This window comes from Cetorhinus maximus, chromosome 2, assembly GCF_964194155.1.
Source record: "Cetorhinus maximus chromosome 2, sCetMax3.hap1.1, whole genome shotgun sequence".
NCBI classification, from domain to species: domain Eukaryota; kingdom Metazoa; phylum Chordata; class Chondrichthyes; order Lamniformes; family Cetorhinidae; genus Cetorhinus; species Cetorhinus maximus.
In genome coordinates, this window is record NC_135880.1 from 200,113,295 (window position 1) to 200,257,473 (window position 144,179).

The following is a 144,179-nucleotide window of genomic DNA, read 5'->3' on the forward strand; positions in this document are numbered from 1 at the left end:
AGGGCCTCATCTCATTGCTGGTCTTCAACCAGCAGCAAGCAGGGTACTTGCCATGTGGAGAGACCACCCAGAAAACTTTATTGGGTCTGCCTGTGGCCTTCTAAGGGGAGATCCTCGTTCAAAGGCACTCTGTACCCAATCAAGGGACCCAGCATCGGGAAGGGTGGGCTGCACAAAGCCACCCCCTGCCCTCATTGTCGATCCCCATCCCTGCCCTTAGTTGGCACCCCTTCTCCCTGGGAACCCCATTTACTTGTCCAGGGAGGATCCATTGGCGATCCTCTCTGTCAGCCCCAATGCAATACCAACAGTGGTCACTAGCGGCGCTGCCTTCACTGCAGAGCTACCAGCCTCTTATTGGCCAGAGATCTGAGCGGCAGGGTACCCACCCCACATTAGGAAGTGCCATCATTTAATGACCCCTGGGGAGCCGGGGCTCCCCAGCCAGTAAGAACTTTATTCGGTCGGGGCACCCAGAAATCGGATCGGCTGGGGTGACACCAGACTTCACTGTGGATGATGGACCCCCAGTCACCCACATTTAATTCCGCTCATCAATTCTCTAAGCATTAAAACACACTTTCACCATTTTGTTTGAATTGACAGAGGAAGAAACCAATTAAAATTACTGTGTGAAAAGCATTTAGTCTCAGCAATGTTCAGATAAATTCATATATTCCCAAATCTCTAAGCATCATCAACTGTTAGAACCATCCTTGTTACAGAATGGGGCGTAATTGTAAATATAAAACTGAATCATTTTCTGTATATATTGAGTCCAAATTTGCGGTGGAAGTGTTGGTGAAGCTAAGTGCTCACCTTTATTAACATATAAAGTGAACAGCAACTTCCAGTGTTGGTACATGTGCAGTTAAATATGGACATTTGGGAGTTGCTGTCCAAGATGCCCTGCTTCTGCAAACAATGTGTGTGAATGATATCTGACAGAGACCCATATTATTGAAGTAAGTGGAATGACATGAAGTTGCTGTAGTTACCTGATATGCATGCACTAAACTCAGATCCAGTAAGAGCTTGTCCATTCTAGTGGAAGTACTCTTTTAATGGTGTAATAAGTCTTAATTAATGCCAAACAGCATCTCTGGTACTGCAAATTAACTATAACAAATGTCTCATACATTCAGATTTTAATTACTGTTGGAGATTTTTAAAAAGTAAATATATTTGTATTTTTTCATTTTTCTTTCTTAATTACATCTTTCTTTTTCCTCTCTTTATTTAACTTTCTGTACCTGATGTTACATTGTATTAAATATTCTGACAATCCCTGGTTCAGACTCTGATTAACGTTTCCTGAGTGTGATTGGTGAAGGAGGTCCACAGTTGCTTGCCCTGTTCACAGAGGTCACAGATGCTCTGAAGAGGGAAATGCACTTTTTGGATAATTGGCTGTCTGGAACTTCCAGTGCAAAAGCCCATCGAACGTCTATGGGAATCTGCCAGTGCAACAAACTGATTTAACCACTGTAAATAAAATCTTACCCAATTAGTTACAAATTGCACACTATGTACTTAGGTACTGAGCCACTATGTACTTAAAAGTAAGTCATCCATGATTTGTCAGAAATTATACCTTTCATTCATAAATAATGCCAAATGTTTATTTACTTGTGCAGGTCAAAGATGATAATTGCACCTCAAAACAAAATGAAGAGATTTGTTGCATTGGATAATTATGAATATCAGGACACATTATTTATACTGTAATTATTTTAAGCCTAATATCACATTTGGCTCAATTTCTATTTCCCATAATAAATTCCTACATCTAAATATAGACTTCTACTTACTAGTGGTGGCTTTAGTGTAAAGGGTTAACAGTTGTGGTATGCTAATGTATGATGTAGATGATGAAAAACCACTGACTCGAGAGAGAGAGAGAGAGAGAAAGAGAGAGAGATGAAAAACCTCTGACACTCGAGAGAGAGAGAGAGAGAGGTTGGAATCATGCCTAAGAGCTAAATGCCTACTCTGTAACCTGTTTAGAAGTAGTACTAATGCAGAAGTGTTAAGCAGACGCCAGAGTATGTCAACAGCCTGTCTAAGAGCCAAGTACCATGTCTGGAGTCCAAGACAGAATGACCCAATCTCAGAACATGGCGGCAGCCGTGGAAACACTGATGTAAAAGAGATATTGGTGTTCTCGAAGGAAACATGAAGCAAGCTTAGAAAGCAGCTTGAAGAAATTTCGGTGGTAGAAGAAGGCCCACTGGAGAGAGGTAATGATGTCCGTACCTAGTGAGCAGTCCCTGCCCTTGACCCGTCTGTATTACAGCCTCGAGGGCCAGCAGGGTGGGAAATATGGAAACACCAATTTCTCCAGTGCCAAGCAGCGTCAGATCTTCACGAAAAAGAGTCAACGCTTCAAGTTAGTTCCCCAATTGGGCTATAATTCGTGGCGACTCCAAGACTTCACATGACTCCATAGATTGGGTGGGCCCATGGGCAGCGACCCCACCCACAAGAAAGCTTGCCAAACCGTGTAAAAAGGTGCAAAAGTGTGGCGGCGTGAAAAAGTAAGCATAGACGTTAGATCTGCCCAGCAGAATGGTGCAGAATGCTTTCAATGTGGCAAAAGTGGACATTTCCAACATTTCTGTAAATCCAGTAATTTAAATCGAAGTCATGGACCTGCAAGTATTTATAAAACTCATTCCTTCCAAGAAATGGAAAGTCCAGAAAACAACAACATTACAGAGTTCCTGGGGAAAGTAGATAGTCTTAATCCAGACTGCTGGTCAGTTAGAGTCCAAGTTCAAGGCACAGAGTAAGGCCAGATGTGGTGGATACAGACGGCATTGCAGCAGACGGTCATCATTCCCATGAAGACCTGCTTGACCTGAATTGGCTCTTCTTAGATAGTGATGAGGAACAATCCCTTGTAGCATTCAGTGATGTCTTGGAGATTGAGGTCCCAGAGAATGATTCACCTTTCTAATTTTTTGGATGCACCTTAGTCTCTGTTGTCTCTTTAGAAGAATCAGCTGTGCTTTTAGTGGCTGAGCAGCATTCAGATCTTAGTTCCACTGAATCTAACAATGTATTGCCTACTTTATCTCCTGTTGTCCATGAAGTGTCTTCCTGAGAGAATGCTTGGCCCGAGTCCAAGTTAGAGTCCATAGAGGATTGGTACCTTCCCAGGGTGAAAGACAATTGGCACCCATACTTCAATCTTAGCTGAAAGTCTTCTTCTGTTCAGAGCTGAAGATCAGCACAGAAGCTGCGGCAGAATCTTTAGCACCTCTTAAGCTTTACAGTCCTGAACAGCAAACTTGTCTTCAAGATATTCATCTACAGGAAATTTGTCTTCATTTTGTTGTTGAAATTGGTCCCAGTGCAGCAGATGGTGCTGTCTTGCCTCCATACACCCAACAATTCTTCCCATTGCCTAGAGTGGAGCGGCTTCACATAGAGAAAAGTGTGGCTGTCCTACCACTGCCTACAGAAAGTGGACTTCTTTTTGAAATATCATTGAAAAATCATCTCTTATTCTTTTCCTGAAAGGCTTACTGGAATTTTGTCATTTTTTCCTTTGCCATCTAAGCTAATTCAAATCTGACCTTTAATGCCTTTTCAGTCTTTGACTCAATAGTTGATGATGCAGCTGTGACAGTCTTCCCAAGTGTTGAAGATCATTCCTCTTCAGGAGCTTCTTCCCAGAGTTCTTGGAGGGAGAAACAAGTTCCTCAAAGTGTCCTGAGTTCTTCTCTCCTAGTCCCAGAGGATCCAAAGGCCCATTCTCTATGGTTTTCTCTTTTGGATCAGTCTTTCATTGAAAAGTCTTCATCGTCCTTGCAGTTCAGTCATTCTGCAACCAACACTCTGCTTCCTAGCACTGCTGACAGCGATGTTGATGAAGTGTTGTCCTGTTCTGCAGATGACGATTTCCTACCAGATCCAGAAAAAAACCCTAATGTTTCCAAGCCATCTTCCCTAACAGCCAAGAACACTGAGGGAGATTGACACCAGAACTGTGAGATGGGAGGGGAAGAGTGGGAGTTGGAGTTGAGTAGAGTCTATAGTCATAAAAAGACACTTCAGAAAAGGAATCTGCTGAAACCCCAATTGAGGACACATCATAGCGCTCACCCACACCCTCCACCAGTGCAGAGACACATACCTCAGTGGGACCTAGTTATTGAGAAGGCTCGGGGTCACAATCTGGTTAGCACATTTCACTGTCTGATCCACAGCAGGCAGCAGCAGTGACTTCCCAGGCTTCTGGCACTCAGAGGGCTGCTGGAGGCTGCTGGGTCCAAGTCAGATGAGAAGCCTCTGGACTCGGTCATACCTCAGTTGCTGGAGCTGCAAAGGCAAGCTTGGGAATATCAGGAAGGGACGTCCACTGCACTCCTCAGATTACAAGGTACGATGGAGGAGTTTGTCCGCCTTCAGTCTGAGGTGATAGCGCTGGCATGCCAATGCTCCGAGATCAACACTGGTAGGGTGGCTGCCTCCATGGAGACCTTGCTCCAGGACATCGTTCCTGCACTGCTACGCGGACTGAACTCCATCACTGACGCCATAGTTGGCCTCCAGTAGTGTTAACGCGAGTGGGTTGCAAGGCGGCTGGATCTCACTCCAGCTTCCTCTTCTCCTCAAGGAGCCAGCCAGGGGCCCTCGGGCACCCAAGGTCATCAGCAGGTGAACACTCTGGGGGCCATCCACCCAGGTGACTCCAGGAGTATGCAGCCCATCCGAAACCCTACTTCCTGTGATCCCCACAGCTTCAACTCCATAGGCCGAGGAGGGTACCACTGCTACACAGCAGGACCCCAAAGCAGGCTGGGACCCACCAGAGTATTCCTGTCAAAGTCATCACAGACAGGGCGTCACAGTCAGCAGGCTGCCTCCACCGCCACTGTGGATGTCAGGGTAGCACCAAGATATAAGAGCAGGGTTAGGAAGGTTAAGAAGACATATTTGCACAACCTGGGCACAGGTGTTAATCACATGTACATAATGTTGACTATTGCAAATAAGCTCCCAAGAATGTCTCCTTGCTTTGATGAGCAGTGTTCATGTCACTCAAATATAAAACCTTGGTTCCTGCACAACATAAAGGCAGGTGTCTCAGTCCAGGGCCTCTTCCTTGTGCATTGTGTAACCTTCAGACCAAAGTGATGGTCCAGCTTCACACTCACTGGACACATTACTGATGCCTGCACCTCGATGGTGCCTGTCATTGCTGCCAGAATGTCGTGGGCAGGCAGCACAGTTTCGTCATTCTCTCTGTGTGATCTCAGCACCTTTAAGGTGGGGCTGGCTCCCATCTCATCAGCATCTGTGGCCAGTGACGCTGTGCTCCTGAAGGGGTTGGGTGGTGAAGGCTGACAAAGGTTCAGGAGCATTTAAGGTTTCATGACTGCGTCTCTATGATATGACCTTGATCACAGAGCGCAAGTGAGCTTCCCTCAGTTAGACAGGAGTCAGACATTCACAGAGGCTATGTGAAGACCTTGTGGAGCGCCCTCACTGCATGTCGTCATCATCCTCCTGGAATCTAGCGACTATTAGGGCCTCCACTGCGTCTGCATGACAGGAGCCTTATCACAGAGGGTAAGTGTGCTGCCATCAGCCAGACTAGAGTCAAATGTTCACAGATGCAATATGAGGATCTACGGTGTCTCCTCACTGCATGTCATCATCATCCTCCAAGAATCTAGCAGCTATGAAGTCCTCCCAAGCATGCCTGCCTTGTCAGGCCATTGCGATGGCCTCATCGCCGTCATCGTCACCTTCGAGACCTACTCGCCCTCATCCTGTCTAAGTCCTCCTCATCAGAGGAGACATCCAACTCCTCGGTCTCCCCCTCAGCCAGCTCCTCTCTCAGTTGCAGTGCCAGGCTGTAAAGGGTGCAGCAGGCGGTGACAATACATGACACCCTCTGTGGCCTATATTGCAGGGCTCCGCCAGACTGGTCCAGGTAAAGGAACCTCATTTTCAGTAACCCGATGGTTTGCTCCATTGAGTTGCGAGTAGCAGCATGGGCCTTGTTGTACCTTCACTCTGCTGTGGTCTGAGGCCACCACACGGGTGTCATCAGCCACGGCCTCTGCAGGTAGCCCTTGTCATCAGAGCCAACGATTCATCCTCTGTGGACCCTGGAAGATGTTGGGGATCTGAGACCTGCTAAGGATGAATGGGTCCTGGGAATTGTGCACAGACCTGCAGGATGCGTTTGTGGTGGTTGCACACCATCTGAACATTCAGCGAGGTGCAGCCCTTGAGTTTGATATAGTTGACCACTTGTTGCCACGGAAATCTGAGCACCATGTGAGCGCAGTCAATGGCAAACTGCACCTGTGGGAAACCTGAGATCTGGGCAAATCCCAGCGCTCTTGCTTCCTGGCTTTCCTGGTCCCGGGAGAAATGCACAAAGTTTTGTGCCCTCGCAAAGATGCCGTCCGTGACCTCATGGATGTATTTGTGGATGGAAGCTAACGATATCCCACAGAGGTCACCTGTGAAGCCTTGAGAGGAGCCACTGGTGTAAAAATTGGGCGGCGCGTTCACTTTCATGGCCACTGGCAGTGGATGCCCTCCATGTCCCCATGGTGCCAAATCCTGCAGCAGTCGGCAGATGTGACTGACCAGTTCCCTGGACATGCGCAGTCTTCGGTATTACTCGGTGTTCTTGGTCTTCTGCAGGAATGGAAAGCGGTGTCTATAGATGCTGGGTCTAGCTAGGCACCCAACAGTGCTGGCTCTCTGTGGCTCTTCAGCAGCCTGTGTAGGAGCCCCCGCTGCCCCTTCTTCCTGAGGGTGCAACTCTTCCCTCTGCCTAGCCAGGTGCTTCCGTCTGTCTCTTCTCCATCGTCTCCAGCCACGAGGCATGCAACTAGGTCACCAGGCTCCATGCTCCTCATGTACTCTTCCCGCAGGATGAAAGAGAGAGACGCGTGGGTTGGCTTGGGTGTTCTAAAGAACCTCTTTTGGTTAAGTCTGAAGGCCTATTAACACACCCCGGAGAGTGTTGGCTACCACTTAGATGGCCAGGGATAAGTGCGCCGCATGGCTGCCCGAAACCTCACCCACCTCTGCCCCACTCCACCGACCGATTGGCGGAAGCTTTGTCCATTAGACTGCATGCTGTGCTCTCAGCTCAGGCGCAGGCATTCTCCTAACCCAGGCTGCAAGGCTGCACTGTTAGCTTGAACCATGGGGGAGACTGGTCCAAACCCGAATGCTGACATTACAAGCCTCTGTGAGCACCTCCACCAGTGACTGCTCATGGCCAGCTTTCGCAAGGAGATTGTACAACATGCGCAGTCGTCCAGTTGTTCTGCAGTCCACAAAATGTTCATTAGTTTGCAGACTATGCCTGAGGGGTGAGAAGCTCTGGAGAACTGGTGGCAAGCCTCTGTGTTGCTTGAGCAGGCAGATAAGTTAAAGGCTGACTCCATGCATGTCAATGTGGCTGCGAGTGAACTGCCTCAGCTGCAGAGGAATGGTCACTCTATGCAAGGTTTCCCTAATGCGTGGCCGCTTCCCTCTGCCCCCACCGCGCATGTGTTTGTGCGCTACCATCAACCAGAGTGCAGCCCTTGCCCTGTCCCCAACTCACCTCAACGACAGGGCAGCCCTTGCGCCCCCCCCGCCCCCAAACACACCTCAACCCGAGTGCTGCCCTTGCCCCATTACCCCCAACTCACCTCAACTGCAGGGCAGCTGTAATAACTTGATGGAGCAGCAGGTTTGGCTAAGCTTTATTTAGGAGACGTGTAGAGGTGCTTGCACACTAGATGCGATCTCTCCATCAGAAGCCCCACCCACAGGATTACCGGCACAATAAGCTTATTGGTTGAAGCCCCCCATAATTACATCACATGATAAGTGATTGACAGGAGGGATGGACAATACATCGAGTTCCTATATATCCTGTCCCTTTCAGTTTCTTACATTTAGAATAAAAGCATGTCAGAAAATCCAGCAAACATTTGTACAGTCTCTGGTGATTACAAATCAATTCTCTGAGGAGGCCAGCGAAGGCGGTTAGAGCAGTGTAGCTCTACCAAAGGAACTTCCTGAACAGGATTAACAGGATCTGGAACTGCACTAGGAGATACGTCATGGGAAATGGGCAGTTCAGTATTTGGAAACTCGTTAGATATATCTGGAATATCAGCTCTCGGATGATCACCCACCTCAGAAGTTGGTGGCGAAACCTCAGTCACCAGTTTATCTGGCAGCTGTTGGGCTGTTTCCCTAGCCGGAATATGATCTCTGCGTTTACGTACAATTCTGTCTTTGACTTGAAAAGATAATGGACCAGTGTCTGAAATTACGGCTCCTGGAGTCTAACAGGGTGCACTTCCAAAATTACGCAGATACACAGGATCACCTATATGGAACGTACAAGCCTTGCTGTGTAGAAAGTGGTTCAATTTTTGATTATTCTGGCTCTATCTTGCCTTCCCCTCTAGATTTGGAAACACGTAGAAGTGTAGACGTGTATGCAAATGGCATTTCATCAGTAACTCTGACAGTGTCGAGTCCGCAGTATTATGTTGTAAGGTAATTTAGGAGAAATCTGGAAAGTCGAGATTCCAGTGTACCTCCAGATAACTTCATTGTACCAGCTTTAAAGCTCTGGACAGCACTTTCGGCAAGACCATTGGATGAAGGATGCCAGGGAGTGGTCTTTATTTGTCGGATACTGTTCAGCATGTGAATCTCTGAAATTCCACTCTGGTGAAAGCTGTTCCATTTTTAGAAACAATAATCTCAGGTAAACAATGTACGCTGAAGGAATGATGCAGCTTTTCAATAGTTCCGGCTGAAATTGGCATATTTACTTTGTGGATATCAAGCAATTTTGAATGTGCATCAATGATTAATATGAACACGATGCCTAGAAACAGTCCTACATAGTCAATGTGCAGTCTAACCCAAGGCTGGCCAGGCCATTCCCATGGGTGAAGAGGCACTGAAACAGGTAGCTTCTGGTGGGTTGCTGGCAAAGGAAACAGTGTTAAACCATGCTCTCGATGTCACTGTCTGCTCCTTGTCACCAGACGTAGCTATGTGCCAGCATCTTCTCAATATCCCTGAGTGTACACTGTGGAGCTCTGCCAAAAGTGACACTCTACCCTGTGATGGGACCACGACTCTTGAACACCACAACAAAGTTCCATCTTAACAATTCAGTTCTGTGTTTCTGGAATATCACGATTTCCACTAACTCCCTGTATGATTTAGAACTGGGTGTGCTCGGAGCAGTCAGGTTTTGAATCAGGCTATATGTCTGGCTCTGACATGCACTTGGTAGGATAGCTTTACATTTTTCTTTGGTGGTAATTCGTTGGCAACGAAGTAAAACCCGAGGCACTCAACATACTAACTCCAATCTTCAATGTTAGCATCCTATGGATCGATTCTTCCAAACAATGGCATGACTGGTAAATATTTTTTCTAACTCCATTTCACTCACATCAACCAGGGCTGAAGTATGCAGCATAAGTCAGCTTTATCCGTGTCGCCAAATGTAATGACTTGATAGAGCAGCAGGTTTGGTGAAGAAAAGACTAAACTTTATTTAGGAGACATGTAGAGGTGCTTGCACATAAGATGCAATCTCTCCGTCAGAAACCCCACCCACAGGATTACCCGCACAATAAGCTTATTGGTTGAAGCCACCGTAATCACCGCATCACATGATAAGTGATCGACAGGAGGGAGGGACAATACATCAAGTTACTAAAGCAGCCCTTGCCCCAGCACCACACTTTTAGCCAGCCATGAAAAAGAGTGTGCCCTCGCCTGAATGTGCAACTCCCAAACCTTGAGGTTCAACAGGTGACCCTCGTGAGCACTGCATAATGTTACTGTGCACTCACCTCTGAGTTCCCCTCGAAATGCAGCTTGCCAAGTGCATGCCTTATATATGCTGTTGTGAAACATGTCAACGTGCAATCACACCGACGTGCTCGGATGATCCAGCAAGGAGGGGTGATTCCGGTGAGCTGGGCTTATAATGATATGCAGATGTATTACAATGAAGTTCCCGACGTCCGGCAGCGGGCGAATTGATGAGCGGAGCGGACAATCGTAAACATGTTTCATGAGGATGTGAAACCGATTTTTTGGCCTTCCTGCTATATTGTCCACTCACACCCGTCATGATGGCCCGATGCTAACGGAAGTTGATGATTCTGCACAGTTTCATGTTGTTGTTAAAAAGTAGGATGGCATACTTGACGGGAGGTGCAGTGTAAAGTGTTAACAGATGGCATATGCTAATGTGTGACATGGATGATGATATACCACTGACACTAGTCAGTCATGTGTTAGATTCTGGAGAGAAAGAATGGAATCAAGCCGACTCTATATCCTGTTTAGAAGTAGCACTAATAAACAATTGTTAAGCATACACTAGCGTGTGTCCACAGTCTGACTAAAAATCAAGTCCCACAACAGAAGGACCCATTCTCAGAACAGCGGCATTGTAGTGTCATAGTTTTGTAACCCTCAATTATTCCGGCTGGTCTGCAATGAAACTCTCATCCGCTAAACAACTTTTTTTTATTTGTTCATGGGATATAGATGTTACTGGCTAGGCCAGTATTTATTGTCCATCCCTAATTGCTTTTGAGAAAGTAGTAGTGAACTGCATTTTTGAACCATGTGGTGTAGATACACCTACAGTGCTGTTAGTTAGGGAGATATAGAATTTTGGCCCAGCGACAGTGAAGGAACAGTGATATATTTCCAAGTCAGGATGGTGTGTGGCTTGGAGGAGAACTTGCACTTGGTGCTGTTCCCATGCGTCTGCTGCCCTTGTTCTTCTTCATGGTAAAGGTCTCAGGTTTAGAAGGTGCTAGCAAAGGAACCTTGGCAGGTTGCTGCAGTGCATCTTATAGATGCTAGGCACTGCAGCCACTGTATTCCTGTGATGGAGGTTGTGGAAATCAATAGGCTGCCTAATCCTGGATCATCTTTAATGTTTTGACTGTTGTTAGTGTTGCACTCATCCAAGCAGGTGGGGAGTATTCCCTCTCACTCCTAACTTGCACCTTGCAGATGGCGCGGACAAGACTTTGGGAGTTAGGAGACAAGTGACTCGCTACATAATGCTCAGCATCTGCCCTGCTCTTGTAGACATGTTTTTTATGTGGTAAATCTAGTTACGTTTTTGGTCAATGGTAACCCCTTAGGATATTGATAATGGAGGACTTCAGTTATGGCAGTACCATTGAATGTCAAGGGGAAATGTTTAGATTCTCTCTCTTGTTGGAAATGGTCATTCCCCTGGCATTTGATTGCCTCATGTTTCAGTATATTACAAAACTTCTGTCAACACTTCATATTTTTTTTAAAATACACAAAAGCCGGCAAAAATATGGTTGCCTGAGGTTCAACTGACTTTACTTGTGGATTAAAACACCCACTGTCTCAAGAGGAACTTTTCAGGCTGATGTTGACTCAATGCCTTTTCCTGAAACTAATTCAAAAGGGTAACTTCAAATTGAATGGGTCATTCAGATACAGAGACAGAGGCTGTATCAAATTCTTAAGTCATCACACAGGATGTATATCCGACTTAGAGACACCCACTCTAATTGCAAAAGGACTTTGGACTTTTAACAGGCCATAGGTGAGGCAGTCACATTTGTTGCCTGCTGCTCTGCAGACAGATCCCACTGAAAGCCATCAACCAGCTGAAAGGCATCAAGCAGCCAAAGTAATAAACTACAATACCTTGAAAACAGAGATTCCTAACAAAGACAAGGGCTTTCTCCAACCTGTTCCAACTTTGAGTTCATCTGATATCCAGCATCCTGGAAATTCAGCAAGAAACCTTGTAGCTTTCTGGAAATCCTACGCTTTACAAGATATTCACTTCAACCAAAGTATCAACTCATCTAAAAAAAAACTACAGGCCTGCCACAAAAGAGACTGAGGCAATCATAAATTGTAATTACATTGTTTTTTTTTCCTCATCTGTATCTAATTTTTGTGTGAGTGATTGTGTGGGTGACTCAAGCAAGTGACACATCACTTTTTAAACCTCTGGTGCAAGCGTGTGATAATAAATGACCTTCCTTATTTTTAAATTCACAAAAAGCTTGTTGCTGGAAATATGTAAATTGGGACAAGCACTCTGAGGGTAAGAAAACACACACACTTCCCATACAAAACACACTGAATACTGGCAGTAAGAAATCTGCCTGTGGCAATTGGCATGAATGTTACTTGCCACTTACCAGCTCAAGCCTGAATTTGTCCAGCCTTGCTGCACAGACTGCTTCGGTATCTGAGGAGTTGTAAATGGAACTAAACACGGTGCAATCATCAGTGCACCTCCCCTCATATGACTTTATGATGGAGATTAAATCATTGATGAAGCAGTTGAAGATGGTTGGGCCAAGGACATCTTCCTGAGGAACTCCTATAGGAGTTCCTGGAGATGAGTGATCTCCAACAATTACGACCATCTTCCTTTGCATTGGGTATAACTCCAGTCGCTGGAGAGCCGTCCCACTGATTCCCATTGACTTCACTTTACCAGGGGCTCCTTGATGCCATACTTATTCAAATGTTGCCTTGATGTCACGGGCAGTCACTCTCACTTCACATCTAGAATTTACCTCTTTGTCCACAAAAGCTGTAAATGAGATATGGAGCCGCTAGGCCCTGGCAGAACCCAGAATGAGCCTTGATGAGCAGTTTATTGGTGAGCACATGCCACTTGATAGCACTGTCGGGCAATACCTTCCATCATTTTGCTGATGATTGAGAGTGGACTTGATGCAGTGGTAATTGGCTAGATTGTATTTGTCCTGTTTTTCGTGAACAGGATATACCTGGGAAGTTTTCCATTTGTCAGGTAGATGCCAATGTTGTAACTGTATTGGAATAGCATGGCTAGAGGTTCCTCCAAAATTACTGAAGATTTTGCAATTTGACTACCTGTTAAATTTGGTATGTGAGGTACACATTTGATTGACAACTCACTGTAAATAGCTGCTTGTCCTGTTTATGGTGATTGATTCTTTAATTGCTAAAGGTGTCATTCTGAGTGACATGTCACAGCTGCTATTTTCTAGCGAGAGTGGACATATTGAGGACTTCATCCTCTCCAAAAGCCACAGCTCGGATTCGATATCTTCGTCCAGAGCTGCAACTCTGGGCACTGAATTTAGATTCATGTCATGTCAACATGTGCCGTGTATTTAATTTCCCTGGATGCATCAGTATCATTCAGCCAGCGAAACTGATTGGATAATGTTCCTCAGTTGTCAGTAGTTTCTGTGCAGCAACTTTTCTTCAAACCATTTTGAACAGCAGGATAAATTTCAAATGCATCACTAAGGTAAAATTGATGGCATCTTCGTTTCAATAATAGCAGTGAGACAATGTGTTCGTGTGTGGGTGTAAAAATTTTCTTATGGCTCATCTGTTTTTCTTCATCTCTGCTGTTGACAGAAAAGGTCACTGTTAATTGCAAGCAGCTTTAAGCTAGAGGGTCCAATTTCTGTTAGCTCTGAGACAGAGGATTTCATTTTGACTGTCAGATGATCAACTGCTGTGTCAATAACTTACCAAACTACAGAGAGATGCATCAATCACCAAATGCATGATACATCTAGTTTCAATCCAAAATGGCAGGTAAGCTCAAAATGGCACTGGCGACATTATCAAAGTCAATAGAACTATCGACCACATTGTGAGATTGCCAATGCCTGGTTACCATCAGGTGCAACAAGTTAAAATCACCTAGTGATAGAGAAAGAGAGAGAGATCCTTTCTTCATTCTAATTTGATTTTTTTTTTTGTTTTACCCTGAGAGGTTGTATGTGGGAGTAGGAGAACAGAGCAGAAATAAGCATCAGGTAGAGCTGGGCTGGGGGATAATGGTTCGAAGGGCATGAGGTCAGACAACTGAGAGAGTCAGCGGGGGTAGTAGAAAAAGGATTGGGTCATGAGAATACAAAATAGTAGGATCCACTGAGAGTTAGGGGCAGGAGAAAGTACAAGTAAGTGGATGTGGGAAGGAAGCTGTGGTGGTCCACACGTTCTCCACATCCCCCATCCCAATTGGCCAATGAGATTCCTTTTCCTGTCATAACACCCACCCAACTGAAGAAGGAAGAAGATGAAAAAGAAACAGCGATGAGGACAGAAAGAAAAACAAAGCAAAGTTGGAGGGAAAAAAACAGCATGAAAAGGAAGGACAAGAGGAAAAGGGGATAGTTAGAAAGAGGAACACAAAAAACTGGGGCAACTAAGAGTGCTACTTACTTTGTGCAATGGTACAGAAGTTTGACTAGTAGACAACAGAATGTAGGACTCTCAAAGGGGAACTGAATTACCTATGTGCATATAGGTTCATTTACCTTTCGCTCTAACCCTGCTTCAGCTGAAGATTACATTTGGTTTTGATTACCCATTCGAGTTTGATTAGTATTTTTCTAAATGAATGGATGTTGAAATCCCATAGAAATATCTCACTTTGTTATTGAATCTGTTCATGCTAAAAATCAAGATAATCTGCAGACAAACTGAAGAACCACTAACGAATGCAAAGTTGATTTAGGAGGTCAGCATCCAGCTTATTGTTATTTATCTGAATTTATTATCCAATTTTGGGAACCAACTGTTCTGAATTGCCACATATCTGACTTTGAATTAAATAGCAAGTCAGAAGAATTACACTCAAAGCTGGGTTTGCATTATGGAGATGTATTGAAATGTTCCAGAAAAAACTTGAGTGCTATTTGTTTTTGAAGAGAATCCCTCCCCCAGGTGAATGCATGTTTCACATGGCACTGGGTTGGTTGACGAGAGGGCGCGAATATTAATGAGGGTTATATGACATCTGGTACACCTCAACTTCAATGATGCAGTAATTCAGTAGACCTGAGATGATGGGTTTTGGAAAGCAAGGGTCTCAGGTGGAGGTCAAGAAATCAACCAGGTGATGGCCCTTAAATCTGCCCTGAATGGACTGAAAGTTTGTGAGAGCATAGAAGCTGAATTAAAATGTTATTACATGCACAAATATATAGCTAGCCATAATACAAATGTTGTTTCTGTGTACAGTACACCAAAAAGTGTTGTTGACTATGTTTGTCCCAACATCCCTGCCGAAGTCCCTGGGCACAGCTGATATCACAGCTGCTAGACCCAAGCTCATGTAGTACATGCAGAGTACTCTCTATTGAGCTTAATAACTCTTTTGCTCAGCAGGTAATAAAAGGATTCTTCAAGGAATGGCCCACAGGCATCACTGTGCTGTAGGCAGGCATCCTCCTCATGGCACTTAAGAAAATAGTTGTGTGGGAGTATTAGAATCCACCATATCCAGCAATTTGCATGTTTAAATGGCACTATTAATTCTTCTACAATAATATTTCTGTGCTTCTGCATAATAAGGGACTGTTAGTATTGACATAAATGAGGCACCGGATGGTTAATACCAGCTTTCAATACGGGAACATTAACTATCAATGTTAAATGTGCATTAAAAAGAAAATTGAGATTTACTTCATGCAAAATATCACCCAAATAGTCCTCCGAAAGGTAACTATTGAATTGTTTGTCACTTGCTGTGTATTTCTTAAAAATAGCATATGCTGCAGGATATTGCTAGATGCCACTTTATGCATTTGAAAAGGAAACAGGAAGTGGTAACCATTAATTTCCCTATTTCTCCTTCCCATAAAAACTTGGGCCGTGCTATCAAATCTACTAGACATAAATTTTATTTAAATAGAAAGTTACATCTGAGCAAGTGAATGTTGATATTGTGTCCTTTTGTACAGACCTACCAATTGGCCAAATTGACATGCCCTGAACACCAATACATATCTGTCTCTTCTAAGAAGCTACACACACTCAACATCTGCTCAGTTGTTGCTCAATGCCATGGAACCTGCCACTGACTGGAACAGCGGCCTAACTCAGTTATGGAACTATTTCCATTCAAGAATTCTGACATTGAGTACACATCGATTGTGTGCTCGTTGCTGATGATGGGTTTAGAGTACACAGAATCATAACTAATGCATTTGTTGAATTTTGCTTGAATGCAGATTTGCTCTACAGTAAAGCAGTGAAGACCACTTCATGCAAATTGGATTGAAGCAAATTGGATGGTCAAATTGCTCCCTGGGTCTTTAAGTGCTTGGTTATCATCTCAAATATGCAAATTATATTTACTATGTAGGTCTAAAATTACAAATAGCAGTTAATTCCTGCCTTGGGGCTGTTTATATTTGTTAAATTATCCAAGGGTTGTAGGTAATATACTTCTCTTCATGCTATTGTCATCTTAAGAATCATGAAGTGTCTTTTTAAATCCCCTCCCATCCTTATTTGCTTTGATACAAAATGTGAAATGATAGTGCCTGAGTGAGGTACAGGAGGCTTCACATTGACACCACATTGCCACCCACCTGCATTTCCTGCTTCAAGTCGTGTGCCCCATCAATTACAACACAGACGCAACAGTCCTTTTCAAGCTCAGTTTGCTTTCATCACAGTAATCTTTATTAATGCACTTTCTCATCTGTCTCAATCGTGCTGCTGGGTTGCTCATTTCTGCTCTTGTCTGTTGTGTTATCACTACTTGTCTGTTTTCTGGCCTGCTGTCAGTCTTGGCTCGATTTCAGGCTTTGATAAATTTCAAACCTTCCTGTGCCCTTGGCGTATGGAAGTTCTACAATAGCGTGGTATCGGTGCTCTTTTCCAGTGTCAATGTGATTCACGTTTTTGAGGTACTTCACTTCAAAGTATTTTCTTTCTTTTTTGCTTTCATGCCTCATGCTGCTCTTGCTGTTGAATATGTGGGCGATTGGCTCCTTCTGCATTAACAATGTATGTCCATAAACATAACATGCTGTGGGAAAGCAACCTGGAGATGATTGAATGTGTGGGGCAGCAAGTACTTCGGCCTCCTTGACATTAGGAGCTCCATGGATCCAAATAGTCTTATTGGCATGTACTGTTTTCAAAAGCTCCATGTAAGACATGACAGAGGCATAATAATTCCCTGTAATCAACTTTAGGTTACCTGGCCTCAAACTCCTGAGGACAAATAAACCCATGTCACACTTGTGCACCTTCTAACATGGTAATTCTACATTTTGATGGCTACGGACTTCATCGCTACCTGACATTTCAAGTTGGAGGAGCAGAAATTAGGAACTGTGTAAGGAACAGAAAATCAAGAACAAAGTCCTTGCTGTCTGTATTTGTTGCATTGAACTCGGCGACCAGCAAATCCATCACCAGGTTTTTTTAAAAAAACAGAAGCAGCGGCGGCATGAGGGAAAACTGTTACAACCTGGAATGCGCTATCTTAAAGTGTGGCGGAGACAGATTCAACCCTGGCTTTCAAGAAGGAATTGGATAAGCACCTGGGGGGGAAAAATTGCAGGGAAATGGGGAAAGGCTGGGAGAATGGGATTGAGAGCAGCCACAAACACAACAGGGCATGACCTTCTTCACTACTGTAACTCATTCTATGGCCCAGGGAAAGCGAAATAATTTTGTATTCATTCATATGTAGGATTCTCTTCCACTGTGCAGCCTTTACTGATAGCAGCTCTACTTTTAATGAAAGGGCTGTTAAGGTAAATGGGGCAGAACTTCAACCTCTGGAGTGCTGACTGATCGAAAAAGGTGGTCTTTGCCAGTGCCTTCAGAGGCAATATCAGATGTTGTTACCAGAGGAAGGAGTCAGTCTTTTTGGGTGCATGTGGGCTGAGATTCACTCTCTTTCTATGGGCTAGCATTGCATCTTTTTCCCCCTCTCACCCCTCCCTGTCTTGTACACACTTTCCATCTAAAAGCCAGAATTTAAAGTCTGAAGCTTTAAAACAGCGGTCCACGCACAGTCTACCTTCTGCTTTAATGCTATGGGACCTTCCCCACAATTTATAAGGTTCAGGGCAGCTGCAGCCTTTGGCAGCCAAGCAGGAAAACTCCTTTTTGCAGCTCTATGATGTCAAAGGAACGATTACGCGAAAAGTGATGAGCTCTGCGTGAGGAAAATTCTCCGCTCATCCAGACGCTCCTCTTCAGCAAATAGCATTGACCATACGGAGAATGAATCAAAACCCCCCCCGGATTAGCTGGGAGTCGACTGGAATCGTCATCAATCTCCCAGTGACCGCTGAAAGTCTCTAAAATCTCCGGGAGATTTTAATAAGATATTTTAAGAAAATACATTAATGCAGTATTTATATAGCCGAGTAGCCATCATTTTCCCCTGCCCCTCACTGGGCAGCCACCATGTTGAGCATCGGTGGTTGCTTAGACGGTTAGAGTCAGCTGGAGGGTGTGCATGCAGTCCGGACTGCGCAGCCTGAGACACTGGGTGGAAACGTTTGGTCCTGTTGGAGTCAAGCAACATGGCGGGTGAGTGGGGGTGGAGGGGGTGGGGAGCAATTTGGAGTGAGGAGCAGAAATCAGTTTCACGCTGGTGTAAAAGCACAGTGGGATCACCCGATGATGTCTGCCAAGGCCGAATGTCATTCCAGCTGGGGGCCAGCGTGAACGCAATTTGCATCCTGGTAAGGTAAGATCCGACCAGAATTGTCCCCGCCCCCACCATGCCAGATTTACTGGTGGGAAAACACGGTGGCCCAGAACACCTCTGGACAAGTGTGACGTGCAGAAGTTGGGACTTACCATTCGGGCCTTGCTCAGATCACGGACATCCGAGGAGAGGATGATGCTGGAGCCCTACAGCTACCGGAACATGTGCGTCACATGCTGGGTGGATTCATATGAACATGGCTCCACCGCGAAGCAGCTCAGGGAAGATGGGAGGCCTCCATTGATGTCTCGGGTCTGCTTCAGAACATCACGGTCCTGGCCGTGAGCTGTTACAGATGATCAGCGAGGGCGGGGGTGGGAGATCAAGGTCTAGGTTTGACTGGGGGAGGAAGGTGAACCTAGCGGGGGTGGGAGGGAGGAGACAAAAGTTTCAGGGGGCTGAGGTTGGGATGGGGGACAAGTTGTCAAGAGGGGTGAGATTGGGAGTGGGGAGGTTGGTGAGAACTCAGAGGCAGGCACAGACCCTGAGGTTGGAAAGGAGGAGGTTGGGGAGGTCAATGTGGGTGGAGATGGAATTCTCAGGCAGGTAGGGAACGTACATGTTCACCTGGATATCCCAGAAAGACAAGCGTTCGGGTTGGAAGGTGATGGTGGGGAGGTGGAAAGTGATGCCGGTGGGGGTCAACAGTAATGGGGGAAAGGACATGTGTGACTGGGGGAGGGGAAAGGATGGGGAAGCTGATCAGAAGCTTAACGACTACCCTAGTTGTCGAAATTGAAGGTGAGAGGAGCCTCGTGATGGACGGGCACAGTTGCTGCGTGGGAGTGTGATCAGTGGGTGGACGGAGCTGCAGCCGGCTCAGATGGACAATGGAAAGAGAAGCCCATCAGGCAGCATTGAAAATTCTCCGGACAGTGAGATGAGTGTGATGGACGAAGGCTCCGCATGCGTAGGAGAGAGCTTGCATGAGGCTCCAAAAGGCCCTGCCACACACACACTTCTCCCTCCAGAATTACTTGTGGTCCAGCTGAACCGCTAGTGGTGGGGGATGCAGGGGGAGGACTCGCGAAGGCTGTCAGTGAAGCTCAAAAACAACATTACAAGTCATTCAGTGAAAGTGAATATATTTTCAGATTATAAAGTGACAAAATGTGTTCCCCCATGCAACCAATCTGAATTTCTTAACTTTTATGGGCTACCACTTCTTTTAGGTGCTACCCTGACATCTGGAGCAGGAGTGGAGACAGCCTGTTCAATGGTTGGCCCTGTTGCCTCTGATGAATTTGGTGTGCGACCTCTGGAGAACCAAGGCCTTGGCTTGCTTTGGCTGTTCTTCTGTGGGCCAGCTGCTCCCTTCGCGATGACAGAGGACAAGCTTGAGGGGGTCACAGGCAATGGGGACTCAGAGGGAGAGGACAGCCTCAGATTCCTGAGTGGATGTCCCAGGGGTCCAGCTCCTCCTCCCTTCAGGTGCCTGGGGGCCCTGGCCTGGTTCCTTCAGGAGAAGGAGCACCTGGAGGGACATTGAGGTGCCCAGTTTCCCTCTCACGTTGTCACTGCAGGAACTCACTCATGGCTACCCTGATAGAGTGCAGGTTTGCGCACATCTCTGCATTCTGCTGGACCAAGGTCTCCATGGCGTCTGCCATCATACCCACGGAGACCTCCCTGCACGCTCATTTGGGCACCACTTCATCACACAACATGCAGACGCACTCCCCCAACTCGCGTGCCACTCTGTTAAGGGCTTCCAACAGCTCTGCATGATGTTCTTCCGCCTTCTGCTGAATCTCTACGATAAGTTAGAAGGCCGAATCCAGCGTCTTGTCATCTGACTCAGACCTCATAGATGCCTCTTCCCCAGCAGTCCTCCAATTGCTGGGGCTTGGCTGAACCTACCTCCTCCCGCTGTGGACACATGTCCGAGCGGTGACCACCATATTTGAATCAGCCTGCTTTAGATCTAGGTCTCACCGAGGTATGTGTCTCTGCACTGGTGGAGGGTGGAGGGTAAGCACTGTGATGGGTCTTCCAGGCTGCTTATTTCCATCCCTTCAATGGAGGAGGTGTCCTCTAGGCTGGAGGTCAGGAACTGGATGGAGCTGAGGGACTGGCAGGCTGAGGGCGTCAGTCACATGGCAGAGCTCCCTGTGAACCAAAATAGAGATAATTAGTGCATGTTAGCAGAGTCAAAAACAGGAAAGAGAGCACTCACAGTTGCGTTGAGAGAGCGATGATGTAGTGGAGAATCCTCACATGGGTGTTCGCCGCCGACCTCACTGTCACCTCAGGCACGGTCCATGTCCTCACCAGTCAGCTCATTGGCACACTCCTCAAAGTGAGTGAGGGGCCTAATGTGGGCCACTCTACCCCCTGGTCTGGGACGTCTTCCTGCTGCTGTGAGCCAGCTTCTCCTGCATGAAAACAGATGGAGAGAGTGTGAGCAGGACACATGGTGCTACACGGAATGTTTGTGTGGTGAGTGGAGCCATGGACAGGATAGGGGTGCGATCTCCAGAGGATATGATCCTGATGGAGATGTGAGGGTGTGTGCGAAAGTTAGTGGTGTTGTCCCTTGAGGTGCGAGATCCCTGTGGGTGTATGATGGGTTTGGGAGTGTGTGAGTTGAGAGCGATGAGGTGGTTGACTTACCCTGGCACAACAGATGAGAGCATTCATCCTCTTCCTGCACTGGATGACTGACCTCCTCTGTGCTCCAATGGTGCTGACTGCCACTGCCACCGCCTCTCAGGCCGGATCGGTGACCCTGCTGGACCTCCTGTAGACATCATAGAGGACATGGCGACGGCCTTCCACTGCATCCAGCAGGCGCCCCAGAGGGGCATCGCTCAATTTGGGGCTGCCATCTCCTTTGCTTTTGGGGCCAACTGTTGCCTGGAGCAGTCCTGGTTTGATTATATGAAGTAGGCATGCACGCTGCCATGCTTTAAATATGGCGCCTGGAGTGAGGAAAATTGAGGTCATGGTGTGGCAGGCAAATCTGAGTCTGCTCACCAGCAATCCGCGGTGTTTCCCATGAATGTGTTATTAATGAGGCGACGTGCATCGAGAATGAGACGATATGGTGTGAAAATCCACCATTGTAGCTGGTGAGTTAAATGGCATTTTTCATGCCCACCACCGCACTTAGCGCAAATATGGGACGACTCCACCCGCTCTCTCGGAATGGTGGCAGGAGGAGGGGCAGCAAGGAACTGGCAGCAAGCAACAGTATGTCAGGGTTTGTGCGATTTAATGAGAGTTATGGACAGGGGGGCGTTTAATTTAAAACAGCCCTGATTTCTCCCTTCAGTACCCATCCGTAAACAGGAAGGTGTTTTTGATTTTTGATTTCCCCCTTTATAAGTGGTGGCATATGTTCCCCAACCCTTTGGTTTGGAGTGATCCAATCCTCTATTAATAACCCCACAGCAAACTTGAGATAGGGCAAAATCAGAGGGTTAGTTTATTTTGCGCAGTCAAAACGCAGAGAGGGAGGTGTCACTACGTAACCCCAGAACATTCACACAATAAAAGAAGGATAAGGAAAAGAAAGAGGTCTAGGGCTAGGAACACAGGCAAAATAGGAATTATTGTTTCACGTGAGTCCAGAGTCCAGAATCAATAGTCCAATAGTGCATTCCTTCAGAGATGCTAGCAGGCTGAAGCTGATGTGGGGTAATCCTCTTTTCCAGCAGCGCAGACTTCCACGATGGGAGAAGCACGTAGAGATGAATTAGTCTTGTAGTAAGCACGGGTACAGAAGTCCAGATGTTCCAGTAGAAACAGTGTAGATGAGGGCTAGGCAATTGGCCTGGCCCTGCTCCTGTTTGGTTGATGGAAGATGACAGAATGCCTTTGCTCAGCTCCCCCAAGGCAATATTATAGGTTCTAGCAGCTTGGAAGTGGGGTGGGGTCACATGATATAACTCCCACTTCTTCTCCTGGGTTTGGACAAATGATGTATATTCCTGGTCTGGCTTCTTGAGATGGTTCATGTTGCAACCATTAATAAGTTTAACAAACATTTCAGGGACCCTTTGTCATCGCGGATGTATCATCGCCATTGGCCAGATCTCTGCCTTAGACATGTAAAGGGTTTTTGTGCATTTCCTTGGAATTTGATTTCTGCAGTTACAGGGGGCATTAGCACCTCTTTAGTGATAACAAGGTCCCTGCTGTTTTCTGGAGAGTAGAAATTCCTTTTGTGCAGTCATAGCTAGTCAAGCTTCTGACAGTGTAAAGCCTTTGTCCATTTAAAAAAATAATTTTATAAAGTAGCCAGGATGATATAGAGATATATATATATAAACATTTCTTCATGTCTTCTGGGCACGACTTGAGTAATCCATCTGTTCCCAGCTGCAGGTGCTTTGGGTGGATAATTTTGTGCAATATTTCTGGAGACAATCACATTTTTCTGGCTGTACACATCCTTAGAGATTAACCTGCTTCCTGATTTCTGCCTGTAGCATGCTGAGGGAACCAGGTGCTGTCCAGGGAGGATTGTCTTTATTTTCTCCTTCCTCCTGGGCTTCCATGACACTATTGCCACAGTTAAAGCCCATTGTCTCCAAATGCCAAGTCCCAGCAGGTTGTGGTGGCAGGTTCCTTACTAAAATGTGGAATTAAGGCTCGGAGATGAGATCAGACATTTAGCCTCCAGGGGTTCTGGACAGTTGCTTTTCTTTGCCACTGCCAAATTCCTAGGAAACTGGGAACACATTGAAAAGCCTTGGGAAGACAGGGCTCCGTGATGATGCACATGCTGGGCGACCAATGCCAGGAATCTTGGGGCGGGGCAGCTAGGAGTTAAGAGGTCATGTGATGGCATCATCTGGAATATGCCAAAATTAGAATTGGCAAACTTAAACACACTCCATTTCGAATGCCCATTAATTGGTCGAAGAAATTTATCAGTTGAGGGGGGTGCGGTGGTTAAACATTTTTTGATTCCCTGCAGTGAGGGAGGAGTTAAACAAATTAAAAATGTGCTTTGCGTAAAACTCATGCTTTTAGTCAAACCCTTGATGCATGCTGGTTGTGCCTATACATGCAGCTTTACTTACATTGGAAAAGATACAACAAATTGAATGCTGAATGGACCCATTGGAAGTACTTAATGTTTGTGAAAATGTACTTAACTTTTCTAAATGGCCTGGTACTAGTGCTTAACTTTATCAAAATATCTAACGGAGGCACTGCTTAGCAACTGGGTACTTCATATTACACAAGTGGTTCTTTTTTCCCTCTAAAGCCGGCACTTGGTTTTTGCAGAATAATAACGGAAACATTGATACTCAGGTTCATTCAAATTCCAATTTATTGCATAATTGCAGTTATTAAATCAGCAGTCATGGCCTTAGAATAACATTGTGGCTTATTATCTATTTACTTGTAGGAATTCGGAAAATATAAAGCGTAAATTGTAAAGGAAATTTATTGTTGCGTGAGTGCAATATCAAAAGATTGCAAGATGCTGGAGTTGTCGTCGTCCATTAGCAATCCTGTCCTGTCCTTGTTACAAACCTATGTATAATGAAGTACTCGCTTCTCACTGGCATGTTAATGTTGTTTCTGTTTTCATTCCTTATTAATCTCTGTGTGGGAGTGCTCTCAGCAGTAACTGGCCTCAACACATAGCTGGCTTCATTAATAATCATTCCTCTTGATTTCTTCCTCAAGAGGGTTCCAGCTCCCAATCTGTCCCAATCTATCATGGCATTGACTTCAATTCCCATGAGTCTACTTGGCCATAACCAGCATACATCAAACACTGGTTTAATGTCATTTATCCTTGTTTATGTTCAGACAGGCAAGGTTAAAGACAGTGCACAAAGTGACGGGCTTTTGCTTCATTTTTGGTCGGGCATTGATGTGGGATCACTATTGTAGGTGAATCACTTTGAACCATTGACAGTTCTCTTTCCCAAAGGCTGTTAAATCATTAAAAATGAATGTTATCTGGATCTGTGTTCATGTATCTGACCGGTTTTGAAAATGCAGATGTGATTGTCTTTTTGCTTTCCTTACCTATGTTAATTAGTTGAAAAAGCCCAAATGACTAACAAAAAATTGTAATGTTGCAGCATATTACTCCAGATGATAGTTACTGTACGCAGGGTTTTGCTGCAGCCTACAAATTACCCTGGGGAAACTTGTTTTAAAAAAATAGGATATATTTTTCAGTGAATGCCTGGTAACGCTGAACTGAGATGTGAAATTCTTTCAACAAAAGCTAAAAATTTTAATGGCTTAAAATGAAAGTGGATAATAATGTAATGTCTATAATTTATGTAAGTTTAATACCAATGTTCCTTCTTGTTTGGATTGAAGCTCCAGACGACAGTAGAGTTTAAAGAGCAAGACCTGGCCACTGAGCTCAGCATCAGGTGTAGTGACAGTGCCTTCTGAGCAGTGGGTAGTGTGTTGTGGCTGGGGAAGCACTGGCAGAAATTTCTGGAACTTTCCATAATTGCCTTTGCATCTGCTCAATAAGATTAATATTCAGCACACTGGCAGGTAACAAAATCCTAAGCAGCAAGTTCAAAGCTGTAACTGACCCTTGGGATTGTGTTATTTATAAATTGGTTCAGCATTGCTTTACTGATTTAAGAGGTGGAATTTTTCAACTGATTTGTAACACAATAAGGAAAAACAGCAAGCACCACGCTAACTGAATTCCTTGGTCAGTAATTAGCATTCTTCACAGGACGTTGGAGATAAACCATTTTATAAGAATGGAAGCAAGTAACACAAATATTCCCCTGCTAGAGTGCTGTGGTATGTCAATTATTGTCTCTTTAAAGCTACATAATCAAATTGCTGTACCTTCCTGAGGTCATTTGGAGGCGAATTGTTGTTAAGCAGGTTCTGAGACCAGAAGAAACCAACAGATTTTTAAGAAATATGACACCTCAAGTCAATTAAAATGATTTTCTGTTTCTGGGTAACTTTTTCCGTAGACTGAAAATGATAGGCTTTCTTTCTCCAAGCATAGTAGCCAAACTTGCCTATATGGCAATTAATCTTAAATCTGAGATTGATGGATATAGCCAAAGCTATTGAGGAATATGGGGCAAAGGCAGGTATATGGAGTTAGGTTGCGCATCAGCCATGATCTCATTGAATGGCGAAATAGGTCCAAGGAGGATAAGTGGCCGACTCCTGTTCCTGTGTCACCTGACTGATACACTTTGGAAGGCTTCAGTTGCAACATTAGTCTCTTCTTTATTCTCCCAGTTACTGTGGGTTGCGTACTATCACAAACATGGTTTGCTTTGAGCATTTAGTTATTTGACAGGGATTTTGTGAGAAAGATGCATTTTAATATTTTAAGATGACTTTCATCTGAAGATTTACTATAATAAGTTTGTGTCTGGCAGGAAATTTTAATTCCAAATGACTTTAAATTTGTTGTCTACCCTTTATTGTAAACCCATTTACTACAAGGTTCTCTTTGAGGGAGAATACTGGAAATATGTTTATTTTAACTATTAAGTCAAGGTTTTGATTTGATGTTATTCAATCTTACTTCGAGCCCTTTAAGATTCATATACGATAACCTTTAATGTAACACAACAACAACTTGTATTTGTATAACATCTTTTGACATCATGCTACAGAAGGAGTTAATAGGACAGATTTCCAAAAGTGTGGTCAAAGGGAAAGGTTTTAATGAGTGTCTTAAGGAGGAGAGGGAGGTAGAGAGGCAGAGAGTTTTTAGGGAGCAAGTTCCTGACATTGGGGCTTCAGCAGCTGGAGAAATGGGCACAGTTGGTGGGGTAATTGAAATTTGGGATGCTCAAAAGGCTAGAATTAGAGGAGCGCAAATATTTCGGAGGCATGTAGGGCTGCAGGAGATTACTGAGATGGGGAGGGATGAAGCCATGATGGAATTTGAAAGCAAGAGTGGGAATTTTAAAACCGATATGTTGCTTACCACGGAGCTAATGTAGGTCAGTGAGATCAGGGGTGATGGCAAATGGGAGTTGGTGATAGTTAGGAAATGGAAAGTGGAGTCTTGGGTGACCTCAAGATAAACTGTGGGAGCCAGCCAGGAGTGCATTCAAGTAGCTACATATAATTAAGGCATGAATATGGGTTTCACCAGCAGATGAGCCAAGGCAGTGATGAGATCAGATGATGTTACAGAGCTGGGAATAGGAAGGCTTAGTGTTCACGTAGATATATGGTCGGAAGCTCATCTCGCGATTAAGTATGACACCACGATTGGATCAGACTCGGAGAGTTGCCAGAAAGAACAATGTTGTCAGTGATGGCCTTACCTGTGATGAGGTAGGTATCATGAAACAATGTGAGATGCAAGATCTAGGGGGTGGCCATGATTATGGGTTGGCGAGTTTACATGAAGATGAAGGGCAGTAAAATCTGAAATGAGAGCATGAAGAATTGAGATGGAGTTTGAAATCACAAAGGTTGAAATGTCACTTGATGCAGAGGCTGAAGGTGGAAAGCAATGAATTTATCTTGGTGAAAATTTTGTAATGGTATTTGTTTATGCAGTGGAGAATGAGAATTTTAATGCAAGGTGAGAGGGAGAGAACAAGGAACAAGGAGGAGAAAGTGTCAGAGAAGTAAGGAGGCAGATAAAGATGTGATTCGGTGAGAAGAGCCAAATCACCACCACCACTACCATCACAGTGTGTGTGAGGCAATTCATGGGAGGTATCGCCAGGTGGGGAGGTTTCACTCACAGGCTAGGTGTCATCACCCCTTAGCCAGGTTTCCTTCAGCCAAATTCCCACAGTAAGGTCATGGATGACAAGGATCTTGTTCACAAGTGAACGGAAATTCTGGAAAGAAACGGAGAGAGGGCCAGTGAGAGCTGATCTGCTGGCAGCGCCCACAAGGGCCAGTGCCGGGAGACGTGACCAGAGACAATATTGAACATTCTTCATAAAATATGTCCTTAACATGTTGTATTACATTTGACTGCACTGGTTGACCTTTGATTGCAATAAAAGTGACAACATAAATCTCTGGTTGAATTAGTGTTTATGATCTGCTCCATGTACATGTGCAGATGACTCTTGTACCTGTTTGATAAGTGCAACCACATTTGAGTCTTCAAACATAGACAGCAACTGAATTTTAAATGGTGTTACTCTTTGCAAACACTGACACAGCAGCCCAATTGGTCCATGGCAGCACACTCCATTCTTGCATTAGCATGAACATTGATCTTATTTTTGCTCAAGTGTGTCCCTGAAACATTTATGTTGACCAACTTTCACTTAGGCTCTCATGTACATTGCTTGCAGTGTACTTATTAATGAGGAAACCATATGAAAAACACTCAGCAATACATCCAACACTATATTATGCTAACAGATGCAAAATGATAGAGTGAGCCCGGTAAACATTAATCAGATGTATGCCCCGGATAAGTGTGCATTAAGCACGTAGTGGGGAAGAATATGAATTACATACTTACCAGGATTACAGATGTACACCATCAGACAAATAATTTTTTGTAAAGGTTATCGTAACTGGAAGCATTTATCAAGAGCACAGTTAGGGGACAGCAAGATTGCTTCTACCCACACAGGTCAGCAGGTTTCAGCACTCATTATACCAGTGCACAGTCACTCGACTTGAAATGTCCTAATCTAAGTGAATAATTAACTTCAATGGGACACTTGCAGTGTAATTGACTGACTGATTCACCAACATTTAAATAAAGTTGTTAATTTGAAATAATCTCTTGGTACCACGTCTGCATTCTTTTCTCTGGATCTGTTCACATTTCAGTTAACATTTTCTGTCAGTTTCATTGGGGGAATAGAAGAAAATCATTTCTCCGTGATATTCTGCCCTCCTACATTTATTCAACGTGAAAGGTTGAAAGTTTCTGTATTTCGTTACTGGGCCATGCAATATTCATAACATTGATATTTGCAATGCTTGTAAAATGATGCAAAGATAGTTTGTGAATTTAAATGATCCTTGATTCCAGGTTTACTTGTGACTTTTGTACCAAGGTTAGAATCCTTGCTGCCCTTGAATTATGGGAAGGTTTACTTGACAAACTCCTAATCTGATTTCAGACCCTGCCAGTGAGGTAATCAGCAGCTTGCAGGTTATATAAGCATATAAAAGAACAGAAGATACCATTCTAGGTGAAAAAATGCAATGGTCGGGATTTTCTGGCCCCACCATGGCAGCACCCGCCGTGCAGGATGCAGCGAGCCAGCCAAAAACCCATTGAGTTTTGACAGGACCGGCAGATCCCGGTGGTGGGTGGGCCTGAAAATTCCGGCCAGTGTCTCTCATATGCTGTCTCACGTACGAACAGATGAAATAGAGGAAAGGTTAGGCTGTACAACACTTGTACAGGCATTCAACGAGATTATGGATGGTCTTCTGTATCAACTCCACTTTCCTGCCTCCCCATATCACTCCTTTAGCGCCCAAAAATCTGTTGACCTCAGCCTTAAATATACTCAATGATTGAGCATCCATAGCCTTTTGGGGTAGAAATTTATATAGGTTAACCATCCTCAGGGTGAGAAAATTTCTCCTCATCTTAGTCCTAAATGATAGACCCTTTATTATGTGACTATGACCCCTAGTTCTAGACTTTATCCAGGGGAAGCAGCCTCTGTCATTCTGCCCTGTCAAGACCTCTAAGAATTTTATATGTTTCACATGCCCCTCAAAACATTTCCTCTTGTTAAATATCTATCCAGTTTCTCCATCAATGTGCCAATGGTTTCTATATGTACTGATGTCCTGGGCTATATGTCCCATACATTCAATATTGTAGGTGTTGATTGGTTAAAACTGAGTTATCTATTCAGATTCCCTCTTCAAAGGCTGAAGATCAATAATTTGCACTTGAATTGCCTGTTTTAATGTGTTAAAACATCCCAAGGTTCTTCAAAGGAACATTATAAGGCAAACATTTGACATTGGGCCCCATAAGGAGATGTTTGGGTGGATGACCAATAGATTGGTTGAAGCGGTAGGTTGTAGATAGAGTGGTAGTTTGCAAAGTTGGAGGGTCAGGATTGTTTTTATTTGAGGCAGTGCCTAAAGTTGGCAGATTTGAAGGAGAGGTAACTGAGGAGAAAGAACTATTAACAATATCAGCCAAGAAGGGAAGCTGCGGACAGACTAAGGTGCAATTTAGTGATAAGAGCCACAATGCCTTAGAGGTGGGGCATGTGATGGAAGATTTAACTAGATGTGGAGGCTTCTTTTAGGGAGAAGATGTCATCACTCCTCAGCCAGGTTTTCATCAATGCAATGATGCCGATACAATTATCTACGATAGGCTCATGGATGTGAGCAAGTGAACAGACATGCTGGAGGGAGGTGCAGAGAGGGGCAGAAACATAATCTGCAGGCAGAATTCACAAGGTCAGCACTTGAAGGGATTACTTGGATGGGGAAGAGATTGGCAGTTAGAGTTGCACTTTCTTCGCCAGGCATGGAAATTGATGACAAGCATTTTGCTGCGCTCCACCTGGAACTTTCTGATGACAATTACGCTAGTGCCATTGGAAATCCAAAACAAAAACAGAATTACCTGGAAAAACTCAGCAGGTCTGGCAGCATCGGTGGAGAAGAAATCAGTTAACGTTTCGAGCCTTCAGAGCCCTTCGGCAGAACTGCCGAAGGGCCGTGAAGGCTCGAAACGTTAACTGATTTCTTCTCCACCGATGCTGCCAGACCTGCTGAGTTTTTCCAGGTAATTCTGTTTTTGTTTTGGATTTCCAGCATCCGCAGTAGCTTTTAGCTTTTTGTTTTTACCATTGGAAATCCAGTTATTTTAAAGAGGGAAGAATTGAGAATTATTGAGGTACTGAGCACAAAAACCTTCAGGCCCCACGTTCACACTCCTTTCCTCCCCGCCTGTATTAATAATGAAGCAAATCCTATTGCACTATGCTTCTCTTAAATGGAACGGCTTAATTTTGGCCCACACACACAAATAAATTAAAACGACTATTTTGCTTTATGAGAATGGTGACCAAATATGCTTGTGATTTAAAGCATTAGAACTAGTGTAAATGTCTTGCTCTTGTTAAATTCTATACCACAGTTATTCCGAGCAACACATGTTGTTTTAATATTCTCTTCACTGACATTTTGTGCTTTTATTACTTGATGTAGCATTGGGATCCATTCATCATCACTGATAAAACTTACAGTGTTGTATGGTGTATTTCTAATTAACAGCAAGATCCTGACCTCAGGAAATGTACCTTTTAGATTAGAAAATTGCAAGAGTAACTCTATTATTTAAGAAAGGTGAACAAGAGAAACCAGGAAATTATAGACCTGTTAGTCTAACATCTGTTGTGGAGAAGTTAATGGAATCTATAATTAAGGACAGAGTGACTGAGCACTTGGAGAATATTGAGCTAATTAGAGGGAGCTGATATGTATTTGTAAAGGCTAGGTCATGTCTAATAAACTTAATTGAATTTTTTTGAGGAAGTAACTGAAGTAGTAGGCAGGGGAATGTACGTGGATGTGGTTCATATGTAAGGTAAATTATTGACCAGGTTAAGTGTGAGGTCATCCGGGTTGGACCAAATATGGATAGATCTGAGTATTTCGGAAATGATGAAAAGCCAGGAACAATGGAAGTTCAAAGAGATTTAGGAATCCATTCATGCAAATCACTAAAATGCTGTAGTCAGGTACAAAAGATAATCAAAATGGTGAATGGAATATTAACCTTTATAACTAGAAGGTTAGAATAAATAGGGAAGGAAGTTTTGCTGTAGCTATATAAATCCCTGGTTAGGCATATCTGGAGTGTGGTGTACAGTCCTGGGCACCGTACTGTAGAAAGGTCTTAGATTCACCAGAACATTACCAGGGTCCAAGGGTTAAATTATGACGAGAGATTACATAAACGAGGCTTGTATCCCCTAGCGTATAGGAGCTGAAGGGGTAATTTGATTGAAGGCTATAGGATTTTTAAATGAATTTGTCAGGGAGTTAGAAACTTTCTATTCTAGTGGGATGTCTAGGACGAGAGGGCATAACCTTAAAATAAGAGCCAGACTGTTCAGAAAGATGGTGAAAGTATATAACTGTCTCCTACAAAAAGCAGAAGATGCTTGATCAATTAGTAATTTTAATTCTGAGATCAATAAATTTTTGCTAGCTAAGGGTGCGAAGGAATATGCACCAAAGTGGGTGGATGGCATTAGGATACAGATCAGCCAGTAAGCTTATTGAATGGTGGAACTAACTCAAGAGCTGAATGGATTAATGCTGTTCCTACATTCCTTATTTGCCTCTTTCCATGCAGTTCAGTGATGCCACTGATCTTCTTGCACTGGTGAAAGCCTCAAGCATTTTCTTCGATCATCTTTCCACCTGCCACAGCTCCTGCATGACAGGTCAATCAATAAATCCCCTCCTTCACCAGGTTAGGGAGTTCCAACACTCAATTTATAGTCAGCGTTTGCCGGAATTAATCCAGCAGCGCAGTTTAACTGAACAGCCCTTCAGGGGGATTGTGTTCATGGGGACACTTGAGCGGGGGGCAATTTAATCGGGAGGGAGGGTGGTGGATGGGAACCCCACCACCTTCCCATCTCTGCCCCAATTAATTGTGGTGTGGGAAGACTCATTGATGGCCTTCCTGCTCCATTGCCAATGTTGCTGCAGTCTCCTGAGTCGTTGCTCATTCAAAGGCACTCAGTCATCAGGAAGGGGCCGGGGTGGTGGGAGGGGGGCACTCAGAGCCATCCCTCTGTCTTTGCTGCCAATTCTCCTCTCTTCCTCCACCCCTGCAGCCCCCATCCCACCATCATTCACCATGGCCAGGGTCTATCGCTGATTCTAGGGCTCTATTTGAGTGAATTGCTTACAGCTGCTACCATTCCCACAGTGGCATTGCCTGCTGTGATATTTCTGACCTCTTATTGGCTGGCAGCTCTCAGAAGATGGGGTTTTCCCAGGATCCTTGATTCCAGGGAAAGCCAGCCACTGCCCAGTTAAGTGCCCTAAAGGGAGGCAATACAAGGCTCTCGCCGCCTCCCCAGCCAGTGGGCAAGACCCTGTCACATCCATTAAATGCTGCCCCTTGTGTGAGTCTCCTATAATTGCCAGAGGTTCTGGGCTTGTGCCTCGTAGCGAGCCCCTTAGTGCAGTCCTGATATTAGCTGAGACATTGTCAGTGTTAAAATCTTGTCTTCCATTTCAAATAAACTGCAAGTTGAATTTTACATTCTATCCCCATTTCTGACATTATGATGGAAGGAAGGTCATTGATGAAGCAGCCGAAGATGGTTGGGCCTATCATACTATCCTGAGAAACTCCTGTGCCCTGGGACTGAGATAATTAACCTCTAACAACCACAACCATCTTCCTTTGTGTTAGGTATGACCCCAGTCAGCAGGAAGATTTCCCCCTTATTCAGTTTTACTAGGGCTCCTTGATACCACATCCGGTCAGATGCGGCCTTGATGTCGAGGTCAGTCACTTTCACCTCACCTCTTGAGTTCACCTGTTTTATCCATGTTTGGACTAAGGCTGTAATGAGATCAGGAGCTGTGTGGGCCTGATGGAACCCAAACTGAGCGTCAGTGAGTAGGTTATTGCTGAGTAAGTGCTGCTTGATAGCACTGTCGACGACACTTTCCATTGCTTCGCTGATGATCGAACGGAGATCGATGGGGCAGTAATTGGCCAGGTTGGATTTGACCTGCCTTTTGTGGACAGGACATACCTGAGCAGCTTTTCACATTGCTGGGTAGATGCCAGTATTGTAACTGTAGTGGAGCAGCTTGGCTAAGGGTGCAGCTAGTTCTGGAGCACAAGTCTTCAATGTTATTGCTGGAATGTTGTCAGGGCCCATAGCCTTTGCTGTCTCCAGTGTCTTCTTCTGTTTCTTGATATCACGTGGATTGAATCATATTGGCTCAAGACTAGCATCTGTGATGCTGGGGACCTCAGGAGGAGACCTTAGGCTTGCTACTAAGTAACTGGAAATGGCAGAACTAATGGTTACTATGAAGAAGACTGCAGTCCCCCTCAGGCTAATGTGTGGACCTCAGAAGGCAAATGCTAAAATACAGTTTCTTGTAAAACAAATCAAACAATATTGCGCATCATTTTTGGAACCAAAAGTAGAAACTTCACCGACGGTTATAATTCCTTTATTGAATGTAGCAAGACCATACAAAGATACATCTGTAATCTAAGTGGGCTGGCCAAATTCAACAGCAATTTTACCATAACTGTAATTGTACTTTTAAACTAGCCATGAGTATAATTATGCTTTGCATTGTGTTTCTACTTGAATAATCATCTGATCTGAAGTCCATTTATTAAACAAAGAAATTTGACATTCCAAATGATAAATTTTTATGACTTTTTTTTGTGTATGTTCTGTTGACAATTCCATTGCAGATGCAATGTATCACTAAAACGCTGGTAACTTTGACCTGGTAGTTGAGAATAACCCAGGAAATTGCACGATTATGAGCAGATTCAACCAGAGCTACCTTTATCAGGTCAGTGCATGTTTGGTATTGAACACCTCCACCAGTTCTTTGCAATACTCAGTAAATGTCAGCTTTTAATGAGATTTTAAATCTTGACAAAGAGCATATCATTTAGACAGTGTACTTCCACTAAGAGCTCTGACATTTAATTAGAGGATGTACAGCCAATGATTTTAATGCTGAATTTGGTAGGCCTTTAATTAGTTGCCAAGTCAATGATACAGAAAAATGCTGAGACTGGAGGAGTTATCTACATGTTGAATGGAAAATTTATTAATTAAACCAAAGAGAATTAAAGATTAATATTTCTTTGTGCACAAAACTGTATTTCTGTTAGTCAACACGTGCTACCTGAATAACCAGAGAAGATGTTTTTCTGAAGTTTGAACTAAGAATCGAATATGTCTTGCACCCCCTCTTTTCTCTTTATAGAATTGCCAACCTCAGAGGGAAGAATTTTCTCCCCGTCGGGGGGGGGGGAAGTGCAGGAGCAGCCGGGGGCGGGCCCCACCGAGCCCCGCCCCCCTGCTTGCCAGCCTAAAGATCCCGCCCAGAATCTTTTGTGAGAACATTAATAGATACCCAGTCCGTTAATATAACATGTAGTGCAGAATTTCCTGCCTGCCGGGCGGGCGGGCCAGACCCAATCTCCGGTGGGCGGGGAGACGATATCCGCTGGAGAAGCGGGCCCCGCCGCCATTTTATGTGGGCGGGCCAATTAAGGGCAGATTTTGCTGTGCCCCCGCCTTCCTGAAAATTTAAATGGGGCGGGATGACGTCGGGGGTTCCGCCCGACATCATCCCGCGCCATTTTACGCGTCGAGGAGCGGGCCCCACCCTCTGCTCGCCGACGGCAAAATTCTGTCCATAAACTGAATGACTAGAGAATCAACAAGAGAGATCTCCTTTTCAATGCTGGATGTGTCTGACTCCTGCAACATAGCAGATCAAGAAAGAAAATTTATTGTTTTTGTTGGAGCAGGGAACACTGAGGGGCGACTTGATCGAGGTGTACAAGATTATGAGGGGCATAGACAGGGTGGATAGGGAGCAGCTGTTCCCCTTAGTTGAAGGGTCAGTCACAAGGGGACATAAGTTCAAGGTGAGGGGCAGGAGGTTTATGGGGGATGTGAGGAAAAACCTTTTTACCCAGAGGGTGGTGATGGTCTAGAATGCACTGCCTGGGACAGTATTGGAGGCGGGTTGCCTCACATCCTTTAAAAAGTACCTGGATGAGCACTTGGCACGTCTTAACATTCAAGGCTATGGGCCAAGTGCTGGTAAATGGGGTTAGGTAGGTAGGTCAGGTGTTTCTCACGTGTCGGTGCAGATTTGATGGGCTGAAGGGCCTCTTCTGCACTCTGTGATTCTGTGATTGTTCAGGCCACATTTGAAAAGGGTCAAGAATGAAAAGTATTAATTATCTCTTTGTTTATGGATATCTACTGATATAACTGTTTTAGCGCTATGGTAGGCAGCTTAAATTTGGTCACTACCTGTAATGGGAAGGAAAAACAAGTGGGGTAATTAACAGAAATGACAATGTAAATTCACAAGGATTAGCTATAAATAAACACCACAAACTAGTTTAAAAAGACAGTTTAGTTTAAAATAGTTATTGAGATTTTGATTTGAATTGTAATTTCTCTTTGTTGCTCACATTTCAGTTATTGAAAAGTCTGTTAGTGTTAGGTTTTGAGCTAAAGGATGGCGCATCACTCTTGTGAGACAGCTAGTAAGTGCCATACGATAGAAGAACAGAATGACGACCTACACTCCATTCATCTGCTAGAAATTGGATATAATTGCAAAGTGATTTATTTGGGGAGGAGCATGATGTGCTTCTGACGAAGCATGTCCCTTTAATCGCATTTCTTTTTTAAAAAAAACTGGACCATGCTTCAGGTTGACAAGATATCAGATCAAGTCAAACCTTGTAATGCCCTGGAAGCCTAGACATTGTCAGCGCATAAAAACATATGTGTAATTAGCAATTAATATTTTAACTTCAAATGAATTTTTTTTTTTCACTGAAGAAATAAACTCTGATGCCTCCTGGTATAGCAAGGGTTCATGTGGGGCTGGGAAACAGTGCAACCCACAGTGTGATGTAAAGAGACACATGACCTGAGACTAGGGTTAGCTGTGGACTGGACAGAGACCTATTTAGAAGCAAACATAGAGTTAGCTCATAGCTTGGGCTATACACTATATGTACATAGTTATGTGTTATCAATAAACATCTGCTCACTGTTGCCCAGTTTGGGTTCTGCCAGGGCCACTCAGCTCCTGACCTCATTACAGCCTTGGTTCAAATATGGACAAAAGAGCTGAACCCCCAAGGTGAGGTGAGAGTTACTGCCCTTGACATCAAGGCAGCATTTGACTGAGTGTGGCATCAAGGAGCCCGAGCAAAACTGGAGTCAATGGGATTCAGGGGGAAAACTCTCCGCTGGTTGGAGACATACCTAGCACAAAGGAAGATGGTTGTGGTTGTTGGAGGTCAGTCATCTCAGTTCCAGGACATCACTGCAGGAGTTCCTTAGGGGAGTGTCCTATGCCCAACCATCTTCAGCTGCTTCATCAATGACCTTCTTTCCATCATAAGGTCAGAAGTGCAAATGTTTGCTGACGATTGTACAATATTCAGCACCATTCGTGACTCCTCAGATACTGAAGCAGTCCATGTCCAAATGCAGCAAGACCTGGACAATATCCAGGCTTGGGCTGACAAGTGGCAAGTAACATTTGCGCCACACAAGTGCCAGGCAATGACCATCTTCAACAAGAGAGAGTCCAACCATCGCCTCTTGATGTTCAATGGCATTGCCATCACTGAATCCCCCACTATCAACAACCTGGGGTTTACCATTGACCAGAAACTGAACTGGACTAGCCATATAAATACTGTGGCTACAAGAGCAGGTCAGAGGCTAGGAATTGTGCGAGGAGTAACTCGCCTCCTGACTCCCTAAAGCCTGTTCACTATCTACAAGGCATCAGGAGTGTGATGGAATAATCCCCACCTGCCTAGATGAGTGCAGCTCCCACAACACTGAAGAAGCTGGACACCATCCAGGACAAAGCAGTCTGCTTGATTGGCATCACATCCAGAAACATTCACTCCCTCTACCACCAGTGCACAATAGCAGCAGTGTGTGCTGTCTACAAGAAGCACTGCAGGAATTCACCAAGGCTTCTTAGACAGCACCTTCCAAACCCACAACTACTTCCACCTAGAAGGACAAGTGCAGCAGATAGATGGGAACACCGCCACCTGGAAGTTCCCCTCCAAGTCATTTACCATCCTGACTTGGAAATATATCACCGTTCCTTCAGTGTCGCTGGGTCAAAATCCTGGAACTTCCCTTTAACAGCACTGTGGGTGTACCTACACCACACAGACACAATTGTTCAAGAAGGCAGCTGACCACTACCTTCTCAAGGGCAATTAGGGATAGGCAATAAATGCCAGCCCAGCCAGCGAAGCCCACATTCCGTGAATGAACAAAAAAAAACTTGGGGCAGAATCTTCTGTTCAGCGTGAGGGGCCTGCCCCTGCACGCCGACTTGTAAAATGACGCGTAGTGACATTGGGTGTGCATCCCGACTTCACCGTGCGTCATTCCGATCTTCCGCTCGGCGGGTGCGCACTGGTGCCCGCTGAACTGCCAAAGGCCTGTTAAGGCCATTAATCAACCAATTAAGCAAATTGTCAGGGCTGCCCGTCCAACCTTAAGGTTGGCGGGCAGGCAAAGAGCCCAGGCGGCCTTTGCATTTTTCATGAAACCTCATCCACGGGCGGGATGAGGTTTCATGAAGGGTTTATTAATTAAATAAAAATTTTCATGAAAATTCATAAACATGTCCCAGCTCATGTGGCACTGTCACATGAGGGGACATGTCTGAATAATTTTATTTTTATTTTTTTTCAACTTTTCATTTTGATCTTAACCTCCCTGAGGCAGCTCCATGCCAGAGGGAGATTTCTGTGCTCTTTTGCGCGCATGCCTCCTCCCCCCGTCCGCACAGGTAATGCTGCGCTACTGGGCATGCGTCACGCTGGGTGGGCCTTAATTGGCCCACCCATGTAAAATGGCGGCGCGCAGCTGATCATGGGCGTCGATCAACTCCGCGCCCGCTCCCGACCGGCCCGCCTAACGGGGAGAAAATTCTCCCCTTAATGTCCAACCATTCAAGACTCAGAACCTTTGTGAGACCTACTGACCATACAACATCTCCAAATTGGTTTTAAGAAAGAATGTACTTTTATATAGTGACTTAACAGTCTCTTAGCAATGTCCCAATTGTTCAATCAATTATTCTGACAATGCAGCACTCTGAAAGAAGTGTAGCATGGTGTCAGTCTAGATTATGTACTCAAGTCCTAGAATGGAGTTTGAACCCTTGACTCTAAAAGTCTGAAGTTTGCATGCGACAGCCAAAGCCAAGCTGACACCAAATACAAAATGTACCAAGACCATTAATCTCAAGGTCAGCCTGGTTCAGAATGTAGAGCAAAGTTTTAGGGACATCAGTTGTGTGGATGTTGAAGCAGAAATACTTGTATTATCTGAAGAAGATTAGGAAATCCCCTAATCTCCCAACATAACTGCAGCAGGGTACCTGGAGAAGCCAAACTGTTCCTCTTCAATCTTTTGCCAAATGTACTGCAATCAGAAGTTAGTGTTAACACAAAAGATATTTAAAGATTCAGAAATCTATACTGATATGAAAGTGAATTGTGCCTCGCTCCAAAAATGAAGCTCAGTGAAGCTGCTAGTTCAGTGCTGTTGAATAAAACTGAATCTAAATTGCTTTTCTATTTCTGCACTTACTGCTCAGATTTTTTTTTAAAACAAACTGATAGCAACATTAGAGAATATAAAAAGATAAATCAGTAGTGCCAAGATGTACACTGCATTTAAATAATTGGTACCCATAAATATGCACCTCTCATGAACAGTTGAGACAAATCTTTATCCTGAGTTATTATAAAAGGTCATTAATCATTGTACGTCAGAGGACAGAGGAGAAGGTTAAGGTTTAGTGGTGAAGTGTCTTTGGATTGGTCTCTAGAAATGTAAACAAGCACAAAAATCAGAACGGATTTTCTTTTGCTGTGGGTACATGTAAATTATGACGTATAGTGCAGGTCTCCTGTGGTTTTACTCATGATGAATCAAATGATGCAGGATAGGAATCTTGTGTAATGAACAATGTACTATTCTGCCGAGGTGGAGCTATGTAGAAACACAGGTGCAAATCACTCATGTTCAACTGTTTGATAAATGAATTTGAATCGACAAGTGCTTGATAGTTTTAATTCCAGTTTAGGAGTCCACATGTCTCACTTTTTTAAACAGGTGGTTTTCCATGTGCTTTAAAGTGTGATATCTGGCATAAAATTTTTACTCTATTTTAGTTGGAAGGTAGATTGAGAAGCCAAAAGATGAAAGGCCAAAACACACATGCAAGACAACATTCCAGTTTGAAATATTGAGAAAGAAGCTGAGATATATCAAAAAATATTGTGGTGGCTCAGGTGCTATTGAGGGAAAGTTTGTGTTGGGATGATGGTCCTTTAAGAAATAGGTTTCTCTCAGATCTGATTTCTGGTAAAACATTTGGTTCCCAGTAAATGATCATGTGACCAGATTGCCAGGGAGATAAACAATGGAAGGAAAAAAGGTCAGTGCAAGTTAATTATACGGGTGTGATTCTTTGCTTGGGGGAGGTGGTAGCATAGTGGTACTGTCATTAGCTAGTATTCTAGAGACCTAGAGTGTTGCTTTGGGGACCTGGGTTCACATCCCACCATACAGGTGGCAAAATTTGAATTCAGCAAAAATCTGAAATTAAAAGTCTGATGATGAAACCATTGCTGATTGGTGTAAAAAAAAACCCATCTGGTTCACTAATGTCCTTTAGGGAAGAAAATCTGCTGTCCTTACCTGGTCTGGCCTACATGTGACTCCAGACCCACAGCAATGTGGTTGACTTTTAAATGCTCTCTGAACAAGGGCAATTAGGCATGGGCAATAAATGCTGGCCTGGCCAGTAATGCCCACATCCCATGAATGATTTTTTAAAAACTCTCTGTTCAAGCAGTTTAGTTTTAGGGTGGAGAATAAGCTGGCTGCAGAAGAGAAACTATCTCTCTCAGAGTTCAGTTGAAATTTTGTGTGTTAGCTAAGAGCTAAAATCTTATTCCTGATAGTGAATTGAACTTGTGGGATAGCCAAGCTGAGAGAAAGGCCTAGATTTTCATTCTCGATGCGTCTAGTGGGAGTCAAGAAAATTCCCAGCTCGACCCACCTGCCTCGGGAGAAAGTGCATGCAAGGACAAGTCTTCAATGTGGGAGGGTGGTTCTGGGCTGGAATCGGGCCAGAAGACCTGGAAAAATGTTTGGAAGCAGCCATAGGGGCTGTTGGGTGCTGAGGTGGGCTGTTTAAAAGGCCCACCTCAGTGTTGTGGGACTTGTTCCCAGTTAAAATAAAAACAGAATGGCCCTCTAGTCTTCACTCCCCATGCCGCATCCATGCCATCTCATTCTTCCCACCCACCTTCCTTTTGCTCTTCATGCCTGCCATGCCAAGATATAAGACCATAAGACATAGGAGCAGAAATTAGGCCGTTCTATGGCCTAATATATAATAATAATATTAATATATATAAAATAATAATAATAATAATATAAAATATATAATAAATATGGCTCCCCTAAACAGAACTTATGGCCCCTCATGCTCCTCTGATCTTTTAGCACTCTAATGGATGCCTGGGCTCTCAGCCAGCAATGCATAATGGAATATAATGAACATAAAATCCACTAGTCTGTTGAAACACCTGAACCCTGGAGAAAACATTGCTTAATTGACAGCTTTGGCTCTCTTATCTCTGCTGTCAATCGCACAATGTTTATTTACAGTAAGTTGAGAGGTTTCAAGCGCTTGTAGTTTCAGTTATTGTTAAAATTTAAATGTTCTGGATAATTAACAATTTTATTTTCCTGTAGTAAAAAAAACTTTTATTTACATTGTGGAAAGTTGTGAATGAATGTTTTTTTTAAAGCTTTGTTCACACATCCTATTGTCACTATAGGGTGCATTGGCTCTACACATCAAGGGGCATGGAAGTGTCACAGCTTGGCACAGGGGGCATGAGGGGTCAAAGTGGTTGGTTGGAGGTGCACAGCTTGGCATAGGGGTAATAGGGGGCTATTGGGGGTGGGTGGACGAGCATAGCATGGCATACAGGGCGTGGGGGCCATCGGTAAAGAGGCCTACCTTGACATGGGGGCATGAAGGACCACAGGGTTTGTTGGGGGCCATACCTTTGCATGCGGGTGGAGGGGGGGTGGTGGTGTCATGAGGAGGACTTTTTGAACTTACCTTTTTAAAGTCCCTTATGCAGACAGTGGTTCACAACACCTCTGCGGTGCTGTGAACCATGACCCATTAAAAACCTGACCTGGCTCTATGAAAATTATGGAGGACTAGGACATGCCTATCCTTGCAATGGAGCTAGCCAGGCTGGGAGTGCAGGGCGCAGGCTTTTGACCCAAACCAGCCCACACGCTTAAAAAGCATTACCAAAATTCGGAAACCCAGGGACTCCTGGGGTCATCCAGGATCATAACAATATTGATTGACGTGTTGGCAAATTTGGGGTTTGTAAATGATATAAACCAGGGAAGACCAAGATTTTAAGCAGCTGGGAAAGAAATAGCTGAAGTGGGAAACCGTGGCCACGATTTTACAGCTAAACTGCGGCACCTCTCCCCTGGCGGATGTGGTGAACCATTTAAATCTCTATTCAGCTCGACAAGGCCATAATGCCCTGGCCAGCGATGAGCTTATCTGAAACTCAGGTGAAATAAGGTTGGCGGGTTGGGGGAGTGGTGGCACATTTGACATTTAGCAACAATAGAAGGATAAATGAGAGCTGCAGTGTCAATACTTCTTTCTAAACAGACAAAATTAAGATCTATTTTAATAAACAGGTGTTTAACATTAGCAATATATTGTGGCCATACATTTTAACTGGAAGCCAAGAATTTCATTGAATTTCACTTATTTTGGGGCATATTTGTTAAAACTGCCCCTGACCTTTAGAATGACATTCAATTGCTCGATTTTTATAATGGTTAAAATCTGGTTGCTGGTCTGAATTAGGGAAATTGAACGATAGTGACATTGTAATTCACTGCAATTTACAAGAATCTAGCATGCCCTCAGTATAATGTTCCAAAGGTCACTGCATTTAAGGTGCACATATCTCATTTTGTGCATATAATTAAACATACCCCATGTAATGTTGAAGATTTGTATGTCAACCAGTCTTATAATTTAGGATTAAAAGATAAAATCAAATGACAGTGTCTCCCTCTATGACCCAATGTGTAAATATCCTTATAAAAAGTATCTTTAAGCCATGGACAACAAGATAATTTCCCAATCGGCACCAAATTAGCTGTGTAAATATTGGATGAGGATAAGAGTAAGATTGGGCTGCACTTCATAGGAGTAGTTCAACATTTAGTAGTTGACCTCCCCCTTTAAAATGGCCACTTTTCCAATTCCTCACAAGGGAATTGAATACAAAAGTAGGGAGGTTTTGCTTCAGTTATATAGGGCATTGGTGAGACCACATCTGGAGTACTGTGTACACTGATGGTCTCCTTATTTAAGGAAGGCTGTAAATGTGTTGGAAGCAGTTCAGAGAACGTTTACTAAACTAATTCCTGGATTGGGCAGGTTGACTTATGAGGAAAGATTGGCCAGGTTAAACTTGAATCGGCTGGTGTTTAGAAGAGTAAAAAGCAACTTGATTGAAACATATAAGATCCTGAGGGGTCGATAGAATCAATGTGGAGAGGATATTTCCTGTTGTGGGACAATTGAGGTCACTGTTTAAAATAAAGGGCCGTCCATTTAGGACAGAGATGAGGATTCTTTTTTCTCAGACAGTTGTGAGTCTCTGGAACTCTATTCCTCAAAAGGTGGTGAAGCAGAGTCTTTGAATATTTTTAAGGCAGAGGTTGGTAGATTCTTGATAAGCAAGGGGGTGAAAGGTTATCGGGGTAGGGAGGAATGTGGAGTTGAGATTACAATCAGATCAGCCATGATCTCACTGAATGGTGGAGCAGGCTCGAAGGGCCGAGTGGCCTACTCCTGCTCCTAATTTGTATGTTCGAATGTTCACTTGGGCGAGACGACACTTTGCAGTTCATGGAAGAGTTATCTAAGCAAGGGTTTTACATATTCAGGAGATGGGACAAAACTGCTCAATATTATGGAAAATCTTCTCATCTATCTGAGAGGGTGGATGTTCAAATCATTGTTCTTTGTAATATTATTGATTGCATTTTTAATTTCTCTTCATGTTGCCAGAATAGGGAGCAAGGCTATTGAATATTAAATGTATTCTGTTAAGCATGACAAATCAATCCAGACTACGGTGCATTTCTTTTCACACCTCACATAATTAATTCAAGGGGTGAAGGGCTTTGCTTTTCTCGCTTTTCTCTATAATGGTACATTCTCTTGGCTGTATGCATTATTTAAGCTCATCAGGAGTGTGCCTGTGATGTAGTTTATTATGTGTGGCATGAAACATTTTCTAAACACTGCAAAGTCAATAGCAAGTGCAATTCCTCTTTATTTTGAGGGCTTTGTGACAACTGAAGATGAATCACATAACAGCTTCCATGCACTCAGTTGTAATTCTCTGCTTCGACCATCAATTCAGCGATGCCATTTATAATCCTCCACATTTCATGTGCAAGTTAAAGGGGAAATCACAAAAGATGCATGACCCTTGGACGTTTGCACAACTCAGAAGTGCTGCTTCCCTTTACTGCTTCAATTACACCAACAACTTGCTTTTATATGGTGCCTTTAACATAGCAAAAGAGCTTATAAAAGTGTTTCACGGGAACATTGTCAAACAAAATCTGACACCGAGCCACATAAGGCATATCATGACAGGTGACCAAATGCTTGGTGAAAGAGGTAAGTTTTAAGGAGCTTCATAAATAAAAAGAGAGGGACAAAGCGATTTAGGAAAGAATTTCCAGAGCTAAGGGCCTCAGCAGCTGTATGGTGGAATGATGAAAATCGGGAATGAACTAGAGGTCAGAATTGGAGGGCACAGTAATCTCGGAGAGTTGTAAGGCTGGATGCCTTTACAGCACATTGACAAAATTATTTGTAAGATGTAGAATTGGAGGAATGCCAAGACCTCAGAGGGCGAGATAGGGCTGGAGGAAATTACAAACATGGGGAGGAGCAAGGTCATGGAGATATTTGAAAATAAGGAAGTGCATTTTAAGACTGGGAGCCAATTTAGGTCAATGAGCACAGGAGTGGATGGTGAAGTTTAAGACATGAGCAGCAGAGTTTTGGATGAGCTCAAGTTTCTTGAAGGCGCACGATGGGAAACTGGCCACCTTAGAATTAGAGCTGAGTCTAGGATAACAAAGGCATAATTTTCAGCAGTAGATGATCTGTGACAGGGGTGAAGATGGACAATGGTACAAAGGTAGGCACTCTTGGTGATGGGGAGGGGGTGGGATTGGTGACATTTTGTCTGTTTTTAATAGTCACATTAAATGTAACAAATGTTGCACACATGGTGTGGATTTGTTGTGCTCCAGTCAGAGATGACGTGCAATATTTTCACAAATCTTTGAAAAAAATAACATAACACATAATGATGGCTGTAGCTTGTGAACCAAATGAAGAAGAAGCCTAACCCTGGGAATGTAAGGAGTGCAATTTTAGTGGGTGGAGATGAGAGACGGGTGGGGAAGACTCAGAATAATTCCTCTCAGAATGCCTCTGTAATGACCTTTATATATAGATGTTGAAGTATTGGATGTGATTCAGCGATTTCACTTATTACTTCAGTTGCTGCTGGCTGGCACAACATTACACATGAGTAGGGTTTTTAATTTGAAAAATGACTTTCCTGTGGAAACCAGTAATTTGATTGAAAAAGTGCATATGGAGAAATTATTTGACCTGGCTCATCCTATTGTGAGACATCTGTTACATGATTTCTTCTGAAAAAGAAGCTAATGGAAGTTAAAAGAGAAAAAAACAAAAAGCTAAAAGCTACTGCGGATGCTGGAAATCCAAAACAAAATAAAAACAGAATTACCTGGAAAAACTCAGCAAGTCTGGCAGCATCGGCGGAGAAGAAATCAGTCAACGTTTCGAGCCCTCATGGCCCTTCAGCAGAACTGAAGCATAGTTTCAACAAGGGAGAAATATAAATTGGTTTAAGGTGGGTGGGGGGGAAGAGACACATTGAGGGTGTGGTGTGAGCAGATAATCAAAAGATGTCAGAGACAAAAGGGTCAAAGAGGTGTTGAAGGTGGTGGTCTTTGTCTGAGAAAAGTGCTAATTAAGAATGCAAGACAGGATATTCAAAGTACAGCTCTAGTGGGGGTGGGGTGGAAAGACTAAAGGTTTTAGTTTTAGATTTAAAAATAATGGAAATAGGTGGGGAAAGAAGAATCTATATAGATTATTAAAAAAAAAGGCGGGTGGGGGGGGGAAAGAAACGGGGTGGGGATGGGGGGAGGGGGAGTTTAAGATCTAAAGTTGTTGAATTCAATATTCAGCCCAGAAGGCTGTAAAGTGCCTAGTCGGAAGATGAGGTGCTGTTCCTCCAGTTTGCGTTGGGCTTCACTGGAACAATGCAGCAAGCCAAGGACAGACATGTGGGCAAGAGAACAGGGTGGAGTGTTAAAATGGCAAGCGACAGGGAGGTTTGGGTCTTTCTTGCGGACAGACCGCAGGTGTTCCGCATAGGGTCCCCCTTGTCCTCACTTATCACCCCACCAGCCTCCGCATTCAAAGGATCATCCTCCGCCATTTCCGCCAACTCCAGCATGATGCCACCACCAAACACATCTTCCCTTCACCCCCCTTGACAGCATTCCGTAGGGATCGTTCCCTCCGGGACACCCTGGTCCACTCCTCCATCACCCCCTACTCCTCAACCCCCACTTATGGCACCTCCCCATGCCCACGCAGAAGATGCAACACCTGCCCCTTCACTTCCTCTCTCCTCACCGTCCAAGGGCCCAAACACTCCTTTCAAGTGAAGCAGCATTTCACTTGCATTTCCCCTAACTTAGTCTACTGCATTCGTTGCTCCCAATGCGGTCTCCTCTACATTGGAGAGACCAAACGCAAACTGGGCGACCGTTTTGCGGAACACCTGCGGTCTGTCCGCAAGAAAGACCCAAACCTCCCTGTCGCTTGCCATTTTAACACTCCACCCTGTTCTCTTGCCCACATGTCTGTCCTTGGCTTGCTGCATTGTTCCAGTGAAGCCCAACGCAAACTGGAGGAACAGCACCTCATCTTCCGACTAGGCACTTTACAGCCTTCTGGGCTGAATATTGAATTCAACAACTTTAGATCTTAAACTCCCCCTCCCCCCATCCCCACCCCGTTTCTTTCCCCCCCCCACCCGCCTTTTTTTTCAATAATCTATATAGATTCTTCTTTCCCCACCTATTTCCATTATTTTTAAATCTAAAACTAAAACCTTTAGTCTTTCCACCCCACCCCCACTAGAGCTGTACTTTGAATATCCTGTCTTGCATTCTTAATTAGCACTTTTCTCAGACAAAGACCACCACCTTCAACACCTCTTTGACCCTTTTGTCTCTGACATCTTTTGATTATCTGCTCACACCACACCCTCAATGTGTCTCTTCCCCCCCACCCACCTTAAACCAATTTATATTTCTCCCTTGTTGAAACTATGCTTCAGTTCTGCTGAAGGGCCATGAGGGCTCGAAACGTTGACTGATTTCTTCTCCGCCGATGCTGCCAGACTTGCTGAGTTTTTCCAGGTAATTCTGTTTTTATTTTGTTTTGGATTTCCAGCATCCGCAGTAGCTTTTAGCTTTTTGTTTTTATCTTTGTGTTTGATTGACTGCCACCGCTCTTCAAAAAAATGCCCTCTTGGAAGAAGTATGGTTCTGTCCTCCGACAGGATTTCCGACTGTCTCTTCTGCCCTGCTCACCTTCATTGCTTTCCATTTCTCTCCTGGTGTTTGACAAGGTGTTTACTAAAACCCGCTTTCACAGCCATATCTCCTTTCTCAGTGACTGTCTCCGTCTCCGACTCACCCCACGTGGATTTCAACTGAAATTCCATCCCTCTTGTTTCGAACCCACCCAGGATTACAGGTATCTCTGGGACATAAAACGTTTCTCGGACTGCTGTTCCCGTCGCATTCTGAGATCCACACTCAGTGCCATGCGCCGCCATATGAACACACTTGACCTCTCCCTCCAGCAGCACCGCCGCACCCTTTTTCAAAGCTGCGCGTGCCCCCAGTTTCATTTTATTCTTCGCCTCATCCGTCGCCTCAACAAGAAACTTTTTCTCTTTCTCTCAAGTGCTAAGGAACGCAAGCTCCAACAACTCATCGACTCCAACACCCATCGGGGACCCTCCACCCCTGCTTGTCCCTCCGTCCTCACCCCATCTTCCAATCCCAGCCCCAGCCGCGTATTCACTATACCCCCTGACCTTCCCCTCTCCGATGCTGAACGTTCAGTGCTCAGCAAAGGACTTAGTTTCATACCCTTACGCCCTCATCTCAATGAATTTCGGGCTCGGCATGATGCTGAACTCTTCTTCCGCCGTCTTCGTCTCCGTGCTCACTTCTTTGGGCAGGAGTCCTCTCCCCGTTCAACGGATCCTTTTACCCACCTCCAATATTCTCCCTCCACTTGGACCCCTCCCTCTGGATTCTTACCTTCTCTTGATCTTTTCATTGAGAACTGTCGGCGTGACATTAGCCGTCTCAATTTCTCTGCTCCTCTCACCCATTCTAATCTGTCTCTCTCTGAACTCACTGCACTCCGTTCTCTCAGGTCCAACCCCAACATTGTCATCAAACCCGCTGACAAGGGTGGTACTGTTGTTGTCTGGCGCATTGACCTCTACCTCGCGGAGGCTGAGCGTCAACTCGCAGACACTTCCTCCTACCTCTCCCTGGACCATGACCCCACCACAGAACATCAAGCCATTGTTTCCAGGACTGTCACTGACCTCATCTCCTCTGGAGATCTTCCTCCCACAGCTTCCAACTTGATAGTCGCCCAACCTCGGACGGCCCGCTTCTACCTCCTACCCAAAATCCACAAACAGAACTGTCCTGGCAGACCGATCGTGTCAGCCTGTTCCTGCCCCACGGAACTCATTTCTCATTATCTTGACTCCCTTCTCTCTCCCCTTGTCCAGTCCCTTCCCACCTACATCCGTGATTCCTCTGACACCTTACGTCACATCAACAATTTCCAGTTCCCTGGCCCCAACCGCTTCCTCTTCACCATGGATGTCCAATCCCTCTACACCTCCATCCCCCACCAGGATGGTCTGAGGGCCCTTAGCTTCTTCCTTGAACAGAGGCCCCAACAATCCCCATCCACCACTACTCTCCTCCGTCTGGCTGAACTTGTTCTCACACTGAACAATTTCTCCTTTAACTCCTCTCACTTCCTCCAAATAAAAGGTGTGGCTATGGGTACCCGCATGGGCCCCAGCTATGCCTGTCTCTTTATGGGGTATGTGGAACATTCCTTGTTCCAGTCCTACTCCGGCCCCCTCCCACAACTCTTTCTCCGGTACATCGATGATTACTTCGGTGCTGCTTCATGCTCTCGTCGGGACCTGGAAAAATTTATTAATTTTGCTTCCAATCTCCACCCCTCCATCATCTTCACATGGTCCATCTCTGACACTTCTCTTCCCTTCCTTGACCTCTCTGTCTCAATTTCTGATGATAGACTGTCCACCAATATCCATTACAAGCCTACCGACTCCCACAGCTACCTCGACTACAGCTCCTCACACCCCGCTTCCTGTAAAGACTCCATCCCATTCTCTCAGTTCCTTCGCCTCCGTCGCATCTGTTCTGATGACGCTACCTTCAAAAACAGCTCCTCGGACATGTCCTCCTTCTTCCTTAACCGAGGTTTTCCATCCACGGTCGTTGACAGGGCCCTCAACCGTGTCCGGCCCATATCCCGCGCATCCTCCCTCACGCCTTCTCCTCCTTCCCAGAAACATGATAGGGTCCCCCTTGTCCTCACTTATCACCCCACCAGCCTCCGCATTCAAAGGATCATCCTCCGCCATTTCCGCCAACTCCAGCATGATGCCACCACCAAACACATCTTCCCTTCACCCCCCTTGACAGCATTCCGTAGGGATCGTTCCCTCCGGGACACCCTGGTCCACTCCTCCATCACCCCCTACTCCTCAACCCCCACTTATGGCACCTCCCCATGCCCACGCAGAAGATGCAACACCTGCCCCTTCACTTCCTCTCTCCTCACCGTCCAAGGGCCCAAACACTCCTTTCAAGTGAAGCAGCATTTCACTTGCATTTCCCCTAACTTAGTCTACTGCATTCGTTGCTCCCAATGCGGTCTCCTCTACATTGGAGAGACCAAACGCAAACTGGGCGACCGTTTTGCGGAACACCTGCGGTCTGTCCGCAAGAAAGACCCAAACCTCCCTGTCGCTTGCCATTTTAACACTCCACCCTGTTCTCTTGCCCACATGTCTGTCCTTGGCTTGCTGCATTGTTCCAGTGAAGCCCAACGCAAACTGGAGGAACAGCACCTCATCTTCCGACTAGGCACTTTACAGCCTTCTGGGCTGAATATTGAATTCAACAACTTTAGATCTTAAACTCCCCCTCCCCCCATCCCCACCCCGTTTCTTTCCCCCCCCCACCCGCCTTTTTTTTCAATAATCTATATAGATTCTTCTTTCCCCACCTATTTCCATTATTTTTAAATCTAAAACTAAAACCTTTAGTCTTTCCACCCCACCCCCACTAGAGCTGTACTTTGAATATCCTGTCTTGCATTCTTAATTAGCACTTTTCTCAGACAAAGACCACCACCTTCAACACCTCTTTGACCCTTTTGTCTCTGACATCTTTTGATTATCTGCTCACACCACACCCTCAATGTGTCTCTTCCCCCCCACCCACCTTAAACCAATTTATATTTCTCCCTTGTTGAAACTATGCTTCAGTTCTGCTGAAGGGCCATGAGGGCTCGAAACGTTGACTGATTTCTTCTCCGCCGATGCTGCCAGACTTGCTGAGTTTTTCCAGGTAATTCTGTTTTTATTTTGTTTTGAAGTTAAAAGAGAACTGCCATCAAAACCTTCCTTACAAGCCAGGAGTGTCATTGTAAAGGAGGGCTAAATCTGAGTTCTTCACTACTTTTTTTCAGCTTCTTCTGGAATTTTGTGATTTGAAGGATAAGACCCCAGATATTTATTGCTCAAGGTTAATAATTGCTCAATGATAAGCAATAGAAGTGCTATTATTCTTAATGAATTATCATTCATATAGGATTGTATTCTGAATGCGAATGGCCTAATATGCTGGATTTCTGGCTAGGAAATTGAAATTTGAGCTTCATTTTTGACTAACAATTGCAGTTAAATTTTATGTGCGAGAGCAGGTTTTACTCATCAATTTTATATAGTTGGAACAATTTTTTTTAAAATGGGACTTACAGTTGTCAGCTGAAGAGGCAACAACTGTCAGTACCTGTTGGAAACTTTGACTCGTTACTTGCAAACAACAAGGATTATGCAAGCATGAGGAGGCTATGCTTTGGTTTTTCCTGAGAATGGAAAAGCAGATAGACATAGAACTGGTTTATAAATCTTTTATTCAGTTTATTTATTCAGTTGCCTTTCCTTTTACAAATCACCTTGGATTGAATGCCATTGTTGTGACAGGTCAGACTCTTCATTAGTGTTTTAAAGTTTAACAATGAATTTCAACCTGACTATAGAAACAGTCTCCATGCAAATACTTTGGCACAATTATGAAGATATGTCTGCCACAGTGATAACATATTTCATACAACTCATACATGAAGAATCAATACACCACAGCACAAGGTAAGCTTTTTCTGGTGAAGGATTTTGGCTATGAGTAAACTGTTGAAAGTTATAGTCCTTAAATCCAGCAAAGGTGCCCATTGATCAGACAATTTGATAATTACTTACCTCCCTGATCTCTTAAACTGTCCTTGGCAATGTTAATGTTTAAATATTTTAAGTAGGCTGTGATTCCTCCTTGATTTACAAGTTAAATGATACTGAAGCTGCTTTTAATTAACTATTGATCTCTGGCAGTCCTTCAAAAATTACCTTCAGATGGCATGACACCACCATTTCAAACACAATGAGTTAAATTTTACGAGGGAAGTGGGGACCCCGAGGTCGGGGCAAAACATGGGCTCTGAGCCCTCAGTGCCAGCAGTGGCACCTCCATGGCAATTTTACCACAGGTGGCCTATGGGCCATGTCCAATTAAGGACAGTGGGCAAGATATTGATGGTGTCAGCCAGCTCTGCAGCCTCAGCAGGAATGTTAGAGCCTGGGGCCTGCAGCAACAACTAAAGACAAATCATGGGGCTTAGCTCAGAAATGGGAAATTACGGAGACTGCCTTCCTAAACTGTGACCCCCTCTTTGTTCAGTTAAACCTTCCCTCTAGGCTGCTACTGGGCAGCAGTGTCCATTTAGATACTGGCCTCTCCACCTAGCGAGGGGGGAGTGGGCCATCTCACCATCCGCAAAATGCCAATGGCACCATAAAATGCCCTGATTGTGCCACCATGTCAGGGAGCCCATGCGACCTGGCTCCCTGTGATTTTACTGGCCCCTTTCCCAGCCTGACTCTCAAAGGCTGGTAAAATCCTGACCAACGTTTCCCTCTGAGATGCTGCATTGGAAACTAAAATTCTAATTGATAGCGCTTTTCATGCGAGAAAAAATTGATTGATTGCTCATGGTTCCATTCAAAGAACAAAGCAAATGGTTGTTTGACATCCCACTCTTTGAGAAAGCTTTCTGTGCTCTGCCATAGCCAGAGGATATAATACATTTGGTTTAAAAAATTAGTAACTAATTTCCCTCATTGCAATGGGAAAGTAGGCTCGCCATCTTGGAAGGCATTATTAGAGATTGGGAATGCTGCTTCTTTTCCAATTTTGGCTCTGAATGACAGTTGTAACTTGTGTCAAAGGCAAAACAGTAGTTTTGGATCACATTCACCATGGATGAAAGCATACGCCCGCTCTGTGCGGAAACGCCATTGGGCAAGCAACTGGGCCTTATTTGGTCAGTCACTTTCAAGACCATGTGGGCATCAACTTCAAGAGGCAAGTTGTTTTGTTCAGGCTAAATCAAATAGTCAGATTTGTTCCAAAGGATTTAAGAAAACTAAACATTTATCAGTCCACAAAGGGTTAAATATCATCTGCTGAAGCTATTGTAACACTGTCAAATGATTCATAACTCCTGTCACTTCCCCACTGTTAAAGGAGTACCCTTACACACTGCATGAATGCCAAATGTCAATTACTGATACTGAGCTGAACACTAAATGTTAATTTGAGTTGAGCAACTGTAGCTGAGCCTTTATGTCAAAATGAGCCTTTCATATCACTAGTATTAAAGTTGGCCTATTAATTATCTTCCTCTTAATATATCCCCTTATGGATCAGATACTAGAAATTATGAATTTACTTACTCTCCTCATCCCCCAAAAACTTGCAGACATTAACACTTCAAAGGAAGAACCTCCCAGTCACCAATAAACTTAACCTAATTAGATTCTGAATGCATCTATTGTCATCACAAAGCAAAGCTAGTTAACACATTGAAAATGTTCTGATCAGCACAGTTTCCTATATTAGCCATTCCCCTGATGCAGAGACAAAGAAACTATTATGAAACTACTGATTTTCTGAAGCTAACTTTGGGTACATATTTACTTTGTGTGAAATCATATGTACTTTTTCTTATTGAATACCATTTCCAACAACAAGGAGATTAGAGGCTAAATGTTTGAGGACTTCAATAAAAAATGCTGAGTTCCTTCTAATGTTAACACGGGTGTTATTCTGATCTTAAATAATGCATGTTCTGTAGGTTAATATCCATGTTAAAAAAAATGCACTGGAAAGTTGAGTACAAATGTATTAAGAGGTTATATAAGTAAACTGATTGGAAGGTTTACTCCATTGTGTTTTCTATGGTGATGCCCAAGTCATCAAATTTCTGTTATTTAGACAAGTGAGTAACAAAGATCAAATGTTTGTCAATATCAGTGACAAAAAAAAAATGATTCTGATTTGATATTTAATGGTACACTTCTATTTTTCAACATGTAGCATGTTTTTCAGTTGACACATCACACCATATTCAGAAGCAGTCTTCTGCCTTATTGTGGAATCACTGAATGGACAACATCATGTTCTCTTGTTGTATTCTCTTAGGGACGCTAGCCGGAATTTTCCAGCCCCCCACAGGGGGGCTGACAAGCCAATGAAATCTCCGTTCATATCGGGACCGATGACCGGAAGATCCTGCTGGCGTGAGGGGCTGGAAAATTCTGGCCGCTGAGTTTATGTTTAAAATTGAAGAATAGAGAGACTGGAGCTGGCATTTCTCTTCCAATCATTCAGTATAAATTTATTGAGAAATTCAGCTTCACAGTGATTTATAGTTGCAATATAGATCTTCTACCATATTAACAGTTTATTACTTCCATGCTCTAAGTAAATTATCAGCAAGTTACTCATGAGATGTGATGCTGTATTTTATGCAATCTGGACAGTTTTGCACTTTGATTGTTCAACTCTGAATCAGGCTTTGTTTACCCGAGCAATGATGTCAGTCACAGCCATTAAGTGGAAAACAATTTCAAGAATCAATCTTGTGCTTCTATTATGGATATAAGTAAAGAAAATAGCATGTAAATAGTCATTTGGTAGTACAAAACTTGAGTATTGCTGAAAAAAGAGACTTTTTTGTCACAGCTTATCATCTTGCACTCATCAGGACAATTCCAAAGAATAACAAATGCAAAGGGAGCAACACTTTAAACAGCATGAGAAGGAGTGATGATTGGCTGGCAAGTGAGCTCTCAGTGGCAGAGGTGCTGCCACAAAGAATGCACCAGTTGGTGGCTGATGTTTAACTGCCAAGCATTGTTTGAAATTTAAACCAGGCAACTTGACTCTGATTGGACATGGCATTACCCTGAGGAATGAACCAGCGAATGGCTGTCATTTATTTTTTTAGCTGAAACAGGTGCAATGTGTGTACATGTTCTCTCTGTCTGAATGAACAGGGCCCTGTCTGTTAATATATGTAGCTTCCAATACACTAAAATATGCTACACTGCAAGCCTGTGTCAGAGATTAATCACACCAAGGCATCATTTTGTACGTAGAAACCCCATTTATTACTTGTGCACAAGGGAGAACAGTACAGCGAGAGTTATTGTACCGTCTCAAAGCAGAATACACAAACACTTGCTTAAAAGCATTTTATAGTCAATCAGTAAATTTTGCACATCTCAATCTGCTTATTTGCATACGTTAACTGACCAACTCATGTTTTAGTTAATTTCCATTCCTACACAACAGGTGCGGTATCTACACACTTGGTTATCACAACTTTGATTACATTCGGCTGAGAAGGAGAGAGACATGGAATGTCTCAGGGCTCATCCTACCATAGTGGTCAGACAAGATGCTATTGTTCTTCAAGGTTGCAGTGTTTTTCTCTTAAGCCTAAGCATTTAATTCAATTTCTCCATTCATCCTTTCAATACTGAGTGGGCTCCCTATAGTTGTCTAGGCCACCACACCTGACTGACAATCTTAAATTGGTTGTCAGCGTAATTCTTAGCACACTGAGGATTATTTAGCAAATGTTGTCCTACTGCAGAATCACATCTAATGTTGGACATTGTGTTTTGAGTTTTGCAAGCATGGGCTGGATGGGTTGCCCATTGCAAACAGCGGAAGGGACATACTGTTTGATACGATCCACCAGTCTTTGGGTCGCACAGCCTATATCCCGAGCATCACAATGACACTGAAATTCATATACCACATTACTCATTTGTGTGATAGGCAGAACCTCTTTTTGGTTTGACGGCAGCATCTTGTTAGTGGCAAATACCAATTGTGTTGCTACTGCATATTAGCAGCATGACACAGCTAGATCCACCTGTTCCTCAAATGCTTGCATGCCTATATCAACAAAATGCACGCCATTCTTCATGACGGGTCCAAATTTGACTCCATTGGACCTGCCGCTCAATATGACCAGACTCTTTTGCTTGAAAGTAAGCTAAAAAAAGTTTGCTGGACTTTTGTAAGAGCGATGAGCTACCGCGTGATATATATGATAGGTTTCGATCTCATGGCTCTCTGTGTTTGCGTATGTATGGGCTGCCCAAGACGCACAAAAGTGACGTCCCTTTACGCCCTACCTTATCCATGACCGGTTATGTGCAACATGAATTGGCCAAATGGTTGGGCAAGTTGTTGCAACCACTTTTGAGCAAGCTCCCCACATACACAATGAAGAATTCCTTCACATTTCCAAAGACCAAACAGGACTTAAATATCGATAGCAATGCTACGTCCATGAGCTCTTTTGGCATTGCCAGCCTATTCACCAATGTTCTACTTAAAGAAGCCATAGACATTTGTGCTGAAGCACTATATCGTGGCGATCTAGACCCGCCACCATTGCATCATCATCGAACTTTTGAACTTGGCAGCTCACGCAATTGAGTTCAGTTTTAACAACACCATGTTTACCCAAATAGATGTTGTTGCCATGGGATCTCACAAACATCCGGTTCCATGAGAAATGTGTCTTTGATGGAATGACACCTAACCTCCTATCCCTTGCATATTTCCAATATGTGGAGGATACATTTGCTGTATTAAAATCTGCAGCTGCATGTAATCATGCCTTAATGGGCTCCATCCTGCGTTCAAATTCACCTTTGAAATGGAGCAGTCAAATGAACTCCCTTTCCTTGATGTACTGGTTGAGAAATCTGCCAGGGGGTTCTCTATCACGGTCTACCACATGCTTGTCTTCACGGGTCAGTAGACGTGTTGAGATTCTTACAGTTCCACATGCTATGAGATTGGCCTTATCGGCAACCACATAAATAGGGCCCGAACCATTACAAGCTTGATGCTGAAATAGTGCACATCAAAGTCACCCTGTGGGATAATGGCTATCATGATCAGATCATTTTGCATTGTATATCATGAATGGGCCTCAGTCTGTCACTTTTGGCACTGAAAATGCTAAGTATACCCCGAAGGGCAAGGTAACTCAAAACTTTGAGCATCAGGTGAAGCTTGCTGTTTCATGCTGCTACTATGCAATAGCAACATGAGTGGTATTTGCCACTAACAGGATGCTGCTGTCAAGCTAAAAAGACATTCTGCCTATCATACAAGTGAATAGTGTGGTACATGAATTTCAGTGCCATTGTAATGCTCGGTACGTAGGCCGTATGTCCCAAAGACCAGCGGATCGTATCAAACAGCCTGTCCCTTCCGCTGTTTGCAATGGCAAGGTACAGACTGTACCCAACAAGCCCGTGCTTGCAAAACTCAAAACACAGTGTCCAACATTAGATGTGATTCCGCGATTGGACATCAGTTGCTAAATAATCCTCAGTGTGCTAAGAATGATGCTGACAACCAATTTCAGATTGTCAGTCAGGCCTGCAATGTGGCACATTTGCTTGTACTGGAAGCTACATATATTAATACAAAGGGCCCTGTTCTTTGAAGACAGATATTGCACCTGTTTCATCTAAGCAAAATAAGTGGCAGCCATTCGCTGGTTCATTCTTCAGGGCAATCAGAGTCAAGCTGTCTGGTTTAAATTTCAAACAATGTTTCACATTTAACTGTCAGTCACCATCAACTGATGCATTCTCCATGGGCTGAATCTTACCTATGCTGGGCAGGCTGGACGGGAGCGGGCTAGGGCAGGCGTGGAGCCGATCGCCACCTGCGATCAGCTGCGCACCGCCATTTTACGCGACAGAGCGCAGCAATCTCCCTGAGGCACGGAGATGAAGTTGATAGTAAAAATTTTTAATACAGGAGGAAAGAAATGATTTAAACGTCCTATCATGTGACAATGAGCTGGGACATGTTTGTGAATTTTGCAAAATTTAATTAATTATTTTTATAAAACCTTCAGGAAACCTCACCCCGCCCGTGGATGAGGTTACCTGAAAAACGCAAAGGCCGCTTGGGTTCTTCGCCTGCCCCCCGCCAACCTTAAGGTTGGATGGGCAGCATTGCTAACAACTTTAATTGTTTTTTTAATGGCCTTAATAGGCCGTTGACAGTTTGGCAGATGCGCAGCCACCTCCGGCGCACGCCCGCTGAACAAAATATCAAAATGACGGGCGATGACATCGGGACGCACGCCTGACGTCATCGCACGTCATTTTGCATGCCGACGACAATTTTCTGGCCCATGGTAATGATCAGTGTCCACTTACCAGTCAATCAGCACTCTCTTCTCAAGAGGCATAAATTGCCGCTCCCTTTGCATTTGGTTATCTTGTGAATCGTCCTGATGGGTGCAAGATGAAAAGCTTTGACAAAAAAAGTCCCTTTTTTCAGCAAAACTCAAAATCAACACATAATACAGTGTGCATTAAATAGAAACGCTGTGAAACTTAAAAGTACTTTTTTTTTAAATAAACTGAAATCTTAGCTAAGTAGCTTGGCTTCTGAAGTGTAATCACCCTTATGATCATGCACACCTGCAAGCATTTCTCTTATCCTCAGATAACCATGTTGGAATAGGGTGGGTGCTTGATTATCTGAACGAAATTCATCTCAAAATGCTAATTATTAGGAAGCTAAGTTATATTGTATTGAATGTACCTGGTCTATATATAATTACCAATAATCATTCTCACCTCAAACATGTGATAATTTCCAGGCAACTATTGTGTATTTCAATTAGAAACTCTCAATATGAAACTATCCTCTCTGTGCAGTACCAGTTTGTTCTAACCTAGCATTATCAACATGTTGACATTTACCACAATTGGCTCATTGGCTTATTTGCGAGACTTAGCATGTGAAAGGTATTATTGGGAAACTGACCTTCCCACTGTGAGACAAGAAATAGGCCTGGGTCTGTTTTCTTCTGACTGATGTCCAGAATGGATAAACTGGCATCATCCCATTTCTAAAGTGGTAGGAGATACATTGAAACATTCTAGTCATCAACCTTACACAGCTGTGCAATTCTCCCATTTTCTTTGAACAGAATGAGAAACAAAACAAAAAGGCCTGCTTGCAAGTAAATCCCAGAGATTTTGCCATAATCTCAGATTGTTCCTTTTCATATCCTTCTGCCTTAATTCTTTAAGCGTATTTTAGATCCTCAGTTTCCACTTGATGATTTGTTTGGGCCAAGTGAAACTATACCATTGCAATTACTTTGGCCCAGATGGTGGTGTAGTGGTAATGTTGTTGGACCAGAGACCCAGGTAAATACTCTGGGGATGTGAGTTCAAATCCCACCATTGATAGTTCACTAATTAGAGGAAGGAAATGTGCCATCCTTACCTGGCATGCCCTACATGTGACTCCAGACCCACAGCAATGGAGCTGCTTCTTAGCTGCCCTCTGAAATGACCTAGCAAAGGCAATTAGGGATAGCCAACAAATGCTGGCCTTGCCCACATCTCGTGAAAGAAAATAAAACACCAGCTTTTCATAGCTGAAAAATAATTTGGCTGATATTTCCTTCTATTTATCTGGAAGTGTATCGTGTCTTTCAACTGCGTGCAGCGTTCTTATCACTACCTGACCATTTAACAACTGTCAAATGGAGGAGATATTTCAATCAGCATGTGTCAGGTATATGTGCATTTGTGTTCACACTCTCACTTGTTTTGTTAAGAGGTTTTTGCCTGAGATTAATTTTGCTGAATTATGAGTTAGGATATTGTTATTTTATAATTCATGCTACTTTGCTCCTGGCCATGACTCAATAATCTCAAGCTGCAAATGAATCCTTTTTCAACTTATATTGTAGGCAAGACTTTTGCGTATTTCTCTGGAAACTTAAAATATATTATAACCGAAGTCAGCATTATGCAAGTAGTGAAGGATTGGATTTAGTTCAAATTCATATTAATTATCACCAATGGAGCACTCGGGCTGTTAAATATTTCATCCAATTTTAATGCATTATCTCACTTTGGTAACTCAAGTTCAACACGCTCATTCTTCCTTTCTCCATCCTCAGTATCACTCTCATGCTTGCATTATTAAAATCCGCTTCCGCAATCTGTAGGATATTTTTGTCTTTAGTCCTAATTCAGGGTCTACCTGGGTCATGAAATATTTCCCAACTAAAAGTGCCTTATCTCTCCTCTCCTACCACAATACCAAAAAATAGGTTATCTGGTTATTAATTTCATTGCTGTTTGTGGGATCTTGTTGTGTGAAAATTGGCTCCCTTGCATTTCAACAGTAACTACACTTCAAAAGTACTTCATTGTCTGTGAAGAGCTTTGTGACACCCAAAGGTTTTGTATGGTACTGTACAATACAAGCCCCTTGCTTCCATCCAAGTAGGAATGGTAGTTAAGTTTCATTTCTAATAGAAAGCCTCAGATACCTTTAATTACATAACTATTTTTAGTTTATGTGAATGTACAGAACCAGTGCATCAAGATGACTGGCTGAATATTTAAGTATTAGAACTATCACAGTTGAACCCAATCCAACCCTGTCTTGACATCCCCATCAACGTTCCCTCCAAGCTGCATATATGTGTAACCACAATCTTAAAAGGGTCATGCAGTGCAACAAAACGGCCGCACACAGCAAAGGGAAATTAAAGGGATCATTGACCCCCCACCATTGCCATTTCCGGCAGAGTCATTGGATAGAAGTGGGACGTGTAGCTATTCCCTTCCCGAAACACTGAGCATAATTGACTAGCCACATTGACACTTTATCGAGGTGACTGACTTCACAGAACAGGTAGAATAATACACAGACGTCTTCATCTGTTGCAGTTACTACAACACTACATGATATAGTTCGCCAACTGGATTGTTGGAATTGAGCAATAACATTTTTGGGGAAGGAAATAGAATTGGGGTTGAATTAGCTCTATTCAAATAAAAATCAGCATTTTAATTGCTAAACCAAGCTTACCTCCAACAGCTGACATATATAGGCCTTCTGACTATCTGGCTAGTTGAGAATGGTGTGCATTTTAGCATCAAACACTGAGGAACCTCCAACAATTGAGTCTCATTAGGTAGCAGCAGTATAAGAAATTAAAAGCTCCTTCTACGTTTTCCATGCACCTAGTAATGTTTGTAATTTCCGATTTTAGAGTCTGCTTAAAGATTCCTCCATATGGTCTGCCTTCTGCCTAACGACTAGCATTCTACCTGAAGGCAGATGGTTGACTTGATAGTGTTTGTCTAAAGACCACATGACTTGGTGCCTGATTCCAATTACACCTGTGAATTCTCGAGGATTTCATCCTCTTGGGTAGCTGTTGATTTGAAACTGAACTCAGCAAGCTGTTGAAGTGTTCACTGTGGGGCATAGCACGATAGTGATTAAGTAAGTCAGCAAGATGATAGCACGTCACCTTCCAATGACCTTTGAGGCTTGTACCTCCATCAACACTTCAAGTAACAACAGTTGGGCTCGCTCATCATAGAGAGAAAAAAATAGAACTTTGAAAAATATGCTTCAGTTTTCAAGAGCCTTCTGGATTTTGAAAATGGTAATGCTCCTGGCTGTCAGCCCTGGCTGAGTGACAGCATTATCGCCCTTCAGTCAGCAGGTTCAAGCCCCACTCCAGAGACTTATGCACAAAATCAAAGCTGGTAGCTCTGTGCAGTACTGAGTGAGTGAAGTACTCTTAGGGGTGTGGTCTTTCAGGTCTGCCCTCTCAGGTGAATGTAAATGATCCCACAGCAGTATTTACAGATGAGCATGGGAATTCTTCTGGAGTCCTGATCAATATAATCAACACTGAAAACATAATACGATCATTTAATTCAACGCTATTTGTGAGAGCAAATTGGCTGCCATGTTTCTGATATTACAACTGTCGCTACATTTCACAACTACTTTTTTTCTGTCGTTTCTTGGATATGAGCATCACTGACAAGACCATCATTTATTGTCAATCCCTAATTGGCCTTGAGGACCTGGCAGTGAGCCGCCTTCTTGAACTGCTACCCCACAGTATACCCCACAGTGCTGTTAGGAAGGGAGATCCAGAGAAGTCAGGATGATCCATGGCTTGGAGGGGAACTTGCAGGCGGTGATGTTTGAATGCATTTGCTTCCCTTGTTCTTCTAGAGGCCCCTGGGTTTGGGCGGTGCTGTCAAAGGAGCCTTGGCAAATTGCTGCAGCATGTCTTGGAGATGGTACACACTGCAGCCACTGTGCACTGGAAGTGAGGGGAATGAATGTTTAATGTGATGGATGTGGTGCCAATCAGGTGGGACACTTTGACCTGGATGATGTTGAGTTTCTTGAGTGTTGTTGGAGCTGCACTCATCCAGGCAGGTGGACAGTTTTCCATTACACTACTGACTTGTGCCTTATAGATAGTGGACAGGTTTTGGGAAATCAAAAGGTAAGTCACTTGCCACAGAATTCCCAGCCTCTGACCTGTTCTTGTAGCCATAGTACTTACTTGGCTTGTTCAGTAAAGTCAATGGTCACCCCCTGGCTGTTCGTGGTGGGGGATTCAGCAATGGTAGTGCTGTTGAACATCAAGGGAGATGGTTAGATTATCTCTTTCTTAGAGATGGTCATTGCTTGGCTGGTGTGTGATGCAAATTATCAGTCCAAGCCTGAATATTGTCCAGGTCTTGCTGCTTGTGGACACAGACTGCATCAGTACCTGAGGAATCGCACAGTCATTGTGGAGACAAAGTCCCACCTTCACACTGCGGATACCCTCCATTGTGTTATGGACAGGTAGAGTGGTGAGGGTGAGGTCAAGTACATTTGTTCTTTCTTGTTGGTTCTTTCACCATCTATTACAGACCCAGTTTGGCAGATATGTCCTTCAGGGCTGAGTCAGCTTGGTCAGTAGTGGTGCTACTGAGCTATTAAAAGTGATGCAGAATGAAGCCTTCCAACAATGGTACATTCTGTGTCCTCAGTGCTTCTTCCAAATGGTGTTCAACATGAAGGAGTACTGATTCATCAGCTAAGGAATGGTGCTAGATAGTGATCAATAGGAACAATACTTCATAAAAAGTACTTAATTGACTGCAAGGTACTTTGGGACATCTTGGAAAAGCACTATATAAATTCAAGGTTTTTTTCCCCTTTTTTTCCCCTCTCTCTCTCTCTTTCTGCTTGTTTCATCTCCTTTCATCTTTTTCCCTTTTTCCTTCCCTCCCAAAGAGGAGACAGTATCGGTCAGAGTCTGTATTCATTGATGCCCTCTGCTGGAAAAGAAGCTAAGGACAGGAACTGGCTTAGTTGTGTTTCCATTAATGTTATAATGGCCGCAACAAACACTAACTTAGTTGTTTATTTGTAAAGCAGTAAACAAAGTGAGCAAAGCACCAGATGGGAGAGAATTTGAAGGTTTGTAGTGGAGTTCCCCAGGGGTCAGTGTTGGGACCCTTACTTTTCCTGATATATATATTAGTGACCTAGACCTTGGGGTACAGGGCACAATTTCAAAATTTGCAGACTATGCAAAACTTGAAAGCATTGTGAGAAGGATAGTGTGGAACTTCAAAAGGACATAGACAAGTTGGTGGAGCGGGCAGACAGGTGGCAGATGAAGTTCAATGTGGAGAAATGTGAAGTGATTTAGTTTGGTAGGAAGAATATGGAGAGGCAATAGAAAATAAAGGGTACAACTCAAAAGGGGTTGCAGGAGCAGAGGGGCCTAGGTGAATATGTGCATTAGTCTTTGAAGGTGGCAGGACAGGTTAGGGAGCACTTAATAAAGCATACTGTGTCCTAGGCTTTATTAATAGGGGCATAGAGGTGGTTATATTGAACTTGTATAAGACAATAGTTCAGCCTTAGCTGTGTCCAAACTTTACGAAGGATGTGAAGGCATTGGAGGGATCTGCAGAAAAGATTCATGAGAATGTTCCGAGGGGTAAGGAACTTATCATGATAGATTGGAGTAGTTAGGACTGTTTCTCTTGGAGAAAAGAAGGCTGAGAGGAGATTTGACGGAGGTAATCCAAATCGTGAGGTGTCTGGACAGAGTAGATAGGGAGAAACTGCTCCCACTTGAAAGGATCAAAAATGAGACAGCACAGATTTAAAATAATTGGCAAAAGAAGCAAAAGCATTAAGAGAAAAAAATGTTTTCTCTCAGTGAGTGGCTAAGGTCTGGAATGCACTGCCTGAGAGTGTGGTGGAGGCAGATTCAATCAAAGCATTCAAAATGGAATTAAACTGTTATCTGAAAAGGAAGATTTTGCAGGGAGAAGGCGGGAGAATGGCACTAAGTGAATTGCTCGTTTGGAGAGCTGGTGCAGACACAATGGGCCGAATGGCTGCTTTCTACACTGTAATAATTCTGTGATTCTGTGAATTCAGTGCAAAATGCCTTGTGTGTTTCTTGGATCTCTCCAGAATTCTTCACAAGAGACTCTAAGGCATGATTTATGCCAAAATAGCCTTAATTTGATAACTTCTCAATGATGAAGATGTGAATTTATTTTAATTCTAGTCAGTGTCATGATTGAGAGGTAAATTATGTACCTTGCTCCTTCTGCCAATGGCTCCTTATAATAACATATTTGAGGATTTGTAGTTACATGTAAATTTTAAATTTAAATATGAGTTAAATTAATCAGGTCCAGAGCTATTCCATTGGGGCCATTAGTAAACTATTTTCTGTACAGCTATTGGCTTTCAATTTTGATGATATTTCTGTGCAAGGTATATTTTAAGGTGTCATCGCACTTGATTTAAATATCCATAATTCACATTTGAAACTTTGTATAAAAAGAAACCTGTGCACACTTCGAAACTGAAATTAGGGGCAGAACTTTGCCCTTGTCGGGTGCGGTGGGTGGGCGGGAAGCGGACTACCGCCCGCGATGGGGGCCGGACTGTGATTTCATTCCGGTGGGCCAGTTAAGGCCCACCCAGCGTGAAATGCGCACTGCAGCACTGCTTATGGGCAGAATTTTCTGCCTGTCGGGTGGGCGGGCCCGACCCAATCTCCGGTGGGCAAGGAGCCGATTCCCGCCTCCCTGTGTAGGCGGGGGGGGGGATCCCCCAAAAGTGAGAGTGCACCCTTTCACGCATGCATACAAAAGAGCGCACATCTCCCTGAGGCTAAGTGCTGCCCCAGGGAGATCGCTAACACTTGTTCAAACATTAGAAATAGAAAAATTTAAAAATCCTTAACATGTCCCCCTCATGTGGCAATGTCACATGAGATGGGACAGGTTAATAAATATTAAATAAAGTTCATTAAAGTTTTTAAAAACAGACATGAAACCTCATCCCGCCGGTGGATGAGGTTTCATGTTTTTTTCTATTGCCTGCCGGGGCTCCTGGCCTGCCCGCCAACCTTAAGGTTGGACGGGTAGGTCCTTTAATTGTTTAATTATCCTGTCAATGGCCTCAATTGGCCATTGACAGGTCGGCGGGCGCACAGCTGATTTCACTGTGCCCCCTCCTACCTGAAAATTTAAATGGGGCGGGATGACATCAGGGGTTCCGCCCGACATCATCCCGCATCACTTTACGTGTTGGTGAGCGGGCCCCGCCCCCTGTTCGCCGACGGCAAAATCCAGCCCAGTGTGTGGGGGGAGAGGATGGTGAGTGCACAGATTCGCGCATATGCGCGCTGCAAAAGCTCCTGAAGGCACAGAGCTGCCTCATGGAGATGAAGAGTTCTGAAAAACAAAAATAAAGAATTGTAAAATGTTAAAAGAAAAAACACGTCCCCTCATGTGACTCTGTCGCTTGAGCAGGGACCTGTTATTAATGAAATGTTAACATTTTTATTTTATTTTTAGTAGCTGTTGGAAACCTCATCCCGCCTGTGGATGAAATTTCCTCAAAAGTGCAAAGGCCGCTCAGCCTCCTTGCCTGCCCGCCAAGATTGGACGGGCAGCGAAAAGTTTAATTTTGTTAGATTGTTAATGGCCTTACTAGGCCTTTTAATTGTCGGCGGGCGCGCTGCCAACTCCCGCACGCGGCCACCAACCGAAATATCACGCGAGTGCGCGTTGACGTCGGGGCACTTGCCCGACGTTATCGCGCCTCATTTTACGGCCGTTTGACGAGCAGAAAACTCCTCCCTCGGTGTGAAAAGAGGTATGCAATTTTAACGCTTTTGGACAGGCTAAGGACAGAATTTTCTGCTCATCGGGCGGACGTGCGCCCGACCCGAACGAGTGTAAAATGACGTGCAATGATGTCGGGCGAGCGTCCTGACATTATCGTGCACTGGCGCAATATTTCAGTTGGCGGGCGCGCACAGGAGTTGGCAGCGCGCCCACCAACAATTCTTTTACAATCCTTTATTTTTCATTTTCAAAACTCTTCGTCTCTCTGAGGCAACTCTGTGCCTCCGGGAGCTTGCGCACTCGGCCTCTTTCCCTCCCCCTCAACGCAAGCAGTGCTGAGCGCTGCAGCACACGTTGCACGCCTTAATTGGCCCACCAGCAATACGACCCCGGGCAGCTTCCAGACCGCACCCGCCCACCCACACCAAGCCCCGCCCACCCACACCGAGCCCCGCCCACCCACGCCGAGCCCTGCCCACCCACACCGAGCCCCGCCCACCCATGCCGAGCCTACCCCCGACAAGGGAAAAATTCTGCCCTCAGGGAATTTTTTGTGACATGTTAGCTTTTCTGCCCTGAACCACATGTCAAGCAACGGCTTTCAACGTGGTAGCGAAATGGCTGAACCAATCCTCCTACTGCTCGCCCACAAATACTTGTGACCAGCAAAGTGAACCTCTGACTGTTCCCTTGGAAACACATGGAAGAAATTGGAATTCCAAGTATGAGACTTTATAGATTTCTCTCACACCAGCATTCCCATGTTGCCACAGGCTAATCCTTTTGCACTGGGCGCAGTTGAATGCCCACCACTCCCCACCCAGGTCTGGGCAGGGAGGCAGGGCTGCCATTTGACTGGGCAGGAAAGCATAGGCTGGAGAGCTCATTGCCCTCCTGACTCATCCTGATTAAGTCAGGTGCAGGGAAGATCTAGGTTGGTCTTATGCCCGTTGACCAGTTGAGGCACTGAGGAGCCTCATCCTGCCATTACTGGTATTTTACCAATGGCGGGATGCCCATGCCATGATGCAGGCTGTCAGGTGTGCCCTGGTAGCTTGTCTGCAGGCTTTGGGCACCCCTTCTATTCAGGCACCCTTTACTTAATGGGAGACCAAACTGTTTGTAGGGCATGCCCTCATGAGAAGACTCTTACATTCCACCCCCCCACGCCATACCAAGCCCCCCCCACCCCCCATCCCACCCCCCATCCCACCCCGACCCCTCTTCACTTGGCCTGCTTGACTGATCTGTGCAAGGCCATCCCATTTACCTCTTCTCAGGGCCTCCAGCACTTCTCCTCATACCAGACCTCCTGCAATCCCAGCAGTGGCCACAATTCCTGGTGGCACTGCGGGACCTGAAGAGATGTTGGCTCTCTGATTGAAGACAGCTCTTGGAGGTGGGATCTTCATCCCGAACGCCCCCATGAACTCCTATGACAGACAGGTAGGTGTCTGATTGGGATTTAATCTCACTGGGGCTCCTGGAAATGATCGCAGCTTCAAGTCTTGAAAGTGATGAAAATGCCCACATGGCAATACTAGGTTTCTCAAAAGCCTTTGACAAGTCTCCTCATGAAAAGTTTGCGTTCAACTTTCACTACAATGGAGTATGAGGGACATTATTAAATTGGACCTGACATTTCCTTACCAAAAGAAGAGGATTGTTGTTTGATGGGGAACCATGGTCTCCTAGAGGTTTACCTCAACAACAAACCCCCCCTCCCCCAACCCCTTCCCCAACACAAGGATGCTCCAGGGAACAATGTCAGGACCTTTACTCTTCTTGACATGCATAAAGAAACTTCTCAACAAGTTAAAAAAATAGGCTATGATTATTTGGAGATGACTGCATGGTTTACGCATCAGGGAAAATGCACGATCATATCAATTCACTGCGAGATGTTCTTCTGGAATTGCAAAAATGACAGGGCCAATGGGAGGTGGCATTCAATGCAAAAAATGCAATATCATATGCATTACCAACAAAAAGGACCGCCCAACTGAGAGCTTTAAGTTCTGTAATCAAATCCCCCCCATAGGTAGATACACAACCATTCCTGGGGGTTCAACTTAAAAAAAAATCTTCATTGGGGATTCCACATTCAGCAGATTACATCCAAAGCAAACAGGGTACTAGAATTTCTGAGGAGGAATTTAACAAAAAATCAGAACTACGGCTTACCAGGCATTTGTTTGTCCAGTCTGAGGGTGTGCAAATTATATGTGTGATCCTTATATGGCAAAAGATGTAAATAAGATTGAAGCGATCCAAAGATGTGCTGCATGAATCAGTATGGAAATTACGTCAGTGTCATATCCTTCATCAAAGATTCGGAATGGGGATTACTACAGCAAAGGAGGGAGAAAGAGAAATTCCTCTCCAAGTCACTCACCATTCTGACTTGGAAATATATCGCCGTTCCTTCACTGTCGCTGGGTCAAAATCCTGGAACTCCCTCCCTAACAGCACTGTGGGTGTACCTACACCACATGGACTGCAGCAGTTCAAGAAGGCAGCTCACCACCACCTTCTCAAGGGCAACTAGGTATGGGCGATAAATGCTGGCCCAGCCAGCGATGCCCACAGCACATGAATGAATAAAAAAAAGAATAGAGTGACCATATCCTATAGAATATGGAATGGACTGGTGGGAATTAACAGAAACAAGTACCTGGTGCCCTCCGGCAATGACAAAACACTAGGTAGCCATCCACACAAATTACAACGACCATTTGTTTCTAAGACAGTGGCCGGAACAGATTTTGTAGCAGGGACGGAAAACAGTGTTGTTGGACAGGTGGGTGGAAAGACAGGGGAGAGGGGTGTAAGAAGAGTGCCTGCTTTAGAGGTAAAATTCCAGTGTAGCAGTTTGGGGGACGGGGATGGAGGTGGGGGAGGGGGGCGTGGGTGGTGGTGGTATGGTGCGGGAGTTATCTTTGCATTTTGGAATGATCTCGGAAAAGTGAGCACTTTTGGCACATGAACAGGGCATGATGGTGCTTCATGTGGTCCAGGCTGATCAAATGGTAAATGGCTAACCCAGTTGTCCACCAGATACGTTCGAGTCTACATCCCTTGAACTCAATGGAGCAGTGATGAGAATTGTGTTGGTAATATAACTATGGTTTAAGAGAATGATGGTGTTATTGGGGTCTATGACATCAAAGGGAAAAGTGAAGGTGTGTTTGAGTAGTTTGGTAGCTGCAGAAATGTCACAGTGAATGATCGGCCAAAGGCAAGGCAGTGGTATTTTGAAAGCGCGGTTGTAAGTAAATTTTGCCGAGGTTTATTTTCAGGGGTGAACACAGCAGGAAGTAGGGTTGGGGTTAAAGGGGGATGTAACATCAAACCAAATGTGCATTCATTATGTGACATCCTGTTCCACTTTCAATTTAATTCATTCAGAGCTCTGAGTATTGTACATATTTTGAGAAAAATTAATACAAATGACATTTCCTTTTAACATTTTATCAGAAAGATTTGCCATGACAGCTGTTTGCATAGAATGAACAGACTGCACCATCTGTTTAGCATCTGAGTTATCTAGTGGACACGAAGAAAAATAAGATTGAAGAGATTAAATGCATTTCCACTTTCTTGTCTTTACCAAATCAAACTTCAATAGTTTTTGGTGTAATTACAAAAGTTCACTCTTGTTTACAAATAAACATATCTAACATCAGTGCACATATTGAGGAGCTGCTTCCATACTTAAATAATGTCCTTCCAGAAATTGCTGCATTCCACTCCTGGTTTTTGAAGATACCCTGATATAAAATAATGCGGCCATTTCTAGTCATTGTGATACCGTACAAACTAAATAAACATCAAACTTAGCAATAGTTCACTTGTCACGCAGGCACAGATGCCTGAAAAATGTCAAGAGTGAACCAAAATAAAGCAGGCTGATGATAAGGGGGAGCATAATAGATACAGACTCCAGAGAGAGAGAGAGAGGGGGGGCAGCTCTCTTAGGGAAATCACTGATCCATATTTCCTGGATGAGATGGTATAGATATTGGTGACCTGGTGTCTTGATTATTTGGCTCATGAACAATCTGTACAAAAATTAGAATCATTTAAAAATATGCTTATATCCAAGTTTATTCTTCTGCAGCCACAATATAGGTTGTGTATTTACCTCAGAAAAAAGTGAGCAAAAATAACGTGGAAAATTTAAGTTATTCTGCATGATGTCGCATCTCACTGAGTTTGAATGACTTGTTGGGACATTTGCATTGAATATGTAGGAGCAGACGAGCTGTAATTGCAAAGTGTTCTCATGGTGTTGCTTGGGTTAATCTGGGTCCAGTGGTGGCAGGTGGTAGGTTGTTATTTTAAGCCCTGTACCAGATGGGTAGGTGCTCTGACGACACATCCAGATTGATCTCTCCAGCACTGGAAGCATCGTTTTCCTTCCCTGTGGTTTTCAATATTACGTTTGCTGATTTTCATGCTATCTCAGAAGTGTTTTTTTCACAGGTATGATTGTAGCTGCCAACACACATCCGTCTGTACCTTTTCTGCTAATTCCCATTGTGAAAGCCAGAGCCTCACAAACCAGCAAGCAGCTACGCCAGTAAATCCTGTTAACTACTTGTTTTGCACAATAAGAGAGAAACTATGGCACAGCTCTTAAAATGTTAATGGAATCCCTCTTAAAACATTAACCAGCAATTCTGATTAATGTGATATGGCATCTTGGTTCAGTTGTTAACACCCTATTTGCCTATGAGTGCATTGTGGGTTCAAACCACCCTCCAGCACTTCAGTACAGTATGCACATAACTGAGGGAATGCTACATTGTTAGAGATGCTGTCTTTAGATTATATGTTCCTGTCAGTTTGATTCTATGGTTTAGTGTGATACAACCCATAACACTTCTGGCGAGGGTTCCAGTAGTGTCCCGGCCAAGTCCCTCCCCTGACTGGGCTGACACTTTTCATTAATCTGAATTGCTGCTAACATTTTTAGAGATGTGCTGTAGTTTATCTCTTATTGTGCAAAATAAGCAATTACCAGGCCTTAGTCTTGTGGCTGCTTATTCGTGTCTGAGACTGACTTTTAGAAAGGGATTCGATGCAAAAGGTGCAGATGGAAGAATGTTGGCAGGCACAATGGTCCCTGTGATAAAAGCACTTCTGAGATGCATGAAAATTAGAAAAATGTAATATTGAACACCACAGGGAAGGAAAATCAGTAATCTGTGTGCAAACTGGTTATGGAACAAATGTAACTGCACTCGAGAGTAATTTGTTCTGGAATTGAAATGTATCCGTGAGAGGTGATGAGGTGCAAGTAATTGCGAGTATTTTTCTCATTATTCTTAAGGTTGAAATTAATTTTCTGATTGCAAACTTCAGCTTGGAGGTGCACTGCCATCTTATTAACATACCCCGCAAGTTGCTGCAACAGGGGTATGTATCAGAGCAAAGCAGAATTTGAATATCAGTGAGGTCCACGATTTGAACAGTAGCACAAATGCTGGTGTCATGACCGTGTTTTGAATGGGAAGCTAATCACTTCCTATTTGTAAATTTATTGCCGCAAAGGTCCCCTTCAAGCTATATACTATCCTGATATAAACATATTATGCTGTTTCTTAATCATTTCCGGGTCAATTTCTTGGAATTTCCTACCTAATGCTACTGTGGGAGAATCAGCGCTACAACTACTGTAGTAGATTAAGGATGATCACCCAAGGGCAATGAGGGATAGGCAATAAATGCGGCCATGACAACATTGCTTGCAGACTGAGAGTGAGTTAAAAAAACAAGGGGAGGAGGAAACCAGCATCTTACAGAATCACATTACAGCACTGAAGGGACCTGCACCAAAATAAATGCATCATAGCTGCTGACTATAGGTACAGCTATTTGAAGCAGAGTATAGCACAGCAGACCACCTTTCTTCTGTGCAGATAAAGTGAGTTATGCCATATGACTTTGCTACCTTTTATGTAAAAATATAGAAGTGGCACCTTACTGTTAGCTTGCTATTGCTGAGTTTGCTTTCACTCTGTAAAAAGCCCTTGTTCAGGAGCACTGCAAGAGAGGGTGGATCCTATTTAATTCAGCAGGGTGACAGAAAATCCAGTAGTTCACCAGTGCTGAAGTAGTGATTTTATTCAAAAATAGAATTACCTGGAAAAACTCAGCAGGTCTGGCAGCATCGGCGGAGAAGAAAAGAGTTGACGTTTCGCGTCCTCATGACTCTTCAACAGAACTGAGTAATATTATCCTGCCATCCATTCTTAATTAGCGCATTCATTTAGATAATATCACCACCTTCAACACCTCTTTGTTCCTTTGTCTGTGACATCTTTTGATTATCTGCTCCTATTACTGCTTGCTTGTCCCTACAACCACCTCCCCCACCCACACTTCTCCCCCCGCCCCCCCCACCTTAAACCAGCTTATGTTTCACCCCTCTCCTAATATTACTCAGTTCTGTTGAAGGGTCATGAGGACTCGAAACGTCAACTCTTTTCTTCCCCACCGATGCTGCCAGACCTGCTGAGTTTTTCCAGGTAATTCTGTTTTTGTTTTGGATTTCCAGCATCCGCAGTAGTTTTTTGTTTTTATCTTAGTGATTTTATTATTTTTTTTTAGAAGGATAGATAATAATACAGCCAGTAGTTAATAACTTTGTACTATGCAGGGAAATAATCTGAAACCTTTTTCATCTCATCCTTACTCTTGCAAAGGAATTAACTCTCCATTGAAGCTACAATTCCATAAATACTTGCAGATCCTGCTGTCTCTTGATGGATTTCTGTTGTGTGGAAACCTAGACAAAGGAATTGTAATCAGGAGTGCTATCCTTGATTGCATCTCAAAGCCTCAGATGGGAAGCTAACTCTAGCACCACCCACACTGCCTTCCTGGTGGAGATTGGCCAACTTCACAAAGCCTAGACATGAAAACTAAGACCCTCCCTGGTTTCTATGACTTCTTAGCACACTGCAGTGTGTTCATTGATTGACGAAGTGGGAGCTCAGACAGTGTTACAGTTTAATGTTCTTTTTAATTGACTAATTCTGAGCTTTTAAATCTCTTCTGTTGGTTTTCCTTTGATCTTTTGTATGTCCATAGAGAAGGATCATCAGGTTTTGAATGCTCAAAATGTTATGCGGAGGAGTGGAATAGAACTTCAAATATAAGTCTCCATGTGGACTGACACAGGCCCAGCTTGTTAGCTGTGCCTGTGAATGAAAATTGATTCCATTCCTGCTGAGTTTGTATGCCTTTCAACAAAAATAACCCTGTGTCCTGAGTCCAAATCACTGAGTTACTGGTCTTTAAATAATCCAGGCCTGCTCAGTCAATGAAACTGTACTTTTCAAAATTGGGAAGAAGGGGCAGAGATTGTTTTTTTCTGCTCGTCTGAAAGGAAGATTGATCTGTTTTCTTTTGCTTCAGGAGGTTGAGTCAATGGAGATTTAATCCCCAGCATAACTAGATTACCTGAGAATGTATATGAAGTAGCCAACTCCAACTGAGTTATGAAAGATTCTCCACCACTAGCTAAACCCCAAGGAAATTAACGCATACAGAACAACTGGACTCTCAATGTCTTCGCCACCAGCACCACCCAAGACCAGTTTGAAAATGGAAAATATAGCTTCATAAAATGGCTGAACAAACAGTTCTTCACCACCATAAAATTAGCACAATGTAGCATACTGTCGACATACCAACATTGCTGTTCCTCTTCACTCTTTCGCTGTTCTTACCTGACTTGGTCCAGAAGACTTGAATCCTCAAAAGCAGATTTTCTTCATCCGTACTGCATCTCTGCCCATCAGCCCCCACCTTTGAACTCCTGCCAATGCCCTCCTTCAAGAACTTTTTAATGTGTACTGGCTACTTAATTCTCTGTTACCATAGTGATTTCTTCTTTTCCAAACCCCTTCCTCCTGTGGATCTTCTATCTTAACCTGCCCTTTAAGATATCTGTGTTGTTTCATCTGTTCATTCTGATTGACTTCCACACCTGTCCACTACAGGTCACAGTCATTCATAAATTTACTTGACACATTCAATACTTCCTTTAAACTGGACACTGCACCGTCAGAACAACTAAAGTTCGTCACAAACACCAGTCACCATTTACATCTAATTATTTAAGTCGTCTAGTTCCAGCAGCTTTTGTACTTTGTGTCTAATAATAACAATTAGCTTTGCAGATATAAAACTGAAGCAGCTTTCTCAGTCTGGTCACATTCATGTAGACAAGGTCATGCTATGTCTTTGGTCTTCCACACATCATGGTTACAATTCTAAACCTTCGGGATTTAACAAGACACATTAAGCCTCAACTTAACACTTCAGACGCTGGTCAAAATCCTGGAACACGCTCCCTAACAGCACTCCCTAACAACACCACATGAACTGCAGCGGTTCAAGAAGTCAGATCACCACCACCTACTTGAGGGCAATTAGGGATGGGCAATGAATGCTGGCCCAGCCAGCGACACCCACATCCCATGAATGAATAAAAAAAAGACATGACCGAAACTTTGCATTTTTAAAAATGTCTCACCTGCACCAGCCCATTTCATCTCCGACTTGGATTAACATGTGGGGAAAATTTCATGATCAACCTCTTCTCATCCACAAGCCTGCATTCCATTCTCCCCAGTTAATAACTAGCCGGTATATTAACACTCAAAGTTTACCATATCCATCGACCATACTAAACTCTTATTGGGGGATTGACAGGGTAGATGCTAAGAGAATGTTTCTCCTCTTGGAGAATCTAGAACTGGAGTACAGTTTCAGTATAAGGACTCTCCTACTTAAGAGAGAGCAGTGGAGGCTGGATCATTGAATATATTGAATGTTGAGTTATACAGATTTTTGACCTACAAGAGAGTGCAGGGTCATGGACGCAAGCAGGATAGTGGAGCTAAGACCACAACCAGATCAGCCCCCTACTTCTTATGTTCCTATGTTCTGTCTGAATTGATTTTTGTTTATTTTTGTAAAAAGTTAACCACCTGACGAGATTTAAAACATTTGGATGGGTTTTATGATGGGAGATTTTTATTATCAAGTGTGTATGACTGAGAGCTGTATCAGGTTGTTAGAAGTTCTTTTCATCTCCACATGGCTCCTGAGGTCTGTCCTGATGGATACCAGGTGAATGGCTATGGAAGTGGCATGGAGGATATTAGGACACCATGAGGGTGGGTGCGGGGCATGAGTTGACATTGAGTTGTCACGGAGGGCATGAGGGGCTATTGGGAGTGGGTGGGTGTGAGAGGGTGTGAAAGCTGGAGGGCCTAACAGGTTCTGAAACAACTGGGACAAAGTCTTCTAATCAGCCGCCCTCAGCACTCACCCCACCCCTCCCACTCCCTCCTGTTCTGCTTCTATGGTCGATGGGCCTGACTCCATTCTGTAGCCGAGCCCTCCCGCCCGAAGTGAAAATTGTGGGATTCGGGGTACTTTTTACCGAGACGGATCTGGCAAGTCAGAAAATTTCCTGGCTCAAACTACTCAAAAGCAAAAGTCCAGCCCAAGTCACTCTAACGTTATAAATATTCTACACGCAGTTCATTCAACAATTTCTGGAATATTGTGCTCTGTATCATGTGGCAAACCAACCTGAAGCATTTTCATTATGAAGAAGAAATCAGCAAACTTCTTTAGAAATAAAGAAAATGACTGGTAGACTAATGGGATGCAATGAAAAAGAAAAGGCACGCTATGATAGCTGGCTAATATGTTAAAGATATGACAGATGATCAAAGCAGCGATAGATGGCTGAAAGAACTGCAATCCCATTAGATGTAGATAGAAGATGGGCTGACCCAGTAGTTTTTTCTTTCATCAACATATCCGATAAGAAAAGAAAGCATTCGATGATGTGTCTTTAAGCAAACATGAACTGCAAACGAAGGTAATAAACCCTTTCTCCATAATAAATAGAATCCCTGTCAATTTAACAGAGCTGATGCTGAGAAAGGTTTTGCAATTGGAAGCCATTGTCATTAGCATAATGACATAGCTATAATATACCTAAAAATAACATTAAATAAAATTATATGTTTTAAATTCAATTAGGAAACATTAGAAAAGCATATCAGGCATAATTTGGTATTAAACCTTTGGTTTGAATGCTCAAAATGAAATAATGGGTGACTTAAACATAGTTTGTGCTCAATTGCTCAATTCATTGAAGGTAATAGAAAATTAAGGGTTTTTTTTATAAAATACATGGAAGGTTCATAATTTTTCAGCAGCAGAGCCTCCAAGGAAGAAAGTGAAATATAGATGATGGTGATACTTCAATAAATGCATTCTGACACAGGCTAACTGCCTGGAACTCGAACTGTGGGCCTGTCAATGTTGCAAGGAAATCAGTGCAAGAACACAAGAAATAGGAGCAAGTGTGGATCATATGGTCTGTCAAGCCTGCCCTGCCATTCAGTATGATCATAGCTGATTTTGGGCTTCAACTCCATTTTTCCGCCTGCTCCCCATAGCTCTTAATTCCCCAAGAGACCAAAAATCTGTCTATCCCAACCTTAAATATATTCAACGGAAGATTCACTACCCTTTGAGTGAAGTAATTTCTCCTAATCTCAGCTCTAAATGATTGGCCCTTTACCCTGAGACTATGCCCCCATGTTTTAGACTCCTCAACTAGCAGAGATGATCTCTCAGCGTCCACCCTATCAAGTCCCTTCAGAATTTTGTAGGTTTCGATGAGATCACCTCTCATGCTTCTAAACTGCAGAGAATATAAGCCCAATTTATTTAGCCTCTCATTATAGGACAATCCCCTCATCCCAGAAACCAATTTAGTGAGCATTCGCTGTACTGTCTCCACTGTGGTACATTCTTTCTTACATGGGGAGGGCAAAATGCACACAGTCTTCCAGATGTGGTCTCACCAAAACCCCATATAATTGTGACAAGATTTATTTATTCTTGTACTCCAATCCCCTTGCAATAAAGGCCAACATGCTATTTGCCAAATTGCTTGCTGCACCTGCATGCTAACTCTCTTGTACAAGCACACCCAAGTCTCTTTGAACATCAAGATAAAAGCAAAAAACTGCAGATGCTGGAAATCCAAAACCAAAACAAAAATACCTGGAAAAACTCAGCAGGTCTGACAGCATCTGCGGAGAGGAACACAGTTAACATTTTGAGTCTGTATGACTCTTCAACAGACTGTTCTGTTGGACTCTTCTGTTGAAGAGTCATACGGACTGGAAACGTTAACTGTGTTCCTCACTGCAGATGCTGTCAAACCTGCTGAGTTTTTCCAGGTATTTTTGTTTTTGTTTTCTCTTTGAACATCAACACTTATAAGTTTCACACCTTTTAAAAAATATTGTGCTTTTCTATTCTAATGATCAAAGTGAATAACTCCACAGTTCCCTACATTATACTCAATTTGCCATATTATTGTCCACTCACTTTAACCTATGTGTGTCTCATCGCAGCTTCTCTGTGTCCGCCCACAGCTTACTTCCCCACCTAGCTTGGTATCAGCAAACCTCGATACATTACCCTAGTTCCCTTCATTTAAGTCATTAATATAGACTGTAAATAGCTGAGGCCCCAGCATTGATCCTTGCGGCACTCCACTATTCACTGCCTGCCATCCTGAAAAAGCCCCATTTATGGCCATTCCATGTTTTCTATCCATTAATCAATCTTCTATCCATGCTAAAAGATTACCCCCAACTCCATGAGCCCTTATCTTGACGAATAACCTTTTATGTGGCACCTTATCAAATGCCTTTTGAAAATCCAGATATTCTGCATCTACTGGTTCTCCTTCATCTACCCTACTAGCTATATACTCAAAAAACTCTAATAAATTTGTCACAGATTTCCCTTTAGTAAAACCATGTTGACTTGTTCTAATCACACTATGCTTTTCTAAGTGCATTGTTAAGATTTCCTTAATAATAGATTCCAGCATTTTCCAAACAACTGATGTTAGGCTAACTGGCCTGTAGTTAGCTGTTTTCTCTCTCTCTCTCTCCTTTCTTGAATAACATAACATTTGAAAACTTCAAATCTCATGGGACCATTCCCAAATTAAGGAATTTTGCGAATCACAGCCAGCACATCCACTACCTCTGCAATGTATTTTAGAACCCTAGGGTATAGGCCATCAGGTCCTGGGGATTTGTCAGATTTTAGTCCCTTAGGTTTCTCCAATACTTTTTCTCTGCTGATATTAATTTACTTAATTTCCTCACTCTCTTTAGCCCATAGGTTGCCATCTATTTCTGGTATGAAACTTATGTCTTCTACTGTGAAGGCAGACACAAAATATTTGCTCAATGCCTCTGCCATTTCCTCATTCCCCATGATAATTTCTCCTGCCTCTGCTTCTAAGGAACTAATGTTTACTTTAGCGACTCTTTTCCTTTTTATATACTTATAAAAGCTCTTACAATCTGTTTTTATATTTCTGGCTGGTTTACTCTCATTTTCTATTTTTTCCCTTTTAATCAACTTTTTGCTGTCCCTCTGCTGTGTCTAACACTCCCAATCCTCAGACTTGCTACAGTTTTTTTGCAACATTGTAAGCCTCTTTTAATCTAAAACTTAACTTCCTGAGTGAGCCACAGGTGGGTCATGTTTGCTGAATTTTTTTTTTCAATGGAATGTATTTTTGTTGAACATATTGAATTGTTTCTTTAAATGATTCCCACTGTTCCCTTATATACCAGAAATAGATGGTAACCTAGAGGCTAAAAAGAGTTCAGGAAATTAATTAAATTAATATCAGCAGAGAAGTTTCATTTACTGCCATACCTTTTAGCCTATTTATCCAATTAGCTCAGCCAGTTCTCCCCTCATACCTATGTAATTGGCTTTGTTTAAGTTTAGATTTTTGTTTGTGATTGGAGTATGTCACTTTCAAACTTAACATGGAATTCAGTGGTGTTATGATTACTATTTTCAGTGGATCTTTTACAACAACATTACTAATTAACCCTGTTTCATTATGCAACACTAGATCTAAGACAGCATTATCCTTAGTCAGTTCCACAATATATTGCTCCAAGAGACTGTCACAAAAACATTCTACAAACTCATTTTCTAGACCACTCTTGGCAATTTGATTGCTCCAATCTATATGAAAATTAAATTCCCTCACAATTATTACATTTCCTTTGTTACAAACTCCAATAACTTTTTGTTTAATACTCTTTCCAATGTTATAGCTACTGTTAGGGGCCTATAAATTACTCCCACCTGTGTTTTCTGACTCTTGCTATTATAATATCCACCCGTACTAATTCTACTTCATGATCTTCTGAGGTCAGATCCTTTCTCCATAATGTCCTAATGTTACCGTTTTCCATCAGCACTACCCCTCCACCTTTGCCATTCTTTCCAAAATATTGTGTGCGCTGGAATTTTTATTTCTCAACCTTGGTCACTTTGTAACCATGTCTCTGTAATGGCTATTAGATCTAAACCATTTACCTCTATTTGTGCCACTCGTTCATCTATCTTATTGCAGATGCTTTGTGCATTCAGACGAAGAACCTTTAGTTTCATTTTTATTACTTCTATTCCTTGCAATGATCTTATTCGCCGATGTACAATTTTTGTTAAACTCTCTGTCCTTTCACGTCCCAGCCTGCTTGTCTTTACCCCCCATTGCTATACTGTTCTGATGTTTCGACCCTTCTCTTTGGATTTCTAAATTTCCCTTCACCTGTACCCTTCCGCCCTCTGTTAATTTAAAGCCCTAGTTATACGATTGGCCAAGATACTAGTCCTAGACCAGTTCAAGTGGAACCCATCCCAACAGAGTAGATCACTCTACCTTCGGTACTGATGCCAGTGCCCCATGGATTGAAACCCCCTCTTCCCACACCACTCTTTGAGCCACACATTTAGTTCTCTAATCTGCTTGACCCTATGCCAACTAATGGTTGGCTCAGGTAGCAATTTAGAGATGATTACCATTGATGTTCTACTTTTTAACTTGGACCCTAACTCCTCGAATTTTCTTAGGTAGAGCCAAGAATAATGTTCTGTTGTGTCATTGGTTCAAAATGGACCGCAACAACTAGATCCTTCCCTCCCACTCCAAGTTCCTCTCCAGCCATGAGGAGGAGTTCTTAACCCTGGCACCGGGCAAGGCTATCATTATCACTAACACATTATTCCTCGCTGCCCTCACTTGAATGGCATCCTCCACCATGGTTCTATGGCCAGTCCGCTCATCCACCTTGCAATCCTTCTCCTCATCCACACAGTTAACAAGCACCTCGTACCTGTTTGACAAGGTCAGGGGCTGAGGCTCCTCCATCACTAATTGCTGATTCCCTCATACCTGCCTGACTTGAAGTCACACCCTCCTGCCCCTGTCCATTGACCAACTCTAGGGGAGGGTTCTGCCTAACCTACGAGGTGTGACTGCCTCCTGGAACAAAGTGTCCAGGTAACTCTCCCCCTTCCTGATTCCTCACAATGTCCATAACTCCGATTCCAGCTCAGCAACTCTGAGCCCAAGTGGCCTAAGCTGCTGACACTTACTGCAGATCTGGTTATCAAGGACTGCAGTGCACTCCACAGATTCCCACATGCTGCAGTCACAACTCACCAGCAGCCTTGCCATTTCCATCCAGCCTTATTTATTGAATTAGTCAATTTGTTAATAATTTACACAGATAAAGTAACAGAAAGTTGCAGTCACCTAGGTTGGAGACAGGGAAAAAATTCACCAAATACTGGAGGTTAAACAGAAGCAGAAAAAGGAGCAGCTCTTTGCCTCTTTGCACAGAACTCCCACCTGAACCAAATTCTCAACTACACTCTCTGTCTACATCACATTCTAGTGTAGTTTCCTCTCCATACACCTCCTTACTCCGTAAAATTGTTTTCTTTAAAAGCCTCTAGCATAAGCTGAGGGATGGAGAAAAACAATGGGAAGTCAACCATTCTAAACTCATGCATAATTATAAGGCAGCTACCTTTTTGACCTCACAGCTGACTTGCTGGCTCAAGGTGAACTTGAAAAGAAAAGTGGATGGAATAAAGATTAAACCAAGGTAAAACACAATACATGAGCAACTCACTCTCACGTGTGCTTGATTGCTTCTGAACTGTATGCTGCTGTGGTAAGAAGACCCCCAGAAGATAGCACCGTGTCCTTTTTTGCAATACATTCTAAGTGGGACATTATCACAGTGGAACGAGGCTTCTTCCAGAAATCATGATGGATGGTCACAGTCAACTGTTGACGATCATCTTATGAATAACACCTTAGAATTTTGATTCATAAAACAACAGATCAATCTTAAGCATGACTGTTAATGGTATGTTACTTGTATTATTAAGGATAAAGGTACACAGGTGATTGATTAAGTACCTTAAGCACATTTAAAGAAAGACTTCTGTGACACTGGGTGTTGGTGGGATGCAGGCATGGCATATGTAATGCTGCATTGTGTAAATAAACCTATTAGCAAGAAAAGGATTTGTGTTTAGTTTCATACTTCACCATCTGGCTTGTGCATTTAACCATAATGACTTTGCTTAGATTAATGTAACCTATTTGCCAAAATACTGATTAGCCTTTGAAATAAGTAGGAACTTTTGTTAGTAAGCAAAAATTGATCAACACCCATCTTAACCATTTATTTTAAATTTACAATGTGTAAATGACTTGATCTATTCCATGTTTTGCATGTGACACCATTGCAATCTGACCATTAGAGATGGGAGTATGCATTTTCCAATTAGTAAATGCTGCACAGTGTGAGCTATTTTAAAATAATACCAGGAAGCCTTATCTCCCTGCACAGGCATCAAGCAGAATGGGAGTTAAATCAAAGCAGCGCATTGGGTGTTAATTTCCTTCCCTACCCTCTTATTAACGCTATTGTTTTCTTGTGTGGTTCAGGTAGGTGCCTAACAAATAACTGAAAATTAGCGTCTGATGATGTTTAGTCTATAATGCAATTTTAACTGCCCATGGACAGAAATGTCACGGCAGCCACTCAACTCATTATAACCTTGAAGAGATGCTGCCAATAAAATGTAATTGTGTCTTTGTCGGACCAGGTGAAAGAGGAGTGTGCCTCCAGATCCCACAAAGAAATCTTGAGCCACTTGGCAGTATAGGCTCCCCTCCCTTCTTCCTTGTAAAACCATGCTGAAGCATTGCCCTCTCCCCAGCACCCCAACACCCCCACCCCACCCCGCACCTCACTGTATGCTTATCTGACTGCTAGTCTGGTGGGCCCCACAAGGTTTATCCTGAATTTCCCCCCGATTTGATTTATTAGTAACTGCCTTATATTTATGACTCCGAGGTATTGAACTCGCCCATAAGTGAAAATGTCTTTTTTACCCCCTACCCTGTCAAATCCTTTCATAATTTGAAATACTTCTATTCATCCGCCCCTCAGTCATCTCTTTGCAAGTGAAAAGGGCCCCAGCCTTCTTAATTTTTTCTTCGGATAATTCGAACCTCTATTTCAGAAGCAGTGCGGTAAAAATTGGGCACTTTTTTAACGAAGCTAAACAAGGGATTCCTGCCCTGAAACCGAATAGTAAAGTACAGGGGAACTTGTCACAAGGTGGTGTGTTTTATAAAAGCAATCCTGAGTGCATAGTTTTGCGCAATTTAAATTTTTATTGCATTTTCTAGAAGCTGTATAATACAGTGCCAACAGAATAGAAGTGCAAACGATACATCACGGGATCACTGTGAGTAGGTTTATAAGCTAGCAACGAAATGAAGGTTGATAGGGATAGTTATATAATCAACATTTCCCAGCAGCCTGCATGTAGCAGCAAATTGGATTTTTGATGGTTACAAATTAACAGCAAAGATCGTGCAACAAATCGAGCCAATGGAAATGTCAACTTTCTTTTTGCTTCAAATTTTAGGGGAGCGATGCTGTCTTCCATTATTTTGAATCAGAGAGCTCTCATAATGAAACTGGGTCACTGGAATTGGGTGCAGCATCTTCTGACAAATTGGTGGTGGATGTGGAGGGGGGAGAGGTGGGCATAAATGCACTTGAAGAAAAGGAGAAAAAAAATGGGTGTTGATGGAGGAATAACTACAATCTCTGATATTTTCCAACCTTATTTTATTCCTACGGGTATCAGAAATCATCTTCGCCGTCTGTCAGAGCTATCCAGACCGGAATAAGATTACAAGCCTCTTTCAAAGGGCTAATATAGGCTTGATGGGCTGAATGGTCTCCTGCATGAACTATAAGATTCTTGTGATTTTGTAGTAATCACATTGAATTACATGGAATATATCGCACTGAAGCAGGCATCCAACCCAACAGTCCATGCTGGTTTTTATGCTTCACTCAAGCCTCCTCCCTTGCTTCCTCATCTAACTCTATCAGCATGACCTTCTATTCCCTGTCCCCTCTCCCTTTTCTTTGAGTGCATTTATACCATTCACCCCAACTGCATCCTATGGTGGCAAGATCCACATTCTCACCACTCGGAGTAAAACATATTTCTTCCTGAATTCCCTTTTTGATTTCTTGGTGACTATCTTGCATTGATTATCTTTAGTTTTGCTTTATCCAAAAAGTGGAAGCACTTTCTCGTCATCAAAATCTTTCATATTTTGTAAACCTCTGTTTAGGTCATCCCTCAATCTCCTCCTTTAAAAATAAAAAAAGATCAGACTGTGCACCCATTCCTGATGGATGTAACCTTATAATTCTGGTATCATTCTTGTAAATCTTTTTTGCACCCTCTCCAATGCCTCTTGGTGGCAGCCTGCCATCTCATAAGATAATGGTTTGTGCCTAGGTGGTTAACTCTGTGTTAAGCATCACCTGGTGTGGCTCAGGAGCCTCACTCTGACATGGCAGTCTCTGCTATATTTGCTGCAGAGGAAGACAGTGAACTGAGAAGCTGCACCATTCACTGGCCTCTATTTTCTCTGGGCCCTCTTCTTGGCCAGCTGAGCTTTCCATTTCTGCTCCTGTCTTCCAATGCCCTTCCAAACAGTCAGCCTCCAGAGGTCACAGCTGTCAGCAACTGCCTCCCAGTTGTTAGTGTCAATCATTGCTATTTTCATATCTCGTTTGCTGATGTCCTTGTAGCGAAGGAACGGACGTTCAGGAGGTTGTGACCCAGTGACCAGTTCAATGTACAGAAAGTCTTTGGCTATATGGCCAAAATCAATGCAATGAATGTGGCTGAGCCAGCGCAGAAGTTGTTGGCTTAGCAATGAGTATACGCTGATGGAATTAGCATGCTTCAGGACCTCTGAGTTGGTGACCTTGTTCTGCCAAGAGATGTGTCTGAGACAGCAAAGATGCAAACTGTTCACCCTTTTAGCTTATGTTGTCCAGATCGCACCAGTGTAGAGGAGTGCACTGAGGACGCAGGCTTGGTAGACCAGCAGTTTGGCATTCTCAGTCAGGTTGCTGTGTTCCATACTCTCTCACTCAGCTTGGACACAACAGCTGCAGCTTTCGCAATGTGTGTGTTGATTTCAAGTTCAAGTGACAGATTGTTGGTGATTATGGAGCCTAGATATGTGAAACCATCAATGGCCCCCAGTGTCACATTCTCAATGCTGTTGGATATTGTATGGCAATATCCTGGACCATGACATTTTGCTGATGATCAAACCACTTGTGTGAGAAAGTCTGTTCATTTGCCGATGAAGGTGTTTCTCAGGATGGAATGCTAAAGTGGCATTGTCAGTGTAGAGCAACTCTCTATTATCTCTATATCCTTTTTATAATATGGCAACCAGAATTTAATACAATACTCTTAAAAGTGGTCTAAGTAAGTTTCAATACAAGTTTAGCATAACTTCGTTACTTTCAGATTTATTACTCTAGAAATAATCCTTGCTGCTTAGTTCGCTTTGGTGAATGCCCTATTGACCTGCATCACAACTTTGAGTGATTTGTACTGCCAGATCCTTTTGTTCCTCTCTCCCATTTAGATTCCTATTTTCCAAGTAATATGTGACCTCCTTATTTTTCAAGCATTCTGTTATAATCGTGAATAATCCATTTTGTTTGGTCTGTATAGGTTATGTTTGAAGTTCTCTGAAAGGGCAAACGCTACCTAATTTCTATTTTGTACAGAATAAATCGCCGTTGAAGCTTATTACTTGTGATGCGATGCCCCATCGGAAATTAAATGATCCCATTTATCGGTTCTCTTCATGACACAACCCTCATCAGGTCTGATTTAACATATTGGGAATCAATTGTTGCTTGTGACAATGTCCCCTATAGAATAATGTTTTCATTTGCTGATTCAATTGCCATGGTTATTGGATTAGATGGGTAGTCTGTTTACATATATTTTTTAATTGCTGCAACAATCAAGTTTAGTTTTGATGAATTACAATGAATTTTCTATAAAGACAAGCAGTATCTTAAAAGCTATAGAGCCTCAGGGCTATCAACTGGTTTAGTGGTTGTGGTAATTTTGAATATATCAACAGAGTTTAATTATCAAGTCTCTTAAGAATCTTGAAACTGTCACCACTAAGTCCAATAGGGTATTCAGGAGAAGCTTCTTACCCAAAGAGTGGTAGGAATGTGGACCACACCTGCATTAGGAATAGCTAAGGCAACAGCAAGTGTGCATTTAATGGGAAACAGGATGAGGACAAGGAAGAAATGAATAGAAGGATATATGATAGGGTTAGATGAAGATGAAACACTTGTTGATCATAAACAGCGGTATAGACCAATAAGCCTGATTGACCTGTTTGTGTGCTCTAACTTCGACTTAATTCTAGATAATGAATGATCAATACTGTGAGGCTCCTTTTTTTTGAGCAATGAACAAACAATCTCAGGCTCTCAAACTCTCAGAACTCAGTTGCATTAAGCTAGGTGTTAGCTGGGTTTCCTTTCCAGTGTTGCTGCCAATGCTGGGATATCTTTGCTGTTATACAACAACCATAAATGTACACAGGATCCAGGGTGTGACCAAACCAGTACCTTGTAAATTGTCATTATCAACCTCTTTGACTTGTGCTATATCTGTTGGCTAAACAACAATTCAATCAGTTTTCTTTACTGCTGCTGGTTTCATTGAGCTGCCCATCAATATCCCAGATCTCCCCTCTGTGTTGTGTCATAGACTCAATTACCTTAACTTACACTGGTTGTTTTCAAGATAAGGCAATTTGTTTTTACTTGCTTTGACATCTTTAGGATTTCAAATTGATGAAGGTCCTGATCCATTCAAAAGCTTACAAGCTTAACTTTATAGTTCTCTGCTTATAAAACATAACTTACTTGGGTTTATTTTGCTTCCCATCCATTGGTTAAAGTCCCTTATTTTCTTTTATTTTTTAATGGGATGTGGGCATCGCTGGAAAGTTCCCATCCCTAACTGCCCTTGAAATGATGATAGTGAGCCTCCTTCTTGAACCGTTACAGTCCATCTTACTGAATATAAGAGATGCCTCCTGATGCCTCCTGTGAGATGTTAACTTGGCAACAGATGTCTCACAAGGAGCGAAGATGCAGGTCAGAATATGTTAAAGATGAGGAGATTGGCATTAAGCTCCTGCCCCATACTTATGTTTGTCCTTTCTGTTTTGATTTTCTAAATTTGACAGTCAAAATTGTCATAAATTTGGTATTCCACTATGGCACTCAATACCTGCACAACTCTACCTTGTCACATCCTGTTTGAGAAGTTAGCCAAATCTCATTACTATAAATATTGCTTAATGAATGAATTCATAGAGCTTAAGAAAATTCAAATGTCAGAGCCAGGTCATTAACAATGTACTTGTGTAGCAGAGTATTTAGAACTAATATTAATGTTATGGCACTTTGAGGGATTGTTCAGTAAATGTCAGGCCTTTGTGAAAAAAAACACAAAATGCTAGTAATTATTAGTTGTGTTGTGGTTAAAGCTTCGTGCTGGTGACTTCAGATATCAATGTCTTTATCCAAGGACTGTATATTCCTTGATGCTAATGCCTAGTGGGATGCAGATGGGGTAGGAGGAATGGAGGTTCGTGCCAACCTGGAAAGACAGAACAGCTTTAAACTGCTTTGTGAAGAAAGTCCTATTGCTTTTACCAGTAGAATGATAGTTGATCCAGGGAAAGATGTGATCAGCTACAAATGAAGAGACATGGCCTGCATTGATATGAGGACATGTCAAATCTCAGGTTGTCAGTTACTGTAGTAATTACTGACCTGAAAAATTCCTTCTGAGCAGAAAGATTTTTTTTCCTCTGAGCCCTTGGCTTTCTGACTGAATATGTTCAAATGTGGCCCAATTGTTAAGATTCAGAAAGTGTTCAGCAGTGAGAATACAGTAGATGTGTGCCCTAGAATGTCTATGTGATGCATAATACCGCCTGTAGGCATTGTAAAGGTAACCTGTCATGAATAATTTATTGAACTATTATAGGAAATGGTGTGATGTTAGACTGGAAGAGGAACAATAGTCAATGACTGACTACAGAGAATTCAGATCAGAAAAATTTTAGACTGTGCTAAAGATTATGTTTAATGATTCACTCCATTGAAGATGTCATTTGCAGAATGGATCAAAAGCTACATAGTACATGTTGAGGCTTCATCACATTGGAGTATTGGAATTGACATCAGACCGAGAGTAGGATAAGGGGGAGAACTGAAGAGATGAAAGTTTATTAACTTGATTCCAATGTTACAAAAATCAGACAGAAGAAAATAATGTGCAGAGAAATTGATTTTAGTGTTGAAAAGGAAACTTCTTTCTCTTGTGCCAAATACAGCTTCAATCCAACCTTGTTCAAATGAGCTCCGGAAAGCCGAACTAATACACTTTTTTATTATAGAGTTTGATTATGTGGCTAAATCTTAGTACAATTACTAACTTGAACCTTTTGTGCATTGGCCAAGTAGATAAATAATGTAATCCTCAGACATACATACCAGGAGATCCCTAGTTTAATTTCAAGCCTTTTATGATCACAGTGGCAGTATTAGTGTTTTGGGGAATGCATGGCTAAGGAAAGGGAACATTGGGTATGGTCCTGCTTTGGATTGCCATCAACTACTGGATGCAAGCTGACTTTGTTTCTCTCTAACTCTATTTTTCACTCATTTTCTCCTTCTTTTAATAAACCTGATCCTGTTTTCATCTTTTCACCCAAATATTTGTTTCTCACAATCTCCCTGGGCATTTTGCCTGTTCCTTTATTGGCATACTCTATTCTGAGGTGAGCCTAGCAGCAAAGAGACTGCCAGCAGGGTAAATCTTCAGATGGGAGCAGAGAGGAACCAAAGATGGAATTGGGAGGAAGTGGAACTTGAAGCTGGGAGTGGGGAGGGAGCTATCCCTAAGTTTGGAGAAGAGGGACTCGGAGATAAGAGTGGAGTGATACCTATATGCATGATAACTGAGTTATTGATGGTGATATGACATTTAGTAATTACACTTCATTGGCTGCTGGTAAGAATATAGATGACACATAAATTGTTACTAAAGGCAAATGAGATATCTCCAAACACACCCCTGAACAGATGCAACCCAGCTTTTAATCTAACTATAACTGATATAAGTAATATTTTTGACTTAGTTATTTATTGGCTGGTCAACATATTTTTGACACTTTAACAAACATTCTTTTATATTATGAGGACATTGGCAGTGCAGTATTCATCTCTGGTTACCTTGAATGCATTAAGAGTCAATGGCACATTGCGGACTGGAGTCAAATCTAGGCCAGACCGGGTAGTGGTGGCAAGTTCCCTTTCCTGAAGAACGTTGAATTTTTATAACAATCAGATGCTCGCATACAATTACCAGATTTATTGAATTCAATTTCACATAGCATGGGAGGATTTGAACTCAGGGGCTCTGGGAAGATCTAGGACCATGATCCATAAGTCAACCATCCGTTAAAGGTAAGACAGAAAAATTCAAAATACTGATTTACAGGATTTTTAACCTTAAAATTCAGTCTCACAGACCTTTTCTGCATTAATTCTAGGATATGAATGCCTCTCTTGTATGGCTGTATTTTCTCACATGGTATGTATGTTGAACAGAATTTGTTCATCTAACTAAAACAATTGCATCATTAGTTTCTAGTCCTTCTGAAATTCAACATAACATAGGAACAGGAGGAGGCCATTGAGCACCTCAAGCTTGTCCTGCCATTCGTGGCTTATCTATTTCTTAATTTCATCGATCCGACTTGGTTCCTTAACTCTTAGATTTTTGTTAGGCAAAGGTATTACCAATCTTGGGTGTGAAATTTTCAATTGACCTAAGGTTAGCAGCTTTCTAGAGGAGAGAATTGCAGCATTGCATTTTCCTTTGTATGAAGAAATGCACCCTGACATCACCCCTGAATAGCCCTTCACTAATTCCTCTTGTCCTGGTCTTTGCTACCAGATGAATTAGTTTCATTCAATCTATCCCCTCCTTGAATCATCTGAAGATCATAAAATCATAAGAAATAGGAGCAGGAGTAGAACATTCAGTCCTTTGGCCCACCACCACTCAATAAGATTATGGCCGATCTGATACGTTAGGAACAGGGGTAGGCCACTCTGCCCCTCGAGCCTGCTCCATCATTCAACAAGATCATGGCTGATCTCATTTTAATCTCAACTCCACATTCCTGCCTACTCCCAATAACCTTTCACCCCCTTGCTTATCAAGAATCTACCTACCTCAGCCTTAAAGTTATTCAAAGTCTTTGCCTCAACCACCTTTTGAGGAAGAAGATTCCAAAGTCTCACAACCCTCTGAGAGAAAAATAATTTCCTCAACTCTGTCTTAAATCGGCGACCCGTTACTTTTAAACAGTGACCCCTAGTTCTAGATTCTCCCACAAGGAAACATCCTTTCCACATTCAGCCTGCCAAGTCCTCTTAGGATCTTATATATTTCAATCAAGTTGCCTCTGATTCTTCCAAACTCCAGCAGATACAAGCTTAGCCTCTCCAGCCTTTCCTCATAAGACCATTCCAGGTATTAATATAGTAAACCTTCTCTGAACTACTTCCAATGCATTTACATCTTTCTTTAAATAAGGAGACCAATACTGTACACAGTAACTCATATGTGGCCTCACCAATGCCTTGTACAACTGAAGCATAGCCTCCCTATTCTTGTATTCAATTCCCCTCGCAATAAATTATAACATTCTATTAGCTTTGCCAATTACTTACTGCACCTGTATACTAACCTTTTGCGATTCATACACTAGGAGATCCAGATCCCTCTGCATGCCAGAACACTGCAATCTCTCACCATTTAGATAAATTGCTTCTTTTTCATTCACCCTGCCAAAATGGAAAACCTTCATTTTCCAAAAATTTTACCCACTCACCGAAGTTATCTATATTCCTCAGTAGCCTCCTTATGTCCTCTTCACAACTTGCTTTCCTACCTATCTTTGTGTCATCAGCAAATTTAGCAATCATACCATTGGTCCCTTTCATCCAAATAATTTATATACATTGTAGAGTTGAGGCCCCAGCACCGATCCCTGTGGCACACCATTCATCACATCTTGTCAACCAGAAAATGACTCATTTATGCCTACTCTCTGTTTCTTGTTAGCTTTACAATTTTCTATCCATGCCAACATGTTACCCCCTACACATGAGCTTTTGTCTTCCGCAATAACCTTTGATGTGGCACCTTATCAAATGCCTTCTGAAAATCTAAGTACATCACATCCACTGGTTCCCCTTTATCCACAGCACATGTTACTTCTTCAAAAAACTCCAATACATTGGTTAAACATGATTTCCCTTTCACAAAACCATATTGACTCTGCCTGATTACCTTGGATTTAGCTAAGTGCCATGCTATAATGCCTTTATAATAGCTTCTAACATTTTCCCTTTGACAGATGTTAAGTTAACTGATCATAGCCTTCCATCCTGCCTGGCCCCCAAAACCCTTAACTCCATTGTTGATCAAAAATCCATCTAACTCAGCCTTTTGTATATTCAAACACCATTTAAACATCTCAATTAGAGCACTTCTTTATGTTCTAGATTCATGGGAATACAAGCTTAGTTAATAGCACAAGTTTCAACCACCAATGGCAATTTTAGGCCTGATGCTCAGAAGTTCTTCAAGCAGAAGCTGATCAGAACTTGGAATGGACTTCTAGTTGGGTAGCTTCAGCAAAAACCCTGCAAGCGTTTAAGAAACAATTGGATGCTGTAAGGTGGGAACTGTATGGAGATATTTTTTTCCTGGATGGTTAAATTGGAATCCACGTCTATTTCCTGGTCATGTGACAACAATCAGAAGTAGAACCCTGACTCTTTCTCATTAGTCAAGCCCATGAGGCCCAATTGTTGCATTTCTTCCATCAGTCCAGATGAGATTAGTTAGTCCAGCACCAACCTGGAATGAAACTTGGAACTTCCCATTCTGCATATCTCTGTTCAACATAGGGGAGTGCAATTAACCAACTGAACAAGGAAGTAGGGAGGGAAGAGTTTACTTTTGTGGAGGTAGATAATTTTATTGTGGGTTACCATGGTGACCAGTCTCTGTACTCCTGGATGAGAATTCACTAGACCTCTTGGCTCTTGTCATGCTGCAAAGTCCCCAAACTCACCCTAATTTAGTTAGTGCAGAGTTTGTTACATAGGTCAGCTTGGTAGCCTCAATGGGGAAATAAGGATTACAAGCAGTAAGAATGACCTTGTAAAGAGTAAAATGCAGTTAGGGTATATTCAGCTATTCACCTTATCTTTCTTTAAAAACCTACAATCCTCCATCACATTATCACAGTATATTTTTCAAGTGACACCTGTCATAGTTTGTTAAATTTTTATCACAGAACAATCATCTTTCTGTAAGGAGTAACCAAATGAGTGAGATCTGAGAGGCCTGGCCAATGTAGGTCCTTAAAGTGCATTCATTGATGTGTCCACATTCAATAATTTGCGTTTGGATTCTATTTGTTTTATCCTTCCTATCCTACCAACTTTCTTAGGCTGAAGGATAGATGTGGACTATTTTGCATCTTTACCATTACTTGTCATCTAATTTGTCAAATTTCAGTTTATGAATTTTTAAACCCAATATAAATTTGCAATAATTACAGAGGTTGCACAGTTTCAAACACATTCTGTCCAGTTATCAGAAAACAGAGTTTTGTTTGTTAATAATCTGTCATGGAAGCACTGAAGAGTGAATGTTCCTGTGTCCTTCCCAATTAAAGAAAAGTGGCCTGATCCATTGCTGATTCTGACATGTAATCAAAACACAAGATAGGTTGGCCTGGATTTTGTGATGGTAATGATGGCAAAACTGTCAGCATTCACTGACATTACTGCACTGAAACTGACAGTAATTCCTGGAGTTTGAACATGTGCAGAATAACACAGAGGGCAGAAGTTTTAGCTCAGTGGGCGGGCGCGCGCCCGACCCGCTCGAGCGTTAAATAAAGTGCGTTGATGTCGGCCGAGCGTGCCGAGCGTGCCGACATCAATATGCACTCTGCGATATTTCACTAGGCGGGTGCACGATGGAGACGGAGGCGCGCCCGCCAATAATTAATTGGCCAGCTAAGGCCCTTGGGACACCAATTGTCTTCGACTTTACGTAGCCCGTGCGATTTTTCGCATGGGAAAAACGCGCAGACCATAATTTGCAAAACCTCATCCACGGGCGGGTTAAGAGGGGTCAGTGGCCTGGTCAAAGCGATTAGTGAGGAGTTTTGGATATCACTTGCTGCTAATTGCTTCTGTGAACAGGACACCTTCATCTCACTTCAGAGCTGCATTCAGAGAATTTAGAGGTTTCGGTTCAGGACTCAGTGTTGTTTTCCAGGCCCCTGGAGGATTCACACCACGTGGGGCTTTACAAGTATCAGACAACCTTCCCTTATCCTGGTAATGGGGATTGTGGCCTCCACTGGAGGCACCTCGGAGGAGGAAGAAGAGAGGGCCAGAAGGGGGAGGAGGCCAGGCATCCCAATTCAGCTTCCAGTGGGGCAACCTGTGGGAGGACAGGCGCAGGCACAAGGGGGGAAGGGCCAACAGGAAGGCCAAAACAGAAGGGGCCACAGAAGATGCCATTATCCTGCTGCCAGGGTTTACAGGTAGCATTGCAGCTACCTCAATATGTCTGAGGTGCAATACCGAAGGAGGTTCCGCCTGTCAAGGGAGCCAGTGACCTCCATCTGTCAGAGGATCGGACCTGAGATCAGCTCTGACTGTGTGGGTGGACACCCCATGCCAGTGGCTCTGAAAGTCACAGTGGCCCTCAACTTCTATGCCTCCGGCTCTTTCCAGGGCTCAATGGGGGATCTTTGTGGAGTCTCCCAATCAGCTGTCCACAGTTGCATCAAACTGGTGACAGAAACTCTGTTCAGGCATGCATTGAATTTCATTCATTACTGTATGGATGAGGCCAGCCAGGCAGAGCGAGCCAGAGACTTTGCAGTGATTGCTGGTTTCCCCACGTCCAGGGTGTAATCAGTTGCACACATGTGGCCATCAAGTTGCCAGCGAGTGAGCCCGGTGCCTTCATCAACAGGAAGGGATTCCACTCCTTGAATGTGCAGATAGTGTGTGATCACAAGATGCAGATTCTGCAAGTCTGTGCAAGGTACCCAGGCAGCTCCCATGACGCTTACATCTTGAGACACTCCCAGGTGCCGAGGCTCTTCAGTGCTCCAGCCTGACTGGATGGATGGCTTTTGGGTAACAAGGGCTATGCCCTCAAAAGGTGGCTCGTGACTCCTCTCCAGCATCCAAGAACATAGGCCAAGCAGCGATACAACAGGAGCCATGCCTCCACAAGGGCTGTGTTAGAGAGAACCATAGGTCTTTTCAAGATGCGCTTCCGATACCTGGACCGTTCAGGGGGCGCACTGCAATACCCCCCAGATTGTGTGTCACGGATAGTGGTTGCATGCTGCGTTCACCACAATCTGACACTGGCAAGGGGGAACGCAGTGGAGGAAGAAGATCTTGACGCAGCTCCACAGGCAACAGATTATGACTCCAGTCGTGAGTCTAAGGACAAGCACACTCTGGAGAATGCTGAGGGGATAGATGCTGACCCGGGACATCTGATATGCCTTGATCCAATGCTCCTTCAGCTAGACTACCAAATAAGAACCACCACCACATGCCAGGGCTGCAGGCTCCATACTCGATCCCTGACAGGACCAGTTCCTTAGCCAAGGACACACACTATGTGCTATTGCAATAAAGTTTCAGGAGACACACGTCCATCATATCATCATGGCCTACCCTGCACCTACAAAACAAATGAAGCATACGAGGCCATTTGCACAAACTAACATCTCCTTTACTTGTGAATGTGAAACATTGCAGAACTTAACATTAACCGGTGTTTTCCATCAAACCATTAAAAAAAGAAAAGAGAAAGGGGAAACAAATATCACCCGTGATAAGGCCATTGTTGTGCAGTTTTCGCTTGGAGGCGCTATGTCTAGGTATTCCCCCCTCGCTGGCACTAGCATTGGAGCCAGTCTGCTCTCTCTGCTGTCTTGTTGGCCTTGATGACCTTGGTGGTCGCCCTCTGGCCCGTGGAGCCTGTGCCAGCCCCGCCTGGGAGGGAGCGGCCAGTGCCACTACTGGCATCTCCCCAGTCGCCCCAGCCTCATCAGATGCCAAGGTCACTGGCAGAGGGGCGGAGGAGCTGCTGCCATCATTCGGAGCACCCTGAGAGGAGCCTGCAGAGATGACAAGCAGCTTGTGCGCCAACATCAGGCTGCTTTGGACCTTCCTACTCACCACTGATGGACGGGCACCTAGCTGGGATCCTGGGTGCCCAATCCATCTCTCACACTGACACTGACCAACTGAGGTCATTGCTGGTGTGTAGGCTTGCAGGACCGAGTGCATCCCCAGGAAGCCCTGACTGAGTCCCTGGAGGAGCCTCTCCATGAGAGTCACCACTCTCTCCATGGAGGAGGCAGTGTGCTTGGCCATGAGGGTCAATGAGGTGCTTACGCTTCGCAGGAACTCATCCACAATGGACAACATGGCACGCATTCCTTCATGTATCTCCATCAGATCCTCCCTCACACCCTGCTGGGCAATCAGCATCTGCTGCCTCATGGACAACTCCAGAGGCCCATCATCAGCCATCAACTGAGCATTGCCCTGGTCCCCAGCAATCCTCTGACTACCGACACCTGGGCACTCTCTACCTCCGCCTGCACCTCAAGCAAGTGCGAAGTGCCCTCATCAATGTGCACCGATAGACTACACAGGGACGTAGTCTATCGGTGCACATTGTAGATACCGAGGTGCTGGTATCTGTGCCTGCTTGACAGAGAGGGTGTGATGCAGTTGCGTGGTGAGCACTGTGGTCCTCAAGGGTCAGGGGTGGGCCTTTAGGCTCCTCACAACGAACAGCTGCTGGTGAGCCAAAAAGGGAGAAGAAGGGCATTTCATTCGTTTAAGTCATGACACTGTCACAGTGCATGCCAGGCGCCCTGATGAGACAGAGATCTGCATCATGGTGCCCTCATCTTTCAATTATCAATGGGGTCTCCAGGTTCGAGGCTTACATCAAAATAGAGACTGCACTGGAATGGTTGCAATAACCGACATTCTCGCCTCAGTGCATTGCACTCTTATCTTCGTCTGGCAACCCAGCCTCACCGCGGCCGCTTGACTGAGGTGCATGATGGCGCTTCTCCAGCTCCAGGGCCTCCTGCTCATATCATGTGAGGATGAGGATTTGTGTGGCCCCCTGCCTGTCCGTGACCTTTCAGCATTGCTATGGGATGTTTTCTCCTGAAAGGGCAGAAGAGCATTGATTAGTCCACCCTCTACCTGCAGCGCCATTGCAGCCTGGCCAACCCCACCTGAGGAACACCTCACAGGGCTCAGCCGATTCGTGACCCTGGAGCCGCAAGGCACTCAGTCCAAGCAGCCAGGGCTCACCCCCTTGGCCAGCTTCTGCCTCATTGACATTTGCCATTCACACTCTAACACCTCTGAGACCCAAGGGGGATGGGCAGCTCTTAACTGTTCTGCAAAGTGGCCCACACCTACATGATACTCACCCTTCCTGATCGCAGCAGATCATTGAAGCGCTTCCGGCACTGCACCCATGTGCACCTCACCACGTCATGGCTACTGACCCTGGATACCACCTCCTCCCGGGTCTTTTTGGTGAGGTGTGGGGACCCCCTCCTCCCGTCCCTGGGGACAAGGGTTTCTCTCCTCGCTGCCACCTCCTCCAGGAGGGCTGCGAGGCACTCACCCGAAAAACACGGGGCCGACTGCCCCACCGACCTGCCCTCCCGCCTGCCGTGTCCACCCGGTACAATTTCCATTCACAAGACTTCCAGGGGCTGCTGAGGCTGCATTTGAATCGGCCACCGGGTCACCAATGGACCTGGCGGACATCATGCCCCCGCCCCTGCCCTACACTTCACGCTCATTCCCAAGCTGCGTATCATGCTGGGTGGGCCTTAACTGGCCCACCCGTATAAAATTGCGGAGCCCTGTTGATCGCAGTCGGCTTCCCGCCAAGGGCAAAACTCTGCCCAGAGATACAGAAGTTGCTATCAGTGACTCTACACTGCTCCAGAGGGTGCGCTGTTGAGGCAATCCAAGACTTAGGTCAATGGGAAATCTATAAATTGACAACAACTTGATTATGTTAGTCTTGTTGCAAAATCTCTTTAAAAAATTACACCTTGTAACTGAGGTGTAACTTGATTTTTAATGGCATACTACCTTCATAATTACAGCTAAACACCCTCACTAGCCTTGGGAAGCTAATTTATATTTGCAGAACGTCAAATTTCTCTATTTTAAAAAAAAGGGAAAAAAAATATGTTGTTTGTCTTTATTTTATCTTCCATCTTAATCCAATCATAATCATTTTCTTTCTACCTGAACATTTAACTTAAAAGCGAAGGATGTTAAGTGCTTTTGACTTCCTAGTTTTCTGTCTGTGAGAATTATTCCATGCAATTGCTGCTTACCTGCTTGATGGCATCATTCGCTGCTGCATGCCAAGAACTCCCCTTAACTTGGTGCCACATTTAAACTGCTGTCAGGAAAGGGGAAGCCTGAGCAGCAGAAATCTTTGTGGACAGCTTTCTTCGAGGTCAGCAGCGAGCTCTGCCTCATCAGTAACAACAAAATCTAGCCAAGGACATTATTTTTTTCATTACATTTGGTTCAGTTAATACAGATTCACCTTCTCCTTCACCCCTCCCCTTCGACCATACTTGAAAGTGCTAGCTGCTGTATTGTTCTAGCCAAACTCTAGTGGCTTACTCAATATCTATTCTCCACATCTGAACCTAAATAGCTATTGTTGGCTGGCTATTATAACACAGGCAGCATTACAGTTGAGTAGGATACAACCCTTGACCAGTGGTCACACTAAATATTGAACAGGTTTGGGAGCCTATGGGATTTCTCCAACACCCGCCCCTACCACCACCACCTCCATCCTCTGTAGTACAGGGATGCTGAAACAAATTCTAACACCGTTACAGCTCTCCTGGATGAGATCCATGAATTTAACACAGAATTTGAGCCTAGGGCTTACCTGCTCTTCAGGCATTAGTAAATTTACCAAGTGAATCAAATTTTTCAGGTTTAAATATAGTATTTGTATTTTATGCAAACATGAAATAAGGTTCTGTAAGCTTTGTAAACTTGAGCTCATCCAAAAACTTGGCTACTCTGTATCCTAACTTGCACACATTCTATTCACCTATTATTCATGTGCTTGCTGAACTGCATTGGCTTCTGGTCCAGCAACACCTCAGCTTTAAAATTCTCATCCTTGTTTTAAAATCCCTCCTTGGTCTTGCCACTTTTGCAGCTCTATAACCCTCCAAGGTCCCTGCTCTCTACCAATTCTGGTCTTTTGCACTCCCACAGCTTTCATTGTTCCACCAGTATTGATTGTGCCTTTGCTGCCTAAACTCTGTGCTCTTGGATTCCTAATCACAGACTCCCTAACCCTCCCTGTCTCTTTATCTCTCCTCCTTGAAACCTACTTCTTTGACCCAGCTGGTCACCTAATGTCTTCTTATGCAGCTAAGTGACAAATGTTGTTTTATAATCACTCCTGTAGAGCACCTTTGGATATTTAACTATGTTAAAGGTGCTATATAAATGAAAGTTGCTGTTGTCCTGGTTTACATTAGTCCATGTTTCCAAAGCCAGTTCATATTGAGTGCCCCTATCTCACCTAGGTTCAGTATACCACTCTGGACTAGTCCCTTCCTTATCCAGAATGCATAGGGATTCTACCATGAATTTCAGTCATTATCCTGCAGGATATACGAATAACAGTTGGTAATTCAGCCCTTCGAGCCTGATCCAACGACATCCAATTAGATCATTGATTTGAATCTTAAAAATCTGTAATCCTTAATATCCTTGCCTATATAAAATCTATCGATCTCAATTTTTAAATTTTCAGTTGGCCCCTAGTGTTAACAGCTTTTTTTTGGAAGAGAATTCACATTTTTATGCATGAAGAAATTCTTAACTGACATCAGTCTTGAATGGCCTAGCACTTATTCTGGACTGGCCCACCATAATTCAACTCTATTGAAAATAGCAACTCCTTGAATCATCGTAACAACCTCAATGAGATCACCCTGTAGTCTTCAATACTCAAGTGAAAAGATGCCTAGCCTGTGTGCAATCTATTCTCGTAATTAAACTGTTTCAGCCCCAATATCATTCTGCCGCACCTGCGCTGCACACCATCCTTCCTGAGGTGCTGTGCTTAGAATTGAATGCAGAATGAAGAGAACTTAAGGAAAAGAAACTTTGAAGTAAATAAACTTTTCTAATGTTTTAGAGTAGAATTAAATGTATTTAAAAAGGCAAAGTAAAGGGAAGAAAAAGATTACTTTTTCAGGCTGTACACTTTTGTAGGAATGTTTTTGACCTTGGAATGAATAGGTCAGACAGATAAATCCCTTTCCTCATTTTAAACCACTCAACTACGATGCACTGTAGCTTAGCATAAGCCATTGTAAATTGATAGGATGTGACTTTGTAGTGAATGCTCTGTGACCATATAGAAATGAATAGCCTCATTTAATCTACTCATTATTCCCACAGCGTAACTGAAAAATATTAATACTTATTAACATCCATCTGCGCTCAAAAGTGGAAAATAGATATTTAGGGACGGTACTTGATCATCATCAGGATGGGGTAAAATCGTATTGGCTCACTGGTTTGGGAATCCTCATTGAGATTATTAAGAGATTTGTAGCATCATAAATTCATATAACAACTTGTTAATTTTGATTTAGCCAAGTCATACAGGATAAATGGACAATGTAAGGGGGAAAGTGAATATTTTCATTAACTGGTAGACTTACATTGACATAGAGGGTTTGCTAATGTATGGCATTACCATATGCCATGCTGAAATGGCATGTTTTATAGCATATGAGGGCAATAATGTTCAGTGAATGGGTTTGACTGGATGCCATGGTCAACTTCATCTGAACTGCAAGATTTGAGTTAAATTAAGCAGGGCCTTCATCTCAGTGCATTTAATTGAAGATTGAAAAGAAAATCACTACACTTCCATATTGTGCGTGATGAGGTGCTGACATGTTCACTTGATTATTATGGACTACCACTGTTATCCCACAAGTCAGATAAATGGTGTGATGCGTGAATCGTAATTAGAAATGAGTTAAAAATGCTTTTCTCATGGGTCAGATAAAATCCATTGTTAGGTGGAAACGAATAGAAAACTCTGACTGCTGGAAATATGAATGAAGAATGCTAACTGAAAGGATATTGTATCTTTCTCACTCTGATGTTGGCTTTTCTGCGATGTATTTTATTAGAACTATAAGTTTAAAAAAGTGGAGTAATTTTAAACAGGAATTTAAACCGTCCCTCCTAGGAGTTGACCAATTATGCCTTTGATTGAATGCAGGGTTTCCAAACTTTATGAACGTTGTGCTGAGTTTAAACAGACCATATTTTGGCTGTTCCAAGGGCTCTAACCTGTAGTGCCGGAGTCACGAATTGATGAAGTAGACATAAACACCCTTGAAGGGCAGATAAGGTTAGCATAACTATCATGGCCTGAAGATTTTCAAATCCCCTGCTCTTTAAAAATAAATAAAATAGGCTGGATCCATCAGTTTTACAGTTAAAATAAAAAGTATTAAATGGGGTAATTATGAATGCTTGGCTGAGTTTTAAAAGCTACAATAGCACTTATCTTAGCAGGGGGCTGAGTTCACATTTTTATGGATAGTTTAAAGAGGCTATTAAAGGATTAGCTGTCTTTAGAGTGGTTTTGAAGTTTATTTTTTTATAACAAATTGAATACTTAATAGGATTTAAAATATTTTTATGGGTTTCTTGAATGGGAGTTTTTTTTTCAATGTCAAGTGTGAGTGAGAACTATATTAGATTGTTATCAGTTTATTTTTTCCACGTCTATATGATTCCTGAGGTGTGCCCGTGGTGGTTACTGGATGAGTAGCTATGGAGGTGGCATGGAAGTATTAGGAGGCACGGGGGTAACATGGAGGGGGTGTGTAGGGTGAGGGGTAGAGGGCCTAACAGCTTTAAAACAGCTGGTGCAAAGTCTCAGAGAATGAGGCAGGCCTTCTAACCAGCATGCCCTGGCACTCACCCGCCCTGTGACTACCTACAATCTGGGGTTGGCAGGCCTACCTCTACCCTGCTCCCACCTCCTCAGAGTGAAAATTGGGTGTAAGAGTGCGTTTTAAACCAAGGTGTGTCTGCCGAGTTAGGAAATTTCCTGACTTGAGCTACCTGCCTCAGTAGGGAAAATTCGGCCCTATGCTTTCATGACTCTGTGACCAAAACCTTATACGCTCTTTCCCTTGCAAAGATTTTATGGACTTTGTTTTATGTGGTGCTTTTCCTAATTTGGGGTAGTTTATCATCATCTACAACATCAAAAATTGGAAATGAAATATTCAAATTATACTTGTAAATATTTGTCAGACTTTAGTTGCAAAACTAAAACATCTCTGTCTGTTTCTAAAGGCCTGTTTTATTTACAAGAAGGTTTAACATTTGGAACGCAAGTGCCAAAATTGATTTCACCAGAATCCTCACAGGAAGTAAGAGCTGTAGGGATAGAGGAGGAATGGTAGGACATCTAAGATATGTTAACTACAAAATAACACTTTTTATTAAATGCAATTAATTAAATTTGCATCATGATTAAAAACTCAGCACATTTTTGAAGGTTGAATTGCTTATAGTTGGGTAAACATTCACAATTAATTAGTGAAAAAGACCTTCATATCTTTAAAGATGCCTATTGTATTCCCATGAAATTTCCATTGCACACACGGGAGTGTGGCACTTGTTAAACGTCTACATGAACTTTATTGTATGTGTGGTAAATATTTGGAATATTGTTTTCAAAGTAGAAGGTTGCTTTAACTTGGGTCGTGATTTCTGAAGAAAAATAGTGAGCATGGGTCTATGGACCTTTGTCTCAAAAGCCTCATTGGCTCAACTTCTCTTGATTCGCAAAATATTCTTTGGAAACTGGACATATCAAGGACAAAAGAAAAATCACAAACAAACCTTGCGGGCAGAATTTTAAATTTCGCGTGCGGGCACGTGACCGACAATATTCCGATCAGCGGGCACGTGCCAGAGTCGGCAGTGCATTCCAGATCATCATAGAACACTGCGTAAAACAATTTCCACTCATCTCCACTCTGTTGCTGTTGTTGTCAATTTTCTAGTTAGTGGAAATAATTTCCTCTTATTTAATATATCAAAACTTAGTAGTGACTATATATTTTCAACAAAGCCCAATTTTATATAGGATCGGATGGAACACGACTCCTCAGAAAGTGGATGATATGAACCCAAACTTTACAACATACATATGCATGAAATAGGAGATAGTTGCTCATTGATACCAACAAATTCATCTTGTTGGGATATAGTGCTGCGCATATTAACAAGTTTCTAGTATCTCTCATAGGAACCTGTTCTGATTTGAGCCAGGAGAATGAGTTTCAGCAAGCTATTTGTCTTTCAAGGTTGTTAAAGCAAATTTTCACCCTTTTAGCATTCAGTGGCCCTACCAGCACACCTTCCAGTATGAATAGTGGGATAGAAATCAAAAGGAGAAACCTAATTGTTTTTCCTGCCCTTTCCTTACTCAGATGGTGCTGAGGCCAATTGCAGCACCCTAACAGCTTCTCTTGTTGAGGCCAACTAGCGTAGTACATCTGTGACCTTCTGATCTCTACGTTAATTAGTTCTGTTTGTCCACTGGAGCACTTGGGAACCTGATTTCTTGTGTGGGCTTCACTTTGGTCAAAAATAGCTGGCTCAATTTCAGATATTGAATTGTAGGAACAGAACTAGTCCATTTAGTCCCACGAGTCTGTCCTGTCATTCAGTGAGACCATGGCTGGCCTTTTTCCTGCACACTAGTTAAGCAATTGCAGCTTGAATAGAACAAAGCAGAAACATCATAACTCTTCATGGCTGTGATTTAGTTAGCACTGAGTTGACCAAACTGAAGTCTATCAAAGATGTCAAGTAATGGCTGTAGAACTAAACCCTTCCAGACAGTCAACATTTTTGAAAGAGGTAACAAAGGGGGAGAACATTTTTAAAACAAAATAATGGCTGTGTCCTTGTACAATAAAACAAAATTGTCCCGCTATGGTTGCACTTGGCAACTTGCCAAAGCTCATCATTGATGTTCAGATGTGAAGAGATACTTTATCAAAGCGCATTCTTGGTTATGAGCGCCTGCTCAGATCCCCCTTCACACCTTGCATGAAGCTACTACAGAAATATTTCCTTCAAACGTAAAATTCAGAAGAAGACCCACACATTCTGCAGTTTCCTGCCTCTCATTTTTAGGTTTTTCATTGATATACACTGTACACAATTTGATTCCTAATCCTGTATACAAGGCTGTAATGCAGCAACATGTTGGATAATGAGATGAGCAAGTAATAAATTGAAATGTAATCCCGGTACAGCATTTCCCATTAAATTGTAGTAATCATGGTTGTAGGGTTTGGAGGCTGTACTTGTCTATTTCTGGTGTATTTACTGAGGGACCAATAGGCACGAAATGACCAATGTAACAGCAATTACAATTTAAAATAGTTCATTATCTATCATTAATTCATCACCAGACAAATTCAAGTGACAATGGTGCTCAGCAGACAGCAGATGGCAAAGGTGAATGCTGGTCCCTCACGACCATTAGCATAGTTTGCAGTTTTAATGCTGAACACAAGTAGATGCGTTACACATTAGTAAATTCCTCAAAGCACTCCTGTTAAAGAGCATCAACACTCAGTAATCCTGCTGTATTCTTACATGTTTTCCCAGAGAGCAAATACCTTCCAAAATCAAGCTTGGGAATGATAGATAGTTCTATTGCTTTTGTTCTCACCTCTTCTCCTTGGCACAGCTCATTGTCCCTCTATGTCTTTTGGCCAGGATTCCAGCTAATATAAAATTTGAAGTAATGGACTGGGATCTTGACTTGGACTGCAGATGGGAAGAGCTGGAATACACCTAGCCAGAACTGAAGTCTGTAACGTAGTTGAAACTGGCTTGAAGTGCAGGGATGTGCACCAAATCCATTCCAATACCAGTGCAGCAATGTGGTGCACTTAAAAAAGATTAATTTGCAGTTCCCAAGTGGCCATTCTTTATCTCTGAGACATTGCACTGAGTCTCCCGAAGCTGTTTACGAGAATGGTTCCAGGGTCCCAGGGATGAGGAAAGGTTGGAGAAGTTGGGACTGTTTCCTTGGAGAGGAGAAGGCTAAGAGGAGACTTGATAGAAGTTTTCAAAATCATGACGGGTCTGGACAGAGTAGATAGGGAGAAACTGTTCCCGCACGTAAATGGATCGAAAACCAAAGGGCACAGTTTTAAAGTGTTTTACAAAAGAAATAAATGTGAGGTGAGGAAAGACTTTTTCACACAGCAAGTAGTTAGCATTTGGAATGCACTGCCTGGAAGTGTGGTGGAGGCAGGTTCAATTGGGGCATTCAAGAAAGCATTGGATGATTATCTAAATAGAAACAATGTACAGGGTTACGGAGAAAAGGCAGGAGATTGGCACGAAGTTAAAATGCCTAGAGAGCCGGTGCAGACACGATGGGCTGATTGGTCTCCTTCTACACCATAACGATTTTGTGATATCAATGAGCGCACTATTCCCGTTTCCTGACCACCCCAAACCCACTTCTTTTCCAACCCACAGATAAGGGTGTTTCAAATCACAAACAGTTTGAGTGGGTAAGTAAAGAAAAATTGTTTCCAGTGGCAGAAGGATGGGAACCAGAAGGCACAGATTTAACACGATTGGCAAAAGAACCCAAGGTGAAATGTGGAGAAAAAATGTTCGCACAGCGAGTTCTAGAAGCACTATCTGAAAGAATAATGGAAGCAGATTCAGGACTAACTTTGAAAAATGAATTGAATAAATATTTGTAGGGAAAAAACTTACTATGGGGAAAGAGCAGGGGAGTGGGATTAATTGGATTGCCCGACCAAAGAGTCAGCATAGACACAATGGGCCAAATGACCTCCTTCTGTTCTACATCATTCTATGATTCAATGAGTTGTAATACCTCTTCAAGTTCTATCCCAGCACAAGCTATCAAATTAACCTGGAATTTAGCTGTTCTGTTGACTAAATATGACACATCCTCGCCAAAACTTCAGACATGCATTGAAGTGCTGAATAACATATTGACATCCTTGAATTCTGTTATGTTTGCATTATAATTGAAAATTAGGATGATTGGGTAAAATGGAGAAGATATAAAGAACCGAGTAATGCTGCCTGAATTAGTACATTAATGGGCCTCAGATGATTTTGTTACCCTCTCACTAGTAGAGGGATAAAGGAATAAAAACTGCTAAAATCAGCATTGCTTGATGTAGGTGATAGACATGAGGTACAATGGCCTAAGTATTAGAATATATTTTGTATTTACATGAATCAGTCTCCATTTGGAATATCACAATGGAGACCTGTAGAAAGATGTTAAAATGTAAGGTATTAAATTGCAGAGCAGAGGAGAAAACCCAAGACAAGGCCTGAGGAAAGAAACCTATATGTTGCAGGCGGATATATATTTATGGATATTTGCAAATCGGTTGCTCTTTTTTAGTGGGCCACAAGCTATTTCTTGGGCAGCTTCTGCCAGTGCAGCTCTAGGGATTTCTTTCATTCATTCTTGGGATGAGTGTCACTGGCAAGGCCAGCATTTATTGCCCAACCCCAATTCCCCTTGCGCAGGTGACAGCAAGCCATTATGTCTGTGACTGGAAGGTGCACAGGATAACTGGGCCTTTGAACTGTTGTAATATGCATTTTAGGACAAGCAGCATGCCATCGCTAGAAGGGAAGCGTGTCATGTGATCCAGCCTCTGTCTCACTTTGGCCTGTGAACAAAACATAGCACACACTGCTCAGCATGCTCATGTCTTCAAGCTTCATACCTTTGTATGTTCTCATGTGCCTATTCTCAATGAATGAACCTACAACATTTTTACCCAATCCCTTATGAGTGCCTTTATATCATTATAAAAACACAACAAACCCCTCCAAAAACCCCTCTTCCTTGTGCTTAAGTACCAGCTCTTCAATCAGTGTTTATTGTCCAAATACATTTGAGGTTAGGAGCTTGTTCGCCAGGGAATCTAGATGCTGTCTGTCCCATTTGAACACAACAAATCACCTTATTTTTTTTGCTATGTTTTCGAAAGGATGCCATTTAAGAGAGAAAGAGTAAGCGTTCTTGAGCTGTAAGGAAATCAGATAGAGTGTACACAGAATGCTAATTAGCGCTGCAGGCTAGATTTTAAAGGTGAAGAAAATGATGAGTGTGAGATGAGTGGAGAATGCAGTGAAATGGAAAGTGCAGCTGGCAGGCTGGCTGATGTTAGCAGGTTGATTGGTTTTAAATCTAAAATAGTTCACAGGCAGAACAATGAAGTGGATGCATGTGCAAATTTAGGAACATTTTGTTTCAAACTAATTTCTGTGCAAGAACAGGTAGAGACTCAGCTAAGCCAACATTACAATGACTTGATAAGTAGTACCCTGGGCCATTGCAGCACAGAAACACTCAAGCCTATAACTGTATTTTTCTTCATACTCAAGTTGGAAATCTCAGTTAATTGGCCTTGATTGGCTCAAGTTTTTCTAAGTATTATCCAAGTGTTAAAATTCCTCCTGTATTAATGAGCCCTGACCATTCACCATATCATTGAACATTTCTCTTCCCCGAGCAAGTACCTATTTCCCTTTCTTTTTTAAAGATATTTATGGATTCTGCTTCAAGGTTGATTTTGTTAGCTTATCTATGTTCTCTTACAATCTTCCAAAGACTTCATCGCATTTTGTCATACCCCTGTCAATTTGTCATCAACAGATTTCAATATGGTCCATTTTAAATCCGGATCATTTTTGTATATAGTAATTATAGCAGCTCTAACATAGAGCTCCGCCTACTTATTCTCCTTACCCTCATATGTACTCCTTACTCTTCAGCCAGAACCCTATCCATACAATAGTTTCCCTCTTAATTTTATCTGTCAAAGCCTTTCTCATAAATCCTTTATCTGGTACCTTCCCAGATGTTTTCCTTCAATGAGAATCCTTAAAAACCATATCCACTGAATTTCCTTTATCAATCCCCTTCTCATTTCTGCAAAGTATTCTATAAAGTTGGCCTAACATGATCTGCCTTTCAGAAATCTATACCAGTTGGCTTCTGATTAACTGAGGCTTCTCCAAGTGTTTAGTAATTTTATTGCACATTGTGGATTGCGGAGGACAGATGTTCTGCTTTGCTATCGGCAGAAGTCTTAGCCTACTCACCACACAAACTGGAGATCATGGGGCATTCATTAAATTGACGGGTGTAAAATCCTGGACAGGGAACCTGCAATTTTCCACATTGCATGATTATTGAGCAAAGTTTCCACCTACAGCCCATGTGGAAAATAGGTCCTCAGCTGTAAACCAACTGCTAACATGATCATCAGAGAAAATGTATGAAGAACACTAATGGGATTAAAGGCTGACCCGATGGCTTGCATCGTAGGGTCTTAAAGGAAATGTCTGCAGAGATAGTGGATGCTTTGGTTATTATCTTCCAAAATGTCCTAGGTTTTGGAAAGGTGCCAACGGATTGAAAAGGCACCAATGTAACACCTCTATTAAGAAATAAGGAGGCAGCAAGCAGGAAACTGTAGGCCAGTTAGCCTAACATGCCATTGGGAAAATTGCTAGAATCCATTATTAAGGAGGTAGTATCAGGACAGTTAGAAAATCATCATACAATCAGGAAGAGTCAGCATGGTTTTGCAAGCTGAGCAAGCTTGGAACATGAATATTGAAAGGTATTTGACATTTTAAAAAGATAGGAAGCTAGGAAAAGGTGGTGGCGTAGCTCTATTAATTAAGGATGGCATTATTACTGTAGTGAGAGATTACCTTAACTGAAAATAGCAAGATGTAGAGTCAGTTTGGGTGGAGATAAGACATAGGAATGTAAGAGGTCACTTGGTAATCTGCAATGACACAGGATTAATCAATAACATCATAGTAAAGAAGCCCCTGGGTGACAGCGATCATAACATGATAGAATCTCACATTCAGTTTGAAGGCGAGAAGTGTGGGCCTAAGACTAATGTTTTAAACCTAAATAAAGGTAATTATAAGGGTCTGAAGGCAGATCTAGCTAAAGTGATCTGGGAAACTAGTTTAAAATGTAGAACAGTAGAGATTGAGTGGCAGACTTTTAAGGACATCATGATTAACTCTCAGAAAAATTTATCCCAGAAAGAAAAGAAGACTTTGAGAAGGATGCATCATCCGTGACTAAATAAGGATGTTAAGGATAGTATCATATTGAAAGAAAACTGTAAAGAAAACTGCAAAGGTTAGTGGTAAGTCAGAAGATTGGTCAAGATTTAAGAACCAACAAAGAATGACCAAAAAAATAATAAAAGAGGGGGAAAGTAGAGTATGAGAGAAAGATAACTAGTAATATAAAAGCAGATAGCAAGAGTTTCTCTCTTAAACTAAAGCTACTGTTGGTCCTCTAGAGAGTGAGTCTGGGGAATTGATAATGGAAAACAAGGAAATGGCAGAGGTGTTGAACAAGTGTTTTCTTTCTGTCTTCATTGTGGACGACTAGGAAGGCTGCCCGAAGATACTTGAAAATCAAGAAGTGAAAAGGAGGGAGGAACTTAAAACAATCACCATCACTAGGGAAAAGGTGTTTGAAAAAATATTAGAATTAAATGTTGACAAGTCCCCAGGCCCACACGGCCTGCATCCCAGGATCTTAAAAGAAGTGACTGCAAAGATCGTAGAGAAATTGGCTATAATCTTCCAAGATTATTTAGATTCTAGAAGGGTCACAGCAGATTGGAAAATAGCAAATGTAGCACCGTTATTCAAGAAAGGAGAAAGACAAAAAGCAGGAAACTATAGGCCAGTTAGCCTAACGTCCGTCACAGGGAAATTGCTAGATTCCATTATTAAGGATGTTATAGCAGGATACTTAGAAAACCATCATAGGCTTAGGCAGAGTCAGCATGGCTTTGTGAAAGGGGAATCATGTTTAACTAATTTATGAGAGTTCTTTGAGAAAGTAACAAGTAAGATGGATAAAGGGGAACCTGTAGATGTGGGTGATGGAGATTGGCTAACTAACAGGAAACAGAGAATCGGGACAAAAGGGTCATTTTCAAGTTGGCAAACTGTAATTAGTGGAGTACCACAGTAATCAGTGCTGGGACCTCAACTATTTACAACCTATATTAATGATTTGTTTGAAGGGACAAACTGAATTGTAGCTAAATTTGCTCATCATACAAGATAGGTAGTGAACCAAGTTGTGAGGAGGATACAAAGGGCGGAATTGTCCCAGATTTGCACTATGTTTGTTAGCAGGTGGGTAAAACGATGCTTTACCTGCTGGCTACAATGGCAGCTTCTCATGCCATATCCTCCCAAACCCACCGCATTAATTGTGCATTCCCAGGAAACATGCCGTTTCCATGGAGGGCGGGCTCTCATTCACCTGCCACGCCATAACCTTGCCACTTCAACACGCTGGACGCCATATTTAAAGTCCAGTTGCATGCACGCCTCTCAGTGCTTCCAGGCCACGATTGCTGCAAAGAAGACACAGCCCTGAAAGGCAAGAAGACTGCAGCCCCCAGGTTCAATAACATGCCTCTTGAGCACCTTTTGGATGCAGTAGAGGCTCACCGTGATGTCATCTACCCCAGTTCTGGCTACAGGATGGGCAGCAACCTCACTAATCCAGTTTGGGAGACTTTGGCAGCGGTGGTCAACGCCAATGCCCTGCAATAGAGGACAGCCATCCAGTGCTGCTACAGGTTGAATGGTCTCATCTGTTCCGCCAAGGTAATTCACATGAGATGGCATTGAGTTGGCATGGGTGCACAGAGATGCCATGGAGATGGGGTGGGGGGGCAGGGGCGGTGATGGGCATGAGGGGTGAGGGCTTGTGTGCCTAAAATATAACTGGGCCTTTTAACCAGCCTGCCTTAGCACTCAACTGCCCTGTGGCTGCCTCTGATCGGCATCTGGGGGCAGCTGGCCCAACTCCATCCTGCATCTGCCCTCCTGGACCAAAGATAGCATGTAAAGGGGTACTTTATACCAAGGTGGGTCTCCCGAGTTGGGAAATTTACCGACTTGAGCTACTTGCCTCCGTCGCAAAAATCTGGCCTTATAGTTCAAGAGGGCTTCATTGGCTCAAAAGCATTTTGGGATGTCTGGTTTTGGAAAACACTATAGAAATACAAATCTTTCTTTTTTATGTGCAAATGCTCACCAAAGATTTTATGGGATGACCTTTGAACTGTGCATAGGCCCAATCCCATAAATTGCATTGGGACCATCCAAACTTATTTCACCCTTTTATAACTATCAGAATGGAATACTTTAACTCCTGTAATCTAAACTGAATATGAACTGAAGTTCCGGAATTGAAAATGTGTGTGCTCCAATTCATCTCCTCACTCTGCATCTCTAGTTAGTAAAAGATTGGTGGTAAAATTTACTTTGGATGCATTCCTCTCAGGTTGCATAATTTGCAATTTGCTAGTCTAGTGCAAACTAAAAGGATAAACACATTTAAAAGAAAATGCAGTTCTGTGGGGTTTTTTTTAATGCAGTCAACTGAAAACCTAATCCAACCATAACATTTGAAATAGAAGCAGACTTCTATTCTGTTTCACATATTTATTTTTAGCTTCATAATATACATTATGGAACTAAAATAATATGTGATTTATCATTCTTTATCACTGTGTGAGGGAAGATAAATGTGTAACCAATGAATTAACACCCACAGCCTCAATATTTGACATAAGTATGGCATGATGGAAAGTGAATGTAAAAATAATTCAGGATGTGTTAGCTTTATTTCTAATACAGGCATTCAGTTTCCCTTTTGAATACTTTTGAAGTCTGATGTTTTCAATAAATATTCCATAGACTTGTTTGAATGCAAGGTGTTAATTTAAACCATAAATGTTCAATGGGTACACTATAAAGACATACTCAATGCCAACCAGTTAAAATAGAATTTGCATGTTGCCATTACAGTTATGTCCTGGATATTTTACATAAAGCACTGAAAATGGGCTGAAGATCTGTTCAAATTGCAGCTCTATAACATCCCACCGCGAAGACATATTCCACATTCTTCTACTCTTTCAGTTAATGTGAATCTACCCAAAAGTGCTTCAAAGGTGGCATGATGGACAAAATCAAGCCTCCTACATCTCATGTTTAGACTCTGCTGTTTTCATTCAGGTTTGAAAGCTAGAGAATGCAATATAACGTAGAGACCAATGTGGAAGTTGGGTGTTCTTGGATAATGAGAGAATTGTTTTCCACTCCAAAGATAACCCAATAAAGATTGTACCATTTAAAACAAAAAAAAACTATAATTAAGAAGTTGGAAAAGGAATCAGTGCAGTGAGAAGTGGTTTGAACAAAATGCCTCAGCATTACAATTGCATGACAATGAAACTGTGTTTGAACATGGTCTAACTTGTTCGGGCTCTATCTGATTTCCTTCTTCAGGACACTAATGGCTTTTACAGTATTAATATTAGAGTTTTTCATCAATGGTTTCATTACATAAGGCCTTACCATCTACACAATATCTCCTCAAAACTGGATAGCTATGATTGCAATTTCGCCAAGCGGGTTATGAGCATTTGGCACATCACTCCATGGTATTCCAAAAACTGGTCTCTCCAGTTTCGCCATGATAAAACTCCCATTCTGCCACTCATATCCTGTCCCCTATTTATTGCCCTGCATCCATCACCACTGTCCTTTCTAAATTCTATTTATGTCAGCCAGGAGTCAATGGTAGAACTCATGTCTCTAAGTCAGAAAGTTGTGGATTCAAGTTGCACTCCAAATATTTAAGCACATAAGCTCGGGCTGACACTCCAGTGCAATACTTTTATGACATTTGTCTTTGGATGTCTAATCAAAGTTTAATTTTTCAGTCACCTACTGTAAGATCCCCACCATTTCTGGCAGCCTTCCAATTACCTATAAAACATCTCCAGGCATTGTGTCCATGAAAGATAGCAGGCAAGTTTGAGTTGTTGAAGGTGTAGTTGAAACATTATGTAGCACAGACCACTTGGGGCCTGTTATAAAGTTTTACATGTCAGCTTTTGTACCACAAGATGAATGTGAAGAGATATAAACTGGGGAGAAACAACCCTTCTGTCCTTTGCTACAAGCTTTGCATTGCGGATCTTCTTTCAGTTTTTGTAATTTGAACAGGCTACATAGTTGATTCAGATTCTTTGCAAAACAGGCCAATGTCTACCAAACCTCAATTGCCTTCCATCCTCTTCATGTTTGTGGCAAAATCAGTGGGAATAAAGTTGCTGGCTTTTTTCTGTACATTAGTTTGCACCTTATTATTGTGTTCTAGGCTTGCTAATGTCTGTCCTTAAATAGTCTAATATTGGCAGGTGTGGGCAACGTCGTTGGGGGAGAAAACAGAACTCTGCACTACCTGAGTTTAGCATTTTTTTTATATAAGTAAATTGAAACTCCTACTTTCTCCTGGGGCCACCTGATTTCATCAGCCCAAATACCTCCAGAAAATGAAAGTGAGCATTTTGCTGATTCAAGCATCAGTTTAGTGCAGGATGACACTTGTTGTCATTTGTCATCTGTCATCTACACAATATCTCCTGACAACAGGATGGCTCTGACTGCAATTTAGTCAAGCGGGTTATGAGCATGTGGCCCCATCGCTCCATGGTATTCGAACAACAGAGGTCACAGCACCAAGTGGCATACATCACTGTGCTGCTTCATCAGCATGCTTTATAATCAACAGCCTTGCAAATTGTGTATTGATGTGGCAATATATTCAATCATTATGTGCCAGTTTGAATTGCATAATGTCATGGTTAGTTTTTATCTTAAACAAGGAGTCATTTTGAGACAATTTTCCAAGCCCTGGCAATAAATTTACATAAATTATGCAAGCTACTGCGCTTGATAAAAGAATTCAACCATAATCCACAACCTTCTGTATCTGGAGATGTTTATATATGTCATCAAAATAAAATGAATGTAAAAAGGATGTAGAATGAACAATTAATGAAGAGCCTGATGAAAAAGTTACTGCGAGACATTGAAACAGATCAAATAAGTGAAAAAAAAAGAGCAAAGTGCAAGAGACAAGATATTGAAGATGTCTCAGCCAAAACTAATTAAGTTCAGGAGTATGTGGGGGTTGGATTTTACCTGACCCTTCCTGATGTGTTTTTGGCAGGGGGCAGAGGGGCACATAAACCAGGGTGGTTGCCTATGCAACCACTTCCCACCCACTCCTGAGCTTATCCCCATAACATGGAAGGCGGATAGTTTAGCTGCCATATTTAGATAAATAATCAAGGGTAAATTGAGCTTGTTAACAAGCCAATTGACCCCAATAATATGCTGCCCATGCCAAAATATGATTGGTGTGGGCCGTCAGCTGGGAGTAGGAAGGCCATTTTATTGAAAAAGTTTTAAAAAGGGCAGGAAGGAAAGGGGGACTACTATCTTTGGGGAGTGCCCGTTGCGCATCCGGGAGCAGTCTCCTTAAGAGAGTACCCCCCCCTTTTCTTTCTATCCACCTGTTCACACAAACCCACCGCCCCCAACTTCCTCCCTAAACTGGCCGAACCCTTCCCGCCCAATACCCCGGACTTACCTCACTCTGGGATCCATTGGGCCTTCTCCTTGGAGCTGGTTGCAGTCTCGGTAGCACCCACTCATCAGATCTTGGTGCTGCCTGGTCTGCTGGAGCTGCCAGGCAATCAGATTGGCCGGCAGCTCTCGAGGCTGGGACTTCCTCCACAGAGAGGGGCAGAAGTCCCCCTGTCAGGCAATTTAGCCCGCCCACAGCATGTTAGGGCTGTGGGGTGGGCTGGCGTGGATCCAGTCGGCTTCCCGCCAACTTTGATTCTGGGTGGGGGGGGGTGGTTGGTGGGTGTCGTTGGGGGGTTGGCGGGGGGGTGGGCATTGAGGGGGGTTGCCGAGCCATCCTGAGGTCAGGAAAGGAACTGCTATTCAGACTGGTTGGAAGGGAGAGGTTTACAAAAATTACCTCACGTTCTTTACCTTGAAGCTTTGAGTAGTTCATGTGACCTGATTTCATATTAATAAACAGTATGGTGCCACCCTATTCCCTCTTCCCTCAGGATTTTAAAATATTTTCCTGAAACACATTTTTAATAAATAGAGATTACAAAGCACTCCTTGTCAAAGTGGAATGTCAGTTTATTTTTGGAGACAGTTGGTTTTATTCCCTCACAATGCCTCAATATATGAAAGATAACCGATTGACAGACTTCTTATGCACCTTGAAAGCAATTAAAATGCCTGCCCTTGATGGTTTGTTCCCCTCTGCTAGTCAAAAAAAACATTTGCTAGTTTTACAGGGGCAGCAGGAAAGCTCACCGTGTCCGGGCAGAGTCAGCAATTAAGTTTCTGCAGTTGGGTATGTTCTGCATTAGAGGTCAGTGATACTGATTGTAACTTTGGATGACCTCACTCGGAAGGCAGGAGAGATGGAAGATGGTTAGTTAAGGCTGCGCTGCACTAAAATGTCACCTTGCTTTTAGTCTGCCAGTCAGACTCTGCTGAAATCTCTAGGCAGTGAGTCATGATGCCTCAGGGGATCTGCACATATGACTGCAGCGGGAAAAAAATGTCAGAAATCCAATTAATCAAAATCATGAACAAGTCACAGTGCACAAGGAACCTCCCTCCTAAATCTTGACAAAACCACATTTTCTAATTTCACCCATCATAATGTTGCAAAGGTGAATTTTCATTGGAAGTACTATTCTCATTGTAGAAACACATTCTGGGAGGCTTCCTAATCAAACAAAACAAACTTTATTTACACAAGAGCTTCTGTTGCTGCTTGTATCCAGCCAGTTCCTCATGCAGCCATCTTTTTCCTAGAAAACCCCTCCCTAGGATTTATTCCCCACACTAGACACACATTGGTTGAATAAATCACGTGACCACTACTCAGTTGAACTGATCTTAAACCATCATCACACTCATCCTGCCATCTTTTAACTGCATCTTATCCATTGAGAAATGTACAGCTTTGTTGCTTCTAAACTTCGACAAGTCATTCCATCATCCGTTGGAGCACGTGCCCATCCTTGTCAAGAAAAAAATGGAAGAGATTCACACCACTCATTATTTCAGAACTGTTTAAGACCTCTGAGAAAGTTTGGATGTGACAAACTGAAATGACCTCCTAAAAGCCTAGGGATAAATTGTGTATGATTGTATGCAATGTACAACATAGATCTGGATGATATCTAACTGCCCCTTAAAACCTCTGACTTCTCCAACATGTCAGTGGTAGCTTCCAGCTCTCTTCTCTCCCCTCTGTTCTTGTTCCATCTCAATTACTTCTTCACCTTGTCCAACCATATGCACTCTTTGATATTGGTGCACCCAATAAACTTTTTTATGTTGAGTTTTTCAAGCCATCTCTTGCTATCAGCAACTTCTAGACAGTATAAAAGAGGAACGTCATTAAGTGGGTATTTTTTTTTCTTTCATTTTCCCTATCCAGACTGTTTCACCATGATAACCTTTGTCTCTCTCAATTCCACAAGAAGGGAATCCGACATTTTCTACTTGACTATATGTACTCAGAGGGAGAATTTGAATCCTAGATGTAAAGCATTCTGCTTAGTATCCGTTTGATTTTTCAGAATTTTGTGACTCCTAGAAAATACCATGAAAAGATAGTGACACCTGGGGTCACTAGTTTTTTTTTTTATAATTGGGAACAAATTGGTGCTGGCTTAACACTGGTCGAGGTAGCATCATTAGCAAATAGGGAGATGATGGCATGATGTTATTGCCACTGTAATCCAGAGGCCCAGGCTAATACTTTGGAACATGGGTTCAAATCCCACTAGAGCAAGTGGTGGAATTTAAATTCAAATTAATAAAAATCTGGAATTAGTTTCAGTCATGGTGCCTGAGTCATACAAAGTTGAAATGTTAACTCTGTTTCTCTCTCCACTGATGCTGCCAGACCTGCTAAGATTTTCTGGCTTTATTTCAGATTTTCCAGTATCTGCAGTATTTTACTTTTATGAAAAACCATCATTGATTGTTATAGAAACCTACCTGGTTCACTAATGTCCTTTAGGGAAGGAAACCTGCTGTCCCTACCCAATTTGGCCTACATGTGTCTCAGACCCATTGCAATGGGATTGGCTCTTAACTGCCCTCTGCAATGGCCTATAAAGCCTCTCAGCTGAAGGGCAGATAGGGGTAGAAACAAATGTTGGCCTTGTCAGAGACATCCACATCCCATGAAAGAATAAAGGAAAAAAATTTGCTTCCACAATGGTTATGTACTTCAATTCGTCTTCTTAACAATTCCAGCCTCAGTAATTTGTGGTCATCTAATTGGAAAATGCTGATGCTCATGGTCTGTTTTTAAGTGGCTGTGAAAATTTCTGAAGTGTCAACCCGATATCATAAAACGGTGGTTTTAAGCTGGATTTCCTCTGTGTCCCGTGATGTGGGGGCATTTTTAAACTTTGAGAGAATCCTTGGTCACCAGGAACTAAGATTCTGGAGGTTAAGCCACGACACACCAACTGCATTACTTCAGTTGTGTTCTGGGCTTGAGGAACAGATAGGAACTCAGTCTTCAAATACTGAATTGAAATAAGTACAATAAAACAGAGGCATTGATAGGGGGATTATTCTTGTTAATTCTTTGGCAAGATTCTCTTTTCAATAGGCACTGAGCTAAAACAAAGCTCAATGCAGTCAGTTTCACAAGGAAATGGCACTTGTTTTCACTTCACCAGATGTGAGACATTACAACAATAACTTGTATTTATATAGCACCTTGAATGTAATAAAACTTCACAGAAACATTATGAAACAAATGTGACACCAAGCCACAAAAAGAGATGACCCAAAGTCTGGCCAAACAGATAGGTTTTAAGGATTGCCTTAAAGCAAGGCAGAGAGGCGGAGAGGTGTAGAGAGGGAATTTCAGATCTTAGAGCCCTTGCAACTAAAAACACAGCCAATAATGGTGGACCGATTAAAATTGGGAATGCTCAAGAAGCCAGAATTAGATGAGCACAGATATTTCGGAGTGGAACTGGAGGAGATTACAGACATAGGAAGGGTTGAGGCCACGGAGGAATTTTAAAATGAGGATGAGAATTTTAAAATCAAGGTGTTGCTTGACCAAGAACCAATATAGATCAGCAAGCACAGGGGTGAGCGTTGAATGGGACTTGGTGCGAGTTAGGACATGGACAGCAAGGCTTTGGATGATCTTTAGTTTATGAAAGGTAGAAAATGGGAGACCAGCCAGGGGTCCAATAGAGTAGTCACATCTAGAGGCAGCAAAGATTTGAATGAGGATTTCAGTAGCAGATGAGTTAAGGCAAGGGAGAAAGTCAGGTGCTGTTATGGAAGCAGGAATAGACGGACTTAGTGAAGGTGTGAATATGTTGTTGGATTTTCATCAAATATGACACCAAGGTTATGAACAATCTGATTTAGTCTCAGACAGTTGCCAATGGTTTCCGGTCTTATCAATATTTCATTGATGGAAATTTCTGCTTATCCAGTACTGGATGTTGGAAAAACAGTCTAAAAATTTAGCAGCAATGGAGGAGTCAAGAGAGATGGGGATGAGGTAGAACTGAATGTCATCAGCATTCATGTGAGAACTAACGCTGTACTTCGATGTCGCTCAGGAGCAGCATGTTTTTTTTTTCATGGGATGTGTGTGTCGCTGGAAAGGCCAGCATTTATTTCCCACCCCTAATTGCCCTTGTTCAGAGGGCATTTAAGAGTCAACCACATTGCTGTGAGTCTGGAATCACATGTAGGCCAGACCAGGTAAGGATAGCAGATTTCCTTCCCTAAAGGACATTAGTGAACCAGATGGGTTTTTACAACAATCGACAATGGTCATCATTAGACTTTTGATTCCAGATTTTTATATTGAATTCAAATTCCACCATCTATTGTGGTAGGATTCGAACCCAGGTCTCCAGAGTATTACAACTAAAACAAAAAATGCCGGAAAAACTCAGCAGGTCTGACAGCATCTGTGGAGAGAAAGACAGAGTTAACGTTGTGAGTTCGTATGACTCTTCTTCAGAGTTCGCATTCCTGGAAGAGAAGTGGCAGTGAATTAAACACTAAGATAAAGGCAAAATATTGCAGATGCTGGAAATCTGCCTTTATCTCCAGTGTATTACCCTGGGTCTACTGGATTACTAGTCCAGCGACAATACCACTAGGCCATCGCCTCCTTGGAGGACAATAGAGGTAATGGTGCGGAACAGGAAAAGAAGCCATTGCGAGTGATTAGGTAGATAAGATTGCAACCAGGTGAGAGCAATCCCACTCAGCTGGTCAACAGTGGAGAGGCCTTGGAGGAGGATGGTGTGGTCAACCATGTCAAAGGCTGCAGACAGGTCAAGAAGAATCAGAAGGGATAGTTTATCATTGTCACAGCCACAAACTCATTTCTGAATTTGATATAAGCTATTTCACTGCCGTGGCAGAGGCGGAAACCTAATTGGAGGGGTTCAATCATGCAGTTCCAGGATATACAGGCACAGATTGGGGGATGAGAGAAAAGGGAGATGAAGCAGTAATTTTACGAGGACAATGGGATCAATGGTTAGCTTTTTGAGGAGAGGGGTGATGACGTCAGATTTAAGGACCAACACCTGAAAATAGCAAACCATTACCAATTTTGGCTAACGTGGAGACCAGGAAGGGAAGCTGGTTGGTTAGCAGTTTAATAGGAATAAGGTCGAGGGGGCCAAAGTTACAGGATGAGCTCGGAGAGGGCACGAGGAGAAATAGGAGAGAATCTAGAGTAAGATGCAAGTTCCACACTAGATATGGGGCAGTGGCAGTGGGGTGTAGCTTTAGAAGAAGCTTGGCCAGGTAGGCTAGTGGAAGGGAGGATACTTTCAGTCATAATGACAAAGAGCTCTTCGCACTTATTTTTGGAAATGAGGGTGAAGGAGACAGGGGAGAGGGATTTAAGAAGATGGTTTACAATAGAGAAAGTAAATCATAGCTTATATTTGCATTCCAGGATGATCCTGGAATTGTGAGCAGTTCTAGCAAATGAAACCAGGACTCAATAATGCTTTATGTGGTCCAGCCAGATCTGGCATTGGATGGTTATACCAGTTGTCTGCCATATTTTTTCAAGCCTGCATCTCTTGGACTGAAGAGAGTGGAGGTGAGGGCGATATTAGTGGAGATGGCCAGGGTGAGAGACTAATGGTTTAATTGGTGACAAGAACATTAAAAGTGGAGGAGAAGGTGCAGTTCAGCAAATCAATAGCTGCAGAAATAATGTGACCATTGAGAGCCAAAGGCACAGTTGGGATTTTGAAAGCATGGTTGTAAGTGAATTGGGGCATAGTTTCCCCGCACCCCCGCAGGTGCAGATACAGAAGGAGGTAGGGTTTGGGTATATATGTGGGTGGAGTGATTTAAGGAAATCTTCAAAGATGGCCTTTCCTGTGATTGATACGATGGGACCAACAAGACCACACGAGATGGCTGGGTCAAGGGGGTATCCACGAATGTGGGTTGGAGACTTTACATAGTAGGAGAAATTTAATGAAGGTAAGAGGACAGTGAACTCAGAGGAGCAAGAGCATGATGAGTTCAGATGGGGGTTGAAATCACCGACGATGAGAAGCCGCTCAGTACAGCGAGGCTGAGGGGGGAAAGCAGTGAAGCTATCTCAGTGGAAAAAATGTCATACTTCACAGAACAATGATTTTTGAATGAACGGTGAGAGAGGTTGAACAAGGTGAGATTATGTAGGCAGATTTTCCTCGAAAGTGAGATTCTGTGACATTTACAAAAGTCCACATTCGGATTTGTGGCTTATTTTGGTTTCCATTGGCATATTCTGAATATTTCCAGTATATTCAGAAATGTAAAGGCAATAATAGGTGTTTACCTTTAACCGTTTTACATTAATGGCCTTTCTGTTAGGGAGCAGGAAACCGTTAACAAACCCATGGAGGTGAGGATGTCACAAGCGATGATTTGATATTTATGTTCCATATGGCATGTTGGTCTTTCTGCAGTCTGAGTTGTTGCCCGACACTGTTAGCAGATGCTGCTCTTTTCAGCTTAGTGAGCTGTGAAAATGTAATCACTGCCACTGAACAGTAAATAAAGAGGATTGTTTCAGCTGCACGTTTAGTTCCTCAGTGCCTTGCTAAAAAGCAGCAACACTTTGAATTCCACAATCTTATCATACTGAAAATGTATTTATTATTGAAAAGGAAAATTCTTAAATTGATCAGTCTAACAATTTTATCAAACATTGAATTGTTCTATATTCCCATCTACCAGCTAGTTAGGAATTTTCCTCACGGCTTTGTTTTGGATTTAGGCCATTTGGGGGTCAAAATTGCAGGTATATCCTCATTCAGTTACCTGTCAACTATCATGGTGGACAAAAACCTTCATTTTACACCACCCTTTACCACCTCAGGATGTCTTAAATTGTTTTACAGCCAATAAAGTACTTCATTGAAGTGCAGTCATTGTCATAATGTAGAAAAGTAGCCAACTTGCTCACAAATGTCAATCAGTCAAAGCAATCTTTCTGAGTGATTGGTGGAGGGGTAAATGTTGGCCAGGACACAGAGGGAGATCTTGCCTACCTTTTTTTTGAAATGGTGACCTAGGCAGCGGGTGGGAGGGGGTGTGGGGAGAGGGTGTTTAAAATTAGGTGCTATGGCAGCAGGGCTGCGTCTGTCGCCTGCCTACCTATACGGATATTTTACCCACAGCGGAGAAGGGAGCGGCTGGCCTGCTTGCCAATTGAGGCCCTTAAGGGCCTCCTCCCAGCACCTCTGGGAATTTCCCATGGTGGGGGGGAGACCAACACCAAGTGTCCAGGAGGTGTGCCTACTGTTTAGTGCCCATCAGATTCCCCTCCCAAGGTTTCTCCCCACCTGTGTTTCCCCTCCCTCCTCCACCCTAGGCCTCCCAAACCCCTCGCCTGGGCCTGCCAGCCTAGCCCCAGTGAGAGCCCAGACTGTCCTTTCTCCAGGCTCCCGGCTCCCCTACTTCAGTGGACTCGGTGCAGTCCCAGCAATGGCACTGCTCCCACTGGCCCTGCTGGGATAAGATAGCTGGGATAAGATAGCTACTGGCCATTTGATTCACCAACAGCTGTCTGAGGCAAGACTTCCTCTTGGATGGGGGTGGAATTCCCACCTCAAACCAGTTAAAGGAGGTCCGTGCCCACCATGTAAAATCCAGCCCCTCATGAATGCACTGGAGTGTCAGATTCGATTGTCTGCTCTGATCCTAAGAGTGCTGTCACTGTAAAGAATATTGGGATTGAATCCCACGTTGCCTACTTTCCAGAAGGCTCGCAAATAATTAGTGCCAATTGACACTTAACTGGGCAGTGGCAGGCCTTCTCCAGAATCAAGGGCCTTGAGGATGGAAATCCGCCACCCCTCTCCCGCCCCCCCCACCCCACCCCAATATCTGCTGGCCGATCAGAGGCTGGCAGCTGTGCACAGCTTGGCAGCACCACCAGGGAGTTGGTAGATCCTGCCAGTAATGCACCTACTTGGGGCCCAGGATTGCTCAGGGACCCAGGCCATAGGTGAGTTATGGGAAGAGAGGGAGTCATGGATCTGGGGTGTCGGCAGCAAGTCCTGACGACGAGGAAGCCTGTAAGCCACCCCAATTCTCCTGCTCTTCATCAAAATAGTGCTATGGCATCTTTTACAATCAGCTTGAGAGGGCAGTTATGGGTCAGCTTGAACTCTCACCTGAAAGACGGCTCCTTTGACACTGCAGCACTCCCTTAGTACTGTACTGAAGTATCAGCCTAGATTGTGTGCTTATGTCTCTCGGGTGGGGTTTCAACTCTGAAACTTCTGAGTCTAAGGTGAACACAGAAAAAAATGGATGCATTTGTGACTTGTGTGTGCAAACTCTTAAGGAGACACCCAGTGTAAATGCCTGGAGAGTGAAGGCTCCATCTCATATTTCATAGAGTTGATATGGATGCATGGTTAATTAAAAGCATGTTGTTACCATCTGCGATGTTCGTTCTTACCCTATTAACTTGGATTTGATCTTTCTCTCATAAAAAATATTTTAGTCTGGTACGCTGATATGCAAAATAATCAACCACATCAAACTACAAATGTAAAACCAAATGGACTTAAATTAACATTTGAAAGGAATGAGATGCTTGGGCTGCGATGCTCAGTCATAAAATACTTTGACTCTGATCAGCAACTTCCAATATTTATGCCCTTTGGGCTTACTTCGTACTGGCTTTAAAGACTTTGAGATTTTATTTCCAAAACGAGAATGTTTTCAATGTACAGGATCAATGTACTTCCAAAGAAAGCAACAGGAAAGGGGATTGGATGGCCAACAACATTGGCTGGACTGTTGATTGATCATTATCGCTTAGTCTTTGAACGCCGATGGATAGTTCTTCAAAACATTTGATTTAGTTAGTACCTCAAACCATTGCCAGGTAATTGCATGTGTTGCATACGAAGAAGAGATATGTCCTCTCAGTGCGGCTGACCACTGGAGATGGCAAATTAAATGGTTTTTCACCCTGCCTTCCAATGCTCCTGGCAAAGGCATTGCTCATATCTTTGTGTGTAACTTGAATACTAGATACTCAGTCAATTGCATTATTAATAAGGATTCCTTGCAGATTTATTCCAGTTATTTTAAAATTCTGAATAAAGTGCTGTTGGCACGCAATCAAATCTGACGGAGTTTCAAGAGTCAGCAATCCCTTAACCTTAACCTTCTACCACAGCAGGCTGCCAGAGATGGGAATTGACATTGCCGCTGTTGATATCAGGCAGAGAACCTTAAAGGGATGCGATCAACAACAGTAGATGGCAATTCATTGACACTATGGGTGTTTTTAGTTGGGTTGTGTCTGATGTAAGTTCAAAACCAATGTCGCGACATTTATAGCAGCACTGAGACTTTGCTGTAGCATAATGTCTTACATTGTGCTGTCTGATTTAGTGCAGCAGGTTGAATTTTGGTGAAGTTCTTTGACAAGAGCACTGACTTGCTCTTCAGGGGGATTCTGTACTCACACTGATAATTAGAGGCACCTATGCAATGTGCACAGCTGACGGGAGCCAATATTAGAGCAAAAGACATAGGGTAGATGTTTCCTGTGGCTATATATTAATGAGGTGTGTAATGGGATGATACAGCAGAAAACCCGCCATTGTGGCCAGCGGGTAAACCCGATCAGGCGTAAAATCGTGTGAAATGATGTCAGGCGAGCGTACTGACGCCATTGCACACTCACGTGATATTTCGCTTGGCGGGCATGCATGAAAGCCTGAAGTGCACTCCGATTTTTCGTGGCCCGTCCGGCGTTATAGTTAGCGGACGGGCGAGTCGTCTTTACGTTTTTTTTTGCCAAACCTCATTCAAGGGCGGGATGAGATCTCCGTTATGAAAGAAAAAAAGCTAAATATCCGTGAACAACACTTTTATGAGGTATATTTTTAGGTGCCTGTTTGTGATGCACGGACATATTTTTGCTGCTTTTTAAACTTTTATTTCATCCTCTCAATGTCTGCAGCTCCCTGAGGCAGCTGTCTGCCTTCAGGGAGCTCTCTTGCAGCGTGGTGACGTCATCGCCCACCCTCTTCCCGCCCGTTTCACGCTGGCTGCCCGTTAATTGCCAGCCAGTTTGAAATCGCGGTCGGGGACCGATCGCTGTCGGCGGTCCATTTCCCAGCCACTCCCAGGCTCGCCAACCACGCATGTCCACCAAAGGTAAAATTCAGGCCATAGATATTTAGAACTGATGGTTGATTTATGATATTAAAAAACTGATACTCCATAGGACAGTGTTCGCTCTTTCTCAAATAAGTTAAAGATTGGGAAGGTTGAAGCCATTGTTTTCAGGCCCCACTCCAGCCTTCGTTCCTAGCTACTGACTCCATCCCTCTCCCTGGCAGCAGTCTGAGATTAAAACTAATCTGTCCGCAACCTTGGTGTCATATTTGACCCCGAGATGAGCCTTCGGCGGCATATTTGCGTCCTCGCTAAGGCCGCCTATACTTGTGTAACATGGTCTGGCTTCTCCCCGCCTCAGCTTATCTGCTGCTGAAACCCTGGGTAGAATCACCCTAGATTTGCACAAAGTTGGGTAGCGGGCGGGAAAAAAAGTCGGCTTACCCGCTGGCCGCAATGGCGGGTTTTGTGCCCCATCGTCCCATTGCGCACCTCATTAATATATAGCCAGGGGAAACACGCTGGTGCGCGGCCTCCAAATCGCCCGCCACACCGTTACCTCGCCGCTTCCTCGCTCAGGGCGCCATATTTAAACTGCGGCTGCGCGCATGCTTCTCAATGCCTGTAGCTCAGGACTGCTCTGGTGAAGACATGGCCCCAAAAGCTGAGAAGACTGCAGCTCCCCGAATCAGTGAAGCATCCCTGGGATGCCTTCTGGACACCATGGAGGCCCACCACAATGCCCTCTACCCCCGCTCTTGCTGCAGGTGTCCCATCAGCCTCACAACTCTGGCTTGGGAGGCGGTGGTCAGTGCCAATGCTGCATACAAGAGGTCAGCCATCCAGTGTAGAAAACAGATGAATGATCTCATCTGTGCTGTCAGGGTATGGTAACCACCTTATCACAGTAAACTCACACTCTCACAAGGCCACCACACATTCACTAGCACCTCACTCACTGCCAGCTGAAGGGACATCACCACTCACACACTCATACACACCCTCACGTCTCCATCAGGCCTCATCTCCTCTGGAGACTGCCTGCTCAGCCATCACCATCTTGAGGCCACTTGTGAAGATCAACATGGTACCCCACACACACCCAGAGATACCCCCCTTCCCCAGTACACTCCTCACCCTGCTGCCTCATCCCTTGCCTGAGGCCAAACCTCCCCCTTCACCAAGCAAGCCCCAGCCCTGCAGCCGTTGAAAATCCACCACCGCCTTGTGGCTGGTCTGGTGGGTACAGGCCTGCCCAAGAGCCTCCCTAAAAGTGAAGTGTTGCTGCCCGCGAAGCCTGGCGCTGATGACCATGAATGCTGCCCGAAGCAAAGTAGGCAAACAAACCTCAGAGTCCCGAGTGAAGTGCAGCTGGCCAGGTGCGCGTTGCTTATGTACTGTTGTGAAACACATCGGTGTGTAATCACTCCAACGTGCCCAGATGATCCAGCCTGGGGGGATGATAAGCGAGCAGGGCTTATAATGAGATACTAAAGTATTGAAATTAGGTTCCCGATATGCAGCGGCGGGAAACGAGGCCCGCCATTTAAGAGTGGAGCAGACAATCGCAAACTGGTTTCATGATGGCTAGAAACTGATTTTGGCCTTCCCGCCATATTGTTCCTCCCATGCCCCCCACCCATCATGACACCGACGCCAATAGGGCCAGAAAATTCCGGCCCCTCATTCATACATTTGTTACCTCTAGACTTAACTATTCCAATGCATTCCTGGCTGGTCTCCCACATTCTGCCCTCTATAAAGTTGACATCATCCAAAACTCTGCTTTCAGTGACTTAACCCGCACCAAGTTCCATTCTCCTATCACCCCTCTGCTCGCTGACCTACACTGGGTCCTGGTCAAACAATGTCTTGATTTAAAATTCTCATCCTGTTTTCAAATCTCTCATCCCCCCATATCTCTGTAATATCCTCCAATCCCGCAACCCTTCCAGAAGGAAAAACCAATAAAACTTGGAACTGGTCCAAGCTGGAGTTCCATTTTAAAATATACAAGGCCAGTTCAGACCAGTACCAGGCATTTCCCAAGTTTTACTTGTTTTTCCTTCTGGGTCAGATATGTTCACTCATTTAATTCTGGATCCTTGAGTATCCCCAATTTTAATCATTCCAGCCTTCAGTTGTCAAGACCTTAATGTATGGAAATGCTTCCCTACACCTCCCTGACTGTCTATCTCACTTTCTTGCTGTAAGACACTCCTTAAAACCTCCCTCTTTGACCAAGCTTTTGCACATCTGACCTAATATCTCCTTATATGGCTTAGTGTCATGTTTTGATTTATAATGCCCATGTGAAGTACTTTGGGACATTTCTTTTTACATTAAAAGCACTACATAAATATAATTTGCTGATGTTGTCAAGTTGCATTTGCATGTTAGGATATTAAATTAAAATTTTTTCAAGATGCAAATCAGTTGAGGAACTCAGATTCGAAAATGATGCAGTACGTTCCCTTTGAGGAATCTCAGGTAATATTTTAAATAATTAATGCAACTGATAATATTCATTAATAAGTTGCAAATTTCAGGTAACACCTGAGCAGAAGTTTTAAACAGACATGTTGAAGTTTTAGTATTCTATTTATATGTTCCTTTGCATTCTCCCTACTCAAAAATTATTCTCTTTGTGTGGCAATCTAAGATATTTTTGCGGCTTTTTTAATAATCGACTCTCAATCTTAAAACTGCCTTGATTTATGTAATACCTCATCACTTCCATCAACAGCCTCTTAGAGCACTTTACACACAATTAGTTCCTTTTTGAATTGTCATGATTACAACTGATGTGGCAGTCTTTCATGCCAAGAAATTCTACAAATCATGAGATGAATGAATGACTGGTTAATCTGATTTGCTGTTGATTGAAGGACTAATATTGGCTTGGACCATGATAAGTATTTGAATCTCTTCAAGTAGTGCTGCATGATATTCAGTATTAACCTGAATGGGCTGATGAACCGCAGCTTAAAGCTTTATTTCCACGAAATGATTCCATATACACAGCATTCCCTCGGTACGCACACAAATCCTGAATGGAGGCTTGACCTCAGATCTTCTGACTGAGAAAAGACCACCAACAACTGAGCCAAGGAGAAAAATATAACCTAATTGAATGAAATATCTTTTTCCTGCCTTCTGTCTTGGTGTGTGGCATCAGTTTTGTACTTAGTGACCAAATCAAGCAGTTCTCACATCTCTGGCTGCAGGATTTCCCTATTGAGTATTAGGGAGGCCAGAGACATGAAGTTGTCACTGAAATGTGACAAATCTGTGTGTCTTTAACTCTTCCGAAGGCAAGTCCATGATTTTTTTTTACTGCTAGTAGACTATTGAGGAACTTCTAATTAGTTTATGGTGAAGCCAGACGTGTTTCAGAACCATTTAGGGAGCAGTGGGAAAGAACTGACAGGTAAGATGTAAGACCTGAATCCATAATGTCAGCTCATAAACATTTGGAGGGAACAATCCAAAGGCCATTTTCTTCATTAGCATTTGGTTCACAGGCAAATTGCAGCTGGAGCCATCAAATCTTCCAGCTTGTATTCCGTGACTAACGGTAATCTTGCTTTTAAATTCATGTTCAGTGTCAGTCAGTAATCTTTCCAAAGCAAAATGCTGTCACCTGTCTCCATCTATAATCTGATATAAAAATACAGTGGAAGTATAACTGCAGCAAGCAGGTTAAAGTGACATTGTGCAGCGCTGGGATCTAACACTGACTGAATGTTTCTTGTTATGCGACTGGACTGCTTCGTTATCAACGTGTAAATGCTAACATGACTGAGAATTTAATTATAATGGAAGGTTTTTTTTAAATTTAACAGCTCCCTTTGTTGGTTTTTCTGAGAATAACAGACAAAGGAAAGGACTGCACAGATTGGAGAAAGTGAAATGGGCAAGAAGTTAAGATGTAGAACCAATTATATATCTTGCTTCTTAAGAGTGAAACTAACAATAACATTCGGTTCCAATATCTATTATCAATGTGCATTGACTTCAAATTTAACAAACAAAATAAAGGCTTTGCCCTGTTGAAACATTGGGGATAAGTCATCTTCTGGTGCAGACTTTAGATGGTTAGATTGCAAAGGGTGCCCATCTGCCACCCAATAGTCCCAGTTGGAGCCCTGGTCTATTGTGAAGGGTGGACCCTGGAAGCATTGAGCCAGTAAGAACACCTCAGGAAGGCTAGCTAACTCCAGGCTGCTGTGATATCATGTGTTCCGATGGGGATGCAGGCCAGAAGAAAGTTAGTTCATCATGGGAGTGCTGGGATGAGGATGGGAGTTGGCCGGGGTGGAGACCTAGGGCCTGGATGGTATTGTGGAGCCTAGAGGAGCATTTCAGGTCCACTGGCCCCACGGAAACGCAGCAGAAGTCTTTGGCAGGAATGTCAGCTAATGCTGGCAGGGTGTACACTGTGTCCAGTGTTGTACTAAAACGCTAACCATGGGTTCTTATGTACTTCAAAAGACCAGGTTTCGCATATTTGAAGTGTCTATCACCAAATGGAGGCAGGCATTCCAGCCGCAGCAGCAATACGCCCACTTGATGGTAGCAGTGTCCATTCTGATGGTGAAAGCAAGACGTTGTGGCATTTCTCCACCATTCTTGCCTGCTAATTCCCTATTTCTGCCAGGCAAGAAGCCTCAAGACATCTCCTCATTTTCTTGTTCCTTTATCTGATACTCCAAGTATGCTGAGGAAGGCTATCTTGCAGGTGTTTGACGATTTGATAAGCAGAGTTTGCAGAAAAAGAGATGGAAACTGTCTCTTTAACAGAGCATTCCTTGGAGATTGGTAAGCAAGGCATGAAATTACAGCCTGTCAGCACTCAGCAGTAGACAGAACTGGTAAACATTTTCAATGGAACTTAGCAGTGTCACTTGAAAGCCTTCGAATGAAACTGAGATGCATCCAATCATTGAACCGGTCTTGAGTAAATGATCAGATATTCGACTGAGTTTCAGTCAGGTTTATCAATTGTCTAAAGGAAAGACACAGTGAATGAAATGAATGAAACTATTGTGTCTGCAAACATTGCTGCACCAAATCTAATAAATTGTAGGATGCAAGTGTCATTCACATCTATGTTCATTACAAATCTCTAATGATCACTGAGCTTTTCATCAAAAAAATGTATTTTATAAAGACAAGTGTTCATTGCATTGGCCTCGCATTTTTATGACTGGGTTTCGTGTTGTGTGATTCCATGTATTAGTGGAAAAGACACAACAATCCTTGTCTTATTAATAAACATTTATATATTTAAACATGTAGGAGTCTCAGTACTGTATAATTAATCAGAAGCTTCAAAAGATGTAAATATATTCAGTTCAACAAAAAAAAGCTGCAATAAACTTGTAGAGAGAATGTCTGTCATCCCCAGGTGACTTTAGAGTAAGAGTACCCAAGTCATATTGGCTGTAAACATGGCACCAGGTGTCATTATGTAAATCAGGCAGTACCATGGAACCTCAGTAGTATAAGCAAAGACAACGTGCCTCCCAACCAGATGCTCACAAGTTTGAGTCCCAGTGATTTTGCCTACCTACTGTTACTATAAAGCAGGTTTCATGTGAGTTGGCAGTAGGGGATGTTGGCTAGATTGTTAGATAGATTACAAATTATTCATCTCCAGCGGGAGGAGGATTTGGCATTTAGTTGTCAATTAGTGCCACTGGAGACATACCTATTATTGGCTCATGATTGGAGAACTAACAGTAAGTAACAGTTAGGGAAGGCAAGGCTGTGAAAATGTTAGTTGACCCTAAAAACTCATGTATTTAGTATATTAATTCTATCGCCTTGGCACTTAATTATATTTTGAATAGTTCCAATATTTTTTGCTGCTGTTAGCTCAGTAGATTATTCCAAACATTTATCACCTTTGAGTAAACAACATTTTCCAGATGCCTGTTTTAATTTAATTCTCATTAATTTCCATTTCTGTCCCTGGTCCTACAATCCTGAGGGACTTTGATATTGTGGTTGTTCAAGAGAAGTTCGCAACAACGCTGTTGCTTTCCTCATAGATAGATGTTACTTCAATATGAGCTGGCCTGGTAGGGAACAAAGAGATACTATTAAGGGCTAGATTGCACAAAAAATTGCGGCAACTTTTCATTATTCTAGTCTCTGGCTTTGAAATTATTATGATAGAAATGCTGAAACATAGTATATGCTGTCTTCATTTCACATCAGGATTTTGAATTGGGTTAATGTTGTCACATTTCCTGATAAGAGCTAGTGGTAGTATAATTAAATGAAGCTACTGGTTCTTCCAATGATTTTATACTTAATTATTCAGTTGAGAATGTCAAATTTGAAGTGTTCTACATCATATTTTTCTTCACGTACTATGTCTAAAGACAATCTTCTTTGGGGGCATCCCAATGTGTGCTGTTATCAGAATAATAAGCTTATATCTGGCTACACTGTTGCAAATGTTACTTGACCCAGTAATTGTCTACCATTGGACATCTTACATTCATTGTTGAGTAGTTGGGAAGTGTTGCATTACAGCAAAATCAAATGAATCGATCAAGAAGAGTTAACCCCATTTGCAACACTTTCAGTAATGAAGTGGCCTAGGCCAGCCTCCAACACAATTTGGATAACATCCATACTTTGAGCTGACAGGTGGCAGTAACATTTGCACCACATTCGTGCCAGATAGTAATCATCTCAAATGAAAGAAAGGATAGACCTCTAACCTTATTTTCAAGTTGTTTGTTGCACAAATGTAAATGATTGGCTGTGAGTTGGTCGCTGAGGAATTGTTTTTAATGATGGACTGATTAATACTTGCGCACCATGCGTGTAGCTTATAAGTTTCTGTTTAGAGTTTGCAGGTTATGTGTCTCTTATGGTAATGAGACATGTAATGCTACTCTGACAGCACTACTTACAGGACAAATCGTATTTGAATTTGGTTGTCATACATCATTTTCTTTGTATAATGGATGCGTTTTTAAAAATTGTTTCACTGGATGTCAGTGTCACTGGCTGGGCCAGCATTTATTGCCCATCCCTAATTGCCCTTGAGAACATGGTGGTCAGCCACTTTCTTGAACTACTGTAGACCACGTGGTGTAGGTACAACCACAGTGCTGTTAGGGAGGGAATTCCAGAATTTTGAGCCAGCAAAAATGAAGAAACGGCAATATATTTCCAAGTTGAGGTGGTGTGTAGCTTGGAGGGGGTCTTGCAGGTGGTGGTGTTCCCATGCATCTGCTGCCCTTGTCCTTGTAATTGATTAAGTTATAGCCTTTGACACGTGGGCACTGTCTTATGGACCATCGCTTAGGCTGTTTCTTTTAAATTAACACGAGTTCACCTATAGATTCCCCCTTTGACACTGCTACTTACTTTGAATATATTTTGTAGCCTAATATCTCTCACAAGATTTATCTTCATCTGTTTTAGGCCATTGTGTTTAGGCCAGGCCTCAACAGTGCCTGTTTCTCCTATGCCAATCTAAATATTTTCATTTTCTATGTTGGCTATAATTGTAGCATCTCAAGATTGCCAGTATAACTCAGGAGTTGGGTCCAGAACTGACTACAGCATAGTGTTCTGAGACTCCCTTAAGATGTACATCTTGCACCACTTGAGTTCAATTCAGAATTTCATATACTGTAACTCCAAAGTGTTGTCAAACTGGGTTCAAAAAGTGAACTGAAGCAGAGGTTTTTTTTTACATTGAGGATGCTTGCCTACACTCCAAATGCAACCAAAATGTATCGGGTGGAAATAGAGCTTGTGAAGAGTATAAAACTTCAGTGCTGCCAGTTGATAATTGCTCTCTGTAACCAATGGAATCACATTGATAGTGCTATATAACCAGAGTCTGAGTGAGACAAACTTTCCTTCTGTTTCACTTGTACTTTGTGCAATGTTCTCAAATTCGAAAATCAAAGGTCACAGAAAAATTATCCCCATGCGATGAGGCCAGTGGAATTGATTTTGAATATCTTGTTATCACTTCATATTTTTATCTCTGAGCATTAATCTAGACGTTTTTTTCATTCTTTATTGTAGGTAAGTGAAAATCATTCTTCCACCCTGCGCAGAGGCGATGATGGATGGCTTGTGAGATGCTGGTTTATTGTGGTAAGATAAGAGGAAAAGTCAAAAGAGATGAAGGCAGCTAAAAACATAACAATTGCTCCACACTTCTGATACACTTGTTTGGACAGCAGGTACAAGGTTTACTCTAATCAAGCTTGAGACTTTTGCATTATATTGGTGTCGGAGTGAGATGATCAGTTCATTATGTTATAGCCTTTGAAATGAAGAGGCACTATCTTATGGACCATCCAAAGGCTGTTTCTTTTAAATTAATATGGGTTCATCTATAGATTATGTCCTTTAACAATGTTACTTAGAATATGTTTTGTAGATTAATATCTCACATAAAATTTGGCTTTTTATCTCAGGGTTCCCTGTTGGATCATTATAGTGCTACTGGTAAGCTCTAATACCTCACAATGGATGAGTAATCAATTACAGTTAAGGGCACTTTTCATTTTCCTGTGCTGCACTTGTAAGCATAAGTCAGTCTTATCAGCTGTTGTTATATCCAGAATTACTCTTTGATCCAAAATGAGCTAAGTAGTAATAAATTAGTCTTTAGTTGCTGTGTTTTTAAATAGTAATGTAAAAATTGCATTACACTGTGCTCTATCTTTTAAAATCACAATGTAATGATCTTGATGTTGCGGGAGTTCAAAGGGCGTTTATTTATTAGGCTAAGTAAGTGACCAGTTCACTGATTCCTAGTGACAAAAAGATAGAGATAAAGCTGCTGTAGAGTTCTGTAGCCAAATAATGAAACACAGTCACTGTGTAAGGGCCCTTACAAAGCTGAGTAGCATTATGTTTTTGTACCTAGGAATGGAAAAAGGTCATTCAGCCGCTCAACCCTGTTCAAACATTCCATGAGATCGTGGCTGATCTGTGCCTTTACTGCATCCAATTGCCTTGGTTCCACATCCCTTAATGATTTTGTGTGCCAAAAATTTAACAATCTCAGATTCCAAATGACTAATTGGTTAGGTAACTGAAACATTTACAGTAATTAAATAATTGGCAGAAAGTGCTAGAATCACAGAAATCACAACACAGAAGGAAGACATTTTGTACTGGGCCTCATTACTGGTGACTTGAGAGCTAAAGCCAACTATTGTCGCCCCATTTCTTACGTGACCTTAATCACAGTTACAGCAGAACACCATTTACAAATTTTGAGGTATATATGGTTTTATGTGGATCGTAATTGGATATTTAATAATGCCAGTTACAGGGCATAAAGGCAATTGGCTTCAATCGCTAGAATTCACCCTGGAACTAAGTTTAAAAATTTAAACCTAATGGAGTTTTAGTGCCATGAATATCGTAATGTTAAATATTTTGCCAATATGATAGTATTTTTTATTGTCAAGCCTTCTTTTATTTTTATTTAAGTTATGAATCTTGCAGTACCCATTCCACTTTCCCGCCTTCCCTGCTTTTCTGAAGACCCTTTATTTTTCACTAGATCACCAACTACCCTTTAATGTCTGAAAAAGTGGCTATGATTCATCTGATAGTCTTGCCACTGAGTGCCAGAGAAATCTATCCATGAGAAGTACCACTGATGAGCCAATATTAATTTTACCCATCGTCCATGCATGTGCGAGAGTTGGTGAACAATCATGTGTAGGAATGCTTAGCGATATATCCTTGTGAAAGCTATCAGGCCTGAGGGCAATTTTAGCATTTTAATGTTGCCCTCTCTCAGTCCATCGTAGAGTTAAGTCTATGATTTTCCTGCTGTACCTGGGTTGCCGATGTAGACAATAAAAGGCTTGTGCTGTTGAAGAAACATGCAAGTCAGTTTTCTTCCCAGGCCACCTCGGGCTTTGAGGGAAAGCAGTTTGCTTGCAGCTTTCAGTCAATTGCACAGAGAGGTGCCCAACCATAGGAGTTCCACAGTATCTCTGTTTTTGTTAAGAGTTCTCTGATCGATGCCTGATGCGCTAAATAGCAGTTCAGCAACATAAGGGATGAATCTGTGTCTCCACTCCCAAGACGCTGTATGTGCACTCAGGCTGTGTGCTGGCAATCAAACATGTTCTACCCCGGATGGAACTTCCTGTCTTACAGCAAATAAAGATGTCTGCAGGATGCAAGCTGGATCCTAGGAATTTCTCAGCCAGTGTATGGTCAGTCTGACTAGTTAGTTTTGGTAAGAGGGGTGATGGACCATTGACACTTCTTCATGGCAGGATTTTGCAGTTAGAAGTGAATGGACATCACTTTGTCTGCTTTTGTACAATTATGAACAGACATCCAATAAAATGCAGCACCCTCCAGAGTGGACCTTGGAGCTGTGTGAACAAGGAAAGCAGCAGTGTGTCTCTTCAGCCAATCAGATTAAAGAATCCTCATTGAAACTTGCAGGATCTGAATCAGGGAGTGGAAATTAGAATATTGAATTCAATGTAAAATTAATGGAAGTGAAATAAAGAGAGGAAAAGAAACACAGGATTAAGAGAGAAAGGGGCAAGAGGCAGAAAAAAAAGTTTTTTAAAAAAATCTCCAGCAATTTTTGAAATCTGGAAGAATGAGATTCCACATTTGTACAAGTGCATTTTCAGCGCCAGGGAGGTTTTTTGACATTAATTAAGACTTATCATACAGTTCAAAAAATTACTTATTTGAATGGACAAGCCCTAACTTTTTCTGGCACGTTTAGTGGGTATCTAATGGAGTACTGCAACTTCATACTTTTCACCTGGTTGATTGCTGAAATACGAATGGTAAGGTATTGATGTGACAGAGCATGTCGAGGTGCAGGAGAACTGGGCAGCAATGTCCTAATTTCCATGTTTAGCAGTACATGAGAAATTACTGTCCAATTTACCCTTTAATAATGATGAGCATGGACATGATTCACCATTCCTCCAATCAAAAAGCTGGTGGACCTTTTTTATTCCCCTTCTCTTTTATGTGTGTGTGTATTTTTTTTACATTTCTTCCTTTCCTTTTTCTTTATCCCATGCCTCGTACTTCCATTCCACCCCTTTTTCTTCCTTCATTTTTGTTCAAATGTACAGGTCTGCACTGATGTTGTAAAATTTCCTGTGAGCTAATAGAGTCTGATGCAATTCACAGATGGTTTTTTGCAGTGATGCCTCCATATAACCACTGCAATAGAATTGAGCTGAGAATAATGCAGTAAAAATAGATTATTCCAAAATTACCATTTAAAAGCCATTGACTCAGGATGGTTATTAAACTTTTAACTCTTAAAATAGAGATGGTATTTAAAGGTCCTGCAAAAATGAAGCTTCATTTATATTTTAACATCCAAACTTAAGTTTTTTTCACTTTTTTTTGTTCATTCAGGGGATACGGCTTCACTGGCTGGGCCAGCATTTATTGCCCATCCCTAGTTGCCCTTAAGAAGGTGGTGGTGAGCTGCCTCCTTGAATTGTTGTGTCAATATGGTGTAGGTACATGCACAGAGCTGATAGGAAGGGAGTTCCAGGATTTTGACCCAGCGACACTGAAGGGACGGAGATATATTTTCAAGTCAGGATGGTGAGTGACTTGGAGAGGAACTTCAAGGTGGCAGTGTTCCCATCTACCTGCTGCCCTTGTCCTTCTAGATGGTAATGGTCGTGGGTTTAGATGCTGCTGTGGAAGGAGCCTTGGTGAATTCCTGCAGCAAATCTTGTAGATGGTACACACTGCTACTACTGTGCATCGGTGGTGGATGTGGTGCCAGTCAAGTGGGCTGCTTTGCCCTGGATGGTGTCAAGCTTCTTGAGTGTTGTGGGAGCTGCACTCATCCAGGCAAGTAGAGAGTATTTCATCACACTCCTGACTTGTGCCTTGTAGGTGGTGGACAGGCTTTGGGGGGTCAGGAGGTGACTTATGCATCACAGGATTCCTACTCTCTGACCTGCTCTTGTAGCCACAGTATTTATATAGCTAGTCCAGTTCAATTTCTGGTCAATAGTAACCCCCGGGATGTTGACAGTGGGGGATTCAGTGATGGTAATGCCACCAAACGTCAAGGGGCAATGGTTAGATTCTCTCTTGTTGGAGATGGTCATTGCTTGGCGCTTGTGTGGCGTTAATGTTACATGCTGCTTGTCAGCCCAAGCCTGAATATTGTCCAGGTCTTGCTGCATTTGGACATGGACTGCTTCAGTATCTGAGGAGCTGCAAATACAAAGAACAAAGAAAAGTACAGCACAGGAACAGGCCCTTCGGCCCTCCAAGCCTGCACCGATCATATTGCCCGTCAACTAAAACATTTTGCACTTCCGGGGTCTGTATCCCTCTATTCCCATTCTATTCATGTATTTGTCAAGCTGCCTCTTAAACACCACTATCGTACCTGCTTCCACCACCTCCTCTGGCAGCGAATTCCAGACACTCACTACCCTCTGCAGAAAAAACTTGCCCCGCACATCTCCTCTATAGTTTTCTCCTCTCACCTTAAATCTATGTCCCCTAGTAATTGACTCTTCCACCCTGGGAAAAAGCTTCTGACTATCTACTCTGTCCATGCCACTCATAATTTTGTAAACTTCTATCAAGTTGCCCCTCAATCTCCGTCGCTCTAGTGAGAACAATCCGATTTTCTCCAACCTCTCCTCATAGCTAATAACCTCCAGACCAGGCAGCATCCTGGTAAACCTCCTCTGCACCCTCTCCAATGCCTCCATATCCTTCTGGTAATGTGGTGACCAGAATTGCACGCAATATTCCAAGTGTGGCCTAACCAAGGCTCTATACAGCTGCAGCATGACTTCCCAGCTTTTATACTCAATACCCCTGCCAATGAAAGCAAGCATGCCATATGCCTTCCCGACTACCTTATCCACCTGCGTTGCCACTTTCAGTGACCTGTGGACCTGTACACCCAGATCCCTCTGCCCATCAATGCACTTAAGGATTCTGCCATTTACTGTATAATTCCTGCCTGTAATAGACCTTCCAAAATGCACATAAGGAAATGCTTTTTTCACAAAGACAGTCATTGTGAATGGTATTGAACATCAGTGAACATCTGCACTTTTGAACTTATGATGGAAGGAAGGTCATTGATGAAGTAGCTGAAGATGGTTGGGCCGAGGACACTAGCCTGAGGAACTCCTGCAGTGATGTCCTGGAGCTGAGATGACTGACCTCCAACAACCACAACACCTTCCTTTGTACTAGATATGACTCCAACCAGTGGAGAGTTTTCCCCTTGATTCCCATTGACTCTAGTTTTGCTAGGGCTCTTTGATACCACACTCGGTCAAATGTGGCCTTGAGGTCAAGGGCAGTCACTTTCACCTCACCTCGGAAGTTCAGCTCTTTTGTCCACGTTTGAACCAAGGCTGTAATGAGGTCAGAAGCTGAGTGGCCCTGGCAGAACCCAAACTGGGCATCAATGAGCAGGTTATTGCTAAGCAAGTGCCACTTGATAGCACTGTTGATGATCCCTTGCATTATTTTACTGATGATCGAGAGTAGTCTGATGGGGCAGTAATTGGCCAGGTTGGATTTGTCCTGCTTTTTCTGTACAGGACATATCTGGGCAATTTCCCACATAGCCGGGTAGATACCAGTATTGTAGCTGTACTGGAACAGCTTGGCTAGGGGTGCAGCAAGTTCTGGAGCACAAGACTTCAGTACTATTGCTGGAATATTGTCAGGGTCCAAAAACTTCTTTACTTATTCCCAATTAAATACTGACCTTTGCAGTGCTATGTTTTATCATGTAGCCGTGAAGGCACAAGGGGTCTTTTCCTTAGAAGGGAGAGGTTATGGGGAGATTTATCAGGTGTAGTCAAGATCATGAATGATTTTGACGGGGTAAATAAGGAGAATTTTTTTTTCCAACAGCAGAAGGATCGGCAACTGCAGGAGTCAAATCTGAGGTGATTAGCTAATGCATCAGAGGTGACATAAGGAAATGCTTTTTTCACAAAGAAAGTCATTGTGATCTGGAATGCACTGCTGAAAGGATGGTGAAAGCATTCAAGAAAGGATTGGATAAATACTCGGGAAAAATACAGAACAATGGGGATAGAGCAGGGGAGTGCAATGAATTGAATAGCTCCACCAAAGAGCCGACACAGGCACAGTGCGGTAAATGGTCTATGAGTCCATGATTTTTGATATCAAAGCAGTAACCTGATAGCTCAGTTGTATATCAAAAAAAGAAACACCACCCGAGGCCATTCTGAAAGGCTCCTGACTAAAGAATGCCATCTGTATATTCTTTGCTGGTCATTTACATTTTCCATGATGTTTAAAGCATCTCATTTTGGGGAAACTCATAAAATCCTCTGACATTTTAGCTATAGCGATACTTGTGTCCATTAGTATGTATGAGTGTGCACAAATGGAGTTGGCATACTATAAAAGTAGCATTGCTAAATCTAGAGGTACGGCAAAGCTCATTAACTGTGATCATAGTGCTGTCAGCTCTGGTAGTAACTTTAGGATTGTAAACCTCTTTCCCTCCTGGTCAATTTTATGATTTGGTTACAAGATATCCAGATAATTTTTGTTGTTCCCAGAGCAAGCACATACATTCAGTCTTTCTTGTAAAGATGGAAGAGTTAACATGCCCCAGAACAATAACTCAATTACCATCAACATAGACGTTGGAAACAGTTACTCTTTGAGCTGAACTATAACTGTTCATGTATTTCATATCACAACTGCAAATCGGGTTTATTAAGAAATACCAACAACAGCTTGCAGTTATGTTGTGCCTTTATTGTAGTAAAACATTCCAAGGAACTTCACAGGATGACAATTAGACAAAAATTGACACTGAGCCCAAACAGAAACTATTAGTTCAGATTTTGAGGTAGGAAAGACAACAACTTTCACCGTCATCACATGAAACTAACAGCAAGTTCAGGAGTCTGCTCATGTACAGAATAACATGGAGATTCAAGAATTGTTGTCAGTGATTCTACATTTTTTTCAGAGGGTGCAATGTTGGCACTCAATTAGAATTTTTTTAATTTATTCGTTCTTGGGATGTGGGCGTCTATTGGCTAGGCCAGCATTTATTATCCATCCCATTGTCCTTGAAAGCATTTAAGAGTCAACCACATTGGTGTGGGTCTGGAGTCACATGTAGGCCAGACCAGGTAAGGATGGCAGATTTCCTTCCCTAAAGGACATTAGTGAACCAGATGGGTTTTTACAACAATCAACAATGGTTTCATGGTCATCATTAGACTTTTGATTCCAGATTATTTATTGAATTCAAATTCTACTATCTGCTGTGATAAGATTTGAATTGCCCTGGGTCTCTAGATTACCAAAATACCACTACACCACCACCTCCCTGAACTGGCAAGAACCTCCACACTTACACTGTTAGTCCTGCTGTAAAATCTCTTGAAAAAGTTACATTTTGTTGAATGAGATGTAGAAATAGCACAGTTGAAGCAGTGTGTACCATCTACAAGATGCACTGTAGGAATTCACCAAGGCTCCTTTGACAGCACCTTCCAAGCCCATGACTACTACTATCTAGAAGGACAAGGGCAGCAGATAGATGGGAACACCACCACCTGGAAGTTCCCCTTCAAGTCACTCATGAACCTGACTTGAAAATATATCGCTGTTCCTTCACTATCACCCAGTCAAAATCCTGGAAATCCCTCCCTAACAGCGCAGTGAGTGTACCTACACCACATGGACGACAGCGGCTCAAGAAGGCAGCTCACCACCACCTTCTCAAGAGCAACAAAGGATGGGCAATAAATGCTGGTCCAGCCAGTGACGCCCACATCCCGTGGATGAATTTTTTAAAAAACTGGGTTTTAAACACCATACCACATTCATAAATTCTGCTCAACATCCTCACTGGCTCTGAAAAATAAATTTTATATTTGTGGCATGTCAGGTTTCAACATTAAGATAAATTCCACATATTTTTAATTATGTTTTAGGGAAGAATCTTATCATGAATTGATTAATCATCATGAATATCAGATATCCGAACTGAAATCACTGCTGCAATAAGCTCTCAGCTCATGTTGGGCCCCCCTGTACAGGGACCAATTTAAAAAAGATGACCAAACACAATCTTTCTAACAAATAGTTAAACATCCAGAGCCTTTGGAGGTTTAAAAGCTAAACCTCCTATTTTTTAGGTGAAAATTATGGCCTGCATTATACTCTTGAGGGCTGGCTTTCCACATCCCAGTGTAAATGTTGGGGGTGAGACCGGATCCCCTTGGCCAGCTTGCCCCACCTCAATTTTTTCAGGCAATGATGCTTTAATTAGAATGAGGCAGGAGTTCTGTCCATCTCCAGGAGGAAGACCTGCCTCATAGAGCCGGAGGCCAATCAGCGGCCAGGAGTTCTGTGCCACACCAGGATTGCTGGCCACTGCCAGTACTGCAAAAGGCCCGGGAAGAAGAGGAAACAATAATGCCCCCAAACCCAAGTAAGTCCAGAATCTCGTCAGGGACAGGTTGGCAAGGCCCCAGCGAGGGGGTTGGGGGGGCCATGTTAGACAGTGCGGTGGTGGGGGGGGGGAAAGGGTGGGTGGGGCAGGGGGTAGACACAGAATGACAAAACTGTAAGGGGACCTTAGATTGGCAGCTGGGGTTCAAGAAGGAGAGACCCTCCTCCTCTTCACTGACAAGCCTGGCTAATCCTGCCAGGCTACAATTTGGACACTGGCCTCTCCTGCCACCTATAAGATCAGAGCAGTGTGATGAGGCCCTTAATTGGACATTAATTGTCAATTCAGGGGCTCAATTGGTGCAAGGGTGGACAGATCATCCCACAACTCCCTCGCCACCCGTAAAATCGTGGCAGGTTGAGGGTGGGTGGGCCAATGATGGGCATGCCACTGATGGCACAGCAACCTAATTTATGGGTCCACCTGACAGTTTTCCAGCCAGTGGGTGGACTGTAAAATTCAGCCGATGCCAGGTTAGAGTTCAAAGCTTGACAGAATGTTGTGGACATCTGCCATCAAGATGAATGGCTAAAGCCATTCCTTTGCCACTCATTGCATAACATGAGCCATAATGTTTCTTTCTCAAGCATAAATTTCTGACTCCAAGAGATAAGACCATAGGACGTAGGAGCAGAAGTAGGCCAATCGGCCCATCGAGTCTGCTCCCCCATTCAATGAGATCATGGTTGATCTAATAATCCTCAACTCCACTTTTCTGCCTTTTCCCCATAACCCATGATTCCCTTACTGATTAAAAATCTATCTCAGCCTTGAATATACTTAACGACCCAACCTCTACAGCCCACTGCAGTAAAGAATTCCACAGATTGACCACCCTCTGAGAGAAGAAATTCCTCCTCATCTCTGTTTTAAGTGGGTGCCCCCTTACTCTGAGATTATGCCCTCTGGTCCTAGACTCTCTTACAAGGGGAAACAACCTCTCAGCATCTACCCTGTCAAGCCTGCTAAGAATCTTATATGTTTCAATAAAGTCGCTTCTCATTCTTCTGAACTCCACTGAGTACAGGCCCAACCTACTCAACCTCTCCTCATAAGAAAATCCCTCCATCCCCGGGATCAACCTAGTGAACTGCCCCCAATGCCAGTATATCTTTCCTTAGATAAGGGGACCAAAACTGTTAAGTAAGTTTATTTCATTATTATTTAATATCAATCTTCAATGACAACGGAGTAACAGCAACACAAAGTTGTGTATTTTCATTCAAAGGGACAATCTTCAGCCACACCATTTCCAAAATCCAAAGCTATATCTTAAAGTTTGGAATGTTTCTCCAAGGATTCAAAAACTGTTTAAAAAAATGAAGGTATAAGCAAAGGGCATAATTTATAGATAATGTATTTTAAATTGTTAAGCTCTTCAAAAGCCTGGTCCTGCTGATAGTGTCTCTTACAAATGCAAGTCGAAGTCATGAGTCAGATGATCTCTGCTACACTGATTATTGCATTTATAGACAGATCGTCGGTAAGCACCTTGATTGTTTTGTGCTTTGAGTTGGTGGGATATGGACCTCAGAGTAAGTTGTTGCTATTATGAATGACCTGTACTCTGGACTATTCCTGCCACACTTTGATAAGCTCCTGGTTGTTTACAAGGAGCATATTCCCTGTGCGCGCTTTTGAGCAGCACAAACTATTTGGCAAACTTTGGTGATAGGCACTCATTTTTAAAATATCTCTCAATGACCAATAACGGTGGTGAAAACTCCTGTGGTATAAGAGCAGAAATTTTCATTGTTCGAAGATGAAAGTAGGGAGCCATCTTGTAAATGAGTATAAAACATAATGAAACATTTGAGAAGGAAGAATAAACATTAAGTTTTTAACATTTTAGAATGTATTGTCACTGCAGTTGGGACTTCCCATTCAGTGCAAAAGCTGTCTTCAGTCCTTGTGGTGTTACAAGTTCATCTGTGTCTTCAACCATGCTTCCTTTCATCTTAATAGAACAGGATATGAACTTCTTATACCTGGCAAAATACTTCCTCTGCAAATTAGCTCCTGAGCCGATGAGTACAAATACATATTTAATTGCATCCACGGTTGTACTTATCCCCTATACATTATATTGACCTGTCCCCTGCGCTGGAATGTATGGATTCCATTGACTATTGGTGCTGCTGCATAGAATGTTGGATATTTGAATCTCTTCATGTTTCAAGGTAGGGTTGTTTCTGGCACTGAAATCAATATTTAAAAGTAATAGTACTAAATTGGATGGAAAAAAGTGGTGTTCCTTTGTGTGTGGGTTCCCTTTATATGCAAATATATTTTTTCATTTGGCTCTAACTTATGTCACAGGAAATGCTTTTTGGATAACTAAGTAAATAAAACATTCCTTGTTCCTAGATATTTTATGTATTGTTTCCTGTTAACACCATTGGCCGTTTCTTTAAATATCTTAATGCGTGGGTGAAAATCTGAATCTGTGGGTAGACCCTATTGTTGCAAACTTTGGGGTTCGTGATGATCAGAATTATGACTCACCGAGATCTGCAATGTTCAGCCGTGACAACGTGCATTTTACCTAAACCATCTTGTAGATGCTTGTTTGTGAGGTTTGTATGTGACCTGCCTGCCAGTCGAAGCTGCCACCACTGGGAGCAGGTTCTGTCTGTTCTCAGCTGGTTAGGTACCTCATTTTGCGGAAAGGCAAAGACCACTGTTACCGACTTACCTGCAAGGTTACCTGGTCAAACCATGAGTTACTCACGGATTTTTGTTTCAGTGAGGTGCGTGTTCCTTTCATTACTTGGTTTAAGAAATACCTGGAAGGTCTTTAATAATTCTCTGGTATGTCCAGCTGTAGCTGGAGTCACCTTCTCTGTGAGCCATGACTATAGTGCAGCATTCCTGCAGCTCTACATTTTTAATAATTGCATTCTTCATGAATTTCAATGAAAGGATTATTACCACTACAGTAACGTGAAGTGGGTTAATAACATTTCATGGGAAATGTTGATAATGTTGGAGGCAAAATCATCTCTGAGGCTCTTCAAAATATATCAGCGATTCATGCCAAATCATTCTTATAAAGGCCACTGGGAGTTATAAATATTTAAATAGAAACTCCATCTAATTTTTCAAAAATCCTAAATTTTGATAGTTACTTCAAGATTCCCTTTTAAGTATTTAGCCTGAATCATTGATTACTTTCCAGCAATCTACAGTATTTCATTGTAACGAGAATGTACTACATGAACGAGGACTGCCCAGATTCTTTGTTAAGGGCTGAATTTCTCCACAGCTCAGTGCAGTTGAGAGGACATGGGTCTGTGAGTGACCTACAGAAAGCAAAGACATTTCATGCATCAATACTGAATCTATGAGGTCTGACTGCTATCACCTGGTTCCCTTAGCAACCAGGATGTCTGTGTATGCTAAGAATCTGTAAATGTTGGAATGAGTGATGTGGCAGAAGAAATTATTCCAAAGCTGATGGGGTGAAATAATGTGTCTCGGGCAGTGAAAACATTGTGTCATGAGAAGGTTGCTCAGAAACATTCCTCCTATCAATTTAAAGAAGCTAAACTGAGACCAGCCTTCCAAACTGCAAACTGTTTACCTAAAAACCTCCTTGTTGCTCCTTTGTGGGTTCTTCACTTAGTTATAGATCAGAAATATTAAAGTAGTCTGTGTTATAAGCAGTTTTATGTTCAATTTGGAGCTAAATTAATATACATATAAGAACTAGCAGCAGGAGTAGGCCATTCGACCCCTCGAGCCTGCTGCACCATTCAATAAGACCATGGATGACCTGATTATGGCCTTAACTTCACTTCCCATGCCTTCCCGCCACAACATGTGATTCCCTTGTAGATCAAAATTCTGTCTAACTCAGCCTTGAATATATCCAATGACTCAACCTCCACTGCTCCCTGGGAAAGTGGATGCCAAAGACTAACAGCCTTCTGAGCAAAGAAATTCCTTCCCATCTCGGTCTTAAGTGAGAGACCCATTATGTTTAAACTATTCTAGATATCCTCATGAGGAGAAACATCCTCTCGACATCTAACCGACTGGAAAAGACCATTCCCATCCACCCAGTCACTATACGTAGAAGAATGCGAGCTGTTCTGATTAATAATGTTGTTGGAGTTCAGCAAACTTGAAAAGGCTACACTTACAGGGCAAATCAACAAGAATCAGTAGTGTTTTGTGACATTGGAGGAGCCTGAAACAGGCCTGCACCATTTCAAACATGGCAGGGCATTGGCACCATTATACCATGTTTGAGCAACCAAAGAAGCTAGCCCCAGAATTATTACTTCTGAGCTGCAGCCAAGTAAATTGAATGGACAGAGAATCATGGCAGGCAAGCAGCAAATTCCCAACTCTTGTCCACAATTTTTATTTTAAAGGCCAGACTGGAGGATCAGACTAACAATTCATACTTCCTTGGCACTTGAATGTGGGAGAAATGTATTGTCAGAATATTTCATTTTAATTTGGCCCAGCACATTATCATAGGCTTACAGCAGAAACATAGTCCATTGTTCAGATTAATCTGACTACGTAGTTAAATGGAGATATATGAGCAGAACAGGTTTGGAAACCTATTGGCTTATTTCATGGTCAAGTCTACAGCATTCACCTGGTAAGGGGAGGTGCTTATTCATACTCTGAGTAAGTATCTTGAGTTGTGGGTGTCATAGGCGAGGGAATGTTTATTGCTTATCCTAATTGAAACGAAACTATACACTGGCCTGGGAAGAGCAGTATATTGATATCTCCATTGGATGGAGTACGGAAAGTAGATAAAACTAGAAAATAGGGTGATTAAAAGTATATATTAGAACTGGTTGCAAAGGAGTACACAACAATGAGCAATTTTTGTAATCATTCCTTCCACTTTAGGTGATGCTATTTTCCAATTGCTGCCTCCCCACAGGAGTAACTCACCCAAATAGCTAGTCTATCTGTGTAAGCCTTGGCACTAAGTGTCAGAAGGCTGCCTGGCTACAGAGAGAATCACAATTGATCACAAATTGTGTCTTCATTTGGCATCCATACCTGAAGATATTCCAGAAGGAGTCATTAGCA